This window comes from Mya arenaria, chromosome 6 (assembly GCF_026914265.1).
Source record: "Mya arenaria isolate MELC-2E11 chromosome 6, ASM2691426v1".
Lineage (NCBI taxonomy): Eukaryota > Metazoa > Mollusca > Bivalvia > Myida > Myidae > Mya > Mya arenaria.
Window position 1 is genome coordinate 13,643,106 of NC_069127.1, and position 121,896 is coordinate 13,765,001.

The 121,896-nt window shown below is 36.6% G+C and overlaps 4 protein-coding genes across 7 annotated transcripts; 2 read left to right on the plus strand and 2 right to left on the minus strand.

The window, feature by feature from the left end:
• Nucleotides 1-6,597: 6,597 nt before the first annotated feature.
• Nucleotides 6,598-79,587, minus strand: LOC128236677 (uncharacterized). 2 transcript variants are annotated; one of them, XM_052951703.1, is made up of 22 exons: nt 79,508-79,587; nt 79,008-79,088; nt 76,737-76,871; nt 75,978-76,385; nt 73,956-74,014; nt 73,446-73,638; nt 69,581-69,730; nt 66,915-67,061; nt 66,547-66,674; nt 64,167-64,298; nt 63,434-63,869; nt 59,405-59,503; nt 58,877-58,987; nt 51,104-51,162; nt 50,597-50,713; nt 50,195-50,323; nt 48,361-48,527; nt 47,655-47,774; nt 46,499-46,655; nt 45,321-45,537; nt 7,820-8,010; nt 6,598-7,604 (listed from the first exon to the last, which is right to left on the minus strand). In XM_052951703.1, the coding sequence occupies exons 2-22, from the start codon at nt 79,084-79,086 to the stop codon at nt 7,455-7,457; spliced, it is 3,384 nt and encodes a 1,127-aa protein (XP_052807663.1). In that variant the 5' UTR covers nt 79,087-79,088; nt 79,508-79,587; the 3' UTR covers nt 6,598-7,454. The 2 variants fall into 2 exon arrangements, with proteins under 2 accessions (XP_052807663.1, XP_052807661.1); XM_052951701.1 differs by lacking the exon at nt 79,508-79,587 and adding an exon at nt 79,277-79,339.
• A 6,179-nt stretch (nt 79,588-85,766) lies between these two features.
• Nucleotides 85,767-101,627, plus strand: LOC128238512 (PRKC apoptosis WT1 regulator protein-like). 3 transcript variants are annotated; one of them, XM_052954501.1, is made up of 7 exons: nt 85,767-86,369; nt 86,621-86,737; nt 87,039-87,128; nt 89,848-89,882; nt 91,122-91,671; nt 92,262-92,366; nt 95,276-101,627. In XM_052954501.1, the coding sequence occupies exons 1-7, from the start codon at nt 86,004-86,006 to the stop codon at nt 95,375-95,377; spliced, it is 1,365 nt and encodes a 454-aa protein (XP_052810461.1). In that variant the 5' UTR covers nt 85,767-86,003; the 3' UTR covers nt 95,378-101,627. The 3 variants fall into 3 exon arrangements, with proteins under 3 accessions (XP_052810461.1, XP_052810460.1, XP_052810462.1); XM_052954500.1 differs by having other exon boundaries at nt 85,767-86,368; nt 86,611-86,737; XM_052954502.1 differs by lacking the exon at nt 87,039-87,128 and having other exon boundaries at nt 85,767-86,368; nt 86,611-86,737.
• Nucleotides 101,628-106,889: 5,262 nt separating this feature from the next.
• Nucleotides 106,890-111,936, plus strand: LOC128237574 (uncharacterized). The gene is made up of 5 exons (XM_052953167.1): nt 106,890-106,904; nt 108,668-108,807; nt 109,009-109,109; nt 111,358-111,624; nt 111,830-111,936. Exons 1-5 carry the CDS (start codon nt 106,890-106,892, stop codon nt 111,853-111,855), a joined length of 549 nt encoding a protein of 182 aa, XP_052809127.1. The 3' UTR covers nt 111,856-111,936.
• Nucleotides 111,937-118,544: 6,608 nt separating this feature from the next.
• On the minus strand, nt 118,545-121,434 carry LOC128239099 (uncharacterized). The gene is made up of 2 exons (XM_052955564.1): nt 121,299-121,434; nt 118,545-119,365 (listed from the first exon to the last, which is right to left on the minus strand). The coding sequence occupies exon 2, from the start codon at nt 119,345-119,347 to the stop codon at nt 118,817-118,819; it is 531 nt and encodes a 176-aa protein (XP_052811524.1). The 5' UTR covers nt 119,348-119,365; nt 121,299-121,434; the 3' UTR covers nt 118,545-118,816.
• Nucleotides 121,435-121,896: the final 462 nt, after the last annotated feature.

Consider the following 121,896-nt stretch of genomic DNA (forward strand, 5'->3'; position numbering starts at 1 on the left):
CTAGTTTATTGGTGTATATGCGCCTCACATCTAACTGGTCTAGTGGTGTATGTGTGCCTCTCATCTAACTGGTCTAGTGGTGTATATGCGCCTCACATCTAACTGCTCTGGTGGTGTATGTATGCCTCTCATCTAACTGTTCTGGTGGTGTATATGCGCCTCACATCTAACTGGTCTAGTGGTGTATGTGTGCCTCTCATCTAACTAGTCTGGTGGTGTATATGCGCCTCACATCTAACTGGTCTAGTGGTGTATGTGTGCCTCTCATCTAACTGGTCTAGTGGTGTATATGCGCCTCACATCTAACTGGTCTAGTAGTGTATGTATGTCTCTCATCTAACTGTTCTGGTGGTGTATGTGTATCCCACATCTAACTGTTCTGGTGGTGTATATGCGATTCACATCTAACTGGTCTAGTGGTGTATGTGTGCCTCTCATCTAACTGGTCTAGTGGTGTATATGCGCCTCACATCTAACTGGTCTAGTGGTGTATGTGTGCCTCTCATCTAACTAGTCTAGTGGTGTATATGCGCCTCACATCTAACTGGTCTAGTGGTGTATGTGTGCCTCTCATCTAACTGGTCTAGTGGTGTATATGCGCCTCACATCTAACTGGTCTAGTAGTGTATGTATGTCTCTCATCTAATTGGTCTGGTAGTGTATGTATGTCTCTCATCTAATTGGTCTAGTAGTGTATGTATGTCTCTCATCTAACTGTTCTGGTGGTGTATATGCGCCTCTCATCTTACTGGTCTGGTGGTGTATGTGTGCCTTTTATCTAACTGGTCTAGTGGTGTATATGCGCCTCTCATCTAACTGTTCTGGTGGTGTATATGCGCCTCTCATCTAACTAGTCTGGTGGTGTATGTATGCCTCTCATCTAACTGGTCTAGTGGTGTATGTATGTCTCTCATCTAACTGGTCTGGTGGTGTATGTATGCCTCTCATCTAACTGGTCTGGTGGTGTATGTGTGCCTCTCATCTAACTAGTCTAGTGGTGTATATGCGCCTCACATCTAACTGGTCTAGTGGTGTATGTGTGCCTCTCATCTAACTGGTCTAGTGGTGTATATGCGCCTCTCATCTAACTGTTCTGGTGGTGTATATGCGCCTCTCATCTAACTGTTCTGGTGGTGTATATGCGCCTCTCATCTAATTAGTCTAGTGGTGTATGTGTGCCTATCATCTAACTGGTCTAGTGGTGTATGTATGTCTCTCATCTAATTGGTCTAGTAGTGTATGTATGTCTCTCATCTAACTGGTCTGGTGGTGTATGTATGCCTCTCATCTAACTGGTCTAGTGGTGCATGTGTGCCTATCATCTAACTTCTCTAGTGGTGTATATGCGCCTCACATCTAACTGGTCTATTGGTGTATGAGTGCCTCTCATCTAACTGGTCTAGTGGTGTATATGCGCCTCTCATCTAACTGGTCTAGTGGTGTATATGCGCCTCACATCTAACTGGTCTGGTGGTGTATGTATGCCTCTCATCTAACTGGTCTAGTGGTGTATATGCGCCTCACTTCTAACTGGTCTAGTGGTATATGTGTGCCTCTCATCTAACTGGTCTAGTGGTGTATATGCGCCTCACATCTAACTGTTCTGGTGGTGTATATGCAACTCACATCTAACTGGTCTGGTGGTGGATATGCACCTCACATCTAACTGATCTGGTGGTGTATGTATGCCTCTCATCTAACTGGTCTAGTGGTTTATGTGTGCCTCTCATCTAACTAGTCTAGTGGTGTATATGCGCCTCTCATCTTACTGGTTCGGTTGGTGTATGTATGCCTCTCATCTAACTGTTCTGGTGGTGTATATGCGCCTCACATCTAACTGGTCTAGTGGTGTATGTGTGCCTCTCATCTAACTGTTCTGGTGGTGTATATGCGCCTCTCATCTAACTGGTCTAGTGGTGTATATGTGCCTATCATCTAATTGGTCTAGTAGTGTATGTATGTCTCTCATCTAACTGGTCTGGTGGTGTATGTGTGCCTCTCATCTAACTGTTCTGGTGGTGTATATGCGCCTATCATCTAACTGGTCTGGTGGTGTAAGTATGTCTCACATCTAACTGATCTAGTGAGTATATGTACCTCACATCTAACTGATCTGGTTGTGTATGTGTGCCTCTCATCTAACTGGTCTGGTGGTGTATATGTGCCTTTCGTCTAACTGGTCTGGTAGTGTATGTGTGCCTCTCATCTAAATGATCTGGTGGTGTATATGCGCAAAACATCTAACTGGTGGGGTGGTGTGCCCCTCATCTCAGTGGTGTATGTGTGCCTCTCACCTCAGTGGTGTTTTGGTGTATGTGCGCCCCTCATCTCAGTGGTGTATGGATGTCTGTGTGTCTCTCATCTCAGTGGTCTAGTGGTATATGTGTGCCTCTCATCTCAGTGGTCTAGTGGTATAGGTGTGCCTCTCATCGCAGTGGTCTAGTGGTATATGTGTGCCTCTCATGTCAGTGGTGTATTGGTGAGTGTATCCCTCTCATCTCAATGGTGTATTGATGTGTGTATTCCTCTCATCTCAGTGGTCTAGTGGTGTATGTGTGCACTCATCTCAGTGGTATATTGGTGTATGTGGGCCTCTCACCTCAGTGGTATATTGGTGTATGTGTGCCTCTCACCTCAGTGGTGTATTGGTGTATGTGTGCCTCTCATCTCAACTGATCTGGTGGTGTATATTCACCTTTCGTCTAACTGGTCTTGTAGTGTATGTGTACCTCTCATCTAAATGGTCTGGTGGTGTATATGCGCCTCACATCTTACTGGTGTGGGGTTTGTATGTATGCCGCTCATCTTACTGGTCCGGGGCGGTTTATGTGCCTCACATCTAACTGGTCTGGTGGTGTATGTATGCCTCTCATCTTACTGGTCTGGTGGTGTATATGCGCCTTTTGCCTAACTGGTCTGGTAGTGTATGTGTGCCTCTCATCTAACTGGTCTGGTGGTGTATATGTGCCTCTCATCTTACTAGTCTGGTTCTGTATATGTGCCTCTCATCTTACTGGTCTGGTGGTGTATATGCGCCTTTCGCCTAACTGGTCTGTTAGTGTATATGTGCCTCTCATCTTACTGGTCTGGTGGTGTATATGCGCCTCACATCTAAGTGGTCTGGTGGTGTATGCATGCCTCTCATCAAAGTGGTGTATTTGTGTATGTGTGCCTCTTATCTAAGAGGTCTAGTGGTGCGTGTGTGCCTCTTATCTTAGTGGTCTAGTGGTGTGTTTGTGCCTCTTATCTAAGAGGTCTAGTGGTGCGTGTGTGCCTCTTATCTAAGGGGTCTAGTGGTGTGTTTGTGTGCCTCTTATCTTGGTGGTGTATTGGTGTATAAATTTTATGTGCCTTTTATCTAAGTGGTGCATTGATGTATGTGTGCCTCACATCTAACTGGTCTAGTAGTGTATGTGAGCCTCCCATCTAACTGGTCTGGTAGTGTATATGCACCTCCCATCTAACCGGTCTGGTGGTGTATATGCACCTCACATCTAACTGGTCTGGTGGTGTATGTATGCCTCTCATCAAAGTGGTGTATTTGTGTATGTGTGCCTCTTATCTAAGAGGTCTAGTGGTGCGTGTGTGCCTCTTATCTTAGTGGTGTATTGGTGTATAATGTTTATGTGCCTTTTATTTCGGTGGTGTATTTGTGTATGTGTGCCCCTTATCTAAGTGGTGTATGTGTGCCCCTGATCTCAGTGGTCTAGTGGTGTATGTGTGCCTCTCATGTCAGTGGTGTATTGGTGTATATGTGCCTCTCACCTTAGTGGTCTAGTGGTGTATGTGTGCCTCTCATCTCAGTGGTGTTTTGGTGTATGTGCGCCACTCATCTTAGTTGTGTATGTGTGCCTCTCCCCTTAGTGGTGTATTGGTGTCTGTGTGCCTCTCATATCAGTGTTCTAGTGGTGTATGTGTGTCTCTCAGTGATGTATTGGTGTATGTGTGCCTCTCATCTCAATGGTGTATTTGTATATGTGTGCCTCTCATCTCAGTGGCGTATTGGTGTATGTGTGCCTCTCATCTCAGTGTTGTATTGGTGTATGTGTGCCCCTCTTCCCGGTGGTGTATTGGTGTATGTGTGCCTCTTATGTCAGTGGTGTATTGGTGTATGTGTGCCTCTCACCTCAGGGGTCTAGTGGTGTATGTGTGCCTTTTATCGCACTGGTCTAGTGGTGTATGTGTGCCTCTCATCTCAATGTTGTATTTGTATATGTGTGCCACTCTTCTCAGTGGTGTATTGGTGTATGTGTGCCTCTAATCTCAGTGGTATATTGGTGTATGTGTGCCCCTCTTCTCGGTGGTGTATTGGTGTATGTGTGCCTCTTATGTCAGTGGTGTATTGGTGTATGTGTGCCTCTCACCTCAGGGGTCTAGTGGTGTATGTGTGCCTTTTATCGCACTGGTCTAGTGGTATATGTGTGCCTCTCATCTCATTGGAGTATTGGTGTATGTGTGCCTCTCATCTCAATGGTGTATGTGTCCTTCATCTCAATGGTGTATTGGTGTATGTGTGCCTCTCACCTCAGTGGTCTAGTGGTATATGTGTGCCTCTCATCTCAGTGGTCTAGTGGTGTATTTGTGCCTCTTATCTCAGTGGTTATTGTGTATATGTGCCTCTCACCTCAGTGGTGTATTGGTATATGTTTGCCTCTCATCTTAGTGGTTTATGTGTGTCTTTCATCTAAGTGGCCTGAATGTTATGTGTGCCTTTCATTTTAGTGTTCTTGTGGTGTGTGTTTGCATCTCATCATAGTGGTGTACGAGTGCCTAAGTTTTGTGAGTCCAACGATGTGTAAGCTTTTTAGGCATATCAGTAAACCAATACTGGCTTTTACCATTAAAACCGACTAACTGTCTTTACACTCAATATAATCTTACCTTTAACAAGAGCGCCAACTGTTACAAAATACCCCCTTCCTAATTTTAGGACACCAAGTTTGGTAATAAGTGGTTGTACATTAGGCCAAATTTAGAGAATGGACACTATATAGACATTTTTGGCTGAGTATCAAACCTGACCAAGATATTATGTTCATACACATTCAGACTTAATTTGGTGATGATTGGAAAAAAGCTTCTTAAGTAATTGATTGGACAAGACAGACTTTAGGTAATTCAAATAATTAAAGGGTGATTACTCTTGACTGCCTAAAAAGATATGGCTGGTTAACGACTTTGTCCAAGATATTATTCCCATACACATTCAGAACAAATATGGGGATGATTGAACAAAGGATTTAAAAAGTTATTGATCAGACAAGACCATTTTCAGGTAATGTCTACAAAAGGGTGATAACTCTCGAGTGACAATAGCAATGTGGCTTGTATTGTATGTGATGGCCCTGAACAATTATGTGAAGTATTAAGTCAACTGAATGAAGGGTATTGGACTTATAAGTGAAAATCCCAACTTGCCCTAAAACTTTAACCGGACGCCGACGCCGACACCGGGCTAGTCGAGCTAAAAATGATGAATAAATGTCAAAAACAATGGTTCATATGAAGGATACCCAGTTTAATGTGAAAGAAAGGTGCAGAAAATATGATACATATACCTTACAAGATGATACTAAGAATATAATTCATAGTTAATCTTCTAGCACTCACCAATCATTTAATATTTTTAAGTTTTCAGCTATTAAATGCACAGTTATAATCTTGTTACAAGTATTTAATATTTTCCATGAATGCATTATTTAGTAAGTAGTTCAAGGTTTATCATCCAAAATTTATGTTTGTTATACATGTGTATGTATTGATTTTGAATAAGAGTGTCACTTTAAGTCATTGAGCAGACAATACCAATTAAAGGGTATTTTTACAAATAAAGGGAAATTACTTTAATGACTAGAGCGATATGGCTTCTTATCAAATGTGTCAATGATATTATGCCTATACACAGTTAATAAATTTGGTGATGATCGGACAAAGGCTTCCAAAGTTATTGATCAGACAAGACTAAGTTAATACTTATAATTAAAGGGCAATAACTTTAGTGACTAGAGCGTTATGGCTGATAATCGAATGTGTCCACAGTAACTTAAGCGATAAGGCTCGTTATTGAACTCCTCGGAGATATAATGCCCATACTCATTCTAACATAATATGGTAATGATTGGACAGAGGCTTCAAAAATTATTGATTAGACCAGACCTTATTATTTAAGGGCGATAACTTTTCAGAGACTATATTAATATGTCTGGTTATCAAACTTGTCCAAGATAATATACACATTTGGCCCAAATTTGGTGGTGATTGGACCAAAGCTTCTAAATTCATTGAGGAGACAGACCCATTTTAGACAATTTCTATAATTAAAGGGCAGTAACTCTCCAGTGACTAGAGCAATATGGGTGATTATATAACTTGTACAAGATATCATGCCAATACAAATTCCCACCAATTTGGTGATTATTGGAAACAAGCTTCTGAAAAAATTGAGCCGACAAGAAACATCGCAAGCCCATCAACCCAAGTGCCCTTGTGCCGCAGGTAGAACTATAATACAACATTTTTTTAAATGGGCGTATAAAAATCGTTTCAACACACAATGAAAAACATCACATTTTGTTCAAGATACAAATAATACACAAGCTGTTTCAACTTATTTTATTTAGAAGTCTAAAACATGAAAAGACACTGCAATAAATATTCATTAGCCATCAGAAAAAATAACTTATAAATAAATAACAAAAATAGTGAACACATTATTTCATCTATGAACAATTAAATACCATACCAATTTCCTGAGCTATAAGCAAGCTAAATTCCCTTCGAGCACTAAACAAATAGTATAATAAAATATCTGTGGTCGTTGCAATTTTTGTAAAACAATACTGGGACAAGGGTGGTAAACAATTCATTTTTATTTTAATCAATTTTATGTTTGAATCATAAACTGTGTCAACTCTGTTCTACATGCCCAGAAAGCAGGAGTGAACTTGAGGCCATACAACATTAAAAACAAAGCCTTTCAAGAACTGCGAATTACTTAGTTACAATTTTTTCCAGTAATTTCCTGTTCAGTTTGACAATATACATGTCAAAACTTCTAAAACACAATTGCTGTCAATCTCACAAACATGACTAGTGATCAATCCAAGCTCCAGTCCAGTGCAACATCAAACTCATCTCATGGAACAAGACACAGTTCACTCTTCTTGATATACTCTTGTGTGTCCACATTTTCAACAATCTTCTCAACACTAAACTGTCCATTCGTTCTCCAGTTCAGTCCTTCAAAGAAACCCCTTACAAACGCCATATTGCTGGGTTGATCTAATGGCGTGGCAGATTGATAACCTTACTGAGCTCCCGAGACTCATGAGCGTGATTTATCCTAGCAAGGGCAGACTGGCTGTCATCTGATGATACTGACCATGTTGAGCATCTGGTCCGTTGCCATGGTAGCCTTTTCCTCTCCATCACTGCCCATCCCCTCAATGGGGACCTCACCCAATTCCACCACCCCCATCCCCCTCAATCTCCTCCCCGTCCTCATCCCCAGGGAGACTGGTCGAGCTCCTGAACAACAACTCTGGCTGCAGGGAACTGGCGCTGGTCTCTGTCACAACAACACCATTGCTGTATAGGGCATCATCCTGAAATTTCACACGTTGATTACAATTAAGCATGATTATGTCCAAGTAAGTGTTCTTTTATTTAGAAAACACATAAGATACATATCAAATATAAATGTAATAATGTGCCATATACTGATAACGGTAAATGAGTTTTTAGTTAATTATTAACTTTTTCATATTTATAAAACTAAACATTATTTTTATAAAATAATGAACAATTAGTGTATTGTTACCTGATGTTCTACCTCCATGATAATCTCCCCTTGCTCTTGGTCAGCTGGAGTGACATGTCCCTGGCTTACGGCGGCCTGCAGCTCTGCCGGGGAGATTTGAGACTGTGACACAAGCATCTGTAGGTCCTCCTCCGTTAACTCCCCACTCGCGATCGCTCGCATCTGGTCCTCGGTCAGGTTTATTGTGTTCTCTGTAAATAGGTGAGACAATCATATAGGTTTCTCTGATAAAGTAAAAGTTGATGATACACTTGGTGTAAGATAAAATACACAAGGCAAACAGTTACAGCATCCATACATCTGATCTCCCATAATGTTCTCTGTAACTAGAGGGAGAAAATGTTGGAGATTTATCAAGGATGAATGCATTATTGTGGAGTTGGGAGAACCATCCTGTGCAATATGCAGCAGAAAATGAGGAGACAGCTACAAGACACCAGGTTAGACTGGTGCTCCTTGCAGGTTAGACTGGTGCTCCTTGTTGAAACAGTCCACAACAATCTGAGATTTATTTAATATTTTTATCAGTTTCTTGAAACTAAGCATTTTTTTCATTTTGTTCAGTCATAATTAAGTATCTCCCAGGTGAAGAAGTGCACACTCATTTGTACTAAGATATCGACCATCTTAAGATTTTCAAACATGCAACTACACAAAGCATGGTATCATTGACAAATAGGAAGAACCAAAATGCAAAATGCATTCATTGTGCATAGATAACCACAATAAAAACTTTTGCAACAAAAAAGTATTTCAAATAGATAAAAAAATCCTTAAACTATTCCATGAATTCAAAATTTTCCATTCAGAATTTGAAATTTGCCAACCTCTGACCAAGATCATTGAGCATGTTGAAGACACAATCATGCAACAGTAAACAACGCTGAACAGAAACAAAAGCCAACTTACCAGTAAATTATGAACATGTGAATAACAAGGACCACAAACATCCATCACTCATATCACCACAATCTTCATGAAATACCTTCCACTGGTGAACTGATGCACAAAATAGCAGGAACAAAAGAACCAGAAAGTGAAAACCATCCCAATGATACCAATACAACTGTTGAATTCTCTGTAAAGCTAGCTGATCCATCACCCTGAATCAACCAGACACAATGTTCCCTTCATCTTTAAAACAATACACTAACTAGCAATGGGCATTTAGTTTTTCTAGCCCACTAGGCCCATTCTACGACTATTCAAAACTTAAATGCCAATTTTCTAAAGAAAAACTCAACAGAACATCAGTTTAATACGGAATTTCTCAACCAGAGATTCGGTCAACGATCTAATTGGCGTGTGTTCGATTCCCGCCAAAGATAATACAACATGCATCAAGTAAACAAACTATTGACAAAAACATTTGTGCCCAATGACAAATACTGAGCAAAGACCAGAATGTTGCATGACAAAAGGAACAAAGTCCTTGCAATGTCTGGTATTGTCAACGATAGCGGGATAAATTGCAAAGAAAAAAAAAGCGGGAGAGGATTCCCGCCATGGACAAGATAGAATCTTTTAAAAAGAAAGATAATCTCAATGATTACTTATTCATAAGTTAATAACTTAAAAATGCTGATTAACATCAAGAAACAATAGCAAAACTTTCACAGTTTCTTTAATCTTTTCTTTCGTAAATATCTTGACTTTTCCTTTTGTCCAACCTTCAGATTTTTAAGTCAGATAATTTGTGTATTCCAAAAGAGTCTCTGTTTGTGCTTTAAAGTCATTTAAGCAGGACAAGATAAACTGCCAAAAGAATGTAAAGGCACGAAGCAATGTAAAAACTGGCTTAGGGATGGGCAAACCTTAAGAAACATAACGGACCCTTGGTAAAACTGATTATATTTGTGCCGATTTTGCAAAATTGATATCTGCAGGTTTTATCTTAATATAACTTTTAACAGACTGAGGATACAGCTGTTACAAGGAAAACCCTTATGTGGACATCCTGTCTTCAATGTAACCTCCACATAATCTGCAGTTTTTAGAAAATTGAACATGATAACATCAAAAAATTCAAATTCAGAATATTTGCATAAATTAGATGTGTTGCTATGCTGCAACAGTTATTGCAAAGAATCAGCATCTCCAAAAATGTTTTTCATAATGGCTATTGTTAGTTGTTTTTTTTAATCATAATGAAAGGATTATTTTATTCACTATTTGACCTGACAGGCACAGAGCACTGAGTATAGCAGGAGTATTAATTATGACAATTAAAATGTTTTTCCCACCAAAAAACATCTCCAAATATGTGGACCACACAAATAAATCAGCTTTTACTTTATTCCTGATTTCACATAAATTAAGAGCAATTTCCAGTACTTTAAAATGAAAATTCAACATTAGGGCTATCAATATTTTAGCTTATTAATACTGTCACCTACACACCTATCACTTTCAATATGATCTTTGTTCATGAAGTCTCCAAGGGCATTCTCAGGGCCTTACCTTTCACAAAATATCCTACTTGTATGTTAATAGAAAATGCACTAAAACTATTTCTATGGCGATAATAGAGAATGTATTTTATCATATATGATCTTTGCTTGATAATATGATATGTTTGAAAGAATTACAATTATCTCGCCAAGCCTTTAATGCATCTTGCTTCATCCTACCTCCAGGTACACACCGCATGAAAACCTATCGATCTAAAGTCATACAAAATAAAATGTCATGATGCACTTTATCAGTCGTTGCAAAATCTTTATTTTGAATAATATTAATTACCTGTTATGTTTATCATATGCATGCATGATGATCATTTGAATTAATTGGAACATCCACAAACAACAGAGTTACCACTGAATAATGCCAACAGGATGAAGCAACTTCAGGAAAGATTTTGAGTTTGCTCAGGCTCTGTGCGTATGGGTGATGCTAAACAAGTTTTAGTTAAAGTGCAAAAACAATGACAAAAAGCTTCCTTCAGTCCAATTTGGGACATGGAGAAGGTACCAAGTACGGCTGAATCTGTGTCAGGCTCAGGTCAAAACTCTTCACTGACCTGCGGTTTTTATGGTCATAAAGTGTCAAGGTTTAGAGAGCACTAACAAATACTGTCTCATTAACTTATAACAAGTTCATCACCCCTTCTTTAAATAAAGTACTCACAGTGATATACTTTTTCCATTCATCAAACTGACTTTCAAAAATGCATGGGAACATTTCAAGTCCTCCATCCATTCACAAAAATAACTGACCTTATGAACTCATTGATAAAAAATGCACAAAAACAAAAGAGGAGGCTCTCAGATGTCTGAAGTACCAAGTGGAGCATTAGTCAGTAAGCCAGGCTGGTCAAAGGCCCTTGTCAATCACAGTCATCAACAGCTTACACAGGGAGATGGCCAAAAACAATAGGGCCTTAAGTTGGCAGCCATTTACCTTACGTTCATTGATCTAAACTAGGCTTTTGATTGACTGATATGTGTAATAGGAGTACTGCTAAACATTATGAAACAAACTGGTGACTTAAACATCAAGTTTGTGCAAATGTCTACGAAACATGAACTAGTACTTGTTAAAAGAAACCCCATCTTGGTTTGGCTGCACTCATGGCGTACACACTGCAGGGACCAGGCAGGGTGTGCCAATAAGACTGCAAACACCATGTTCATGTTGTTTCATGCACAGCCACTGGTACTGGTAAATAATGCTCAAGTCTCCCTTCAAATGATTTATGTTAGTATGCCAGGACGTTGTATGCATTAATACTCAGACATTTCTCTAAAACTTGCCACTATTGGCCTTTTATAGAAAATACAAAACTTTCATGATCTGTGGTTCAAAAAGCCTTGGTGAAGCCTGATTCAAAACATCACTTTATTACAATTATTGCTGAGCATATATTTTACGACCATGGATATAAATCATAGAGGGAATGTAATATTATCTAAGTGACTGTTAGTTGACTTCAGTATGGAGAGTTGATGACTTTAAATTTATTCAGTATGCCACAACTGTTACCTGTATGTATTTTTATCTCTGATGTTCAGGGAAAAGACACAGATGTTGCATGGTCACTGTTCTTCATTGAGGACTCATTTAGGAATGAAGATATGGCAGATTCAGTGATGTGAAAATAGATCTTATTTAGAAATGAACAGTACAGTATGTTTTAGGCCCTAGCTGGTGTTAATGATGGAAGAGGTTTAACATGTTGGGCCAAAACTTAAATGGTCTAGATTTTTGCAACCAATTGGGACACCTGAGACAACCTAAGCAATTAGCTTAGCTAGTCGCTTATTAAAACTGGACAAGCTAAAATAGAAAAAAAAATGATTTTAATATGTGTAGCAAATTCCACCACCCTTGATAATATACTTCTTGAGTTATGACATTCTGATTCAGTTTGAAACATCATTTTGAACAAAATAAAATAAACAGCCCCCATTTATCACCCACCCCACTACACAAAGCAAATAGTTGCTGAGAGCAGCCCACACTAGGTATGCTGGGTGAAATCTAACCCAAATATTTCAAAATATCCTGTCCTTTTAAGGGTATTTAAAGATTATACCACTATCATCGGATTTAAATCTCGAGTATTTCATTCACCTGCGAAGGCATTTCCTGTCATTACATTATTTCAACGGCAAAAAGAAAGTGAAGGTGCATAACATCATGTAATTATTCTAACTTTAAAATATGTGAATGGGGAGATAAGTTGTTGAGAAAAAACATCTCAAAGCATTTTTTGTTATGGTCTTTGTACTAAATGCATTAAGTCCTCTATTGATGTCTAAACAAATCCATTAAAATGGCTTCAATACCATTAAAATGTTTGAAAATATTGCATATCATTTACATAGAAATATTCTCAACGTCGGAGAACAAATTGTGCTGATGAGTCAAAATTATGATTATTAAAGCAGTGTTTGAAGTTACTAATAGATGAAAGGTTAGTTCTAAAGTTATTTGATAGTTTCTCCAGTAATCTCAGGTTCAGGGACCATAAACTCTGATAATGACTGCCAAACAAGTGTCAAAAAGAAATCTTATCCACTATCTACCAAAACTAATCTTCTAAAGTCAACCTTTTTCATAACCAACTTCTTTAAACCTCTTTCCGGCCATTTAAACCAATAGCATACAGTCACATGATACCGCTGAGTCCCATGTTTTTGCTGTTTATGTGCATTTAAAGGTACCGTTATCGGATGGTCGTAAAGACATTATCATACTTTGGAATTTCAATTCATTCCCAAGCTGTCACACAGGTCTGTTTATATAAAGATTTAAAACTAATTTTTACCCACAATGTAAAGTGGCCCTATATCATCAAGCTAATTAAATTCTTATCTGTTTAATTCCCTTGCCCATCAAACGGACTATCAACGGCACAATTTAAGACATTGTTCTGACTCTTTGTTTTTGCCAGGCTCAATTTAACATCAAGTTTTTAAAGTCAATTAAATCTCAAGAAAAACAATAGCCTGAAAGAAACTGTACTTGGGACCCATCACAGGTGTCATACCAAACAGAGCCGGCATGAGAAGAACTTGGTTACTTGGACCCTTTAATGATAAACAAACATGATTCACACCTTTTGTTTTAATTTGATCATTGTTAACCATTTTACTCCACCAAGACCAACTCTTTGTGCAGTATTATTACTCAGCCAACATGATTCATAGCTGAAGCCTGGTAATGGCGAAACATCCAGGGTCAGTTGACCAGGTACAAGGCATTAAAACACATGTCTCGCATGTCAAACCAGTCTGTAATGACCAGTCGGAATGCACCACAAACCTGGTGGTCCAGCCTACATAGGTAATAAAACCAGTCAAGAAACATACCAAACAAGGTGCATGTTTTTTATTATAGGTCAAATGGCACTGTGCTACTGTTTATGGTCCATCTTCACAAGGCTGCTGATACTGGTAAATCATGGGCCTCTCATTTCTCCCTGACCTACTGTCACCTGACTTAAACCCTAGGCCCTTCCTTCACCTGATGGTAGAGATTATCATACATAAATAAGAAAAGAAAACAGAAACTATTTTTGAATTATTAAACATTTTGTTTGAAAAATATTCATAAAATTGCTAAAATGAGTGTGAACAATGAGAGTTAATGCGGGAGTAAGCAGGGATGACCAAGTCAACTGCCCGGTTTATAGGTGTGATTATCTTGGTGTTCATTTTCAAAAGCAAATCGTACAATGGTGTCAGGTGCACTGGCCAGTGGCTCGGGCTAGCGGTCCCCTAGTGCTCCCTTGTACTGATTTAATACAGACAAAGGGGCCTAAAAAGCAACTACTTATATCGTTTTATGCACTTGTGGCAGTGAGGAATGCATTCTAGTATTGTGAGTAATGTCAGGCCTCACTGGTATGAAACTCAATGGCCATTAACTGTAGCAAACGACACAAAAGTTATGACAATAGCTTACGAAGAATGAAGTGAAATTGTCAAGTGCAATAATTAATTTTCTGGCAGCATAAGTCCTTGGAAACACAATTTCTTTCTCAAATAAGCCAAAGTTTCGTTAGCTTTGGAGCTGATACTTGGTTTTAGTTTTACCAATTGTCATTGCTGCACCTCCCAAATCCTACTGACCATGTACAGGGGATTGTAGCTCACTTTTATGTATAATCCATTATAAATACTATTATATCACAATGATGAGATCTTTAATGGTTGTACCTGCAGGTATTTAATCATCAGTCTCATATGAAGATTCCCATGCCCAGCCACATGAGAAAACCACAAACCTTCAAATTTATTACCTGATACAGAATATAATACTACTATTTTTACAAGGTATTTTTAACTGCTATTTACATTTTCACTGACTTAAATACCTATCTTTACAAAATATATAAATGGCAGATGATTTGCAATTTTATTTTCAAATCATACCACCATCACCAAGGTCAGTATCATATTCAGGTTTGACTCTCAAGGTCAAGGGAATTATCACAATGATTGAGTAGTTTTTAGAGAAGCAAAAACACCTTCTGGGAAAGTAATTAAAGTTATGCCCTTTTTATTAACTCTTTATTAGGGTATTCCCTTTTAAAGGGACTGTACACCAGATTGGCACCAAAAAGTTTTTTTCTGTAATGAATCTCAGGACAATTATTTAAAAAAATTTTTTACTTTTTGATATGATAATTGTAAAAAAAAATATACCAAAATGTAAAAAAAAAATCGAGTCGGAGACCGTGTAAGAACCGGTGTTGCCAAAATTACAGACCAGTGTTGTAACCACTGTGCTACGAAGGCTTACCCTAAACGATTGGAATATTTAAGCTATGTACCTAACTTGGTTATATCACGTGATATCATCGACTAGATAGTCATGCATAATGAATGAATTCTACTAGGTAGACATACCTAGTAATCTTTTTTAATGGAAAAATATGAAAACACTGCGAAAACTAAATTAATTGCAAACTATGTGGTACGGTACTTCAGTTAGTAAGTTTCAATGCATTGTACAAATTAATACCAAGTTAATGTCAGTTTTCGACAATTTTCTTTATTTTTCGCTACTTCATCATACAGAGTACAGCCCCTGTAAAGCACAGTTTTTACAAGTTTGGCTAAAAATAAAAACGAAGCACCTTTTTATGAAAAACAAAACAAGCTTCTTCGAAATAGCACGCCTTTTAATAATAAAAAAAAAATCATACAATCAGCTGTGCTTTCTTACTGGAAAAAACAAAGGTGATTTGCAAAAGATGTGAATTTTTCATAAATCAAAAGCGGAGCTCTTCATAAAACCTATGCTTTTTTGGCCAATACTGCATAAATGTTTTTTTTTACTGCAAAAGATAGGTTATTCACAAAGCTGCACTTCTTTGGCCAATACTGCACAAAGCTTTCATTACCAAAATCCGCACTTTTAAAAAAAAAGCTATGTTTGTATGGCTATTTTATTATACTGCACAAAGCTTCCCAAAATCTGCACTAAAAATTCAATAGTAAAAAGTGTTGCTCTTTTCAAAAGCTGAGCTTTTTTAAGGCTGTGTTATTTCCCTGGTTAACGAAGCTATTTCACAAAAGCTGTGTACTTTTTTAAAAGCTGCACATTCTGGTACGAGCAAAAGCTGCCCTTCTTTACCAATACCACAATGTCTTTAGTTCACTATAATGAATCTTTGAGCAATGCTTTTTTGACATGGAAATGTGTCAGGAAACAACTGTTGTTGTCAGTATGTATACTTGCAAATGAGAATCACCATCAACAACATTAACAGTTTTTTCTCAATGAAATACTTCTTAGAGATTTGTTATATAATAAATGAGTTCAGATGATGTAGACTATTACCCCAATGAATGATTAAAATTATATTCATTCTAATTCAAATAGATGTGCTGATATTTATAAGTATTTATAAGTGATTACTACAGAAGAAAATGAAAATATGTTCTCTTCAAAAGAACGTATGCACACTATCAATTATGAAACATGATTAACAATTTTTGTGGCTGTCAAATGTGTACCATCAGCATTAACAGTGAAGAAATGTATTAAAACAGCCTGCTTTGAAATCGTATGACTAACCATATTAAAATTTAAAAAATATTTTTTATGTCCTTCACAAAGAATAATGATGTTTCATATTAAAATGTAGACAACATGAGTCGTTTTGATGGATTGTTAAAATGTGTTATGAATAAAGCAGCCATTTGATTGGTTGAACGTATGACAGCAACTTGCCCACTTGGCAATTATTCTGTAAATTATACCTAACAGCGGCCGAAACTGTCATGAACGCTCACTCAATCCCACCAATACTTAAATGATGTTTTCAAGGTATTAACATTTAATTTTGTATTGTCAATATGTATAAGCTCATCAGTCAGACATAGAAGAGTTGGCCTTTTTTGCAGTTTGTGACAAATGATGCAGACATGTGCAAAGGTTTTTGATTGATGGGGATATATCTTCGCTCCAGAAACTATGCAAGCTCCTCCCAAAGACAAAGTACTCCAACCAGGCACCTCTATCTTCTTGCTAATATTGCATGCTGGTGATATAATTCCTAACAATGTCGTTTAAAAGCCTATTACTTAACCAGATGACATTTTCTCCCAACCCAAAGTGAATCCAAAAACTTGGCCATGCTGGAAAATAATCCTCATCTTGCTCATGGGTTTGTGCACAGTGTGCCGGAACCAAAGAGTTTGTGCACAGTAGGCCATAGCCCAGGAGTTTGAGCACAGTGGGCCAGAGCCCAGGAGTTTGTGCATGGTGGGCCATAGCCCAGGAGTTTGTGCACAGTAGGCCAGAGCCCAGGAGTTTGTGCACAATGGGCCATAGCCCAGGAGTTTGTACACGGTGGGCCAGAGCCTAGGAGTTTGTGCACAGTAAGGCCATAGCCCAGGAGTTTGTGCACAGTGGGCCAGAGCCTAGGAGTTTGTGCACAGTGGGCCAGAGCCCAGGAGTTTGTGCACAGTAGGCCATAGCCCAGGAGTTTGTGCACAGTGGGCCATAGCCTAGGAGTTTGTGCACAGTAGGCCATAGCCCAGGAGTTTGTGCACAGTGGGCCAGAGCCCAAGAGTTTGTGCACAATGGGCCATAGCCTAGGAGTTTGTGCACGGTGGGCCATAGCCTAAGAGTTTGTGCACAATGGGCCATAGCCCAAGAGTTTGTGCACAGTGGGCCAGAGCCCAGGAGTTTGTGCATGGTGGGCCATAGCCCAGGAGTTTGTGCACAGTGGGCCAGAGCCCAAGAGTTTGTGCACAATGGGCCATAGCCCAGGAGTTTGTGCACAGTAGGCCATAGCCCAGGAGTTTGTGCACAGTAGGCCATAGCCTAGGAGTTTGTGCACAGTGGGCCATAGCCCAGGAGTTTGTGCACAGCGGACCAGAGCCCAGGAGTTTGTGCACAATTGGCCATAGCCCAGGAGTTTGTGCACAGTAGGCCATAGCCCAGGAGTTTGTGCACAGTAGGCCATAGCCTAGGAGTTTGTGCACAGTGGGCCATAGCCCAGGAGTTTGTGCACAGCGGACCAGAGCCCAGGAGTTTGTGCACAATGGGCCATAGCCCAGGAGTTTGTGCACAGTAGGCCATAGCCCAGGAGTTTGTGCACAGTAGGCCATAGCCTAGGAGTTTGTGCACAGTGGGCCATAGCCCAGGAGTTTGAGCACAGTTAGCCAGAGCCCAAGAGTTTGTGCACAGTGGACCAGAGTCCAGGAGTTTGTGCACAGTGGGCCATAGCCCAGGAGTTTGTGCACGGTGGGCCATAGCCCAGGAGCTTGTGCACAATGGGCCATAGCCTAGGAGTTTGTGTACGGTGGGCCATAGCCCAGGAGTTTGTGCACGGTGGACCAGAGCCTAGGAGTTTGTGCACAGTAGGCCAGAGCCTAGGAGTTTGTGCACAGTAGGCCATAGCCCAAGAGTTTGTGCACAGTGGGCCAGAGCCTAGGAGTTTGTGCACAGTAGGCCATAGCCCAAGAGTTTGTGCACAGTGGGCCAGAGCCTAGGAGTTTGTGCACAGTGGGCAAGAGCCCAGGAGTTTGTGCACAGTAGGCCATAGCCAAGGAGTTTGTGCACGGTGGGCCATAGCCTAGGAGTTTGTGTATGGTGGGCAAAACCCAGGAGTTTGTGCACAGTGGGCCATAGCCCAGGAGTTTGCGCACAATGGGCCATAGCCCAGCAGTTTGTGCATGGTGGGCAAAACCTAGGAGTTTGCTCACATGCAACCAGACCACAGGAGTTTGCGCACAGTTGTCCAGGAGATTGCTCACAGTTGTCCAGGAGGTTGAGCACAGTTGTCCAGGAGTTTGCGCACAGTTGTCCTTGATTTTGCGCACAGTTGTCCAGGAGTTTGTGCACAGTTGTCCAGGAGTTTGGGCACAGTTGTCCAGGAGTTTGCGCACAGTTGTCCAGGAGTTTGCGCACAGTTGTCCAGGAGTTTGAGCACAGTTGTCCAGGAGTTTGCGCACAGTTGTCCAGGAGTTTGGGCACAGTTGTCCAGGAGTTTGCACACAGTTGTCCAGGGGTTTGCGCACAGTTGTCCAGGAGTTTGGGCACAGTTGTCAAGGAGTTTGGGCACAGTTGTCCAGGAGTTTGCGCACAGTTGCCCAGGAGTTTGGGCACATTTGTCCAGGAGTTTGCGCACAGTTGTCCAGGAGTTTGAGCACAGTTGTCCAGGAGTTTGCGCACAGTTGTCCAGGAGTTTGGGCACAGTTGTCCAGGAGTTTGCACACACTTGTCCAGGAGTTTGCGCACAGTTGTCCAGGAGTTTGGGCACAGTTGTCCAGGAGTTTGGGCACAGTTGTCCAGGAGTTTGGGCACAGTTGCCCAGGAGTTTGCGCACAGTTGTCCAGGAGTTTGCGCACAGTTGTCCAGGAGTTTGGGCACAGTTGTCCAGGAGTTTGCGCACAGTTGTCCAGGAGTTTGCGCACAGTTGTCCAATAGTTTGAGCACAGTTGCCCAGGAGTTTGCGCACAGTTGTCCAGGAGTTTGGGCACAGTTGTCCAGGGGTTTGGGCACAGTTGTTCAGAAGTTTGAGCACAGTTGCCCAGGAGTTTGGGCACAGAAGGCCTGAGCTAAAGAGTTTAAATATATGACACTTAAGCATGAAATTGTCATGTAACTCATCAAACCTCTTATATTTTACATGCCTTGAATGATATTGTAGAGAACATCATGAGCATTGGTACTTAAACCAGTCACAAGGATTTTATAAATAATAAGTAACAGCAAATAGAATATGTTATATGACAGTACAACATCAATCACTGACGAGCATGTTTATCAGTAGCTATACATCAGTGGACCAGAACCTGATGTCAGAGAAATACAAGGGTGGAGATTGACAGTCTAGTGGTACCTGTGGCTGCCCTTCATCCTTGAGGTCCTAGATGCAATCGTGAATAAAGGGAGCTCGATATTTTGAAACAATTTGTACTCAAAGAAGCACTATGCTGTTATTAGGATAAGAATACCAAAAGATCTCCATTCATTGATGCTAGATTTGGATTGTCTTGACAACAGTTGAGCCAAAAAAGAAGGCATTAAGATTGTATTATAATGGCTGTGTGTGACTAGGGTTTTAGCTAGATAGAAATGGAAGGGAGCAAGTTCAAGTTCTTCACAGCCCAATAAAATGTGCCAGTTTCTCCCTTAGCACCCTGTCCTTTTTCTGCAGCACCCTGTCCTTTTTCTGCAGCACCCTGTCCTTTTTAAACCCTGGCTAAAAATCAAAAAAAGAACTTCTATTTTTACTAAAAGTTATTTATCCATTTCAAGTGCAGCCCTTAAACTGCACTTTATCTGTTTGCACTACAAACCCACTGCCCCAGATCTAGGACGGTCCCTTTCCATTGTAATATTGTGAATGATGGGGATTTTTCCCCAATAATGTAGCTCTATATAGGATGTGTTATCTATCTTGTCGAAGATGATCTCTCATTATTAGCTATTCATAAAGCAATATCCCAACAAGCTGCTTTTGTCAGCGTCATCTATGATCAGATCAACATGTTTAAAAAACTACCTATAGAACGTGATAAGGATATGAATGATTTTAATTTACATAATAAAGTAAATAAATATTAAACACTTTTCTGTATGATTAAAAAGCGTTAAGTTATTAAGGTTCATAATGCTGTTGACAGTAAAAATGTAGAACATTAATTTTAGTAATTTTAGTAATTTGTTTGTATGCTATAAAGAAAATTAATGTGTGATGTTATAAAAAGAACTTAACATACTTTGAAATATAAAAAGCCATGTGATGCTGCAAATTCTAATATCCAAAGAGATTGTAAACTTTATTTCAGTTTTAAAAGGTTTCTGAAAACTATCGCAATCAAAGACCAATTAAATGCGCAGAAACTCTTTATCATTTACTAGTTTCTGGTTCATTCTAATATTACCATGCACTATTATAAATCTTACTATGTTTCACATTGGCTTTCTTCACATTTTGTCAGTTATAGTTAAATACTGAATTAATTATTTAACTAGGATGAAATTTAAATATATATGATAGCCTCCCTTTACAACGGACATGTGTCAAAGTATTTACCTCCCTTTGCTCCTTATCTGCCACTAATGTTGTAATAGTATCCCTTTTAATCATACACTACATTCTGTTTGAAATATTGGATTGCATAATGTACCGAAGAAACCTTATATAATTAGATACTAATAAAGCAAACAATAATTCAAATATACAACTATTTTCCTGCAGGCCATTCTAAGACATATTATGCTGATAAGTAATGCACATTTCTACTGGTAGAGGTGGATGCCTGCTATGCATCATAAGATACATCCATTCTCCAGGAGATGGGATGTCACCAAGTCTACCCTTTGTGTGGGTCTGACTCACAACATGCCTGCCTGATTATAGTCTTTTTTGTAAAGAATGTTATGGACTTGTAATCAAACCTGACAAAATAAATTGCAGGGTGATATTACAAGTATTCATATACAACAAACTTAATTGCTTTAAATACCTACAACAAAGATGCTCCAATTGAATGCTGTGGTAGTTTACTATGTATACCAAGTTCTTACATATCATATTTTGGAAAATACAATGTAACCTATTTCATGTCTTTATATCTGAAAAATGCCCCCCTGCCCTTTCTGGAGTATTGGAGAAAATGTGCGCCAAGTGTTGGACTTCAACTCCTGACCACTGGAACACTAGCATGAAGGGCTCTACCGACTGACCTAACCAGGTGGCTGGTCCTTATCCAAGCAAACCTCAGTCCTCCTTGATTTTTGGACAATCCATGCATTCCTCCAGACACCAGGAAAGTTAAATTGGCTGGTGTAGGGTTTGAACCAACGACCGCAAAAACACATACACAAATCAGCTTACTGCCTGACAGTTTCCGATGCTGTAACACTGAATACTATTGAAGACTTAGGCTATCACAGAAGTGATCACTACCCCTATGCAGGACATGTTGACATCTTATGCTGGTCACTAATGCAAAAATATTTTCTAAACCCTTAACCCCCATCCGGGGAAATAATAAATATTTCATCAAAATAATCGTCTTATACCAGTTTGTAATCAAAATTCAAATAATAGGTCAAACTGTTGTTCTCACATACAATAATACAAGAGGATGTATATTTCTTAAGAAAGGACCCTTTTGAATAAATACACTTATGAGAATTTGCATTATCAGCCACATTCAGCATTGGGCTACCTACTAAGGACATTAATCAATTTTTCAACAAAATCAACCTTATTTTTCATAACGATGAATTACAAACATTTGAAACACATTTTTCAAACAAACTATCTCAATGTAATACAATGTAATATTTCAAACTAGTTATTGAGATCTTGCTCTCTCATTGAAAAGACCGCTCAAGGAATGTGCACATTCAGCAAACCCAGGACCTACCGCCCCATCGACATACTTGAGCCCAGTTTTTTGTCCAAATGTCAATATGCCATATCCTGCCCTTATAAAACTTTCAGTTTTATGAAAATTTGTGTTTCTCACAAAAAGAAAATCTTGGGATGTTTAAAGATCATCATGGTAACACTCCAGTGAAGGGTTTCAAACAATATTTGGATTTTGGATGTTTATAGGAACTGAATGGGCTAAGGTTCAAAGGAGAAAATAAAACTTGTACAAAATAAGGTTTTTTGTATGAATTTTTATGAAAGAACACTGTAAACATTAATAGTTCAAGTATCTGCCAGTACAAATTATGACTTTTGTGTGAATACAATGAAATTAATAATATTTCTTTCTAGAAAGAACAATCCTATTTGTTAAATTGCCTAAATGGGAACATTTTTTAACAGAAACACTTTAAACAAGAAAACATTGTACCCAATATGAGAACAGCCCAGCTGACCAAAATGTCAACAAAAGGTTCTGAATGGAGGAAGTGCAAACCACACATAACAACAACATGGAGAGTACAAACTACCACACATAACAGTGACATGGAAAGTACAAATTACCACACATAACAGTGACATTGAGAGTACAGACTACCACACATAACAGTGACATGGAAAGTACAGACTACCACCCATAACAGTGACATGGAAAGTACAGACTACCACCCATAACAGTGACATATAGAGTACAGACTACAACACATAACAGTGACATGGAGAGAACAGACTACCACACATAACAGTGACATGGAGAGTACAGACTACCACACACAACAGTGACAAGGAGAGTACGGACTACCACACACAACAGTGACAAGGAGAGTACGGACTACCACACACAACAGTGACAAGGAGAGTACAGACTACCACACACAACAACAACATGGAGAGTACAGACTATCACACACAACAGCGACATGGAGAGTACAGACTACCACACACAACAGCGACATGGAGAGTACAGACTACCACACACAACAGCGACATGGAGAGTACAGACTACCACACACAACAGCGACATGGAGAGTACAGACCACCACACACAACAGTGACATGGAGAGTACAGACCACCACACACAACAGTGACATGGAGAGTACAGACCACCACACACAACAGTGACATGGAGAGTACAGACCACCATACACAACAGTGACATGGAGAGTACAGACCACCACACACAACAGTGACATGGAGAGTACAGACCACCACACACAACAGTGACATGGAGAGTACAGACCACCACACACAACAGTGACATGGAGAGTACAGACCACCACACACAACAGTGACATGGAGAGTACAGACCACCACACACAACAGTGACATGGAGAGTACGGACCACCACACAAGACAGAATCATGGAGAGTACGGACCACCACACACGACAGTGACATGGAGAGTACAGACTACCACACACAACAGAATCATGGAGAGTACAGACCACCACACACGACAATGACATGGAGAGTACAGACTACCACACACAACAGTGACATGGAGAGTACAGACCACCACACACGACAGAATCATGGAGAGTACGGACCACCATACACGACAGTGACATGGAGAGTACAGACTACCACACACAACAGTGACATGGAGAGTACAGACCACCACACACGACAGTGACATGGAGAGTACAGACCACCACACACGACAGTGACATGGAGAGTACAGACCACCACACACGACAGTGACATGGAGAGTACAGACGACCACACACGACAGTGACATGGAGAGTACGGACGACCACACACGACAGTGACATGGAGAGTACGGACTACCACACACGACAGTGACATGGAGAGTACGGACCACCACACACGACAGAATCAGTACAGACCACCACACACAACAGTGACATGGAGAGTACAGACCACCACACACAACAGTGACATGGAGAGAACAGACCACCACACACAACAGTGACATGGAGAGAACAGACCACCACACACAACAGTGACATGGAGAGAACAGACCACCACACACACCAGTGACATGGAGAGTACAGACCACCACACACACCAGTGACATGGAGAGTACAGACCACCACACACAACAGTGACATGGAGAGTACAGACCACCACACACACCAGTGACATGGAGAGTACAGACCACCACACACACCAGTGACATGGAGAGTACAGACCACCACACACAACAGTGACATGGAGAGTACAGACCACCACACACACCAGTGACATGGAGAGTACAGACCACCACACACAACAACAACATGGAGAGTACAGACCACCACACACAACAGTGACATGGAGAGTACAGACCACCACACACAACAGTGACATGGAGAGTACAGACCACCACACACAACAGTGACATCGAGAGTACAGACCACCACACACAACAGTGACATGGAGAGTACAGACCACCACACACAACAGTGACATGGAGAGTACAGACCACCACACACAACAGTGACATGGAGAGTACAGACTACCACAAACAACAGAATAATGCAGAGTACAGACTACCACACACAACAGAATCATGCAGAGTACAGACCACCACACACAACAGTGACATGGAGAGTACAGACCACCACACACAACAGTGACATGGAGAGTACAGACCACCACACACAACAGTGACATGGAGAGTACAGACCACCACACACAACAGTGACATGGAGAGTACAGACTACCACACACAACAGAATAATACAGAGTACAGACTACCACACACAACAGAATCATGGAGAGTATAGACTACCATATATGGTTGATTCAGTGAACAAGATGGAATGCTCTCACCGGTATAAATTAAGATAATGTCCATTTTTTTCTGATAAATTACTAGGAATGTAAACTTAAGCAAGCCAAAGGTAGAATAACCACATCAACAAACACATGCACAATTAGTAGAAATCATGAGGCACTTGGAACAACCTCTTGCAACTGCAGAATATACCAACCAAGTGTGGGAAAGGTGGGTCTATGTGCATGTTCAGGACAATAAAACCCTGATAACCATGATTGGGGGCTTCCTGCCTTATCTGGCTAGGCTTATCATGCTGGCCACACAGGAACACTACCTCAAGTACTGGGATAGGTTCCCAGAAAACCACTGGGTCAGCAGATAGAGATAAATATCATCTCCAAATACTGCCCATGTCTTCATATTAGTTAGCCCGTTTTTATTATCTCTTCAACAGCTTAAATGACATTCAATGTTTGTTGTATGCACAAAGTGACTTCCAAAAACACTGAGAAACAAATAAGATGTGTTTAGCTTCTTATTTCATGATGATTTTAGTGCACTCAAGGTAATCAATTATAAAACATTGAGTGGGTTTACGTTTTTTATCAATCTTATCCTTTAAGTGTTCGAGGAATTGCCTAAAAATTGTCATTGTCAAGTACTGGTACATGGATTTTGTATTGTTATTAACTGTATACATGTTTTTCTATTAACTGAAATGAAAAGTAGTGTAATCAAATGATTTTGAATAAGGTTAAGTAATAGTGACTGCACCAACAACCTGTATAATTTAAAATTATGCACTAGCGCTTCATAGTTTTTGAACAGCAAGGTAATTATGTTCCACTAAGGGAGTTATGCACCAGTCAATTGTAACCCTTTCAATAAAGGTTTTCAGTTGTAACTTCCATTATCTCAAAGCTGTATAAACGTCACAAATGGCAATACATCAGTTGTTTTATATTTCCTCAAAAGAGTAGACATTTTCAAAGTTGTCTAATGTTCAATTCACACAAATATGTAGCAAAACAATGGAACTATGGCTCTAAGATAATTTAAATTTACGACTTAAATTCACTAAGATCTCTATTGAAACGGTCCCCGAGGAACAGTGCGGACTTTGACTTTGGTCCAGCCAATCCCAGGTAAAATCTCCACCCTATGCAAACAAACTGCTGGTAAAATCCAGGCCAAATGCCCCCCACCCCAGGGACATCCTAGGTAAGGCCTATTTTCATGTACATATAATTTAAAGCATTTGTTTTGTGTTTACTTCATATTGATGTTTTTTAAGAAAAAAGATGATATATCCGGGAAATGCTTGGCTAGAATGCAGACAAATCCCATTAAAAGAACAAATATTTTCCGGTACAAAGCCACGGCCCATTCTCCGCTAATTTTGGTGCTTAAAACAAAACCACCCTATTCACTCAGCACTGCTGGTCCACCTGGAAGGTAGAAACTCAGCCAATTTTCTCCACTATCCATGGTAGTGGATAGAGGACAAGAAGAGTAAACAGTTCCACTGTTGATGTTCTAAAAATGGGTTTTACTTTCAGTTTTGCAATGTTTGCATTTTTATGTAAATTACATAATTGTACGTGTAGCAACATGGGCTGAGACTGAATTAAACTATCAGCTAGGTAGGTGACAGGGACATTTCACCAGTTTTTTCCAATGGAGACAGAGATATGTAGACTGTGGAATTTCATTCAAGTTGATCCCCTGCCATTTTGGCTCTCTTGATGAGCATTTTGGGTCAAAACTCGGGTATAAACGCAAAAATGATGTAAGTTCAGGCAAGATCATGGCAAGATAGGTCGTCCTATCACAACTCTGATGAACTGGTGAACAAGCAGATTGTTGGACTTGTATTTTTTGCAAATATTCCACTTCAGTTCAACACCCACACAAGCCGCCCATCACGGCCATGCTGCGGTGTAAGGGAGAGCAATCCTACAGCACATCTACAGTAGGCTAGAGAAGCATAAGCCTTCTAAAGTACTTTCTGGGCCTGCTCAAATTCTGAATTTTATGTAGCAGGGCTGGTTTAATGTTTTTATTCCATGCATTTTAAAAGTGAAAGAATTCAGGCTTGTGTATGCAAATAAAAATGAAGACTGCAACTAAACTCAACACAGCATGAACTATTGGCTAGGGTGTAGCAAGTAGGCCAATCTGATGTTGCGTACCATCTTTCAAGAAAAGCGACTAAACCCCCTTTGCTCTGCCATTCCCCCAGTTTTGCAAAGCTTTCAATTTTGCAACTGAAGGTATGCATGTAGGTTTTGTTATCTACACCCATCTACAGTGTAATATATCATAACAGTATCCTTGTATTTTGTTTTCAGAATCTGCTATCATGACCATGCTGAATTGCAGGGGAGTGCAGAGGGGACAGCAATGATACTTGAAAACACACCAGCAAATAACAATGGCCAAATCATGATATTATACCATTTTGTAAGAAAAAGGTTAACAACTCTTCTTATTTTACTTTTAAAGTACCTAATTTCACCTTAAAAATGCAAATACTTTGTTAGGGATTGGCTTGATGTTTAGATCAGATTTCGACTTCCTCATAGATAAAAGACAGAAAACATGACAAAATAAGAACTTTTTCCACTAAGCAAGTAAAATGATTGCAATCATGTTGCTATCGGTTGGTCACTAGGCTAACCTCACTAAAATAAAGAATGCAATAAAAGGAAGGAACCCTAAAACAAGTATTAAAACAAAACATCTAGAAGATGACATTTCCCATCAAGTTAGCATTAAGATCTCCAACTCAAGCTGTGAGAGCGTAAGGGTTCTATATGACATTGAGTAAGAATCAGATGGCACCATTTGGCTTCCACCCCTCAATTTCTGAACCTGATATCCCTGAAGATGCCGGCCGTAATGTTTTTTTGTGAATGGGCCTTCCTTCCGGCTGAGTGCCCAATGCCTCCTGCCCCTAGATGCCCTCTACGGGCTTTTAGACTTTATGACTTAACAACTATAAAGACCAATTGTGTGGTAACATTATAGCCTCATCATTCAAACCCTCTGATCTTTTATTCTATTTCTTTAAGTCTATGATATGGTAGGAGTATTTTCTACTCCAGTAGAGTGAAGTTGATGCTGGTGCTTTTTTCTTGTTTTCAAATCCTTGTCTTCTTTAGGACCCAGATATATATCCTCCAATGGTAGAATTGATGCATACATTACATACACAACACATTACTAAAATAAGCCAGAATTAGCCAAAGGCCCCCAATGCCCCCTTGCCTTTGTTAAGAGTCTATTTTGGGGCGTCCCTGGCGAAGGGGGTGCATGCCCCAATGTGCCCCCTCTTACACCAAATCCTGTAACCGCCCCTGGGCACACATCCGCACTCATTTACATTTGACCCCTAACCCTGGCACACATCAAAACTGCAAAAATGTTTTAAATGGGCTTGAACAAAAAGACTGAATTTTTCATTTAATACAATACTGACAATGAAAACCATGGGCCATAAAGAGCTTATAGAAGATGACTGAAAAGCCATGGAAACATGATAATCCATCAACCTTTTCTAACATGCAAATACCTATTTAAATGTCTGACATTAAAAATGCGTTCAGATCATAATATCTTCTACTACAATGTTAATTGCATTGTGGCCATACATGGAAAAATAACGGTAAATTGAACATAGTACAATTGAATAGGACAAATACTATTCTTCACTGATATATTCACTTAAGCTCCTGTCAAAAAAAATCAAGATTTGTGTATCCATTTGATTTGGTTATCATGGAAATCAGAAGAGTAACAATCGGAAATGGTTGACAAAAACTCTAATCCCACCACTACAGACAATATCAAATTTTATTGGTGACAGAACACATCTAAATACTTTAAATTAAATATCTTGCCATCCTTATGACTAAATATTCTACAACTAGGATAGACGAGGGGGATGTTCCCATTGGCTGGGAGAAAGAAAAAAAGAAACTTTGAGGAACTTGCTACAGCCTTATAAGTGCCTTTTCATTCAATCCTGACTTATGGTGGCCATACAGTGGCACTTCATACCCAGAAACATTAAAAAAGCATGGACTACAAGATTTACAGTTCTATCTTCCTAAATCTGTCTCATTCCATTTACCGTCATTTCAGCATCTCCAAATGAAATGACATGAAGAGTGCAAGTCCATTTCCAGGGTAGAAAGCAGAAAAGGTATAATCATCACAGGCTGTTGATCATGTTGATGGGCCCTTGGTCCTCTTGGGTGAGAGGTGGACACCAGAACAACTTAACCTAATCTACATATTTAAAACATGAGAAACATCAGGAATGTGGCCCCTGAGTACCGGAAGTCTAGTGTACCCAGTACCAAAGCTGAGTTTCCATCCAGAAGAACCCGAAGAACTGTTCCTCTGTACACCGGCAGCACCAGACCCACATAAACAGCATCAAGAACCTGGGTAGCTTATACGTTGCTGCTTCATCTCCAAAAAGGCAAATCATTAAAAAACAAGTTACATTTTATCTTGGTAACATATTTGATAACAAATGCATAATTCTTTGACGTTTATACATATCTCCAACTCCTGGATGTTAAATCTGATGTCCACAAGAAAACTACTTGCCAGTTAATATCTTGTATTAAATCATTAAAAACTTTGATTACAAAACAGAAAATGAAAGAGCTACTTTTCCAAATATAACGACTTCCGTAGATGGTATTCATAGGGTTGACCCCTGCTTTTAGCCTTTTCAAATAACAAGGTGAAATTTGTTTCACTAGAGATATTTGTTAACAAGATATCATTTAGTTGTCGGATACATGCAAGCAATAATTATACTCTTCGGGGATAAATTGGGACTACTTTGCAAATACAAATGATACAAATTACACATTCCAACAAAATTAAGCGTTTCTAATTTCATTAACATGGGTAGAGTGAATCTCCGCTATATTTAACTGTCTTGACTTTCTGTCAACTCTCTGCTGGGCTTCTAGAGTGGTCAGTGTAAGTGTACACCCCTAAATGTCCAGATTTACAGCCCAGGCCCCTGGACATTCAACAGCCCTTTCATCTGATACACTGAGAAACTGACCCACTCCAAAAACACATACATCCTAGGGAAAATATCAATACACAAAAGGACCAGGCCCTCTTAACATTTCAAAAGAATCTCCAATAATGAAGAGCCTGAAAATGTTTATATGCTAATTAGATGTTTTGATTTAAGCAGAAAATTGCTTTTTAAATTTTACTGCTACATCTGCAGCAATAAAGGGTTGACACTGATTGGTATATGCTTAGTAAAATACAGGCTGCATTTTATGAATGAAAATTACAGTTGTCAAATTCAAATTGCCATGTAAATGAAACAATAAAATAATTCAGAGCTTGTTTAAGAAACTACTCGATGTGTATTGGATTGAGCACAAAAAAACTCCAGCACTACAGCTGCAATATTCATCGTTGTTTTTGACATGCACACAAATTGCTGCTAAAACAGAAGTGACATGTCCCCTGTAAAGGGGCCAGCAAGAAGGTCAGCCCCATTTCATAACAGTTAGGTCAAGGGGTCAGATACATTAACAAGGGTATTAAGTACCCTGCCTGTCAGTCTGTCACAGGAAATGCACAATTTCTGTCATAAAAACTGGTAATCTGCGCTATCCAATCGAACATGTCAGAAGCAGAAGTACCAGTCAAAGAGGAGAAGCTATTTTGTAATTGGGGAAGTAGCACTCCATAATAATAAGGCTGGTATTTTTAATGGCAAAAAACCCTGGAAATACACCAATTTCCCTATGTTCCATCCGGTCCTGTGTTTGATGTTAAAGGCAGGTATGATGGTGACCAGGCCTGTTTGACATGGTTTATGGTCCATGCAACAATACAGCCAATTTCACACTCCCATTCTGGGCTTACTCAAACCGTTTTGCTTGAACTACTAATATATACCAATGTGGACCACAGGCACTCTGGTTTTGAGAATAAAATAAAGGGAGAAGAAATTTCACTGTATTTACATTGCTATTTCAACGGTCAATACCAAACTGCCAATCAACATAATGCAAAATAAGTGATAATTATGTTTGACATTATAGTTGCATTTAGTTGGCTGGTGTTGAAATTTTCAACAACAAAAACAGAGGGTCTCTTAGTGTCAACCCGGATGAATGGAATCAATGTTCAATTCGTTCACAGGTTTCAGAACAACTGTGACTACCATGGTCATACTATAACAAGGAGTTCAGTCCATTATTCATCAACCTGCTCTTGAGCTTACCTTTACCGGAACAACATCATAACTACTTGAAGTTGTATAAGCAGTTAGCTCAGTTTTGCTTTGAAGCTGCATAATGTTCAATCCTACAGTGCTATGACACTCTGGGGTCAGTTGTCACACATACGGGGAGCTGTGGACTCAAGGGGCTGGGGACTTTAGGGGCAGGAAGTAATGGCTACCTGGTGGCCCCTTGAGACCCAGAGGACCCCATAACTCACACCACTGGCACCCAGGGGGGCTATAGGGGTCAGGTATAACAAAGGGATTGAACAATCACTTTATTCAAATGAAGAGAACACCTAGAACCCTTTTAACCCTTAGATCACAGGGGCAGCCCGTCTTTGTCCCCTGATTGAAGGGGCCATCAACATAACATCAACCAGGAGATTATTCTCTTGATAGGGGCCCAAAACAAACCAAATGACAGGGCTTTGTCCAACGTTGTGAAAACACTTGTAGGATATTTTACACTGGGCGAACATTGGTTCAAAACACTGATTCAAATGTTACAGATTAAACTTTTGATTTAAAGTTAAAAGATTTGAAGTGATGATAGTGATGACATGTTTGAATCTTGAAGATTAAAGTGATCAGTGTTCTGCTGTGTAATTATCAATTAATGTACCATTTCACCCCAATAACTTCAATGCTATTAGGATGTCAATAATGTACGATTTGTGATTTGTATCTTAATTTTATTGTTATTACAGTAATGTATAAAAAGTAATGTAAAAGTACTTAAACATCCCATATTGTCATGTGGGTAACCTACTATTTCGCAAGGAGACACTTGCAGTATATAATTATGATTATGGCATATTAACCCTTTACTTCATGTAAACCTAAGCCATTTCAAGTTGCCAGTGGCTTAAGATATATACCCATGATGTTTGGGCAAACATAATGTGCAAAGCATAGCTTTTTAATTGTCTTATTTTATGCTAGACTAGTTTGCTTCTAAGTTTTTGACAAAATATTGCACTTGAAGATCATAATTATGATGCCCATTCACAAACGCCTTCACTAAAAAAAGCTGTAAATCAGTTTCCACCAGACACAAGACATATCTATCAACATCTATTTTCAATATTGATGAAAAAGAGTCAACAATGTGTGGCTCTTCCATAAATCTTCTTTAATAAAAATATTCATTGGAATTCAACCAAAGATCAACCAACAGAACCGCATTCACGATTGCACCACATGTTTACCCATCATGTTAACATAGAGACCATCATGTCTATATATAGAGTGAAGTGTCCACCAGCGCACACATCCACTAGTGAAGGACCCAACCCCAAACCACAGCCCTTTGTTACCTGCCCCCCCCCTACCCTCCTACACCTTGTCATTATAATCATGTAACCCTGATAGCCTCACTAATCTTCCAACCACAATTTACAGTTTAACTTGCTAACTTGCATCTTTCTAATGTGCTACATGAAATTTTGTGGTTTTTAAACCGGATTTCTGAATGAAATGTTTACGTTGGCTGGGAAAAGGATTTTTTGCATCATTAAATTAAGAACATGTTATTGAAGAAGGCAGTAAAGCAGTTACTGCACACACAAAGGTCTGAAGTGGAGCATGATGCATATACATTATGAATGAAATTTTTAGTTATGAAAATTTGCAATCATATTGATAAAAATGAAGATATCTGCAAGTAATTACCTATTACACAGTTGCATGAACAAGCCTTATGTTAATGTCATAATGGGTATGACGAGAGAAACACCACCATGATTGAACAGCCCAGTCCTCCAGCAAATCTAGGGATAAGCTGTGCTTAATATTCAAGATCAGAGTGCCTGTCAAGAAGAACATCCAGAAAAACAACATTGGGCATTCTGCATACTCCTCAGGCCTGGCAGTCCTATAGCTTACCAAATCAGCTTGAACCCCTTCTTCAGAGTACAGGACCCTGTGTGGTCTACATTCCTCATGCAAACATGGAGATGCGACCAGCACAAAAGGTCTTGACTTTCTTCTGCTTTGTACCCCCAAAGAAAAGAGCTGTTTACACTTACTGCCAATGGGAGTGTATTGGTCCATATAGGGGTATACTATATCCGAGTCATCCTCTCTCCTTACATGTAATAAATACAAAATTAGCTATCACAACATCTAAGAGTTGGAAGCTGAAAACAAACACTTCAATGTGATCCTACCTGGTTCATCCAATACCATGTCTTTAAGGTCATTCTTTTCATGATACTACCATTGTAATGTATGGTTTTCATTTATGTCATTTCTATATGGTTTTATATTATTTTTAATTCATTGGATCTGGGCCACTTTACTGGTTATGTGTTGCGGATATCTATGTATTGAAATAAGGTATCAGATCTGATCTGAAGATGTAAAAACATTGGTTGGTTGTCTTCATAATAAAAGTACAATGTACCCATGCTGATAATGAGTGCAAACAAACGGTCAGAGACCTATTAAGGGGACAGCTATTGACAGGGGTCTCAAGGAATGGAAACTAAATATCAACATTTCAAAACATTTACATAGATAAAAGTTCAATGCTCAGGCCTGGAGTCAGAAAGTTGATACAGTGTAAACATAACGGTATGTAGCACACATACGGCTAGCCACTTGACCAGGGTCCAGACCAGCTGAACTGTATATCTGTCCCCTTCAAATCCCTTATAAATACCTTACCCCTTTATGTCTGATACACATCAAGACATGCCATGGACACTTAATGACCCGCTGAACCCAAATCTCCTTTCAAGCCTAATAATAATTTAATATAGATGCTTTGTGATAGGCGACAAAAGACGGCCATCCTTGTTTTCTGAAGATGGGAAAAATAAATATATTCAGCAAATTAACAATAAGAGGCATTTCTCTTATTCTCTGTTGAAGCCATTAACCACATGAAGATGAAATATAATGTACTAGATTCAAACCTGTGGGACCTTGGCTGACCCTTAAACGAATAGTCAGGAAATATAAATATTAAAATCTCATTCAGGCCAGTGTCATGTTAATTGGAGATTAGTACCTGTGGATGCCATGCGGCCAGTACTGAATGTTCATCTACAGCAATAGGGTTCTCAATGTAGTCATCACTAGCCAATTAAGGGGGGAAGAGAAGGGCTGCCGCTGTACGTCTCCACCCGTGAACATTTCAGGTCACTCAGTAAAGAAATTATGCATAAATTACACCAAACTGCATAATTCTACAAAACAATTGCCACTTTTTCTTGATAGAGGAGCCCCTACATGTTGACAGCATTTATTTTGGGGGTTCTGGGGACAGAGGTGCATGCCCCTGAGGTGTGCCCCTAAATTACAACCCCTTTAACTCAAACCCTGGACATCTTTCTCCACAGCAGCAAGGCAAACCAATGTACTTAAATTATATATAAATTGGAAGTTTGGTGTATAAAAAATATATTGAAAATAGAGCAACACTTCTTCAAAGTATTTAAATTCAAAAGAATAACTGCTGAGGGTAAAAAGAGCCTCCCCGACAGCCGCATTCCACAGACATGGAGGTTGGCCATCTCTCTGCAGGTTCCCCAACATACAATATGTACAACAAATAGAACTAATTTACCATTCCTATTACATAATTGGGACCTTTTCCCATGAAATTAGTGGTTTAAAATGTCCTTCATGGTGAAATAATGCCAATAAACGTTTATATAATCAGGAATGTGCAACAACTAGCTGTCTGCTCTGTAATTTGCACATTCTTTGAGTAGATTTTCACTTCAACAATGACCTAGGTGGCCCAATTTGCAAAGATGTAAGAGACATGCACAAACATGGAGGCATGATACTCTGAACAATCTTGACAAAGCTATTGCATAAAGCTTTAACAACAATTTTGGGCCAACAGATTACCAGTAGCATTAATGTTTTGTTGTTGTTGTTTTTCATTTCAAGCACTGAAAGTTCAAAAGTGAAACCTTGGCAAACTGTTAACCCCTTGATGGTGATGTTAATTTTACATGCTGACACTAATGTTGGAATAATTAGCATAATTATTGCTTAAATGACAAATCTTTCAGGTGTTTTTATATCATATTAAACTGAGTGTGATTAATTCTACAAAGGAAATCAAAAGTCTTAGAATGTCAAAGAAAAGTTTTCATTAATTGCCATAATTTCAAGGAATTCAAAATTATTCCTCCCTTTTCATTTTAGAGAAAACTTTATTAAGCTGTAAAAATCATTATATTCTTTTTGACCAGAGGGAGTTGAGATAGTGTTTAATGGCCAACATTCCAGCAGGCCTGGGAAAGCGGTCAGTTTTACAATGTTTCGTCCACTGAACCCTTCTACGGCCCTGCTCTATTGTCCTTGGACCCTTCGTTTGAAAACAAGTCATAGGGGTCAATACTTCAAATTTAATCTATGCATAAAAATCAAGTTAATTTTGACTGGTTTTTACAATGTCTGGACACAAAAAGAGACAAGATGCCATTTTTATTAGCCACTGGTCATTATCAGTACAAATCAGTTAGGAAATCAAAACTAACAATTGAGACACATACCCGTGATGGGATTCACACACTGTCTTGCCCTTTAGCTCAGAAATCATTTTAAATACAAACAAGGCATCAAAGTACTTAATTATACATTAAAGAGATATCTTAGATAGTTCTTGTATAATTCATATTTGTACTCAAGAGATTTTTTGAAGAGAACAATTTTAATGACAGAACATGAATTCCTTTTCAAAACACTAATCTTAACATCTTTGTTGTAATGCCTCAATGAAAATATTCCACTAAGCAAAGGAGCTGACAGACATTTATTTTTAATTTTCATTATTTTTAGATTTTAATCAAACCCAGTCAAAAATAATCCATGTATTCATGAATGGTTTTGAGACGGAAAATTGTAATTAAATGTCACCATGTCATCCTGCTCTGGCCGGGGCTATGGAGACCTGGCAATTGAATATTTTTATAAGATTTCAATATCCCACCCACTATCAATGCCTGTTATGAATCCTTAATTGATTTGACACCAAGATTAAGGGACACAGTTTTTGGCAACATTCATTGTGATGCTATAGCTATTCATAGTCTAAATAAAGACCAAAAGTCTTAACGGTAAAACATAACCACAACCCAAACAAGCTAATGGATTCTACATAAATTAGGGTTCGGAATGTAGACCCCATTGTACAAGAAGTCATTTATGGGGCTCCACAAAAGTCAATTGAATAACATTTGCTTTCGTTTGTACTTAACTAGAGAAAGGTGACTTTTAAAGCCGTAATCCCCGCTATTCAACTTTCTACCCAAGACAGCAGGTGACAGAGCTTGAGAATACAAACTGAAAGCTTGCACTTTGCAAAACAGTAATTTTAGAGTAATCAATCACTCCGCACAGGAAATGAGAAAATCAGACCTGCCCCTCTGCCCCACATTTAAGGGTTGAGTACTCAATATAAAGCAACTCCAGCCTGAAAACCAGCACAGAAGCTCTCATCTCGAGGAATTTGACCCAGAGACACTCCTTCATAAAATACAATGTCTGAAAAACCCTAATCACTTTAAAAGGAGCTGGAGAATCATCACAGAAAGGTGATATCTGCCAATTAGTATCTTCAGTTTTAACTACTAGTAACAGTGAAAGAATTCATTTTTAAAGGGAATCACTGAATGTGCTTTAATATGGTTGCTACATGTACTTTATAAACTAAGGTTTGCAGGAATCAGGCTGGAAAAGTTTCGAGGCACATAGTTTACATATTTATCATCATTCTATAAGGAAAAAATACTGGGTGACCTACAGGCATCAATATCTTGTATTGCCCATTTCATTAGCCACCATTGGGCCATGGGTTTGGTCTATGCTGCGGAACCTTAATACAACCCAGCTTTTACTATGATCAAAACTGAATGATAAGAATAAAACAATTATTAAGCAATAAATCATTTCATTTATATAGACCATCTAGACTGATAATGAAACATTAGGAGTGACATTATTTTTCGTGGTATTTCATTGTGAAGGTCAGAAGGACAAAACATTTAATAGTCTGTGTTTCTGAAATGTTTTTATGAACACAAGTGAAAACATGGTATTTCATAATATCCACATATCCTTGTTATGTATGAAGTATTATGGATATGAAGTGTATAAGTGAATCAAAACACCTGGCCTAACCACATACAATATGCGCACTTGTAGCGGAAAGAAAATAATTAACTCTATCATCTGTCATAACAAACTACTGTACACGCCAAATGCATCATAAGTTATGTATTATGCACAGTGTGTTGTCAAAGACAAATTAAATGGTATAAAACGTTATTTCTCTTTTAATTCATCAAAAAGAAACATTTTTTGGTAAACTCCAATTAATCTGGCACTTATTCAGGGTCATTTTTGATTGATAAAATCTTATTTTAGGATGAATTAAATACCGTAAAAATAAATGACATATTAAAAACACACAAAAAACATTTCATCTACTTTCTGACATCTATCTGACAACATACTTGATGCATGGAATTTGTTTCTTACTTCTATTCAAGTAAGCATATATTAGTATACAGCTTTATAGTGTTTTAAGAGAAGAATAGCATTTAAGGACTTCAACTTCTTTCCAATTGATTTGCTTTGAGTTATGTTCACAGTGCATTCTTTATACATATATCTAGCTAGATATGTACTTTCACAATACCACAGGCAAATAGTTGGATCCCATTAATAAGATCTAGTTAAGACTGACAGCATGTCACCATTTGCATTTCTTGTCAAAATAAAGCATGTTTATGGAAATTGGATACAGTTTACAAGTTTCCAAGTGAGTAAAATTGACCCCAAACTTCTAAGGTCCCTGATTTCACATCAGAAAAATAGCCCCCAGGGGCCATGCAGGGGCTACCTAAGGACAAACTCATAAAAAATATTGTATTCATATGTAGGAAACATAACTGTGCTCATGGTTCATATGTAAAGTATGCAGAATCAATTTAACAGTAAATTCTGGCCTGCAGGTCACTTCCTGATAAGCCTGCTGGCTGAGCTGATTGTTTCCAGCCCCACACTGACCCCTGGTCAACAGGGACACCGGGACTGCCCACAGGAATAAGCCCCATATTCACTTGTTCATGGTTTAAAAGTAAGCAGCTGTGATTAGATGCCTAGCAGTTGAAATGAAATGAAAATAGGTAACAATCATCAGTGCATCAGTGTGTTTTAGGAAGGAAGATTACAAATGCCATACACTTTAAAGCCTATGAACCATCAGAACCCTAACCTAGAACAGGGCTTTTGTAGAGGGTAGGCTATGTCCAGTCAGGGCTCAGGGATGGTCAGTCAGTGGTCAGTGAGTGCAGACCAGGCCCCATTCCCACCGTCAAGGGATCATTGATGTCAGAATCACCACCGGTCAACACCAGGAATACACATCTCCTCAAATGAGAAACAACAGAATGAGTTCACCTACAAAAGATAAAGTGACCCTCGGTCAATATCAAAAGCTATCAGAGTCCATAAATTTGATAACCAGTTATTTTGATAACCAGTTTTGTCCTTCTGTACAGGTGTACTTATTTTTCAGTTCCTTGAAGTTATGATCTCCACAGTTACTTGTTTACTAATATTTTCATAGAAGGAGAAACCAAACCTCAGATCTTTCAGTACAGTCGAAACTTGTTATGTAGACTTTGTCGGGACCTAGGGAAAAAAGTCCAGATAATGAACATTCGACACATCCGAATTACAAAAAAATATCACCAATCCCAACACATTTGAGTTTATGTCCGCCATTCAACTTCTTCAATTGAACAGTCTTGTTACCATCATAAAAACAGCAAACGTATTATTAAATAATAATGTGTAAAAAAATGAATTATTCATGTCAAATTTATTTAATTCACGTTTATGGATTACACAAAATAGATATAAACCACAATTACATACACATGTACATTGTGAGAAAATAGTATAGCACATATGAAAAATAGTACATCCGTTATGACTGTTTGTTTAGTACATGAAGTATAGAGAAATTTCTTTGGCACATATCTTTCAATGGTGTCAAATTTTTTGATGATGCCATCGGTTCCCTTGTGTGGTTCACTGAATAATGCTTGAGCAATAAATTGCTCTTTTATCAAAATCATAAACAAACAACTTTAATTATTCACACTTTCTTATTAACCTCCAATTATGACAGTTTGTTATTTTGACACGCATGGTAAATTAGCAACATGCCGCAAATCGTCATGAATATTTTCACACCTACATCCCGATCTTCAGTGTGACATAAGAAACAAAGAAAATGTGTGAAATTCGACCACAGGGACTGAAATATTAGGTTGACATAGATAGAAAAATCGACACAAGCAGATTCATTTCATATAGAATAAGAAGGAATAAAGTTGGAACCGGAAAAAAAAGTTGACACAACCGGAAAGTCAAAATATCCAACGTCGACATAGGGAGTTTGCAATGTAGTTGTGTTAAAAGTAATTAGCAGAACAATTGCCAATTACCATGTATTGGTATGTGTTAAGGACCTTTTTGTGCAATAGGTCATGTGTACATAATTCAAGCTTAAATGACATGTACGAGAGCACGAGGAAAGAGATTTATGCAGGTATCAGTGATCTTACAAGTTCAAGATTTACATGAAATTTTGCAAGCGAAACATCAGCCGTAATTGTAGCTACACATTATAACCATTACACATCACATTAAGCAAACTCCCTGACCTTTCATTAAGACCTTTAAATGCAAGAAAAGATAATTATCTGATAGTTAATCAGATGAAATTTAAAACACTCAGTTAAATTTGGGAAGTCATAAGACTAATACCAGATAAATTTCTGATAAGCTTAATGGCTGTAATTGAGTCTGTTGGCCACCCAATGGCAGGAGAGGTGACAACATAGTGTCCACACATGGTCCACTAATGATCTACCAGTCATCAATCATATTTCCAGGGAGGGGGCAGCCCAGTTGACAGTTCCATCATGGGTGGGTTGTGGTCAAATTGGCGATAACAGCACCACTCAGCCCTAAGTTCTCCTCATTACTGATTGTGGCAGTGCACTCATTGTTGAAATGATCTATAACAAAACCTCTACAAGTGACACGTTTATTCACTTTCTGATTTTGGGGCTGAAAACTATATAAAAACTAGTAGATGACTAAGGAGTTAAATGATACAGCAATTGAATTTCAGATTGAAGGAACAGGTACACAAACTTGCAGTTTGGGCAAAAAAGTATTCTAAATAAAAAATAGAACACTGTTGCATTTAGAAAAGTTTTGACATTTACATGTCATGAGATTGATCATATGTGACAGTGACCTGCACCCAATCTGGAGAGATGTTTTTTACTGGCAAATTTTTTCACTTAATCACAGTTTACATCTTCCATTTCAGGAACACTAGAAATACCCCTAAGGGCCCTTGGAGATGTCTGGTATGCTGATTTAGTAGGCAAGAAAATGACTGGCTGATTATCACCAAATGTTATCTTTAGTTACAAAGGTACTTGTTTTGCTGGTATTCTGCTAATTCTGATGAACTCTGTGATAGTTAATATCGCTGTCAACAACAGGTGGGTAATTACCAGCCCTGGAATACTGGATATATTTCTGGGAAAAATTAGCACCATCAGAGAATCACAAGTCCTCCACTCCAGTCTTTGTCACTCCATAACTTGTTGTCAACCCTTTTTCCAAGAAATATTGATATCAATCTTTATAACTTGTTATAAACAGGAAACCCCTGTGCATGCATTTTCTGACATTAACTTATGCAATGAGTGTTGACCAGCAGCCTGTTTTGATCCTGGTGAAAGGCCATGAACCCTTGGTTAGTTGAAAGTCACGGCAAGAACACTAGGGGACCGCATGATTTTAACAGCAGAAGGGCTGGGATGATTAAAGTTTATGTGTTCCAAAGAGTGATTTGGGAAGTGAGCTGCTCCATTTATCAACATTTATAATCATAATTACTGCATTACAGCACAGATCAAAACCAACAGGGGCCTGGAATGTTAATGCTCCCCGTTTCTGCTGACTCTACAGGATTTTCCAGGAAGATGGCCTCACAGGCAATGAAATCAAAAGAACACCTTCTGTCTAACAATTTTACCCCTTTACATCAAACTTAATATAATTATTATTATTAAATCATGTTTCAACAAAAACTTCAATATTTCTAAATCAATTGCAAAAATGAAATGGTTTTGCCTACAAAAGCCACCCCCAATCCCCACATGGTTGGCCATATTAGGGACATAGAATATGAAATTATGAATCAATTTAATCTGGAAAATATTTAAATCAATAAAGGCAGGAATATGTTCTGTGAACACAACAGTAATTTAAAACTGTTAAATGAACTGGCAATGTGGTATGAATTATTCTTCATTTATGATATAAAGGCAAGTGTCGACTACAGTATTCTGATGAGCCGGGTGATAAACTCCCACATCAAAGCCCACCACAGGAAATCTCCGGTGATTTTCTCAATGAAATGCCTAGAACTAACTGTTAACAATTTCCCCACCGTGACAATCATAGAAACATGATCCTCCAAGCCACAGCCATGTACAACAACACCACAGCCTGATAGGTTGAACAGCACTTGTTTTCTTACCACAAGCATTTGAAAGCATTTATTAAATGATTAACAGTTAAAAAGTTTTTTGAGTGGATGATCAGAATTAAATAAATCTGATAACATTGTTAATGCAGAGAAAAACATCAAACATTATACACTGAAAAAATCAAAAGAGCCCATCTTAAAACAAGGAGGTTGAGAATGGTGTACTATTGTACTTCAGGACAGACTGTTATTTCCGAACTGCTGTGTGCAACAGTCAGTCCAAGCAGTACCTGTGAAACTTTCAAAGCTACCTTTTCTGAACATAGCGCTTTTTTATTTTACAAACCAAATACGGTTTAGTTAATATCAATTTATTACTTAACATAATAAATAACTTTAAAAAAAATTGAACTTAATTCAAAAATGAAATTCTCACACCCAGGGGCATAAATTTAAAGGCTGCGGTTATGGGCCCTGTTACGAATATGCATATTGCCACTTGTAGCATAAACAAGTTTCATGTGAATACCTTGAATTAAAAGTAAAAGGCCAAAACCAAAGGTAAATGTTTTACCCATCACAAATGACATCAAGGATATTACCCTACTCTTTTTAAAAAAACAGACACCCTTAAAATAAATATATTATTGAGGTATTAACATGCTGAATGGTGTATACATAATAATTAAGCCACGTTATATGATGCAAGCTGGAATTGATAGATATACTAAACTGCTTATTAATGGTTTTGAACTTACTGTAGCTTATAATGTAACTATAAACTGGTAAAATTAATGCTCCAGGTATTACTCATAGTTTGCAAATTTCAATTTCATAAAAAAAATAGCGAAACTAAAACTTAATCACATGAATGAAGATCTTTGTTTACCTTTTTGATAAAATAGTGCAGAAAAAGGATGAAACCCATCAATCAAATACTTTGCATAGTTCACTTAAATTAAAACACCCGCAAAGGTGACCTTGGCCTAATTTTAGAATGAGCTTTTACTCAACGATTTAAATTTGCACTTAAATTTCAGGAAAAATTGCAAGCTGATTTATAAATGTTCTGGTACTGTGTCATAGTAGTATCTGGGTTTTCTTAAACAATTTATTTTATATGAAGAAGGGTTCAAATGACACAAGCTACTTTCAGTTTTGTCATCACCAAACTAAAGAAGATATTTCAGTTTACTTATAAAGATGTATTAAAGGGAGGTAACTGCAGAAAGCTGTAATACGCAGTTATCTCATTTCCCCTGTGTATCTCCCCTGCTTGGCAAACATCACTAAATTAAATTAGTAGATAACTGCAGTGTTCTTTCATTTCAAAATATGAATAGCATCATAAGCAGAAGCCGACATCGTTTTGATTTTATCAGTCGATAAGTTGAACAACAACAACTATCAAAACTTGCTGTTATTTGCCTTGCTACACATGCATATTAAGACCTGGAACGTGCCTGTTCATTATCATGGTGATTTCTGAATCCGGGTTATTTCCATGTTTGTGGACAACAATGCCTACAATGATAAACAAAAGCTGACAAAAACTTTCTTTACTTGGAAAAACAGGGAGGCTTACATAATATAACAGGAAGCAGGGACATATTTTGCACACGCCGCACATTCCTGGAACCATTATCTTGCAGTTTACTAACATGATACTGATACTTGGTCCGTATTACAGAAGCATCTCAAGATTTTTTTTAATTACATATTTTAACCTCAGTGCAAAATTTGGAATTGTTATATTTCTATAAAAAACTAGTTCTTTATCATGGAATTTTCATTTCTAAAATCTTAAGTGTCCATATTTAAATTGCAGAATATAAACTTAACACTTTCGTCAAATGAAATAAAACAGGTGAGGAAATTGTTGAATTTAAGATGAAGATGAACATTTAACTTAAGAAGCTTCTGTAATATGACCCCAGAACAAATGAAGTTACTTATTCTACAGAGTAGATTTACTGCTGTTTCTGTATAAATAGTCTCTTGAATTTCTTCTCTAGTTCAGAAATCAAACACCAACCTCAGCACACACGAAACTGATTTATTTATGAGAACCTTTATTTTTGCAAATTCTATCATAACGAAGCACATAAATGATCTCATCTGTCATATTGTTTGCACATTAGTATGCATAATAGGTCTCACAAGTTAATGTGAGGTACCTTCAAGACTAAGTGGCTATTAAATTAGTTCAATTATCAATCACGAACATTATAACATAATATTAAAAAGTCACACATATACCAGATGTATACTAGGGCAATCACATATATTCAATCTCAAAACGACAAAGAAACTAAAAAAAGTCATAACTGCGTTTTATTTCTAATGAGAAAACTATCTGCCAAATCAGCACTTCAATTTAAACACTTGTTGTAAGGATATTACCTAACTAATATGAGTTTTTGATATGGAAAACACATGTAGGGCAATTAAGCACCACTACTTCCCACTAACACAGAAGGCCAAAAGAACAACAATTCTGCTTCCTAGTACTGAGAGGTGGGGGTATTTTTAGCCTGTGTGGTTACATCAGAGACAAAGGAGGTCTATAAATAATCCAATAAGACGTTTCTTCTCGACAACGGGGCCAAGTCACACGCAGGAAACCTCCGCACTTGCTTCGGGAGCATGCAAGCGTGCGAACTTTACCGTTCTGCAAGTGCCACCAGGCCACTCAGAGGTAAAAACCCTCTTTTGAAAATTAGGATAGGCATTGCAATATCGACAAAAGTTTCATAAAATATGAAATCATAGCTCATGATGCATATTATTTAATAAAACTTAACTTTTTTTGTTTAAGTCTTACAATATGATTGTTTGTGTAAAAAGAAGTCAAATAAGGGATCCTTTATAAAAAAAAAATGTTAAGTTCGATGTTGAAATATTTTTATAGAACTGTGACAAGAATTCAATTAACAGAGGAAGTATATATAAAGTTTCTATCATCAAAAGCAACCTTTCCCTTTTAATAGCTCAGTTTAGATTATGAGAAAAAAGACTAAACCACCAGATTATGTAATCTACTGGATAATTGCCTCCAAGTGGCTGCACAAGTAAGCTACATGAGAACGTGCTGGATCTACATACAGCATTTCAACAACTGCAACTAGACATCCACTTCTCTCAATGAGCATGGTGATCAGCTGATTGGGTTCACATGTGGCCTCCGCAGTAGGGGGTGGGGGGAGGTCGCAGGATATTGTGTCACCGTACCAACATCCCCACCCCCCTTCATGACTTCAAAGCTGAATATATGACATGTGGAGGTAATCATCATCATCATGATATACTATAGATAACATTGCAGTGTTGCTTGGGTGACAGTCAAAGGGAAGCAACTGCATGAAATCTCATAAATGCAAATATTCCTATACCTTGAACTTTTTGGTAACCACAAATCATATCAACTAATAATGTACATGTGACATGAAGATATTACACATAAAAACTGATATATCCTTTTTTGTATTTCCATAACCAATATCAATGGAAAATACCAGTAACATAATACAAATTCCACTAACATGAAAATATCATTCACTACAGCACTATCCTGACAGTACATTGCCCTACCTGTGACTGTGTCAGCCTGCCCATCATCAGCCAGTTCACCCCCCTCACTGATCACTGACTGCCCCCCATCCTCCATCACAGACTGACCAGCTACAATTGTGGTCGGGAGGTTGAAGTTGCATGGGAACGTAATCGTGGCCTGTGTCGTTCCACCGTCAGATCGTGCGATCGCCAGTGCCTGCTCGATCATCATAACGTCACACACAGACTTATGATCCTTGAATGAACAAGTTGGTATACAGCATAGACAAGTTGGTATACAGCATAGACAAGTTGGTATACAGCAAAGACAAGTTGGTATACAGCATAGACAAGTTGGTATACAGCATAGACAAGTTGGTATACAGCATAGACAAGTTGGTATACAGCATAGACAAGTTGGTATACAGCATAGACAAGTTGGTATACAGCATAGACAAGTTGGTATACAGCAAAGACAAGTTGGTATACAGCATAGACAAGTTGGTATACAGCATAGACAAGTTGGTATACAGCATAGACAAGTTGGTATACAGCATAGACAAGTTGGTATACAGCATAGACAAGTTGGTATACAGCATAGACAAGTTGGTATACAGCATAGACAAGTTGGTATACAGCATAGACAAGTTGGTATACAGCATAGACAAGTTGGTATACAGCATAGACAAGTTGGTATACAGCATAGACAACTTGGTATACAGCATAGACAAGTTGGTATACAGCAAAGACAAGTTGGTATACAGCATAGACAAGTTGGTATACAGCATAGACAAGTTGGTATACAGCATAGACAACTTGGTATACAGCATAGACAAGTTGGTATACAGCATAGACAAGTTGGTATACAGCATAGACAAGTTGGTATACAGCAAAGTAGCCATAATTAAGATTATGAATTTTGCACACAAAAAAAGAAAAATAATTCCCCTCGCAAGTCTGTTTGTCATTGATATAGCATAACGGCTCATGTTTTATGAGGATTAAGCATTTATCAATTTACAATGATTTATGTTCAATGCTTGTTACATTTTTACAGGATTTTCCATACCTACTGATGTAACATATCACAACTGTCATGCCTAATCAATGTTCACTTCAGAGTAAAAATATTTTTAACAAATGAGTACAAAAATTTGATGATTTTGTTTCACTATGAGAAAAAAAACACATTTATACTTAAAGTAGCAATTTTTTACCCTGAGTAGCATTTCCGATCTGAAGAGGGATCCACACTTATCACAGACGTATGTTTTGTTGTCGGTATGTTTGCGCTCAATGTGTTTGCGAATGTCGGTGAACGTGTAGCCGTAGAAATCACACACTCCACATTTGTAGTCTCGCTGACCCGAGTGTCTGCAAAAACAAGGAGAATTGAATGTCATTTCATTCACTATAAACTCCTGACATCTTCCAGCAATTAATTCACATTTCGTGCTGCACATTTAATGCAAAATTAGCATGGCTGCTGTTTTGTCAATTAAACTTAATCTTCATTAATATTAATGTGTGCATTCTATGAAATGGTGCAATGTTAAATTCTGTGAAACAGATTATTTTAATAAACCTTTATAACAGATAAGCAATGTACCAAGTTTTATATAAAATGTTTTATATTAAGTTTGTCCTTGTATTCCATAAGAATAATTAAGAACAATGCAAGCAGATAGCAACATTTTCCAGTTTTTGAGTTGGTCAAAGGTTATATATAACAACAAATATTTAAACCAGGGTTATGGGCCTAGATACACTTCTAAGACTAGAACCCCATGCACATCACGAAGAAAAAATGATTGTCTGAAGCTGATGGAGCCTCCACCAAGACCAGCAGGTTGGCTGTTTATAAACAGAGGCCTTTCATTATGTACAACATTTTTCATAACCATCCAGATTTCATTAATCAGAGTTTTCACAGCATTTAGGATTCAATGCGAGTTCTTTGGCATATAACATACCACTAGGGACAAGTTCATTGCATTGAACTCCTTAAACAGTGCTGCATACATGTAGCATACCATTAAGCAACCCACCCTTGGTGGGGTTAAGATTTCCCCCTTCTTGGCAACCCAATTTACTCTGTAAGTGAGAATGGGGAATTACTGGGTCAAGTCGTAACACAGCCATACAAGTGCCGCCAGACCTTTTTGAACTCTAAGACTGACAAACTTGATACACATATGCCTATTGCCATTGGTAACTTGTGTACGCAGATTTCTTCAATACTTCTCTAGTTATAACTTACATCAACAGTTTTACATGAAAACATGGCCTATGACAAACACTATGACAAAACCGGGAATTGTTTTCTTTCTAAAAAGAAGGTGAGCAAAGTTACAAGGATATAAGTTAAAGAACCTTTTCATGTGTAGTTCCTTGTTCTTCATGTGCCTGAAGTTTTTGCCGCACACCTCACAAGCGTGTTTGGGGTCCTCGTGTATCAACATGTGCTTATTGATGTCTGATCGCTCACATCCCCTGCAATAGTAACACTCATTGAGCCATATTTTTTGGAACTTTATTAAAGTCAACAATATTGTTAACATCATAATTGTTAACGTACAAATCTTTTATGCTCTGGAATTTAAATTAAAATGGACACATTTGTGATCTGCAGTATTTCGAACAGCTCGATAACCTGTTTTAGCTGTACATGTTTTATTTAAATATACGAGCATGTTATAAAATATATCACCTAAAAATGTTAACAATGATGTTGCTAATCCCATTATTTACTTAAACAAAGTTCTGAACTTTCTGGCCATTATTAGCAAGAATTGTCTGTAATGATTATCATCATTTTATTATTTTTCTTTCTCAAAAAAAAAATTTGATTTCATAATGCCATGTTATGCACACAAGTCTTTTGAGAAACAAAGCAAATTATACTAAATAGAAACCCAACACTTTATAATCAATATATAAATGATGCTGTTTCAAGATATCCAAATGGTTGGTTATTCAATGGAAACACATCATTAATTTAGAATGCGTAATTACTTTCACATTGTTCTACATATTAAATGTGTTTGTACCACTAGAGTCCCATACTTCACATCCATACCTGTACAAACAGTGGGGGCACTTGTATGGTTTTTCTGGCTCATGTATACGTAGATGACGCTTCAGGTGGGCCTTACGGGAGAATTTCTTGCTGCATGTATTACACTCGTACAGGACTTCGGCCGGCATGTGAACCATCTTCACGTGCATCTTCATCACATATGTGTCCTGGAAATAAGAGTGTGTCACTTTAAGAAAACAATACAGGGTACATAAGATTTCAATCTCCTCAAATCATTCATAGGTGTTTAAGTGAATTAAGAAATAAGGACTCAAAAGCGATCAACAGGAATGACTGAATTTAAGCATAAGGGAATCCTTATTCAGGTGAAGGCAGGTAAATATGTTTAAACAGAATTTAATTGGAAAGATGGAAAACTACAGACTAGCTGGATTAGAATCTACTATTTACAAGCACCTAATAGTACAGTGATGTTCCTACCAGTTGAACATTTTCTCATATACCATGACAACTTTGATTAAATAAAATGACAACTTTGATTAAATAAAAATTGACCTAGACAGAATGTTTACTTTAAACTATCCCTCATTCTATCACACAGACCTACCTTATAGACTTTACCGCAGATGTCACAGACTTACCTTATAGACATTACCACAGATGTCACAGACCTACCTTATAGACTTTACCACGGACCTACCTTATAGACTTTACTGCAGTTGTCACAGACCTACCTTATAGACTTTACCACGGACCTACCTTATAGACTTTACCGCAGATGTCACAGACCTACCTTATAGACATTACCGCAGTTGTCACAGACCTACCTTATAGACTTTACCACGGACCTACCTTATAGACTTTACCGCAGATGTCACAGACCTACCTTATAGACTTTACCACAGTTGTCACAGACCTACCTTATAGACATTACCACGGACCTACCTTATAGACATTACCGCAGATGTCACAGACCTACCTTATAGACTTTACCGCAGATGTCACAGACCTACCTTATAGACATTACCACAGACCTACCTTATAGACTTTACCGCAGATGTCACAGACCTACCTTATAGACTTTACCACAGATGTCACAGACCTACCTTATAGACTTCAACGCAGATGTCACAGACCTACCTTGTGGATTATACCACAGATGTCACAGACCTACCTTATAGACTTTACCGCAGATGTCACAGACCTACCTTATAGACTTTACCGCAGATGTCACAGACCTACCTTATAGACTTAAACGCAGATGTCACAGACCTACCTTATAGACTTAAATGCAGATGTCACAGACCTACCTTATAGACTTAAACGCAGATGTCACAGACCTACCTTATGGACTATACCACAGATGTCACAGACCTACCTTATAGACTTAAACGCAGATGTCACAGACCTACCTTATAGACTTAAACGCAGATGTCACAGACCTACCTTATAGACTTAAACGCAGATGTCACAGACCTACCTTATAGACTTAAACGCAGATGTCACAGACCTACCTTATAGACTTAAACGCAGATGTCACAGACCTACCTTATAGACTTAAACGCAGATGTCACAGACCTACCTTATGGACTATACCACAGATGTCACAGACCTACCTTATAGACTTAAACGCAGATGTCACAGACCTACCTTATGGACTTTACCACAGATGTCTAACGGCAGCCCTATCCCACAGACCTATATAGACTTTACCACAGATGTCACATCGGCAGCCCTATCCCACAGACCTACCTTATAGACTTTACTGCAGATGTCACAGACCTACCTTATAGACTTTACCACAGATGTCACATCGGCAGCCCTATCCCACAGACCTACCTTATAGACTTTACTGCAGATGTCACAGACCTACCTTATAGACTTTACCGCAGATGTCACATCGGCAGCCCTCCTGTGTGTGTCTCATCATGTGTCGTTTGATAATGTAAGCCTGGTCAGCCATGAAGTCGCAGAATGAGCAGATACATCGAGGGTGCACCTTCTGTATAAGTATATGTTCAATAATTATTTTATATGTTTTGGATTGGTTAATTTTACTTGCATTTAACTGTCAAATCTACATAACATTATCAACAGTGCTTTTGATGAATGGTTGTAAATTTTACAGGTTTTCATTTTATTTTCAGTAAAACAACATTCTTTGTTAAGTGATATAAACAAGGATTTTTTTTAAAAGAACAATCATTTTGAAATAATGAGAAATTTATTTTTATCTGTTTTCAGTGTTTATCATTAAAGCTGAAGATTCTATGACCTTGAAGTGGTTGATGAGTTCCTGCTTGCTGAAGGAGACATAGTTACAACATTTGCAGTGGTGCACAAGATCCCCGTGTGTGCCAATATGATCCTGGTACTGCTGCTCATAGTAACACTGAAATACACATAATATGAAACATACAATACACAACCCTTTGCTTGGACAATTAATAGTTTCCACTAGCAAAAAAGTTATGATCAGTTATCAAATTTTTGCAACCTGTTTCATTCCTGCTTATTGGCAGAATGTTATGAAATGTGGGAGAAACTGGAATACACAGAGGAAACAACTTGAAAAGCTTAGGGACCACGAACAAAACTTACACAAAATCCAATGTGACACCCTGTCGTGAAATGAGTGATCTCGGACAATACTGCCCTAAGAACTGTAAGTCAATAGTGGCTTTTTAAATATAACATTGAGGAAAAGTTTTTCCTTGACTGGATACAGTGATTAGAGAACTTCTAAATAATCATGTACATAAAACTAAAGTCTGTAACTAACCTGGAAGTCACACTTGGGGCATTTTAGCTTTTCTAGTTGCAACTCAGATGCCTTCAGACCTGTAAAATATATAAAAGGGTCAATTAATGTTTATCTTTTATCTGTCCATTACATTTTTTCTTGTTCAGATTACAAGTTTAAACATGTTCTTATATCTTTCAACTTAAATGTGAAGACAGCTATAAGGTATTTTATTATGCACATATGGTCTGTTTCCAGGGTTGAAACCAGTACTGGTGTCCTTATTGAGTGGCACGGTGACCCAGGTGGAACCCACAACCTCTTGCTACGTACAGACTCCTACATTGCATAACCATTTCTTTCACATCACATCATGTGTTACCCGGTATTTTTAGATAAATACAAAGCATTACAGGACTTTTTTTTCCATCATCATTTGCTTCGTTCAGCATGATCTTTAAAGTACATTAAGCTTTGAAACTCCACATCATAACTTAATGTATAATTCATAAACTTATCAAATGCTTCTTTCATTTTATCATCATGGACTGTCATTCTGTTTCATTAATGTTGAAAAACGGTCTGCAGGGAATTACATTAAAAGCGACAGGACAAATGGCTAATGTAAATTAAAATGTAATTCCCTGAAATGCAAACACAGTGGAGATTTAGGTCTATTTTATGGTACAGATGTGCACCTTGTTCGGTTCACAAAGGCGGGGCAGCCTTGTATCCCCTGCAAGGCTGGATGTACACCAGTCTGACATGCTGTGTCTGTCTTATACCGTACAAGTTTACATTCATCATGATAATCAGCCACTTCAAACATACACTTTTTGTCTACTTTTGTAATTTTCCACTTAATTTACTGGAAAATGTAAAACATTTCATAGCATGTAGTTTCTTTCAATTTGGAGGGATGAAATTGCCCTGTTAATTAGCAGGTTGGTTTATCTTGATACATATAGCTCAGATTGGAGAACAATAGGATGTTAGTGAATTATGCAAACAAGCAAATTTGAAATGTCACCAAATGTCAGACAAGCAGGAAGTAGATAGAGTGCAAGAATGCCGTACATTTTCCACATTGTTCTGCACAATTAAGGAGCCAAAGTTCACATAAGGATTGGGATAGCATGTCTGCATCAATGAAGCTGGTGTCATTTATAAATACTCACAGCATACATGGTGACAAGAGATGTCAGAGACAAAGCTGACTTCAAACAATTAGGAAATGTAAACAAATAAGGTGCCAAAATTAAAAGGCATTTCTGTCAACTTATATAAAATCTACAAAAATAAAGCCATTTGATTAATAAATAAAATCCCAGATTTTCTCTAGTCTCTGTAGCTCTGGCATGCAGGAGACAGGAAATGGGGCCCTCAGTATAACAAACTATCTGCCAGTGTACATAAACAAAACCTGCAAAAACCATTCTCACAAACACACAATCTCCCCTCAACTCCGCTGTCTTGCAGAAAACCAGAAGGCACCAGTGTCAGGTTGCAGGGTACCGGCATCTATGTGGCGGTGGGACACAGTTTTATGAATGACATGCGCAATGTATAAGAACTGGAACAGGAAGACTGGAGTTTAGAAAAAAATGTTGAATCAGCAAGATCGTTCATTGGCTGTTATCAAATTAAGAAACAATTATTGTGCCACTTCAGAGCATTGAGAGTGAGAAGGACTCAAGCACTCTTTTCTTAGTTGTTCTAAGTACTTGTCGACATTTTTTTAATTGACTAGTTTTTTTGGTGACGGTATTCTTTTGTGTTTTTGGTATGCACACACTTCTTCAAAAAAACACCTATTTTACATCACTTGCAATTAATACAAATGAATCATGACTTTTCTCTGACATCCACTAAACCCCATAAGAACAAATGTACATTGTTCATATGGCTATAACTGATTGTATGTGTATGACGTACATGGTCCTTTAAACAACACATATCAGCTCAACAATCAGAGTGGCTTTTAAGTAGTAAATATATAATAAACTTACCGCAACCCAGGACACTAGTTATAATAATTTGCTACAAAATTTAATTATGAAAATAGTCTTAAAAGGCCTTACAAAACTTGTGACAAGGGACTTCAAATAACAAAGTACTAGAAACGTATAAATATTATTTAGAATTAAAATAATACATATCTTAAATTATCATTTTGTAACAAACATTCGAAAATAATAAACATAATTGATGAATATTAAACACGTGAGAATCAACTTGAAACTGAATACATAAAATATCTCCACTGTCAAAAAAGCAATATGGATAAGTCAACAGTTGTTCTTGAACAATTTAATGACGGAATGACATTTATGTAACCCCTTAACTGACAATATCTAATAATTGACCTCTGGTTATCCCACAGAATCAGGCACTAAGGGATTTTAGAAAATGTAGATCATTTCCTATCACTGATAGTTAACTGTCCTCCAAAGCTGGAACCATTTTGTAAGCTGTAAATCTCACCGGGATGCCTTTGAGATTATATAAAAGACACTAAATCCCGCTGTCATTCCCGGGACGCCAGAATGCCAAATCTCACATCACCCCATAGTTCAACTACATTTTTACATGCTATGATAATCCAAATTTAATTTAATGTTGGCTTTTTCTCACAGATTGGAAAGGCATTCAGAGAGGGGTTGGCTGGAGGCTGGGGAGACAAGGGAGTTATCACCTCTGACTTCTAGGGCTGTTACAAGGGCATTAATGTCAACCAGTATTGCCACTGGTACATGTTAAAACATTCAACAATACACAGCCTGCATTGTGCTCTGATATAGTGGCCTTGATATTCAAGAATGGATTCATGGGGCTTTTACAACTAGTTTAACTTTCTGAGTATGCTAACTGACAAATAACCTTAATACATTCAAATTAAAAAACAAAGAAAATCAGCATTTCAGATTCACACTTAATTGGAACAGCAAAAATATTGAATAACATACACAGCTTATATGTCGCCAAACTATGAGTTGGGCCATGCTGGACTTGATCCAGACCTGGCTTACAGTCCCAGATGAGGGTACTGATACCTCAGGCATAGATCTCTCAGAATAAAACAATATGTCATCATCTGACAAACAGGCCTGCAAAATATATATGGAAACTGATACAGCCCTGATTAAACTTTCGAATACACAAAACAGTTGAACCTGTCGTAAATAATTAAAGTCCTTGCCAGTGACCCAGGGAGGCAGGAGCTGACCCCTGGACCCATGATGTTATCTACCAGCATTCGCCCAGGCCCTACCGCACCTCTCACAACTTCCCAGAACCAGAATGGTCACTGGAATAATCCTAGCACAGCTGTCAATCATGTTAGTTGTGTTTTGGCAGAGAGTTTTATGAATGAAAATACCAATGTTTTTGCCCTCAGCACAACAGATTAAAGGCTTACAGCAGACCAGGTCTGAAACTGAAAGCTAATTGCCCAGCTTACAGTTTAATAACATTCTTACACTTTTTAATGTTGATAATACCCTGGTGGGGAGAAAATGCGGGCAGTCTGTATCCACTCCCCACAATCATGGCAATTCAGGGGGTCTGTTTGGATTTACCTACATCCGATCACCTGCCCGCCTGCTACATTTCTCCCAACAAAAATGTCACAAGATCAGTTTAGTGAATGAAGCCTGCTTGATTCCCATGCACCCACTTCACCATAGAACCGGTTTAACAAGCAATTCAAACTCAAACCTGGCTCTCATTCAAGTTCTCTGTAAATGGATTGGAAAATATAATACTACCAGGTCAACCACTTATTCATGAATCATCCAGGCATCTTATGTATTTTGTACAAAATACAGACATCGCTGCTTAGTCTGTAAACAGGAATAAATTTAATAAAAAACATGGAAATGCCACCATATTAAATCTCAGTCAAGCCAGCATATGAACTAGGTCACTTGGACACGTACAGTATGTCAATTAATTGTTTGCACAGTTCTAATTCTGCTTGATTAAAAGGTAACCTGTTGATTTTGCGATTTTAAATGCAAGATAAACAAATACATTTTAGACTCTAGGTTGTCTGGCCAAAATTCAGCCTCATTTTTCTGCCTTATTCATGATTTACTTTCAATTGATACTATTTAGAAAATTATATTAAAATCATTCTTGACAGTGAATTCCCATTTTTGCAGGCCAAGTCCTTTTTTCCCTCTCGCCAAAAGATAACCCTGGGCATGATGTTTTTTTTAAATTTTGAACTGAAGAAAATTAATACATTATGTATATATTAGCCAATTACTTCTCAAAGAAAACCAGCTGATTTACTGTAAAAGAAATGCAACCTACATTAAAACTATAAACAGGATGTTGGCTGTCACTTTTATCACCAGCATGCATTCCTTCCTACACAAAGAAAGGCACTTCAAACTAAATACAGATCAGCTTTCACCTTATCACTAGGGCTGCAAAAACAGGGACAAGAACACATGCATTTCTTGAAGTACAAGAAACAGACTTTAGCCCTACTCCAAGAAACAGGCTCTAGGTAAAGAAAACCTTGCTGGATTTGTGAATGAAAAACCCTCTTTTTCCCAGGAATCTAACTTTCACAATAGGACAGAAAACATTTTCAGGGATGATACACTAATGTCAATTTATTATTCCTGATGTTATGTATACCCTGGAGATACAATGAAAACTGTACAATTTTTTTTGCATAAAACACCCTAGAAGGTTTTAAAACATCTGCTCACCGATATGCCAGTGGAACACCTCATACCAGCTGCATACTACATGCATAGTTTACTGTATATGTGAAATTCTCTCACATTCTGTATTTTGCCAGTATTTTGCACTTCTAAAGTATTCATTCAGCAAAAGTGAAATGTCATTGTAAGGCAGGAATAGAAACTCAACATGAATGTCCTGAGAGTGGTGTGGCTGTATGTCTTTGGCATTTTCACATGGCATTTCACAACTGCTTGATGGACCCCTGCCCCAGACATAATATTTACCAACATAATATCAGCTAGATTGTTGGTAATACGCCACTCCCTATGGGAAGTAATGGGAAAAAGTCCCATTTTTCAACTCTGGCAGTTTGTATATAGTTATACTTGGGATACAAACAATGTATATCGTGATTTTGGACATTTAATAAGATGCTAGAGGCCTTGAATGAAGTGCGGTTGTCCTTAATCAAGGTCAAGTGATATATATATGAATACATAAATGGAAACCTTGATGTTGTTTTTGCCTGTGGAGCTAACTCCCACGGACAGTCGGCTAAACACTTGTAAACCCTCTGAGAGGACTGGTGCTAGGCATTGTCGAGTTACTTCTACAAGGAAATTACTATAATTAGTTACCATAGGGAAGAGAATGAAGTAATCATAGTTGCTACAAATGATTTAACGGAAGTACTAACTAAAATCATGATTCAAGTTGATGGATATGCCAATCCTAGCATCCACTTTGGCAAAAAAAACACTAAATAAGCATGTTTTTTTGCATTAATGTTAAGGTACTACAACCAAGCCATTCTGAAACTTTGTTAAACAATCAAAGAATACCGAGGGCATATAGTGGAATGGCTGACAGATATTGCACTCTTCTGGTTTTGATCAGATAAAAATGCAGATTTTTATTGACACTGAAATGCAACAACTAGATTATCTTATACATCCCCTGGTCTCTTTTTGTTCAGAGAAATTTTCTTTCATGATAAAGTAATCTCCAACCACTTTACTAGTCAGATGTTCTGACTATAAAATCCACTGTTAAAATGAAAACTTCTCGCAACACCCATTTCAAAGTATTAAAACTGTGTCAAATTCTAACAAGCTTTTGGATTTAATTCATTTAATGGCTTGTTTTCCCCATAATAACAGTAAAATGCACATTTCATTTCAAGAAAAACTTTCGAGGATTATATTTCACTCAGAAATAGTGGAAGTTCAAGTTAGTGCTCATATTCTTCTACAGATAAGAATTCAGGAATGGTTACAGATCAAAAATCTCAAACCTGATATTAAGTTTGACAACGATGGATTTCGGCCCAAAGCAGGGTTATGTTGCTTAGACCCCTGTTGAAACTGTTTCCAAAGCTATTTATATCCATTTCATGATTCTTCTTGCTATCGAAAAGCATATACTCAGGAAAAAGACTTAACAATTATACAACAATCTGAAATTTAAATCTCTCAAATTTGATTTTAGGATTAATTCCGTGAAATTATAAATCGACGCAATATGGATTAATTAAATATCCTGTAATTTGAAAACTACTTCCTGTTTTTTATATGGTACAAGCGCAATCAATTAAGGCGATAACAATTGGCTGTTTAATTAATTTCTAATAGGCTGCCCAAGACAGATTGTATTTGTAATTTAATTTACATTAATTGTGCAAAAACTTACAGGACTTCTTCACTTCACTACAATGGCAAATCACATCCAAATTAATGTTATGCACTCACTAATATCCATTAAAACAAAAATAAGAAAGTTCAATCATCAATAAGGATAAAAAAATAATTTTATGTATCCTCCATAGTCGCGGGATACAACAAGCCATTTCAAGTTCAAACAATTTTATCCTTTGTTCTGAAGAATTAAATTTTACTTAAAAGCACATATGACATGTTATTGTGTCACCTTAAATACAATGCGCATGCTCAATTATTTCCAGGCATGCGCATACGAACATGCGCAAACTGTCATGCGCACACTATCATGCGCAGGCGGTATGCGCATACTTGTCCATTTCCCGATAAAGCAGCAGGAATAAAAATACAGGATAAAATGATTGAATGACACCAATCAACCGCACACAGACAGAAATATGCAGACCACAACAGGCAACTTACATTACAATTTAAATGTTTTTTATTAGCTCGAGCAAATGTGCATTTTATGTAGAAAATCTAAATTTTTATTATTTTGAAAAGACAAGATTCATTTCGTAAGTATTGACAGACTTGCATTACAATGTACCTTTGTGAATATTTTTATAATACCAGAAGGACAAATACGGCGAAGGATTTTGAAAAACATACAGAACAGAAGGAGGTATAGATCACAATTTTTTTATTCAATTTGGCTTTTGGAAGCCTATCTGTACTGTATAGATAGTAAAACAGGATACCTCTATTTTTTCTTGACTAAGTACACTACTATCATTCAAGTCAAGTCGAGCCAGTTCAGCACGTTTTTTCTCTCAAATTCATGTACTACATGTAAATATTGAGCTAAAGTATATGGGAAATGCAATATAAAAATATATATGATGGTATATGAATATACTTATTTTAAAAGTTCCCTAAATTTTGCCCCTGTCAGAACTTCACAATGGAATAGCGAGGGTAGTTTTTATGCAATTGAAAAGGAGTGCCTTTAAATGCTCTGCACTTTGAAAGATTCACAGTCATCTTTTGTAATCAGGATGTTAAATCTACAAACAAGGAAACAAATCAGTTCCCACTGTTTCATTTGTGAACTGAATAGGCAATGCAAGCAAAATTGGTACCGATACATAATAAATGGAAAAAAAAGCCATGCTTCATACATCATGGAGCAGTGTAAGGGAGGTAAGTAAATGATACCATACTATACACCTTTCAGTACTTATAGCACTTAGATGCAACAAAACTTGCTAATAAAACCTTTTAAACCTTTCCCTCTTTAAAGAACTGGGTTTTTTGTTTGGGAAATTAGGTTTCAATGAAAATATCATTACAATTTAACTACCCGGTACATGCAGAATGACCTATTTTGGCCACTTCCCAATCCCTCCACCATCATATTCTCTACAGACTGGGTACCAGCAGACAAGATACATACCTATTGCGACTGGTTCCTTTTTCTGTGTGAACATGGGGAGCAGAGTCTCCGGAATGCGAATAATGGTGGGGCCACTGATGTCCGTCTTGGCCACCCCTGTCTCTCCCAACTCTGAAAGAATCAATGTTAGAGTCCATAAACTCAAAACAATCCACATTCAGTTATTATCAGGATATTTTTACCTTTTCTCATAGTCAACATTGGCTGACTGATCATTGATTGAAAGTATCACATGATGTAAAAGTGATACAATAGTTGCAATGTTTGTGTTTTACATATATGGCTGTAAATGTTGATACATGTCACTGACTTTTGCATGTACTTATTACAAGGGAAGCTATCATTCTCCAATTTTCAAAACTATGTTAACATTAGCTTATATAAATTATAACCAAAAGTCAGTATTCTGCACAAGGTTCAAAGTAACAGTATTGATATTGCTTGACACTGCAATACAGCCCTAACTCTGGTACAACATTTCAACAGATATGCCAAAGACAAGAGCAAAGTGACCCAAGGCCAGATTACCGTCAGCAGACATTGGAGTGAAGTTGTCTGTGGAGATTTCATCCTTCGCCTCACGTATCATGTCTTCACTGACAAGGGCCGGGTCTGCATCACCAAGAACTGTAACAGCAATTTATAACAGCCTACAAGTATTTCACATGTATTTGATATAAATAAAATTATAATCAAAGCGTGAGGCGCTGGAAGACTATCTGCGGGCAAATATGTGAGAGTTGCAAATTTTATTTGAATTATGGGAATGGGTGAAGGGCACATAGATAAAAGTGAAAAATATGTTGAGGGCCACGAGCGCTCGTGCCCACACTGGGCGAGGAAACAACAATATCTATATTTATTTTATGGCGTCTTATGTCATTTTGTTTATATAAATGGCACTTTAATCGTCATAATCCCCAATCCCCATGCATTTAATGTTACAATGCATGCCCCTTTCAATCGTTTCTAAAGATTTTTCGTTGCTTTGATTAGATATTATATGATTGGAATGATAGGAAAATACAATACATCATATATATCATTTCCTTTCATGAACATACTTGTTTTGTTTAAGGAAAATCATTTTTTTAACAAACAACTTCAGCAATAATTCCATTCAAAATGCACAGCTTATCACTTCAGTCGACATATCCCCATGTATTTAAAGTTACAATACATGCCCCTTTCAATCACTTTTAAAGGTTTTTCTGTGCTTTGATTAGATATCATACGTAAGGCAAGTTTTATGAACATACACGTTTGAATTGATTAAGAAAAATGATTTTATTTTTACGAGCAACTTCAGAAATAATTCCTATCAAAATGCAGAGCTTATCAGATGGTCGTTTTCCCGCGGTGATGCAGAGCTTATCAGATGGTCATTTTCCCGCGGTGAGGACAAACATGTGGTCAGTTAATGTATGTAGAAACTATTTTTAGAAATATCGGTCAGTTAATGTAGTTGAAACTATTTTTAGATTATCGGAAATTGTCTGTTCTAAGAATGGGAACATAATTGTGCTTTTTCAAGTTTTATTGATAATTAAATGTTATTTATCAATTATGTGTTGTGCAAGTATCTGTGTAGAAATAATACTAGTGCTGTTATGAATGCTTCGCACTCTTTAGATGTTTTACAGGTTAATTCCGAACTACTTTGCTTCATCAAACGTATGCATAACTCACTGTCGTATCAGGGCATGTGTGTTAGAATAAATTGGAAGCCTTATGTCCAAAACTATGCAAAGAATACACCGGAACGAAGCTATTACGCAAAAAAAATGAAAACATCTTATTAGAAAAGTATACGCCTAAAATGATAGAATGAATATTATTTTATCATTGTATAGCAGGCAAATCATAAAATTTGAAGCATTAGCAACAGAAACCTGAGATACAACTATTTTGACTTTCAGACAATCATATTTTTGTTTCTTATCTCATAAAAGTAATATCAAAAATACACCATTACAAATAAGCGTGCTTCAGGGTCACACCAGGTTATAAAAACAAACCCTGCAGGCGATGGGACACTTGCGGTCGGTAATAATTTCTAGAACATCTTGGGCTAAACTCTGAGTTAATATCAGTATGTTTCATTCCTACCAGAGCCTCCATTATTTTGACCCACATTAATCTGATAAATATAACGCTCTAAAATTAGTTATATTCTGCTAACAAGAGGCCCAAAAGGGCCTATGCTCTACTGGCATGGCTCTTGTGGTCATTTTCAATCCAGAGCATGAGTAATAGGCAACAAATATATAGTTCACTTTTAGTGTTTGTGTTAGCTGAAAACGCTGCACGTTCAACATCTGAGGACAGGAAGTGCTGTAAGCAGATTAGTTGCATGAACTATTTTAATATTAGCCAAGTAAAGGTAATCTGAGGGTAAAAAATATTTGCTTTCAAAACTGTACTCATCGTCAAAATTTCATTTCTGTAGCTTTAAAAATAAAAAGTCGGTCAAAGTCAACATGCTTGTTTGCAAAACTGTTCACATGGTCAAAATTTTATTACTGTAGCTTTAAAAATTAATAAGTAAGTCAAAAGGGGTGGGGCCAGCTTTTGCCCAAGGGGCATTATTTCAAATGTTTTCAATTGCATCATATGATGCTCCCCAACAAATATCAAAGGTATGGGCCTTGTGGTTTGAAATAAGAAGATTTTGAAAATATTTCTTAAATAAGTCCCTATGAAAATAGTGACACCCAGGGCAGTGCCAGTTTTGACCCAAGGGGCATAATTTGAACAACCATGGTAGTGGACCACTAAATAAAGCCTTGTTCAAAATAGCAAGGATTTGCATAGTGGTTTCAGACAAAAAGGTTTTTAACATTTCCCAATTTAAGTGGGGCGGGGGGGTGTCCGTCTCTGACAAAGAAAAGAGAACTCTTCCCTGGGCCTCCGCCAACGTCGCCGAGGTCGTTTGCATTTGCCGCAATGGTCCCTTGCGGGACAATCTCGGTGGTGGGGGGCAGTAATGACCCCAGGGGCATAATTTGAACAAACCTTCACAAGCAATTGTGACTTTACATGTAAACTTCGCTCATGTAGACTTGGCTAAAAATAGACTTCGCTTAAAATAGCATTTTTTATTCTTTCAAGACCCATAATCCAGGCATGCATGGGCAGATCTGGCTGGTTTTCAAAAGGAACCGAGCTCTAATGGATATCTAAATACTGTACAAGTTTCATCGAGATACAATCAAAACTGAAGACTGTATCATGTTCACAAGCAATTGTTTACAGACGAACTGCTTTTTTAATACTTTCAAGACCCATAATCTAGGCATGCATGGTCAGATCTGGCTGGTTTTCAAAAGGAACCAAGCTCTAATGGATATCTAAATACTGTACAAGTTTCATCGAGATACAATCAAAACTGAAGACTGTATCGTGTTCACAAGCAATTGTTTACAGACGCATGAACGCACGGATGCACATACTACGTACACAATACCATCACATTAGCTCTTCTGGCCTTTGGCCAGTAAAGAAAAAAAAAAAAAAAACGCCGGGATACAGAAATACAGAGCAGAAATAGCCGAGCAAGCAAGAACTCATACTAGGACCGCAATACAACTAATCTATTTTTATGATTGCGTCGTCATTCTGCTAAACATAGAGCGCATTGAGACAAAAAAAATAGGTTAAAACGACATGAAAAGAAGTTGTTCTTTGGATTTTGCGGTCTTATGACTACCTGCGCGCATGCACAGATAGTCTAAAAATGAGAACACAAAAAGAATACAATGGTTAAGCTTGCAGTTGAGTTGCCAAGCAAAGTGCTTGGGGTAAAAACACTCTGACCAGCATGTAAGAAAAAGTAAGTTAATGCAAACCAAAGGAGTCAATTATTGAAGCAATATTACAAGGGGGTTATAACCTTCTGTATTATTTAAGAATTTATCATGAAATGACATAAAACTCTCAATAGTTTCAATCATTAATTACAATTAATCTCACTTCAAATCCAAGTATTTCTCTTTATTAAAGTTGCACTCTTACTCCTATATAAGATTTACCACAATTAATATAATTGTTTTAATATACCCAAAAGGATGAATAAATGTCAAAAACAATTATTCTTATGAAGGATACCGAGTTTTATTTGAAAGAAAGGCGCAAAAAACACGGTATTTCTACCTTATGAGATGAAAGTAGATCGTAGTAAATCTTTTAGCATTCACCAATCATTTAATATTTTTGCCTTTTCAGCTTTTAAATACACGGTTACAATCTTGTTATCAGTAATTCTTATTTTCGATTAATGCATTATTTAGTAACTAGTTAAAGGTTTATCATTCAAAATATATATTTCTTATTAATGTGAAAGTATTGATTTTGAATAATAGTGTCACTTTAAATACAAGGAAATGTTATCATAACTTTATGGAAAGTTTCAAAAATTGAATTCAGACAGAAAGAAATCTCATTTTTTATCATAATGAATGAAATATTTATTTACAAAACATGGTCATCTACAATGAAAGGGAAGCTACTGTTCTATCAGCTGATCAACACATAATCACAAAAGTAAGCAAAACCAACCTGACTTGATGTCCGTAGACGTGTCCTCCTCCATCTCCTCTTCACCATTCAGCAGATCTGCTCCAACTGTTTCAATCTCATCAGGCACATCACTGGCTAAATCCCCCTCCCCCTCAACACCAGGGTCAAGAACAGGGACAGTGTTAATCCCTCGGGTTTGATCAACCATAGAGGCCGGGTCAATCTCTTGTTTTGTATCAATGATTGATGTTGGCAGGGTATCACTGGACACACCAGGCCCAACAGATCCCTCCTGGACTAGTGTCAGACTCTGTGTCAGACCACCATGGGTAGGATTTGTGGTTTCCTGAGAAACCATGGGGGCGAGGATTGTTGGTTGCCCGGCAATTGCAGGTGTTGTGGAAGTGTCTGGTTCCAAGGGACGCAATTGTACATTGCCGTGGGAGTCGACCCCTGTGCTGAACTGGATACTAACCTTTAGAGAATATCATGTGCATTATTGATTTAAGGGACTTAAAATGATCATTTAATAATACAAGAATACATTACAATGGTTATGATTTAAGTTTAGTTTGGGTCGATTTTTAAAAAAAAAGTATTTCAAATAATAATTATGCAATGAAAACTACAGGGATAAGTAAAGCAGACAATAACAGACATGTTTCAATACAAACCAAGTATCTTAGTCATTAAAATAAAGCTAGAAATACTTATTAAAGGCATGTAAATATTAAAAATCTGATGCATGTTTGAGTATTGGAATAAATGTTACCATATTTCCATCCCCTGAGGAGTCCACAAGGCCTGCAATGTTGAGGAACTGTGAGCCATCCTGCTCCCCATGTCCTTGCAGTAATGGAACGTTCCGCAGCTGCTGTTGAAGGTCCTCAAGGTTGGTTAGGCCCTGGAATAGGGGAGACAGATATGATAATCAGAAGCAACACATTTCAACTTTAACTGGATGCCGTCATCTATCTGTTCTTCTCAGTTTAGCCCTATGATGGGACTTGTCTGTTCTTCTTAATTGAGCAGTGTGGTGGACTATATCGACACCAGAACTATGAAATTTCAGTCAAACCTGGTTGAAAGGTCACCTGCTTTAAAAGGCCCCCTGCCATATCAGGCCACTCCAAAATCACCCCATGAAGCCATATAAACACTAATTAGCGGCCACTAATCCCTTGTCACTGACTCTTCTGCTTTTAAGTTTTCCAATACACAGCTTCAATCGCATATTGAAATTAAAGAAACATACGACAGCCTCGAATATTTCTGTCATCCAATGAAAATGCATATAACATCACACGATTGACATGCCTGTATACTCATCGAGAAATCTTGTTCAAAACATGTTTGCGAATGTTTTGATCAGAATTGACACAATAAATGTGTCAAGCTTAGTTTGATTTCATACTATGGACCTGGAATTGGGAGGTATGGGTATAGAAAAGAAGTGCACCATAATTATGGTGATCCAAAATGTTTGTCACAATTAACCATGGGGTATTACTCCAAAAATATCTAGCAAGAGCCATTCAATTTGATATTATAAGTTATGGAGTTAGTAGATGACCCGATATGGGATATACAGGCCAAAGGAAACCAATTGGACGAGAGCAAAGCTCCCTATTTTGGTATGATATAACTTTGGTGACCCAATATGGAACTAGAGATTGCTTTTTTGAAAAAGCGCTTGTCTCCCCTATTGTGTGGTCGTAGCTGAGAAAAAATAAATGATGGACATGAAATTTGTAATTTTGGACTGGACAAGAACCAACAGTGAAGTTTGGTTTATTCACCCGTATTAAATAGTGAAGAGAAAGAAGTGTTGTTGATTAATCTTGGAAAATGTAAACAAAGTTTGCATTGTATGAAGTTCCTGGGCGCAAGCGTTATTCATTTATTGATCAGAAACCATTTTTCTGCTCAAGGTCATCGTGACATTCACCTTTGACCTACTGATCACAAAATCAAGAGGGATCATCTACATGACCGACTTGCATACCATGTACTAAGGTCTTGGTTGCAAGTGTTCTTTAGGCAACCTTGACCTTTGACCTCAAAATCAACAGGGCTCATCTACTAGTCATGACCGACTAGCATACCAAGTATGAAATTCCTGGGTGCAAGCGTTCTTTATTTATTGAGCGGAAACAAAGTGTGACGAACAGACTGACTGACTGGCTAACGGACTGATCACAAAATCAATAGGGGTCATCTACTAGTCATGACCAATTTGCATACCAAGTATGAAGTTCCTGGGTACAAGCGTTGTTTAGTTACTGAGTGGAAACTGTTTCCTCACCTCAAGGTCACGGTGACCTTGACCTTTGACCTACTGATCTCAAAATCAAGAGGAGTCGTCTACTAGTCATGACCAACTAGCATACCAAGTGTTACTTTCCTGGGTACAAGCATTGTTTAGTTATTGAGCAGAAACCATTTTTAAGCTTAAAGTCACCGCCAACATATCTTTTTTTACCTGAAGGTAACCTTGACCTTTGACCTTTTGATCTCAAAATCAATAGAGGTCATCTACTAGTCATGAACAACTAGCATACCAAGTATGAAGTTCCTGGACCTTAAGGATCTTTAGTTATTGAGCGGAAACTGTTTCTTCACCTCAAGGTCATGGCGACCTTGACCTTTGACATAGTGACCCCAAAATCGATAGGGTTCATCTATAAGTCATGACCAACTAGCATACCAAGTTTGAAGTTTTGGGGTTCAAGCGTTCTATAGTTATTGAGCGGAAACAAAGTGTGACATAGTGACTGACTGACGGACTGATGGACTGACTGACGGACTGATGGACAGGGCAAAAACAATTTGTCTCCCTATGAATGGGGGAGACATAAAAATATGAGGTCATCGTGTGACCAGTCCTGGACCAATGGCGTTGGGTCATTTATGTTGGAGGCGTGATATACATTTACATGAATATTTTAAAGGTTTCCAGAAAATGGTGGACACGAAAGTTTCTCAAAGACTACTGCCACTAATGCTAGAGCTTTGGCTATGTTCATATGTGTTTTCTCACTGAAAACTGAAAAAACAAAAATACAAAAAAAGTTCAGTTTCAAAAGATGTGCATTAATTCCCATTTTGTTAAAGTTTGAGGTGTTTCTATCGATAAGCTTTCATTTGTTTACCTGAATAGGAGCCATCATGATTGTTTGTCCATCACTGGTGGGGATTATCATTGCTGAAATCTGATTGACTGGTTGCTTATCCTCAGGGCGAGGATATCTCCTGGGTCTTCCACGACCTCGCTTCACAGCTGTTAAAATGAAGTAAATACACATATATATTATATAACTATTGAAACAATACCACTAGTACTTTGAAAATACGTAATTCTTGAAAACAGCAAAAAGGTGTTAAAAAACAGAATTCAAAAAAACACTTTTGTATCTTATTTAGCATTGCGAAAAGTATCATAATTTACTTCAAATTATAAATTGTATCTGCACTTCGTAAACAAGGGTGAAAACTTGAAACCAGTGTTTATAATACTTACTGCCAGGCACATGTATGGGTGTTGGTGGGATATACTCCTTGTTGGCGGGGTTTTTGCGGCGTCGGACGGCCCCTGTCGGCAGTACTTCATCCTCACCCTCGTCAATGGCCGCGTCATCATCACTTGTCACCTCATACACCTCGTAATCTGTTCATAAAGAAGGTATGAACCTACAGACTACCTGATGAAATAATAATGTCACAAACAAAAACACTGTAAGCAAACGCCAATGTTTGCACATTTTCATCAAAGGTCAAGGAGTATAATTAAGCAAGGATATGTAGCACATAATTATGCCTACATGATTTTCTTTTTGTGGACATGTTCAAAAAATATCTTGAAAGGTTTCTAAGCTATGGCCCACATTTAAGTGTTTTAAATGAAGTAAATGACAATGATGATATCAAAACTTTGACAATACCTCAATTTTCTGTCTTTGAAAAACAAAAACCGTAACCACAAGCAGATAAACCTTGAAAACTCAAAGTCTGGGGACTGCAGGGGTTCATATACATGGGAAAGCTTCCATTATCATTTTTTTGTTATCATGTGCAAAGAAAGTTGAGCAAACTGAAAGTGATTTAAATTTCAGTTTTAAAAGATGAGGGCTAAGTAATGGTAAACAACATCGTCAAGATCTTGGTCCTATATTGCTCACCAGATTTGACAAAAGGTCTAAATTTTTTGATCGGACAACATATTGGACGCTGCCTGCCCAAACACTTGCCTGTATAAAAACAATAACTCTTACAATATTTAAGTTGGATTTATATACCTTGTCACAAAAGAGAACCTTGTTACTGTAAAGAAGTTCATGAAGTTTGAAGTTGATATATTCAATGATTGTAAAACACAAAGATTTTCAAAGTTTTCCATATAGACAAATAGTGAAAAGATCCCCCCTGGCGGCCATGTTTTCTTACAAATCAACAGGGGGTAAAGGAATTTGATAGACAGTCACCTAAGTAACATTTTTTGTGAAATTATTTTAAAACTAGAGCTGTCACAGGAGTGACGAATACCCCCAAATGCCGCCTGGACACAGGAATGGCAAACCATTCCTTTGAAAAGAGGCCATACCTCCAAGGTTACTGCACACTGCATCTTCTTTTATCATGCATGTATTGTTTTATTTAAATCTGTTGAGTAATTTAGAAGTTACACTGCTGACAAGAAAAACTAGCCTTTCATGAGTTATCGTCCGGAAACCGTTTTTCTATTTTTAGTAACAGTGACCTTGACCTTGGCCCCACCAGCCCCAATATCGAACTTGACCTGTATCTTCTGATGTTACACCTGTGTACCAAAAATTGTTCAAATCTGTCAAGCCTTTCATGAGTTATCGTCAAGAAACCGTTTTTCTATTTTTAGTAACAGTGACCTTGACTTTGGCCCCACCAGCCCCAATATCGAACTTGACCTGTATCTTCTGATGTTACACCTATGCACCAAAAATTGTTCAAATCTGTCAAGCCTTTCATGAGTTATCTTCCGGAAACCGTTTTTCTATTTTTAGTAACAATGACCTTGACCTTGGCCCAACCATCCCCAATATCGAACTTGACCTGTATCTTCTGATGTTACACCTGTGTACCAAAAAAATTTCAAATCTGTCTAGCCTTTCATGAGTTATCGTCCGGAACCCATGAGTTATCGTCCGGAACCGTTTTTCTATTTTTAGTAACAGTGACCTTGACCTTGGCCCCACCAGCCCCAATATCGAACTTGACCTGTATCTTCTGATGTTACACCTGTGTACCAAAAATTGTTCAAATCTGTCAAGCCTTTCATGAGTTATCGTCCGGAAACCGTATTTCTATTTTTAGTAACAGTGACCTTGACCTTGGCCCCACCAGCCCCAATATCGAAATTGACCTGTATCTTCTGATGTTTCACCTGTGTACCAAAAATTGTTCAAATTTGTCTAGCCTTTCATGAGTTATCGTCCGGAAACCATGATAACCGACAGACCGACCGACAGACAGACCGACCGACCGACAAGCTCACTCCTATAATTATACCCCCTCAAACTTCGTTTGTGGGGGTATAATTAGGCCAAAGGTTCTGAGGAGAAGATCTTCAAATATTTCCATATAGACATATAGTGAAAAGCAGCCCCGTCTACTTAGGGCCATGTTGTTGTTTTTACAAAACTAGGGGTGAAGGAGTTTGAAAACAGGGTCACCTAAAGAGCATTTCTGTGAAATTATGATGAAATCAGGCCAATGATTTCTGAGAAGAAGATTTTTAAAGTTTTTATTTTGGATTGCCATGGCAAAAAGAGTTCTACATGGAACGACTATTATTGAAGAATCTGGAAGAGGGCCATCCAAAGAATATTCCTGCGAAGTTTGGTTAAAATGTCTCACTGGTATAGAAGGAGAACATGTTTGAAGGAAAATGTTGAAGCAAACGGATGAACAATGGACTTATGATAATGTACTACGAACAATCACCCTATCACAATAGCTTATGCTATCAATTTGGTGCTCAGGTGAGCTAAAAACTATTGCTTCTTACTTAATCATGGATATTAACAATGATTAAAAGTGCAATGCCAATGGATGACCTACTGGTAGTCAACTCTGCTTTTTAGCATTGTACCATAGATCAGGAGAATCTTTACTGACAAAATAATTCGAGAAAGTATGACTTTTCAAACTAACCACAGAATGTCTTTGGCTTGGTTCTCTGTCTCCTTGTAGTCCGTCGTACATCATCATCTCCCGCCACTGATAACTCCTGGGGCTTTGGGCGGATCTCAGGCGAGGATTTCTTCTCTGTGACCATTTTTCTTGGACGTCCCCTCTTTTTGCCTTAAATATGGTGTGTTACAACATTAAAATTTCATCTATGTCAGGGTGTTCATGCACAATGATACTTCAGTAGCTTTATAGACTTTTCATGTAAATACAATGTCAGAATATTTCAAGGGATTCCTGTGACCAACAGAGTCTGTAAATGCAGGTTTAAGTCAGCTGGTGGTTTAGTGCCAAAGATATTAACTGAAAATATGGACATATTTAAACAAAGCAGAGCAAATGTTACTGCCGAACTGGGCAGTTAGTACATGGTACCTTTACTGAAAAAGTATTACAGTTGAACACGCTACTCAGAACACCGTTTCTCCAAAAATATTGCTATTTCGAAATCATTTTTCAGTCCCAATTTTACTCCTTCTTTGTTTAACTAAACTTTTAATCTTTAATCCGAAATCGCTAGTCCGAAATAATCGCTATTCCGAAGTAAAATTACGGTCCCGATTTGGTATTTCACACCTATTTATCAATTCTTATTTCGGACACGATCATGTCCTAGTTTTTCACACCATACTGCGATTGCACTAGGGCATTGGCTTGAGGTGACAATGAAGCACAATTAGCGATTGTTAAAGAATGGCATTGGGCACACATGTACAAACATCGATGTCAGAAAATGAGCGATTCATTTGGGTGATGTAGTGTATGACTTCATTAACAAACTGGGCAGATATGTGACTAAGAAACACAACGGAATCAACAGAGTGCAGCGAGACATCACATCACTCTTTAACAAATAAACCAAACGATACTGAGCCTAAACAACGTGTAATTTCAGTGCTAATTAAACATGCTTTTTATAAACTGTGCTATGTTCCGAGTGCATACATCTGCTTCATTTTGTTTTAAATGTCTTATGTTGTTTTGATAAAGAAGTATAATAAATTGTTTGTCATTTATTAAACAATAAATCATCAAATATTTTTGTATACAAAAGATCACTCAAACCGAATGTATCGTATTGGTAACGTGTAACCGACATTGCAATCTTCAAAACTTAGTATTTCACGTCACCTAAAATTCGCAAACGCTGTCATTTTCCGAATATAGTTAATCGGAAATATCGCTATTTCGAAATAAATTTTTGGGGATCAAAAATTTCAGATTAACGGAATTCAACTGTATAATAATTACAATCATGTCTTGCAATCAATCCAAATCCCATTTATAACATTCAAGTCATTAAACATCACATAAAACCCTACCAGTCTAAAATGTTTTGTTAAATCAAACGGCTGCCACTGACTCCAAGTTGAATAACATGCCTGAAAGCCAGCTTAAAATCTTTCAAGGAAAAGGACAGCTACTAGCTTTTTTGTTAAATTATCTTTCCATCTGATAACATAGCCAGTATAACAAGAGCTGTCACAGAGACTATTCTGCTGCTTTTCAGTGTAAGGATTGAAAAGTTTTGGCAAAACATGCATGAATCACTGTTAAGATTAGATTTCAATGCAATATCATGACTAGAAACGACAAGCTGGCGATATAAGCATAAACCGACAATGTGGATCTATTGAGCAAGCACCAGAGTCAACCACAAAATATTGATCAGTCTCAAAGTAGCTGACTCCTTTATTTAAGCTTAAAGTATCTTAATTTTGGCATAATGTATGATAATTAAAGCAGAACATTTTGAAAAATGTAAACTGACTGAATTTGAATAGAAGTTAGAACAGATTTTTATATTTCATATATTCATAGTTGTTAAATATCAGAGAATAGAAATCATTAATAAAATAAAATGTTGAACTTTTTTCCCATTGAAGCGCATGTTTATAAACATGCATGTTAGCCAGATTCACTTTGTTTGCTATACATTGTGCAAACTTATTTAAGGCAAACATCTTTATTATTGTCTGCCTTAACAATGAATGATATATGCAATAATCCAACAAATAATTACTATAATGTCGGCACTCAACATTTCATTTCCAGACCTATGACAATCAAATACTAAGTTCTTCATTACTCTTTAAATAAACTTTGCTGATTTGGGTTTTGCCTTCTTACAACACACAACAGGACAACAAGGTCTACAAGCATACAATTTTCAGAAATGAGTTCATGCGATTCAGATTCCATCCAGTCCACTACTTCTGGTTTTAACTCCAATTTTAACAGCAAATTACACGCATCAGTATTACTCTGCGAGACACAATTTTTTTATTTTTTTATTTAAATTATATTCATTGAAACATATGAATTAAATTTCAATATCACTTTTTCTTTAAAAGGCATTGAACAACCAATCTTTAGCCTATGTAGATCATTGTTTATGGCTTGTGCATTGGCCTGGGCAGTCTCCAAACATTAATTTGCAATAAAACTCCCTATATAGACAATGTTATAATTGGTTTAGCAGACTGTTCAGATCAGAAACATGGCACTTATTTTATACCTGGTCTAAGCACTTAACAAAATACAACTATGCAGAACATTGGGCTGTGGGTATAGAGCCATGATCAAAATGTGTGGCCATGTCACATGTAATACAAAGTGGTAAAGTGTTTTAAGAGCATTAATCAGAAAATGATGCATAATCTGGCATATTTTTTCCACTACTAAATCTCAGATCACTGAATCAGACATAGAACTCTTCACAAATCTTGTGATGAGAGCTGTGAGTAGAAATTTACAATTCAGATTCAGATGGCAAAATAAGGTCAGATACTGATCAGGGAGGTTAACTTACTGTGAAATCATTAATGTTCGTGGGCATGAAATTTCGTGGTTTGCCGAAAAAAAACAATTTCGTGGGTACTTGAATTCGTGGATTTTCATTTTTGAAAAAAAAAATCGAAGATGCGATCGTCCTAGATCATCTGCATAATATCCACGCGCTGGCCCGTGATTTCCGTCTTCTACGTCACTCGGTTTATGACACTCGCTAATGTGGTAAGACATGCCAATTAGTGCATATACCCATGTCACTTATCGATTTAATTGGGAATAAAGGTAATAAAAGAAGATGTACCCTGATCATAAATACAGATAGGGGAAGCCATTGAATGCCAATTAAGAATTTTGCAAACTGTGAAAACACCGAAAAGGTGTGTATATTGTCACGTTCGGTGCTTAGTAACCTTTAATGTACTAGTAATTGATTAATTATTTCATTAAATAAAAAAATCAAGTACAGACACTCATCACGCACATCTTGTAAACTTGGAGATTTTCATTAACAGCATACGTTTAAACATGTGCTTATAACTGTCATTTGCTGCATAAAACACACTTAATTGATTTGGTTCATTATTTGTTAAAGGCAGTTATAATATATTAACAGAATAATGATCGTAAGTTATACAGTGAGACAGGTTTTAACACTGTATACTGCGACCTCTGTAAATAATAGTACTAGAGTATGTACGTAACAAGACAATTGAAAAAGTGAATAAAGGGTTTATATTTCGTGGGATCTTGAATTCGTGGATCACCCAACCCACGAAAACCACGAACATTAATGCCCCACGAACATTAATGATTTCACAGTAGTTGGATTAAGTACTTTAACCATGATGCATCAGAGCAATATGGCGACATCCATTAATCAATTAGCAAAACCAGTTTGATACATGGAATCTAAAAGTATCCGTTTTATTGAAAATAGGGTAAATATGTGGTCAAGTCATGTGAGATTATCTCAAAGCAACAATATCATGGATAAACTTATTTATATATATAGCCTTTTCTTAACAATTGTCAGTACCTGGTGTGATAAGAGGGTAAGCACAGAGCTGGCCGGTGTCAGGGTTGACCTTGAGCATGCACTTCCTGCCCTTGACCATGACCTCCATGTGATCGGTGACCTCTATGGGGTGGGAGAGGTCTGGCTGCTTCACCTTGGTCTCCTCCTTTACGCTTTTCTCTGTAACTGGAGCTCCCACCTCATGTCCGGCACTCTGTTGGTAGTGAAAGAAGTGAATGTTAGCTTTCATGTTTTGGTTGCCGCCTTATGCCCCATTTTGTTCCTTTTACTTTAAAAACAACAAGCATTTAGACGACTGTGTAATAGGAAAAACTTTTTATTTGTTTGTTTTCATTTCATTTTACTGGCTTTTGATGCAGTAAAAACTATTTATTAATAGCATGAAAAAGCTTCTTACTACATATAAAGGTACTTTCGTCTGAAATCAACTTGTTAATTACATTTAATACTCAAAATACATATAAGTTATTGAAAGATTGCCATGTTTGCTACAAGGGTTGTATTTCTTACTTGTGTAATGTCTGTCTCAGGCACATGTGTTTCAGGTTGCAATTTTGACACACTAAATTCTGGAAATAAAAAACATATTGTCAAACACTTATATGTAACAAATCAGTTTCATTAAAACTTAATAACTACCAAATCACATTCATTTCTTTAAATTCAATTTTACTTCTTTTGGCCAGAAAATCTTGTGTGTTCTTTTGTTATCATCTTAATGGTATTAAATAATAGTAAACTGCAATATAACATGTAACGAGTGCTGTTCTTGAAGACTGTGGACAGGAACATATTCATTCCAAAAGGTATAACTGTAAACACTAAGGGATATTCCATTTAAACATATAACCCCCCAGGGGAAGGCTCTTTTAAATTGTGCCACCCCTTTTCAAAAGCAATTTCACCCTTTTGAGGTCCAAATTAGCGAAAAAAAGACAACCACCCATATACTAAGAAAATAATTCTCTCCCCCACAAAATGATATTTTGTTGTTAAATGTCTATAGTTTGGGTATACATTATTTTATTGTGTTTTTCTTCAGCCTTTCAAATAGTAATTATATAAAATATATAATTAAATGAAAACATAATATGGTGAAAAAATATGCACATTCATAAAAAAACAACAACAACAAATGCCGCAATGCGACGAAACCAGGTTTTCAATGATTGACAGAAGAACATTAGCCTGTGTATGTTTATCTATTTTAAGTAACAGTGACCTTGACCCTAGGGACCCCAAATGCAATCCCATGAAAGGTTTCTATAAACTCTTCCTTTATACCAAGTTGGGTCAAGATATGTCAACCCTAACTCAAGTTATTCAGTTTCAACTGTTTTTCTATTTTTAGTAAAAGTGACCTTGACCTTGACCCTAGGGACCCCAAACACAATCCCATGTAAGGTCTCCATAAACTCTTCCTTTATACCAAGTAGGGTCAAGATATGTCAACCCTAACTAAAGTTATTCAGTTTCAACCATTTTTCTATTTTTAGTAACAGTGACCTTGACCTTGACCCTAGGGACCCTAAACGCAATCCCATGAAAGGTCTCCATAAACTCTTCCTTTATACCAAGTTGGGTCAAAATATGTCAACCCTAACTAAAGTTATTCAGTTTCATAAGTGAGTTTGACGCTCTTCATTCTAATAAGGCCTAAAAAAAAAATATGTCTGTTTCGGGTAACCCGACCCTACCTATAAAAATGCGCCGACCCTAACTATTTTTTTCCGTTTCTGAGCACAAAAAAATATTCGTTAGCGAATAGAGAGTTACGAAGGGCGGATAAATGCATATTTTAATCAGAATAATTGTTTATATGATAAAACAAAGTCAGGCAATGACAGTAATGTTGGAAAGACTGCCATGTGCAAGAAAACACTCTGAACTTACGACAGATTTTGAAAAAAAAATAATAATAAAATCCCTACCTACCCTACCTAGAAATTTTGGGAAGGTTACCCTAAACAAACAAAAAATTTTTTTGGCCTAACCAGGTTTCACTATGTGAAAACCTGGTTAAAAATATTCAGGTGAAGTGGTAAATGTTAAAATCAGCTCAAAGACATTCCATGGGCTGGCAATGGTTTTGCACATAGTAATGTCCATGTTTATGAAATTGCTATTTTCACAGCAGATTTTCTTAATCCCATTAAATTCTTCTAAAGCTTATAACTATATTCAAGTTTTGTCCAATGTTTCAAGAGATAATAAGGTTATGAAATATCAATCTTATATTAGGGTTTATTATATATATATATATATATTGTTTCATATAAATTTGTTTCAGGCATTTTAACACTCCAAATATTTTCAAAGTGCTCCATACATCAGACGTTTCCTTAGCAACTGATATGGTAACTAGAATACAACACAGTCATCTTAAATTAATTGTTAAAAGTGACTCTTTGAAATATTAACATAAAGTATTACTTATTATTGCCTTAGAAGTGGTTACTAGTAGTAGAATATAATACAGTCATCTTGTTATTTCACTCTTTGAAATGTTAGTGTAAAATATTACAAATTTACCTTCTTGGGTGAAGCTTTGTGATGTTGAAGTTGTGTTTATAACGTCAAGCATATTCATGTGTTGGTCACTGGCTGGCAGAGATATCTGTGTATCTGTTAATGACTGGTTTTCAGGAACATATACAGCAACTGATGCAGACTGTCTATGCGGGGCCGGCACTAGCTGCGTAGGGATGTTAGGTTGTGTCACTGTGTCTGATTGGTGATCCATTTCCTGCAGGTTGTCCCCTATACTGTCCTGGATCGCCTGTCGCAAACTGCTAGTCGGAGTCCCACTGTCCAATTGGACATCTGTGAGTCTTGATTCTCCTTCAACCTCGCTTTGTAGATCAGCCGCTGACTCTAACACCTCTGAACCAGTTTTCTGATCAGAGGTCTGCAGTTGAACACCATCATTAAACTCAAGCTCTGCAACAGAAAACACAATCTGTACATGAAATCACAAAACATGCTTTTATACAATAATTAACTAAATAAAAGTACCAATAAAAGGTCACTGTTTTGGGACATTATGTTAAGTTTGAGCAGTTTGACAGCTAAACAACATAATTATGTAAAACTTATATGGAGCTTACAAAACCTTAACAAAAATAGTACATCTAATATTAAAACTTGGTTTTCAATGATAATGACATATATACAAGATGATGTTATTATGTTTTAAAAAAAACTATACAGATTTAAGAAAGAAATAGAAAGATTTAAACATCTTTTTCAAAAAAGTATCAAAAAAGAATACGATGTAATTCAACAACATACGGTGGAGTTGTTCTGAGGCCATGGTAGTTTGAATGATGTTGACCCCATCAGACAGGGTGAGCTGCATCTGTCCATCCTCCGTCATCTGCTGACCAATGATCTGGTATGTAACCGATGTCTCACCTTCATCGTCCTCTGGAACATACAATAACAAAAACAATTGTTAACGCTTTCCTGCAGCTAAAAGAGCTTAACTGTGCATTATAACTAGATAGTTAACTGCTTCAAAGAATAAAAATATCAAATTTAATGTTCTTATTGTCTTTAAAGATTAGCCAATTCTCACATCAAAATTAAATGTCAAGGTGTACATGGCAGGGATTCAATTTCAGCAAACAAAAGTTTTGTGTGCAAACAACGGCGCTCACTTTTCTGATAATTACTACTAAATATAATTTTATTATCATTTTAGGCATACATTATAAAAACGATATAAAATGATAAGGGTAAGATGGCTTTTTATTTCGTGTTTTTTGGCATATCATTTAATGGTTAATTACATTCTTATAAATCCACCGTTTGAAACAACTTGTTAAAGAAAATATAATTTCACTGTTTCCATTATTTTCACCTGTTTCTCTGTGAAAACAAATGTTAACACACAGTGATGGAAAAAAATCAATGATGTCATTTCCAGTATCATGTTATTTGGCTAAAATTTGGCCCGATTTTTTGTTGTTTTAAGTGCATTATAAGCATGAAATAAAAACAGATCCTATGTTATAGCAACAAATTAATTAATTTATTATGTCTTTGAAGACAGAGATATATGGATTACGATCTTCTATGTGACAAGACATTGCTCACAATAGACATAAAACACAATACAAGAAACACTTGTTTGCATGCTACAATGGGAACGTTTGGAACTTTTTACCAGAAGGAATACGTAAATCTAACACGGAAAAGACATTTAAAGCCTGCTGCAAGAAGTTCTTTTTACATCATCAATTGCAAAAACCGTTGTAAGTATAATTTCATGCATATAGTTTATACCTTAACTTGATTATGTATATGTCAAGTAAGGTGTTAATACATGTGAGACTGTCCTACTTACTCAGTTCGTTCAATTTTAATGAGATTTCTTGTTAACATTTAGGTACAAATTGATGTAGTTTTAGGTATTGATGTGTTAAATTGATGTATTATATTCATGTTTCTTTATGTTTTCATATTTTAATACGCACCATTTGAAATAACATAAATTTATGCTTACGTTTTCATTCTAAGCACTTTTTCATGTCAAAACGATTATTTATTCCAAGCAATCTAAACATTTCAAAGCCTCTCCTGACATTAGTTTTAACAGTTTCAAAATCAAAGCCTCGTGGATATTTTATGCTACGGCAGGTTAGAAAAAAAACCTCAAAACATAATTATCAGCAATTACAAAAAACAGGCCGGATACATGAATAAGAGACATTGCTCACATTTCTGTCAAGAAATTAAAAAACATGTTCAGTGAGTGTTGCATCAACATGATGGAATACTCATCATTTTGTTTTAAGCAGGTTTACATAGGGGAAGAACTACCTATTGATTAACTGTTCAAGTTTCAAGTCTCAAGGCATTGTTGGCAGTTCTCATCATTGACCAATTGGTGACATGTTGCAAAATGTTGATGAAAATATTCTCGTTATTCCGCAAATGAGCACCTGGTTCAAGTAATCTTCTTTATGGAAGCGGTCGAAGAGCATCGATGGAATGTTATAGGTCATTGTTATGGAAATGAATGACTAGTTCTGACTATGCTTGGCATGTAAGTGACTTTAATCAGCATGTAGGTGCCTTCATTGTGGAGACTGATGACCATTCTATTGTCTGTGACTCATCATTTAGATTTGTAGAGTCAATATGGGAACCCAAAATGAAATATTTCCAGTATGGATGTCTTTTTTCGCTGATGATTTCCAAAAATTAATTTTGCAAAAATATACCAAATCACAGCAAAGAAAATGAAAAAATGTATCATTTTCTTTTTCCCAGTATCTGGGATTTATGAGCGGTGGGTTTGTAAAACGCAGAATAAAAAAAAGGTGGCCTAAATTAGCTGATTATCTTTTGGAAATGGAAACTAGTTAACTTCGGGCATGTGTGACCCTGGACCCCAAAAGATGTGTGTTTATGCTGCCAAAAGCAGTGCTGTCCAAATTAATCATGAATTAAGTTTACACATGTAAAATATTGAACATCCATTATTTTATACAATGGCATTATGGTGTTAGAGTATTAAAAATTTAGAAACAATGAAAATGGATATAATTATAGTACCTGTTTGTTGGCACATAAAATCTGTGCTATGCTGGTTCTCACAACTGACACCATCTTTTTCATAATGTTCGTTCATCATTGCTGAAAAATAACACATTGTTATGGTTTTCTACTTGCACGTGGGTCCGGTCATGTGATCGTTTTCCTATCAAATGATTGGCTTATTTGTTTTCGGTGACCTACATTAAAATTCGAAATATTTCTGGTAAGTTAAGACATCAGACTTCGAATTTCGATTGCTAATAGCATAATGAAAACAGTAATCATACCGTCATCATTTCTACTCCAAACTTTCATTAAAATTAAATGCGATAAATAAAAATTTATCTCGGAACAGCGTTCGGGGTGAATGTCCAAAATGGCGGCTCTCTTAAAAATCGAAAATTCATTTAAAGAAAACGATGTGGAGTGAAAAAATGTAATTGAAGACAAATTTTGAACTTAAAATGAACAATTACCATGGCGAACAATGATTTTTCATGCCAAAAAAAGAATATTACCGTCACTCCGATGATGAAATTACCCACAATGCAATGTTTCCCGAAAGTTGCCTCCCTTCTTTGAGTCGTTTTGAGAGGCCCGGTAGGCGCACTAGTTGAGGGTTTTCACAATTTAGCAGCCGGCAGGTTTGATCAGAACGTTTATTGACCCCATAAAATAATAAAAGGACCCTGAACGGCATGGACTTCAAAATGACCCATGATCATAAAATTATAAAGTCTATATGAAACAACAATTTAAATTAACACCACGGATATATGTTTTTTTTAGATATTTATATGAAAAACTACAGAAACAACCTTAGTAGCCAAAATTTTAAACATACAACCCGTTTGACCGCACATGGTAAATGCTCAAGACATGGAACACAAAAAACAAACAAGAAACATGGAAAATAGCACAAAACTCCACAAATAATACAATACATAATTTATAATACTTTATAGATCTGTGTTCACACCAAACTGCTAATTTATTACAAAAATCAAATATTTTATTTATTTTATAAATAAATTGTCAAAATCACATATCACGATGTGAAATCAATTATTATTCCGATATGGTTAGGGTAAGCTGGCTTTACTCGATGATCCAGCAGGTGTTTGATTCAGGTTTTGCCACTGCATGAGTCTTTATAATTTGTTCATATTGATGTTAACAGTGTCAGTATAATTTTGACCGGTTAAACATAAAGTGGTGATCTGTCACTGGTCGGAGCGCATATATTTCGGTGAGATGGAGACAAGCAGTTGCGAAGAGCAAACCGTTTCTAAAGACGAAGCTTGACACCCACAATTTAGTTTATATCAGTGTATTAATTAATTTAGTTCGGTCTAAATTAATATATGAGAATACTGCACTTGATGCAGCGGTATTTATTAAGCCGTCCCTGTAAATTTGTCGCTGAAACTCTTACCCATTTTATTCTTCATAGACTGCAACTAACGAGGTCCATTATTTCCATATTATTTGCTTTTGAGGCCATATCATCGTCCCAAGCAACCTTTCGGACGGGAATAGTAGCCAGACGAAAGACAAAAAGGTTAGTGAAAGTTCAATCAAACTATTCTTCTTCACAGGAGCGTTTAATTAATTTGTAAACAAGGCCAGTTTTAAAGTGCAATTTAACTTCTTGTCTGTCGAAGGATTGCAGATAATATTTATGCGAAAAACTACAGAAACAAGCTCAATATAGGCCCTCGGTTAGCATCTACCGTTGTAGATTCGCGTGAGCATTGTGGCAACCTCACAGAAAAGATTGCAGATAATGCTTCGACAGAGACTACAGGACGTTGTCCTGCAACAGTTGGAGTTCACCCAAACAGATACTTGGTATGCAATGCCGACACTCTTTACCTTTCCATGATACGGCCCAGTATCCGTATTCCCGACATAGGGTATCCATCAGCAGTCGTGCATAAACAAATCATGTAATTGGGGCCATGAACTTGCGTTTTAATAGTATGAGTTGGAAATATTTTACTTCGACATTTAGTACAAAAACGAGAAAAAAACACGAACTTTTTTGGCTCCTATTCGGCAAAACATGAATTCGATTTAAGATCATATTCTATTTTTGCGAAGCCGCTAAAATGAACATTTACCTTTATAGTTGTGACAGTCAAAGATAAGATCGAGCCGTGATTTTAACAACAGAAAATGAATGACTTAAAATTGATATAGATCATGTTTTTACAAAGTTTAGCGATTATTTTCTTTCTGTATCTTACCTTGCCGACTTAATAATCGTACATGAATGCTGGTAAATGCATGTGTTTTGATACAGTTTCATCTGGGACCAATATAGGTAGTCAAACTTGCAGGTTTCGTCGATGATCTGGATTTAGATAGCTTCACTGCATGTCCTTTCGGCGTACACACAGCGGTAGAGAGTTAGGGAATTGTTAGTCCATATGCTGGAAAACTATCCCAAGCCCTCTACTGTCACTGCACACACTGTGTCACCGTAACCAAATTACTAAAGTATTCTAAACAATGATTTTCTTTTGAAATATGATCAGGCGTAGCTTGCGTTTGAGGTCATTATTTAACCGGGGAATGAATTCCTTCTTTTAACACATAATGGACGGTACGTTTTTCTCGACTGACCTGATGATGTTATTTTGGGAAGAAATTCCACATAAGTTCGATGTACTGTTCTTGGTAGTTGACGATTTTAGACGATACATGGATCATATTTCATCGAAAAATTACGGGTTATAGAATGGCGAAAACCGGGCGGGCGGGCGATAACAATTCTGCGTTAAACTTTTCATTTTATGTAATAAAATCAAGAGTTTTTATCCAATGGTTATCGAACTTGGTCAGGCCTAAAAAAAAAAAAATACATTTGGTTCGGGTTACCCGACCCTACCTACGGAATAGGCGCCGACCCTACCGTTTTTATAGTCAGTTTGAAAAAAAAATGAAAAAAAAATATATATATATATTTTTTTTTTTTTTTTTAATTGCTTTTCAATATGTAGTTTAAACCTTAAATGCTTATACAGAAGATAGCTTTAACACCATTCTCCAATGATGAAAATGATATTCTTATATAAAGCCTAATAAAAAAAATAAAAAAAGCCTACCTACCCTACCTATTTTTAAAATGATGTAACCCTAACCAAACATTTAATTTTTTAGGCCTCAGACTATTTGTCGGCATGTTATCTTGAATATTATTTATTATATATATGAATATGGTTTCCTCTGGGGTCAAAATCTAGGTCACTAGGTCAAATCTTTAGAAGAAATATTTCACGGTTATTAATTCAACAATTTTTATCAAATCTTTATGAAACATGGCCAGAATGCTTGTCTGCGTTATATCTTGCATATTTTTTTAATATGGGTCAACCCGGGTCAAAATCTAGGTCACTAGGTCAAATCTTAGGGAAAATATTTCCACGTCATTGATTCAACATTTTTTTCATATCATGATGGAACTTGGGCAATAAATTTGTCTCCATAATATCTTGCTTATTTTTTATATCGGTCATCCCGGGTCAAATTCTAGGTCACTAGGTCAAATCTTAGGAAAATCTTTCCACGTCATAAATTCAACATTTTTTGTCAAATCTTTATGAACTTTGGTCAGAATATTTGTCTGCATAATATCTTGAAAACTCTTTAATATGAGTCATCCCCGGTCAAAATCTTGGTCACAAGGTCAAATCTAAGGAACACAATTTCACTGTCATAAAAATTCATTAATTTTGGTCAAATCTTTATGAAACTTGGTCAGAATATTTGTCTACATGTTGTCTTAAACATTTGTGAATATGGGTCACCTAAGGTCACTAGGTCAAATCTTAGGAAATATTTTCCCGATGTCATAAAAAAATGAAATCTTAGATGATAAAGTGTGTCATCTAGGGTCAAAAATTAGGTCTCTGGGACAGATCTTATTGGAAAAGCTGATGTATTTATAAAATGTTTTTTTCCTCACACAAATGGAATAGTTTCTGTCGATACGGTTATTTGTATGAACGATTTCTCCGATAAGTATAATTATGGGGGTTAAAAATACTATATAGGTCACTATAGTCATACCAAGTATCTTATATAGTATATATGCCGCAGACTGTGTTGTTTGTGGAGTTCTGTTCTGTTGTTCCATGTTTCTTGTTTGTGATTTATTGGTTTTGATCTTATAATGAATCCTGAACTGTTCTAAAACTCAATTTCGAAAAAGGAAAACAAATTACACAGAACATTTTCAGTGAACGATTTGTAACAGCTAGTTTTCTATGCAAAAGGGCTATTAATTATACAAACTATTATTACCACCACTAAGCTAAAGGCATGAGTAGCTGGCTACCGCCCTCGGCCACAGAAGGTCGAGTTTCTCCCCTATCTCTACACACAAGAAACAAACTGAAGCAAGATAAGATAAGATAAGATAAGATAAATTTTATTTTAAGTCGGCAAGTCAGAATTAACAATATAACATAAGCGACAAGCGCTTTTGAACCGACTATAACAATAATATACATGTTTAAACACATGGTAAGAAAACTGTAAAATAATTTTGAGCTATGTTAAATAAAGCACATATCACATAACAAAAGCAAGTAAAAGAGGTTAAACCTGTGAAAGATATGCTGCTCTAGACCAGAGGCCTAAAAGGGGAGCAGGACTTTTCAACCCCAAGACATTTCAACCCCTTCTCAAAACGAAGACTTTTCAACCCCTATTTCAAAGACTTTTCAACCCCTACCTGTTTGGACTTTTCAACCCCTAAATCAAAGACTTTTCAACCCCTAGTTGAAATATTTTGATAGCCATATTGAAGACTTTTCAACCCCTAAATCAAAGACTTTTCAACCCCTATTATTTTTGTCAGCCAGATGTTGTCTTTTTCATTGTTTTTGCAAGAAACTTAACGAGTTGTTTTTGAAATACAATTAGAGATTTGTGTGGCTTATTTGTTACACTTTTCTCCAAAGTATTGGATGAAGTTTACAAAGGCTTTGCCTTAATTTACTAAGCACTGGTGATGGTTAGGTTTTTTCAAAATAATATTCCGAACATTAACAATGGTACGGTAAAGTAAGATTTTGGTGCCTGGTTACTCCGAACATGCAATTGTTGTATTATTCTGAAGGAAATTACATATCTCATATATTATGTACAATGTTATTACCATAATTGTGTTCTTTAAATAACAAATTTGAATAATTGCAAAAGAAAATGAATGCAAAGAAGAATTTACGGAACATTTTCCCTTGTGCCTGTAGAATGCCAATAAAAACCTGAACTTGAACATTTATAAAACTTTCATTGCTTTTAAAAAAGGTCAACAGTGGAAAGTTTTTTTGTAGTACCAGATTGCTATTTCAGTACAGTTTGATTTTAATTCTTGATAATGTATTATCTAAAAATTCAGAGTTTGCGGGTATAAATAAATAAAATATATTTTTTGTTTGATTTTAAATCCTGAAAATTATACACAAAATGTATCAAGATGGCCATAGTTTGGAATGATGGCTATGATATTAGAACCTTAATTTAAAACTGTCACTTTCAAGTTACTATAACCTCAATTAAAGGTGTTATGAAGCCCCTTAATCCCTTAGGAATTTATGACCATGTCACACATGTTGCCCATTAATGAATGTGCGACCTTCATTCCATTCTTTAACTGCATATATGAAAAGACAATACAATGCTTATAGCATTTTTTTACATTTATACCACTTTATAATAGAATGTCCTTATTTTTTTTTAAACTGAGAAATAAAAAATGTTAATAAAATCTTATATTCCCCTTATGGTGATAATTAAAGAAGTCCAACTTCAACACATGTAACTTATGTAATTTGAAAGCATTTGGAACTCAATCTATAATACATTTTTATCATCTTTGAACTCAATGTATACTTTTGTATTTCTTAAACATTGTCTGCTAAATCATGATATTTTGAAATATTATGAAGAATTTTATTTTAAAGTTCAACTCATTTTATTGTCTTTTTTATTGATGACAAAATGTTTTTAAAAAGTGTTTAAAAAAACTAAAAGAAAAACAAAAGCTTTTTCAATTAATTGATGGAGCAGTACCATGTACATAATGTATTGTATGAGGATATCCTCAGGGAGATAAGGAAGATTTATGGCTGAATGACTAAATAGCTAAATGGACAGTCGAGCATTTTTTTTACTTATTTCAATGAAAATATTTAATGAATTATTGTATTATCATGTGTTTTAAGTATGTATATTTTGTATGTATTACATATTTTTTGTTTGTTATATTTTTAGTCTTAATATATTCTTGATTTTTAAAATAAATTTCAAAATAAATTGTTTTCTGTTGTAGTTATTTTCTTAAAAAGGTGAGAAATTAAGGGGTTGAAAAGTCTTCGTTTATTAGGGGTTGAAAAGTCTTTGTTTAAGGTGGGGTTGAAAAGTCTTAGCACTTTCAGGGGTTGAAATGACAAAGGGGTTGAAAAGTCTTTGATTTCACAAATGACAAAGGGGTTGAAAAGTCTTGGGGTTGAAAAGTCTGACAGCCCCTAAAAGACACTTAAGACAAAGAAAAAAAAACTGATAGTCAAAATAGTTGCAAAAAGCAGATTAAAAGTAGTCCAAACGAAATAAGCAAATAAATCGTTTGAATTTCCCGACAATTTGCTTTTCACGCACGGCATTGTTTATAGGTCCGTGAGTAAATTCACACAACCAGGGCCTCAAATATGAATGAATGAACTATGACGGAACAGCAGGTGCTTGCTGTGATTCATGTTCGGAAAATCACTAGTTTTCGCGGCATGCGTAAAATGACAGGACATGAATAACAATAATACAATTTGTGCCGTGTTTGAACTAAAGGTGATGGCAGTGATATAGTCGTGTTGATATACCAGTATTCTTCAGATATATCATATATAAACAAATATAATGCTAATTTAATTCAGAAATTCGCAAAATTAGGAACAGGAAATAAATGCTAGTTAATAGTACAATTTTCAAAAATAAAGTACTGTTAAAATGGCATCAAGCTCAGTAAGTCAAGAAAGTCTTGATATAACTGAGGATTATGAAATCACAGCTCGCCGGTCAAGAATCAGAACTTTGAGAGCCAAAGGGGCATTTCACAAACCAGGTGATCATGAACCTGATTCTTTTGGTGATCGGGATGGTTGGGATGTGAATGGTGGGGACGGTTCAACTCTCCAGCCTGGCACAAGTGCCGGTGAAGGAATCATTCATGATTCACCATCTCGGTCAGCAGCACAGAGGATGAAAGACAAGAGACGGCCCAGTCATCTTCAGAAGGGGAAGCCATTGAAGGACAAGAGAAAGCTGCGTGAAAAGCGAAGAAGCACTGGTGTGGTTCATCTTGCTTCGACAGAGGTATTACAAATATGAAGTAGAATATTTCATAAAATGTTGATAAGTTTAATTAAAAATACAGCATGTTTTTATATATCTTACGTATTGACAATGCACACCTGAATATCAGTAGCAGTCCTGGAACTCTATTCAAGATATTTCTTTAGTTTTACCACAGACCTATAAACCCTGGTTTATAAGTCTGTGGTTGTACCCCTTGACAAAGTTGAGAAGCATATAATAATCTATACTTAACTTACTTGGTTTCACAGAGCACAGGTGACTCTTTGGACGATGATCACGAGGAAGAGAAAGTTCTAACGGAGGCAAAGCGCAACACAACGTATAACGAGGTGATCGATGATGATAACCCTCAGACACCTTCTGAGGTGAGACCTGTTTTTTTGTTTTTTATTTATTTTTTGTTTTGTTTTTCAAAAGTCATTTTCAGCTAACATTTCCTCCCTATTATTTGAACTTCAGTATATTTATAGAATTTAGTTAGTTTTTACGGTGAATTTGTATTTGTTGTACTCATGTACTCAATAGTCAAGTAAAGTTTAATGTAGCTTCACCCTGTTGTCTTTCCCAGCAATTTATATTTTCGTGATGTCAACATCCTTGTTTTCCAACACTATCAATATGGATGATTCAGTGTAACTATGATAACCATGTTCCCTTACCCAACAGGTGATGCGTAGGATACAACAATTTCAGACTTTGACATTGACTTCTAATAATAAACCTAGTCAAGAAATTGTTTCCTCTACGAAGCCTTTGGTAAGTGTGAGGCACAGATGTGGACTAGTGTGGACAAGTTGTCTCTTGCTGTAATCTGCTACATAACTTTAAATTGTATTTTTGTACCTTCTGCTTTGTTTCTGGTGCTGGCCTTTACATTATTATCAAGAGCTTACTGAAGTGTATTCTTTAACAAATGGTGTTTTATCATGCAACATATTGGTAACCATATTAGTGAATCGGTATCATTAATGTCATTTAAGATATATAAGCAATTCATGTATGCGGGTTAAAAAACTTGAATTTGCTGAATTGTGAATGGTATAAAGATACCCATGCAGTGTACGAAATTCAAATTTGATTCCACTAGCTCATTCGGGCTACCAGATAGGAAATTTTACTAGCCCAAAACCAATTTCACTAGCCCAAACTTAAATACTATAAAGTATCACTTGTTCATACTAATTTTTGGAAGTTTAAATACAATACCACAACGATTCTGATCATCTAATCAAGCACGCTCATACAGTTTCAATAAATGTTCCCCAATCTGAACAATGCGTCAATAATAAATTATAGTCATACATACATTAGTGTTGTCATCAAAAGTTCAGTAACTAATAAAGTTTTCTAAAAGGTGATAAAAAGAGAAAAATATTTTCTGAACATATCATTTATTAAATGGAAAGAATAATTCATGTACTTAAAGTTCAGTTATCCAATGCATCCTTGTCAAATCCGATATCCACCAGCGATTGTGCAATGACATTTTTCTCTTTTCAACTTTCAGTTTCACTTTCAAGTTTCGGAAGAAACAACAAAAATATATCGATGTTTATATTGCCAATATTCCTATAATTGTTCTTTAAAATGAATGGCAAAGCAATTTAAAGGTATAAAATAGAACCTTACTGTACTGTACACTGACAACGATTACTATATCCGACAGTTTTCCTTTCACTTTGATTAAATTTGTCTGGAAGTAAAGGGGCACCTGTTTTCTGCGCATTTAAGACGATGTTTGTAGAATGGTTATTTTCTGTTCGCATTAAAAACTTAAATATCTTTCTTTTTATTTTAGCAAATAAATTAAATATATTTAAACGAAATAAATAAAATATCAATGTTGATATTGCTATTTTAGCATTGTTGATTTGCATAGTCATCGAAGTTGTCGAAACAGCCGATGTTATCCGTTAATTTACATAATGGGCGGAGTTATTGACGTCATAAAGTTTGACTGCTGCTATAAATAGACACACTTAATGGTTAGAACAGAACAGAACAAATTGTATTTCACGTAAACTATACAGTTTTTTGTGTTTCATATACATATTAAATAAATTACAATTACAATTATACAATGTAATGTGAAATATTAAATCAATATTATAAATAATCTATTTTTAAGGATGAACTGGAATAGAAAACACGAATCAATCAAACTATAATAGTATACAGTACAATAACCAATAGTTTGCTTTTTATATACTAGTATATGTTAGAAACTGATCGATAATAACCTGTCACTTCAGGCGTTAATTAATTTTGACATGTGTTTATATTCATTGATTAAATAAACAAACATTCAGCACGTGGCTTGAGCCCTGAATCACAGAGCAATTAGCTTTTTGATCATCGTAAATTTCGGCGAATCCGACTTCACCGTTGTCAAGGCGACTTAGTCGCTCCAGTCACCTTGAAGGACGCATTCTTGAATAATAAGGTTTTGCATATAAAAAATACGATGTGTTACGCGTTTAATTGGTATGTGTTTTTTCATAGTAGGAAAAAACAGTAGCCCGGTCGGGCTAGTTTCTGTGGAAAATCAGTAGCCCCAGCTGAAATTTGGTAGCCTCGGGATATCGGGATACCGCGAATTTCGAACACTGCTCATGTATAATTCAATATATGCCTTAAGCTATTTCTATGAATTACAAAATATCTATTGAATGTCACCCCTTTGTATATATTGACAACTACACATGAAGATGATGTGTGTAAAAGGCTTGTACTATGTTTGAGAGTGGTTTGTGTTTTGTTTTTGTCTACATATTTAATTCAATATAAGCGCAGTAACAAGTAAGTGGAAGATAAACGTTCAATAACTATTGTGCAGATAAATGCTATTCATTTATACTGCACACAAGTAACAGAACATTGTCAGTCAAAACATGGTACAAACCAGTTATGTCACCCACTAACCTCATGATTGAAATTATACACCTCTGCTTTAACTCTCATGTATAGTTTCAAAACTGGGAGTTATACTTAAATGATATTTAATTCCGTAATTATTATGCGAACTAGAGTCAAGAAACCTTACGGGAATGTTAAAGGAGTGATGGAAGTTTTGCACCTGGTGTTTTGTTTCCCGTTGCACTTAGTAAAACTAGAGTTATGGCTCTTGAATAAGCAAAAATTGGCATGGACTTGTGTCGCTCATAACTCCAAAACTATATTACCTAGTGTCATGAAACCATAGGGCAATTTTAATAGGGCAATGTTGCTGTGCGCCTCGGGTTTAATTCCCCCCCTGCACTTAGTAAAACTTAAGTTCTGGCCCTTTAATTAGTAAATTTGTGTTGCTTAAAACTCCGAAACTATATTTCCTAGAGTCATATAATCTTAGATACACTGAAAAGCCATGTGGTAACTGATCTGAAAGAAAGAGCCTTTAGGTCTCAGTGTCTGTGTCATTATTTAGGCTTTTTACTTTCAAGGTTTGAACAGTCACATATTGTATATAATCTTTCAGGCACCAAAGGGTTATGTAGCTAGGAGAAATAAAAGGTAAGTGGTCAATACAAACATGTTGGTTATCCAAGCTATGTTTCATACTACGCTGTTGACTTTCGCATTATTGAAACTAATGTCTTTAAATAAGAAAAACCTAAGACTATACAGTATTAATTGTGTCTCCGCCATTCATTGGGAGACATTTTGTTTTTGCCCTGTCTGTCCATCCATATGTACATCATACTTCCTTTCTACTCTTCTACTCAATAACTAGAGAATGCTTGCACCCAGGAACTTCATACTTAGTATGCAGGTTAGTCTTGATCAGTAGATGACACTATTGAATTTGACATCAGCAGGTCCAATGTCAAAGTTGCAGTGGCATTAAGGTGAAGAAACGGTTTATGCTTGATAACTTAAAAATGCTTGGGTCCAGAAACTTCATACTTAGTATGTGAGACAAGTATATAACCCCTTTTGATTTTGAGATAAGTAGGTCAAAGATTATGGTTGTGGTGACCTTCAGGTTAACAACGATATGTTGATGGTGACCTTAAGCTGAAAAATGGTTTTCTCTCAATAACGCTTTGGAAGCAGGATCTTCATACTTGGTATGCCAGTTGGTCATGACTAGTATATGACCTTTACTAGTTCGAGATCGCTTGCACGCAGGATCTTCATACTTGGTATGCCAGTTGGTCATGACAAGTACATGTATATGACCTTTACTAGTTTGAGATCGCTTGCACGCAGGATCTTCAAACTTGGTATGCCAGTTGGTCATGACTATTATATGACCTTTACTAGTTTGAGATCAGTAGGTCAAATGTAAAGGTCACAGTAACCTTAAGGTGAAAAAACAGGTTCTGCTCAATAACTAAAGAAAGTTTCAGCCCCGGAACTTGATACTTGGTATGCGAGTTGGTCATGATTAGTACATGACCCCTATGGATTTTAAGATCACTGATCTTATGTAGAAAATGATCACTATTGAATATGGGTGAATAGGTCAGACGTCGAGGTCACTGTTTGTTTGTCTTCAGTCCAAAAGTACATCATTGATTATTTCTCCCAAACCACCATACAGTGGGGGAGACAAGCATTTTTTTCAAAAGCACAATCTGTAGTTACTGCTAGGTTAAGCTGACAGTAGTGTCATAAGAACAATGTTTAAAACACTTAACTGGTCTTTTTAACATGTTAAGTTGGACTTATTTAACTTTTGTATCCTTTGAGATGAAAGGCCTTACCTGGTGTGAATTAATTAATAATTTTGTTGTATGATTTTTGCAGTCCCTCAGACCTGGAAGCAGATCTAGAGGATAACCAGGACTATGACAGTGCTGTTAGCCAATCAGACACCAGCTTTGCTTTCAATGACCAGTCATCTAAAGAAGCCTCAACCAATCAAAACAAACCACGAGTCTGGAGTAGCCAATCAAAGTTTAACTCTTATTCAACAAACTCCAAACCTTCAGTGACTCAAAGTGATCAACACAGTAGTTCCTCACAGAGCCCATTGTCCCAGCAGAGCTCTGGATTCACGAGGAAGTCAGCCTATGACAATGACCGGTCCCCAGTCTTTCAGCCTAGTCAGCCCAAATCCCCTCGGTCTCCCCGCTCCCCAAAGTCTGCAGGTCAGACTAGTGTGGGCCGGGAGCCGGTGCGGGCAGTGCCCAGCGTTATGCACCGGTATCCTGCAGAACGGGAGAGGCAGGATGCAGGAGCAGGGTACCGATCAAAGATAGAGGGAGTCCGGGGGCCTTTTGGCCAGCACTTTGTGAGCTCCCTAATAAACAAGGAGAACAAGGATGATGATGTTGCCCGCAGGCGGCTTGAAAAGGTATCCCACACAATTCATGCACACTTGGATTTATAACTTCTGGTTTTGAATGTGTTGATATCTATCAATGTCATTGTATATGTTGCACTTAAAGTGACACTCTCTATTCAAAATCATTAAATACACCTGTATAACAAACATAACTTTTGAGTGATAAACCTTTAACTACTTACTAAATAATGCATTTATGGAAAAAATTAGTTAGTGATAACAAGATTGTAACCGTGTATTTAATAGCTGAAAACGCTAAATTATTACATGATAGGTGAGTGCTAAAAGATTTAGTGTGATCTACTTCCTCTCATAAGGTAGAAATACCGTGTTTTCTGCACCTTTCTTTCAAATTTAACTCTGTGTCCTTCTTAAGAATCATAGTTTTCGACATTTATTCATCCTTTTTGATATATTAGAACAATTAATTGTGGAATATCTTATTTGGGAGTAAGAGTGCATCTTTAAATACCGATTTGTTGTCAGACTATCCTTCTTTCCCAACTATGAAATCATAAATTACTTCATTTCATTTCATTTTCATTTCAAGGCAATATGTTCCACACCATTGTATCTGGTACTGTGCATCTGTGTTACAGGACCTGGAGCGTGAGCGAGATGAGAACCGGCGCCTACAAAATGTGCTGGAGGAAAAGGACCGCAGAATCGCTGAGCTTGAGAGAAAGGTTGCTATGCTCAATAGGGTAGGTACTTGTAGGGGGAAGGGGTTGGAGTTGCGTACATGCATTTGTGCAATTTGAAGTTTCTTGACAGAACAAAAATCATTGATTATATAAAAATTATATTATCATCATCAACTTTCTGCAGTTTTCAATTAATTTCTCTTTATAGAGTTTTCTTTTATGTAGCAGCTGATACAAAATCAGTTGTCATTGTCGGCAACTATAAGTACTGCTTATCTATCATGTGAAAAAAAATAATAGTGAATCATTTTTGCAATTCTAGCAACTTTCTCTAAATTGAGGTATATTATCAGTGTTGTGTATTGTTGTACAATTTACTTTTAATTTCATATTATTTGTTTAGTTTTGTTATGGAATGTTCATAGGCGATTACTTTTTTAACTATGTTTATCCCCATGTCAGCATGTTGAGTTTTAGTAAATTGCTATCCTCTGCTTGTACTATAGACAATTATTATTGCAAAGACCCAGGAACTTCATTCTTCGCATGACCAGTAGATATTCACGCTAGATTTTTAGTTCAGAAAGTTTAAGGTCAAGGTCACAGTGACCTGAGGTGAAAAAACATTTTTTGCCATATAACTTGAAAACATTGGGGTCCAAGACTTTATACTTGGTATGCAAGTTGGTCATGACAAGTAGATGACCCCTTTCGGTTTTAAGATCAGTAGGTCAATGGTCAAGGTCGTGGTGACCTTCAGGTGAAAAACGATGTTGGCGGTGACCTAAAGCTTAAAAAAAAAGGTTTCAGCTCAATAACTAAAGAACACTTTCACCCAGGAACTTCATACTTGGTATGCCAGTTGGTTTTGACTAGTAGATGTCCCCTATTGATTTTGATCAGTAGGTCAAAGGTCAAGGTCAAGGTGACCTTGAGGTGAAAAAATGGTTGCTTCTCAATAACTCAATAAAACTTGCATGCAGGTTCTTTATACTATGCCAGTAGGTCATGACTTGTTGATGACCTCTATTGATTTTGCAATAAATAGGTTAAAAGGTCAAGGTTAAGATGACCATGAGGCGAAAAAATGGTTTCCTGTTGAATTAGTAAAGAACACTAAGCCTTGAAAACAGGAACTTTAAACTTGGTATACCAGTTGGTCATGCATATTTTATGACCGCTTTAGATTTTAGAATCAGTAGGTCAAAGAATGCAGTGACCTTGAGATGTACAAAGGTTTCCGCTCAATAACTGAAGAATGCTTGCACCCAGGAACTTTATACTTGATATGCCAATTGGTCATGACTAGTAGATGCCCACCTATAAATTTTGATATCAGTAGATCAAGAACAAAGTGACCTTCAGGGGAAAAAATAATTTCCAGTAATAGCTAAAGAACACTTGCACCCAGAAACTTCATACTTGGTACATTAATGCTAGTTGGTCATGACCAGTAAATGATCCCTATTGATATTGTCATCAGTCGGTCAAAGATCAAGGTCGCAGTGACCTTGAGGTGAAAAAAAAACGATTTCCTCTGAATAACTAAAGAATGTTTTCGCCTAGGTATGCCAGTTGGTCATGTCTAGTTGATGACCCCTATAGGTTTTCAAGTCAGTAGGTCAAAGGTCAAGGTTGCAGTATATGTTGCAGTGACTGTGAGGTAAAAAAAACTGTTTCATCTAAAAAAAAACGCTTGCAAACAGGAACTTCATACTTGGTATACCAATTGGTCATGTCTAGTAGATGACCCCCTATTGATTTTCAGGCCAGGAGGTCAATGGTCAAGGTGACCTTGAGGTAAATTAACAGATTTCACTGATAAACTAAAGAACATTCATACTTGGTTTGCTAGTTGGTCATAATAAGTAGATGATCCCTTGATTTTGTGGTCAGTAGGTCAAGGTCACAGTGACCTTCAGGTGAAAACAATTTGATGGTCACCAGTCTGTACAACACACTTCTTTCCGCTCAATAACTTAAGAACTCTTGGACTCAAAAACATATTTGGACCCAGGAACTTCATACTTGGTATGCAGGTTGGTCAAACCCCTGTGTTTGATTGTCTCCAGTCCAAAAGTACACATTTTATGACCATCAATGATTATTTCTCACCTTTGACCACTAAATGGGGGAGACAAGGGCTTTTTTCAAAAATGCAATTTCAAGTTATCTTTCTACTTCCTGTTGTAGAGTTTTCAAACTTTATATGAACATTAGTCTTGGTCAGTAGATGCTCCCTATTGATTTGGGATGAAAATTCAAGGTTATGGTGACCTTTAATAGAAAAATTATGGGCACTTTTGTTTTTCTGATCAATAACTTTTAAACAGGTTGGTGTAGAGCCTTTTAACTTGGTATACATATGTGATAGTCAGAAGATGACACCTATTGATTTTTTGGTCAAATGTCATGGTGACATCACATCCGATTGTGGAATTCTAATTTATATTATATTATTTGCCATGATTTGTTGATATCAAACTTTTCATATTGTACCTTTTCTTTATTAAACAAAAGCTACAATTTCATAATAAACAATAATATAATTGGAGACAAGTATCGGTAAAGTAAGAGTTGCTGAATTTAAATACCAGGCCCCAATTTCTAGAAACTTTTTAAGCTTTACAGGCCTAAGTCGCTTATTTCAATTAGCCAAGATACATACTTATACTGGATTTTGATAAATAAAAAATGGCTTCTTCTAATTAGCATACAGATTTGTCTTATATAATTTATAAAAACTCATAAATAAGTAAATATAACGCATATTATAGAACAACAAAAATAGTGAGTTTAGCTTAACTCTGTTATAAGGGACTTAAGAAGTTTCGAGAAATTGGGGCCAGTGTAATATTGTCAGCATTGTTGGTTATTTAACAATGGTAAGAAGAGGCGTTATGCATTAAGTCACATTAAAATTGTATAATGATTTATTGTGTAATGTAACTTTTTCTGGTTCCCTGCAGGATGTTGAGGAGTGCCTGGAGGACAATGAGAAGCTGGAAATCGAGAACAGGGCCCTTATACAGGCTGTGGGCCAGCTCTCCACCCGGGGATCACATGTGTAATCTAACCTGCATAGGATGACTCCATACTTAGAAAACCAAGCCACACCTGGGTCACACTTCACACCTTCGCTACACTCGGGTCACACCTTCGTAACACTAGGGATACACCTTTGCTACACCTGGGACACACTTTCGTAACACTAGGGATACACCTTTGCTACACCTGGGACACACTTTCGTAACACTTGGGATACACCTTTGCGACACCTGGGTCACAAATCACAACTGGGCTTCAATTTCCCTACACCTTGGATACACCGTCACAACACCCGGGACGCATCTTAGCAACACTGTGGAAACACCTTTGGAAACACCTTTGCAACATCTGTTCCCTTGAGGATCTAATTAGAAGTTTACATGCCTGTTTCATGCTGTTCAAACATGTATTTATGAAGCTTGGCTTATCAGTTAATCAACGCCAAGATCTTCTCGAGAAATATAAATTGACACTTTAATCTAAAAACACATATTTACAATATCATTTATGATTATTTTTACATACCTAATGTCAAATTATGAATTTACAGTGCAAGGGTATGGGAGGGGCTTTTGTTTTAACACCTAATCATGAATATCTATGAAATACTTAAATATGTCTGTAACAAGTAGTTCCACTATCCGGTCAGTTCAGGGCACCAGTCAACAGACATCATATATTGAATGATATAAATATATGACCAATAAATACACATAGTTTCTCATTGGTCCAGAGCACAATGGACAATGCAAAATATAAATCATATTTCATAAGTTTTTTCCTCATATTCATGGTCTAAAAATAACACCTTATTGATACCTATTCCATCAGCTACAAAGAGATGTTAGTTTGGATGTAGGGAAAATCCATAGACATCATTTCCGTCTAACTATTCCCAATATAACGTTGAAATAATTTAATACATTTTACAGGAAATAACATTAAAAAGTGCTTTATTGTCACACTTTATAGCTTTATTATAAATATTATTGCTTAAGACTTTTTTGTGATTATGATTATTTTGGATATAAAACTACCCCTGTCATATAATAAAACAGTTGTTGAATAAGGAACCATACAATGTGAACTGATATTCACTGGCAGAAGAACATAGGGACGGAATATTACTTTCTCCCAGTGAATATTAGATATTTATTTTATGCCTATCAATTTCCTTTTCCGTATCCAAAAGTGAAAATACAGCATGCTTCATAATATCCCATATTTATTAGATATTTGATGAGATTCTAGTAATACAGAGAGCTAATACAACGTGGTTAACAACTAATATTCTACAGCTTGTCTTATACGAGGCTAAATTTGTTAATATGAATTTCTACAATTTTGATTGGCTATTTTGCCAAATATGGTATTTTTGATATAGATCTGTTTTATTATCTATCAAATCTCTCACAAATTCTTGAAAGAAATGCCTCCCTTTACTAAATGGTCATTTTTAACGTTTGTATTAATAAAAAAATAATGAAATACCTTTAACCAAGTTGATTTTATATTGGCCGAGTTATTTGATTGCTGTCTGCCCTTTCAGCTCAGGTCAATACTGCTGACCTTGAACAAATAACTCGGCCAATATGGAATCAACTCATTAATAACATTATAACATTCAATGACTCCCAAGTCAATACCGGCAATTGCATAAATGGAATGCCATATTTGATTTCTGTAAATCATCCTACAAATAACAATTCATAGCAATCTATCATGTTAGGATGACAGTTTGTGTTATAAGTCATGGTTGTTACCACTATGTTACTGTTTTATGTATGATATGCCTGTTAATATATACCTACTATTATTTGATAATAATTATGATTATGATTTATAATTATGATTTTTCAGGGGTAAAATTGGTTCACCCGGTATTGTGTATGCATAGTTTATTACAGTTTTCATACTTATTTAAATGCAAATACAATAATATTGTTTAATTATTTATGTGATACTGATGCTTTTTTTATTTTTCATTCATCAAAACATGGTTTAAATTTGTCACCTATTGCAGAAAAAATACCCATAAAAAGCCATTTTTATTTACAATGTCTTGTGCAGGATTTTAAGTGGAAATGAGTCAATTCTTGTGTCGACATGTATCTCTTGTCCAACACTCAGCAGAATTGGTCCATGTTTATGACATAAGACACCTTGTGCACAAATTCCAGTAAATATGTGTTCATACAATAGTTGTTATTTCCATATTTGTAAACATGTCAGATGATTATATGTGCTACTTCCTGGAGTGGATAATGCTTAAAATAACCAGCCCACAATATACTGTATTTTTGTTTGGTTCATTGTGGCAATGCGTGACCCATTCAAGTGCTATAGCATCATTGTTAATGGTTAATCAAAAACATGAGAGAAAATGCTCTTGTTGAACATTAAAAAAATGGTTTGGCTTTGATTTAGAAAATTCTGTACTAATCGGTTGTTGATTACAGTTTTGTTTTATTAATCAAAGTTAATAAATTAAATTAAGCTTGAAAATACTTAAGTCACTTAAATGTGAAGTCTCTTAAACACATTTTGTTGCATTGGAAACTAATGCAGGTTTTTGTTTCTTTTAACAACTTCAATTTAAATGTTTTGTGTTTAAATGAAATCTTGTTTTGTTTAGTCTAAATCGTGGCAAAACAGTTGCTCAATAAGTACTCACAGCTCCAGCAAAGACAGGCTGGATTTTTCTCTTATGACATTTTGCATAATACAAACAGGATTAGCACTCTCAATATATCTGAACTGGGAGGAAAAATGTGATCTGAATGAAATTTCCATTTACACATTATTTTGCAGCTTTCAGAATGTTAAGACCATACAAAAACAATCAATTGTTCACTGTTCGTCAGCATGATCGTTACAGATAATATTTGAGACTGTGTTCAGAAATGTTGGCCATATTGTTGTTGATGCAAAATATTTTATAAAATCTGTGTTTTACTAAAGGCAGAGATATTTTATACATATATATGGATCTAAGATGGAAAAGATGTGATTAGAATCTCACGTTGTTATTTTATTTAGAATATATTCTTTATCTTCTTGTATCTAAAATAAGGAGACAATTGGACATTTTTGTCTTTAACTTTAATGATAAAATAAAGCAAGAGCCATTAAACACATACGCATTATTTTTAAAAACTACCAGCTTAACAATATGATTGAAATATATATCATAATTCGCTTGTTGTGAGCCAAAATGATTTAATTACTTCATTGAAGGAGGTAAATTAAATTGCAATTAAACTTACATTAAGCGTGATTTTGTTTTGTGTTTATTACAAACATTCCATGATTAAATATCTTTCATTTTCAAGCAGTATTGAATGTGTTGTTTATGACAGGTTGTGCTATCTATTTTATTAATCAATCTTGATAGCCTCTAATATAACATGGGCTTCTATCTGCTTCTATCTGCTTCAAGAGAAAAATGATAAATGATATAAAATATTATTGGGTATATATTTGCTTCATGCAGGTATATGCTTCTGTGTTCATTACAATGTATTTATTCATTCCATTTGCTCTTTGTTGATGATATTTGTGTATTTTCACTATTTTGTAACCAAGAAATAAATCATGTACGTTGTTAATGTAAAGGGCATTCCGAAAGATACAAAGACTTCAGTAATGCTACAAAACTCATAATTTTTGTCGATGGGTTTTTAGAGCAGTTGTAACTTAATTTAATTTTGTTTTGTGTGTTTGGTAAAATATTGACATTTTAATTTGATCTTTCACTTGTCTCATTAAACATTGCTTTCCCTATCAGTAAAGTTACAGTTTTCAATATTACTGGCTGAATATCGCTGATATGATGTCACTGTTTTGATGTCACAGTGTAAGTTATTTTTAGGATTTGCTAACTCATGTAAATTAGGCTAGACATTTATTTCAAGTTTTACTTTTAAGTTCAAACTTTGCTATCAACCAGTACAATGGTGATCACTTGAAGAAATAAATATCATTACATATCGTCTATGAAGTTATACAGTGTTTTCAAGTACTACTCAAATTCTGATAGAGCTTGTCTTGGGTTGCTAGTTCTGTTCATAATTTTTGTTCAATATAAACATATCTGATGTACAATTAATGAATTTTGGTTGCCTAGTGACCCCATGTTACTTTGTTTTCATTTGAAAGGGTTTTTATGTGTAGAAAGAGTATGTAAAAAAAATAAACTAAAATTAATATTACAAACAAACTTTTATGGACTTTAACAATGACAAAATGGTCATTTTTTATATCTGATTTCAGTTGAATGAATGAACAAAAACATGAATTGCAGTGGATTTATCTTTATTAATATCTCGGTCATTTATTTTACATATTAGTAGTCAGAGAGCAATCCCCTTTCAAATAATTCAATACATACATGAGGTCAGAAGCGTCAGAAATTGTCATTATGACCACTGGCTCGATGTAATAACACACTTATTTTTACATGGAAAACCTTCAGAGAAAATTAGCTGTTGGAATGTGTCAGAACGATATAAACCTCCTGGATATTTGCATGCGTTAGGTACCGCTTTGTTGTAGGCTGTAAAGTTTTTGGTTTCAATTGTTTTGTGTGCTACAAATGTTAAATCAAAGTAACATGTTATCTGTTTTTGTATACAAAAATGTCTGTTTAATTATTTCTCTGTTGTGATTTATATATTTATATATATATTTACATTATTTTGTTATGTACAGCTTTTACACTATATTGTGTCAAATATTGTGATGTCCAGCTTTAAGTATTTTTAGTTTTTTTCCGTAGTCGCTTATTGACTCTAAATTAGTACATGTTTTAAACATGATTTGTTGGATTGCTTTAGACATCAACCGTAGCTATTCATTTCATTAAAAATGAGTGTAATAATATATACAAACAATGTAGGTAGCACACATGTTATTGTATTAGTGTTTCTGTTTTTCAGAGAATCCATTGTGGGGATTTAACAAAATAGTCTTGTCATGAGCTTATCTTTGGATAAGCCAATATCATATCTACACAAATGTACTGCAATATAAACTCCAGGGAAAACACCTGAATTTCTACCCTCAAGTTCAGATATTAAGTGGTATGTGTTTGATCTTATAAGTGTTTTTCATGAACAGTTGAATTAAGAATCAAAGTTTTACAGACAATACATGCACAGAACAGAACAGACACACAACCATATACACAGAGCAAAACAGACACTCTACATCCAACACATGATTGAACATTCACCCTATAGAAGATACAGAACAGTTGGTCTACATCCGACACATCACTGAACAGTCACTCTATAGGAGATACAGAACATACGATCTACATCCGACAGATGACAGAATAGTTCCTCTATATGAGATACAGAACAGACGGTCTACCACCAACACATGAACATTCACTCTATAGGCGATACCGAACAGATGGTCAACATCTGACACATGACAGAACAGTCACTCTATAGGAGATACAGAACAGACGGTCTACATCCAACACATGACAGAACAGTTACTCTATAGAAGATACAGAAAAGACAGTTTACATCTGACACATGACAGAACAGTCACTGTATAGGAGATACAGAAGACGCAGTCTACATCCAACACATGACAGAGCAGTTACTCTATATGAGATTCAGAACACGCGGTCTACAACCGATTTTTGACAGAGCAGTTACTCTTTAGGAGATAGAGCAGTTACTCTTTAGGAGATGCAGAACACGCAGTCTACATACGACACATGACAGAACAGTTACTCTATATGAGATACAGAACACATGGTCTACATCTGACATATGACAGAACAGTTACTCTATATGAGATACAGAACACATGGTCTACATCTGACACATGACAGAACAGTTATTCTTTAGGAGATGCAGAACACAGTTTACATCTAATGACTGGACAGAACTGTCACATAACAAAAGACAAAGGACACAATAGGTCAGATAGTCGACAAGCGAAACAGAATAGAACTGTTACTCAACAAGAGACACAAGGCACAAAAGGTCAGCCAGTCTACTAGAGACACAGGACAGAGCAGAAAACATGCTACAAAAACACAGTATGGAACAAAATAGGAAGACACACTAATATGTATCAATATCAATAAATGTTTGGGCTACTGCACTGGAATGGTCAGTGAAAATTAGGAGTTTGCTGGGGTTGGACCCATTCCATAAGACATTTTTAGTAATGGAATGGATAGATATAGAACATGGTTGTGATTTAACCAGAACTTCAATGTGAACGTACTACACAATAAAATATATGTCATAACTATGTTTTGCTTTTACAAATATGTATTTACCAAATCATTAATAAAATGGTTTAGTGGAATTTATGTGTTTTGGGTGCTAAACCTATATTTAGATATGCTTTATATCATTGGTGCTTTATTACTTCGTCGGTCTATTGGTCAAACAACAATCATCTACATCAGGTTCCAGATCTGACAAAAAGTACCTCGGAGGTATCAGTAGGTTCCAAAAGGAGCCTTTTGCCACTGGTGTTGAAAACCCCCAAAACATTTGATCAGTTTTGAGTTTTGTTTTATGCTGTGACAGCATCGACCTCAAGTAGAGAACCTTTTGATGCATCTTTTTTGGAATAACTACCTCGGTGTGCACACTTTCAAAAGGTTTGCTGAAGACCATGAGTCACCTGCTGCAAACTTCATTCATGGTGATTTCTATGTAGACTATGGGTTGAAATTAATTGCGCGTGTAAGGGTCGCTGTTAAACTGATGAAAATGAGCATTGACGTGAGAGGACTGAGACACGTTTCTCTCCAATTCAAAAGAATTATTGGAGAAGCTTCCAGTACATAGGCTGAGAATCTCACTGACGTTGATATTGGCCATGACTAGTTGCCTTAAAGTAGTTCTAGGCATGAAGAAAGAAAAGGGGTGCATTGAGTCCGATACATTCAGTTAAGCGTCGCCTGAAACGATCACCCTAATCTAGCAGATTTGGACGACTCATTGACAGTAAATTTACTGTCAAAATGGGATCAATGGCGTTCAGATATTGGTGATTTATCGTCTGTGTATTTCGATGAGTAAAACAAAAATACTTCACTGAAAATAATGTAGCTGATACTTACCACTTATTGCTGACAAAAATCAGATCGTAGATTTTCATATTTCCGTTCATAAATTAATGTGTTATGGCTTAAACCTTTAGTAACGATTTAAGAATATTACATAAAACATCAATTTTTGAACTCAAACATAAAAATATGTGATCTGTTTTTTTGTCAGCAGTCTTATATAACTGGTTTCCATGGATTTTCCCGTATGGAACTATTTTTATTGTCATTACGCAATTACCTCCCTTGAAGAAGACCGTCGTCTGTACATAGCACCAACGAAACCTTGTCAACGCCGAGTATGGTATGTTTATAATATACAATATGGCACTGCTATGTGTTGCACATAAAATGTTTATATTTCCCCCCATCAACTTGAGTTTTGCGGGCTAAACTGGATACGAGGTTTGATTTCTAATTTTCACGACTCAAATCAAACTAGGAACTTTCGTTTCTGTGGGAGCGAAAGGGGTATGCCATAAAGTGATACCCCCTCTAACTTTGAATCCTGGATCCGCCCCTGAAATTAACATATTTTTGTTTATTTGGTAGATACAATGTTCTTGATTTGATTATGCCTGTTGGCAAAGTAGCTGGTAGTACTGGAGTTTATGGCATCAAGGAGCTCCTCACTAGTATAGTAACAGCCTAGCAGTGCGGGGCACCTGACTATGGTGGCTGACATTGTGGCTGATGTTGGGGACAGGGGAACATCTGGCTCGACTACCCTAAAAATGGTTGTAATAGTTCAGAATGCAACGCCGTAATTCTGAATTATAACAGCCATTATTTTTTACATGCATAAACTTTCACTGTAGACATCGTTTGTTGTCCAAAAATTTGCTACTGAACCCGTTTCTTGAAAGGAGTTCAACCCACAAATGAGCTACATAAGGTTCTCTGATAGCTCCATAGACCGTTATGTTAAATTTCGAAGCCTGGTGCACGTGACCCCATATATTACTGGTACTGGAAATGTAATTGCTAATTAATAATTTGTAAAATAAATGAAAAAAAGGTACAGAATATATTTAAAAATATACATTTGCGCTTTCTTTGGATTGAAATCGGACGTAAACTGACATATATTTTATTCTTTGTTATAAAAGTTTCGGTTCCAGTTTTACTCTCTTTTTATACACAAAACCCTTGCAAATGTTGCAAAAGTATATTGGACGTGCAGGCGAACCGTAGCTGAATGACAAACACGACAACTAATTAGTATTTGTTTGTGTAATGTTTTAACAGAGAGTTTTGTTTTATTCCGTCCTAACATAAAACGTCTAATCTAGGGCATGGATATATAGCAGGGTAACTGCGGACTGGGTTCGTATTGGTGGGTGCTTGGAAATAATTTTAGAACACGGTACACGGCTAGAACATCAATACCATCTTACAGTTGGGTCGTTTTACGCCAGCCTTGTCGCCTGCTGCCTGTCGAAGTGAATAAGTTACTTGTTTCTCTTCGATGTGCTTTTCCATAAATGATGACCTCAACCTGACGGCATTTCTTTTATTTTGAAGAATAGACTGGTATTGACAATCGGGTACCCGGGTTTAAAATTCTACTCATCCATGTCCTAGTCTAATCGCTTTAAACTTATTTTGAATTCTACCACCAAGAGATATTTTCGGAGACAAGATTACTCCAATGACCAAACTTCAGGGAATGATACTAGTTAGTCCATTTAAATAGACGCCATTAAGCCTTTTTTTATAACGGAATTCCGTTAGGGCCATCGCCTGTGAATGTGTTGATATGATAGTTCGATGATGAAAACGCGACATCACAAAAGTACAATAACGAAATCGCGACAGTACGATGATGATAACGCGACAGTATGATAAAAAAATCGCGATATTACGACAGTACTATAATGCGATATAATATCGTGTTTTCACCATCGTACTGTCGCGTTTTCACCATCGTTATATCGTGATATCACGTTTCCGTATTCGTAGTTTCGTACAGTATGAAGAGAATACCGCGACATACGATAAAAAATAGTGCGAAGGAACAATGATGATAACGCGACAGTACGATAATGATAACGCAATATTACGATGATGATAACGCGACAGCACGATACTACGACAACACAAACGCGATATTATACGATAGTCCGATGGTGAAAACGCGACATTGAAAACACCATGTACATGGTTTTATCATTATCGTTGTTTCGTGATTTTGCGTTTTTATCATCGTACTATCTAGTAGCATGTTATTATTTAATGTTCTAACCTGAATAATAGTGTTCTTCTTTGTGACTTTAACTCCAGAAGTGATTGTTTAGTGGTCTAGTATGCATTGGGGGTGTTATATCATCAGCGCGGGTTATATATTTGATAGTGAAACTGCTGCTTTTATTAACATAATTAACTTAAGAGTATTAGACTTTTCCCTTGGTTGGCATTCTAAAGATGTATTTATATACGTACACTTATGGTTTTAGGCGTACATAAACGTGTAAATCTTTTGACCAGCATTCTTTTTTTCAAATGTGCGCTGTGGCTCTGATGCTAATATTTGTAAACTTACATGTTAAAATAAAAGTTAAGTTGACCATGCAATTTTATCTTTGGAACTATTTTCCTTTTTTCTGTACGCACATTTGATCCATTAATGGATGCACATTGTGCATTTGAGTTATGCATGCAGATTGGGTCGGAAATTGATGCACATGATATCTCAATCATTGCCATTGTTCAATGCAGATGGCAATACTTGTCAGAGGCATTCATGGCATTCTTACAAAATGAACAATCTAAACACAAATTTAAGTAAATTTAAAAAAAATGTAGAAGACACTTCAATAAAAAAAATCAATCTATAAGAGACTATAGAATAAATGTTGTGAAAAACTAAGATCAACTGATACTTGACATTTTTGTTTATATAATGAAGTGGACGGAAGGATGTTATAAATAAGGTGTCAAAGAAAGCTTTCTATGAGCATTATATAGCAAGCACAATAAGGATGATCATTGGGACAATGATGACTCTGATACTGTTGATACTGTTGATATCTGTTCTGTGAACAATTTTAACAATTCGCTTTACTTGCTAATAACAGAGTCTGCCGGAAATTGAGTGCAATACTGAAACTTAAGAATAATAAAGCTTGCTCTAATGTATTGAACGCCAAATCTACATAAACTCAAATATTTGAAGAGCTCTTTAAATAATAAGAGTATGGTCAACATTGTTCCAGATTATATTTTTGTATGTTTCTATCTCAAAACATAAATAACAAGAAGTCAAATATGTTCCGGGTTTTTCAAGTCAGAAGGGAAAACGTCAACTTTTTGCTTTAATACCTTGGTTTACCACGTTTATGCATTTAACGGCCACTACATGCAGCTACATTTCAATATCAGTAAAATTTACTTGCAGGTTCTAAGCAGAATATATAATTTTCTAAGTTTGAACATATATGAATTAGCAGAAAATTATTTTCCGTTTGAATGTAGCGTAATATCCGCTAGGTGGCGGATTATAGAAGGTTTCGTGCACGAGGAACTAGTTGTAACTGAGCTTCAGCTTCTGGTAGTCGACGTGTTTACTTCAATAATTTTCTTTTAAATAAGAAATTTTGTGTTGAAAGTTACAAATTGATCGGTAGAAATGCGTGTTTGTTATGAATATAAGTTATTAAATATGAATGAGAGGCGAGCGAAAGCGAAAAGCAAAAACTGATATAAATGTATATTTCTAATCAAATATATTATACATGGTTATGTAAATAAATGTTTATTTAATTTTCAAAGTAGGTTCTCAGTTATAAATGAAGTGGTTTAGATCGTATAACATGAAACTCTGTCTCAATATTAAAAAATGGCGATAAAATTCAGTGCTTCGCTATTTCGAGTTTCATTGCCACAGCAATTTAAACATGGATATATTGTAGACATCATTCCTTTAGAAACGTGCATGCTATTCGAAGGCAAAACAGAACAAATATTGTATTTGTGCAATATTAATCTAACTTAATATCACAATAAGCATTTTAAGTCTAGTAAGAGTAATTCATCATTAGAGTTTGATGTTTTAAATATTGGGCCAGATCTAAATTTGAACCACTTAAAGCCCATGATAAAATTGTTGTGACTTTGACATGAATGGAAAAAGGAAAATGTTAATGTCACAGAGAACATTTAATAAAACGTTGACAAGTATGGATTGAATCGTGGGACAATATAATTGAAACAGTTTTAAACAGATCTGCAAATGTGTTACCAGTTTTAAGAGAGCGAGAAAAATCGGGCCCTTATCAAATCGGCCTACTACCAAATCGGCCGTGAGACATTTCGGCCCCATAAAAATATTTACTCATTTCGGCTCTGCATATATGCATTCCTGCATTGACTGGAGACATTTTGGCCCCTTAATTTAATTTTAGTTTTTGAATATAATAAAAACAGGAAAAATGTCCAAATTTTATTTTACTATGGGTTATGATAAGGTTTGTAATTCAACACAACACACCTATATTCATGACAATATTTATAAAATATCAGAAGAAACTAAAGGTCATATATTAAATATATATATATATATATATATATATATATATATATATATATATATATATATATACATAAACACCATGCAATTACATAATACAGCATAATTATTCTAATTCTCGTGTCTTTGGTCCGGTATGGTGTCTTTGGAGGAAAAAAGGACATTGACTTAAGTAGGGCCTTTTTGGTATTTCATTCCAAACGTGCAAACTGTAATATTGAAATCCTTAAGATAATTGATTCTAGGCAACATATTGCAAATAATGTCCTTTTTTAAACTAATCTAAGGGTATAGTATTCATCATTTGAAAATGTTAAAATATCTGACATGTATGTTGGTACCATATCATGTATGGTTTTATATACAAGTACGGCAGTATGATAGTTACATCTATCTGTTATTTTTAACCATTTTAACTCGTGCAACAGTCCACAAGATGAAGATCGTTTTGGTCTTTTTAGTATTATTCTTGCCACTCATCTTTGTAGAATATTTTTTTATTTACATTTGAACCATTGCCTTTGCCCCAAATATAACAACAGTAATCAAATAACGGAAGTATATAGAGTTTAGAGTTTATTTCAGAATACAATAGGCAATACGCCCATGCGTACACAATCAATAAAATACGTTAATGTTTATAACATAGTCAATGGTCACTCAATCTTCCAATCATACAGTTACAAATTGGTTTAACAATCACAGTTCCATAGAACAACATAAACACAGCGAAAGGATTAATAAATATTATCCGTAGTAACTGTAGTAGGCATTTCTCAACTCGAAAGCTTTGAATACAAACATAGATAATTATCGATTTACATTAGTATTTTGAGAGGTGAATAATTCTATAAATTTAAGCATTTTAGGTCTTGCATAATAATATTTATCTATGTAAGCTTTTCTTATATCAGTATACAATTTACATTCAAGAACAAAATGATATTCATCTTCCAGTGAATCACATAAATGACATTTTCTTTCCGAATAAGGTATAGCAGCTGGTTTATGCCATCTACCAGCCTCTACCTGTAATCTGTGTGCAGACATCCTTATATATGAGTTATAGAATACATATTTCATCTCATCGGTTAGATAATATATTCTTTTTAATAGTGAAACTTTTGAATTTACTATTTTACAGACAAATTCTGTCTGTGATCTGTCCGTGAATGCCACTTGAGATTATTATCAATTTAAATACCAAGTAGTACTTTTTTGGCATATACATTTTCTAATGAAGTTCTGTTTGTTATAAGATGCAAGTCGGATGCTCGTTTCGTTTTAAATGATGTTCCAATGACCATGCAATGAAAATATTCGCAATTGCCGGAAGGCTGTTCATTGAACGACATTTTACTATAAACCGGGAATGAAGAGTATACTTTGTGTTATAACACTGGTGTTATCTCTAACCAGTGGACGACATCGTCAACAATACGGTTGTGCACGTGTAGTGCCCGCTCTCTGTAGACCGGAAGTAGCGCCGTACGGATGCCATCCGGTACCGCGTGAAAAAGGACGTCATCGATTTGAAAACGTTCGGAAACACTGTGAGTCGGCTTTACCTTCGTGGTTTATGTTCATATTATTTATATTGAGGATTTGAAAATCCTTGTTTCCTTCAATTCTGCTTTTGCATATACTTGTGAAATGTCATTGGAGTATTAAACGGAAACGGAACACATCTGACTGCTGCAGATAAATGGGAAGGTGAATTCAGTCATCTGGAGGATAGACGGTATTGGCTTCCTTCAGGAGAGAATCCTGCCGACGTTCGCGGCCAGGAGCGGCTACGAGATCACGGAGCAAAACACCACCAGAATTGGTTTCAAATTCAGGTCCCTGAAGCATAGTGTATTTTTCTCAAGAAATAATATTTTCCAAGCTTGCGATTCTGCAAGTAATTATATTGTAAGATTCGTAAGTACGTTAAAAACATATAACTATATCATATGACGGTTAATTTTGTCTTTGAAAAACGTTGTTCATTTTATTTATAACTCGTCATAATCTATTTACTGTTCCAACATTTGGTTTAGACCAGACAGTGTACCGAATTCGCCGTGCGTCTTGGTCCAGGCAACGAACGACATACCGGACGGGACACTGGCCAGCAGCGACCGCGCTATTATGGACTTCGGTACGATGTTTATAGAGTAAAGTACAACTACGCAACCGTATATTTAGGTAGGAATGATGCCTTAAGATTCAATTAGGAATTAAGAGTTAGATCTCTGGGTCGGTATGGAGTCTTTAGATTAAAGTACGACTACACCCTCATAGGGTTTGCCTCAGAGTTAAGTATGCTTATTATACTCTCGTGTCTTTGGTCCGGTACGGTTTCTTCGGAGGACATAGACTTTCATAAAATTGGGCCCGTTTTATGTCCTAAGAGTAAAATAGGATATAGAAGTTCATAAATTCGTATTCAGAGTAAATCAAGACTTGCACTTTGGGCGTTTTTTATACCAAACTTGTTTCAGTTTTGATTTCAAGGGTTTCCGTGGTTTGGGACCTGTCCGGGAAGTATTGATTGAAGTAGCAAATGCATGGTTTTGTGTAGTTTCAACAACATGGTGGAGCTTCTGCATGTAGCCATTATTTCTGAATTTCTTCAAAACAATGATACCGCGGATGGTCGTTTGCCTGTTTTATGAACAAACAAACCGAACAGAACAGACAGTTTATTTGACTTATACAAGAGTACATCGTCGTAATACATATAGTTACATATATAAACATGTCAAAGTGAACTAGTTTTCGGATGGAACGATCCGACAACTGCCTCCAGAGGAAGTTTGGGTTTTTGATAACCACACCTAGTTTTTATATAGTATATTTGAACTGTGCTGTTTGTGGAGTTTTGTGCTGTAGTTTAATGTTTCTGGTTTGTGATTGTTTGCTTTTGTGTTCTTTGTCTTCGGCGTTGACCCTGTGCCATTAAACGGGGTTTACTCTTTCGATTATTATCTTTTTTCTGTAATTTTTCATATCAAATTTGTAAAACAAACAAAACGATTAAACTGGTTTTTATTTTTATACTCTAACTCCCAAATAAGATATACCACAATAAATACAATTGTTTAATTTACCGATAAGGATGAATGAACTTCAAAAACAATGGTTCGTTTGAAGTATGCCGTGTTAAATTTGAAAGAAAGGTTCAGACTGTATTTCTACATTACGAGACGATAGGTAATCACTGGATATAATTTAGGACCCACCAGTCATTCAATATGTACGTTTTCAGCTATCAAATGCACGGTTAAAACTTGTTATAAGTAATGAATATTTTCCATAAATGCATATACATGTATTAATTATTTGGTAAGTAGTTAAAGGTTTATTACTCAAATTTTATGCTTATACACATGTGTTTAAATTGATTTTAAATTCGAGTATCCTTTAAAACAACTACACACCAAAACGCCTTTTGGGTACATCAAAGGCTAGCTAACTAAACAATTTCCAATTGCCTGACGACTTGTCACATATCATATATACAAATGAGGAGACACGTCCTAGGAAATACACCTAGAAAAATCGCAGAGTAGATGTAAATATATGTATGTTTATACATTTTTGATCAACCGGTTTGATCAAATATTAATCATTATTTCAAGTAAATAATTGTTTTGGGTTTACCTATTCTCATAATTAGTATATGCCTACGCTTATAAGGAAACATGTTTTGATAACTTTGCATATAGACTAAATATCAAAATGTAATAAAACAGCTGTCATATATTTGATGATATTTTCGTCAATGCCGGTCATATGCTGTTGACCGAGTTTTAGTAGGCCACAGGTTTGGTCGAGATTTTAATTAAGGTGGATCGATTTTGGATTTTTTTGTGGTTGAAATGCATTTTTGCCCTTTATTATCTTCATTTTTTGACACATTGATTGACACCTTACTGCATCAGCATGCTGGCATGATGTGAATACATTGTGCATGGCATATACGTCCCGGATACTGCGCTTTTTGCGCTTTCTGCTATTAAATTCACGGTAACAATCGACTAATTAGTTATTAATAGTTTCCACAAATGCATTATTTAGTAAGTAGTTAAAAGTTTATTAGTCAAAATTGATGCTTGTTATACATGTGTATGTATTGTTTTTGAATAAGAGTGTCACTTTAAGCACTTGAAGTACATGAAAACATTACATTCAGCATTTCTTACGAGAATCTTGATTTTTAAGAGTCCTTAATGTGTCTTTTTCAAGCTGTTCAACATACAATCCATTTAGCTCAATGGCGAACTAGTTTGATTATCAAAGTTCTATATCATTTAGACAATTAAGATTTATACTTAGTAATCCATAGCAGGTATATTCAGAATAAGGTCGAACGGGTATATTATATAAACTTATTTCACCCGCAGACATTCTGCTGGACCCCCCTCTCGGCCTCTCCCCCTTCCGCCTCTGGATCGTGTCCGACTTCCCGGACCAATACATCTTTGAGTTCGGCTGTCGGAACAGAACAAACATCATCGATGGTGTATGTTATGATCGCTGGTTCCTGGACATCATCTTCACCGAGGGGAAATCCGACAACCCACCCATGCATAAAATAGTCAAAGAAATGGGACAAAAGTTTGGACTCAAATTTGACGACCCGAGGAACACATTCATGTCAATAGGATATGGTATACTAGTATACGCCGGTCTTATGTTATATATTTGCCTAAAAATCTCGAATTAAATATTAATTGTTATTTCAAAACTAACAGTATGTTTACAATGGTTGCATTTTGAACAATTTAGTGGCGTCACTCAACATTTTGGCCACAATTACCTTTTCTGTGGATAAACATGTAATATACTAATGTAAATATTATCTTTGCTTTTCAGAATGCCCTGGGGACATATTGTCGTAGTGAGGCCATTTCGTCTAGATTACACCTGAAATGTTTGAAATAGTAAAATCTGGACTTTGTGTTGCCCTCTACCGTTTTTTTTTTCAAGCAGAAATTAAAAAAAAATATATGTATTGTCATTTGTCCATATAATCACCATTTTTGTATGATTACACATTAACCAGCCACCTATTATCAACAATTGCGAGTTGGCCAATGCCGATAATATACTTAAAATATATCCAAGGGCTACTCTACATAGACTGCAAACATTAAATAATGTTGATTAATTTCATTAAAAAATGGATAAATTTCATATAAGTAACATAAGAAAACAACAAGCCCAGCTACCATTTCACACCACTACCTGACCATGTTTGTTCGTCATAACAGACCACTTTACCAATTGGTCATTGGCCAAGAAAGGCAACCACAACGTGTCCTTTCGTCCATTACTTTGTACATTATGGCCTCCAGTTCAAAGCTGACTAGTGACCGTGGACATGCTTGTCTCGAGTGATCGCGGACATGTTTGTCTCGAGTGATCGCGGACATGACTGTTGTTTCGAGCTATCGTGGGCATGCTTGTCTCGAGTGTTCATGGACAGAACTGTTTGTCTCGAGTGATCGCGGACATGGCTGTTGTTTCGAGTGATCGTGGGCATGCTTGTCTCGAGTGTTCATGGACAGAACTGTTTGTCTCGAGTGATCGCGGACATGGCTGTTGTTTCGAGTGATCGTGTGTATGTTTGTCTCGAGTGTTCATGGACAGAACAATTTATCTCGAGGGATCGCGGACAGAAAAGTTTATCTCGAGGGATCGCGGACTGAACTGTTTATCTCGAGGGATCGCGGACAGAACAGTTTATCTCAAAGGATCGCGGACTGAACTGTTTATCTCGAGGGATCGCGGACTGAACTGTTTATCTCGAGAAATCGCGGACAGAATAGTTTATCTCGAGGCATCGCGGACAGAACTGTTTATCTCGAGGGATCTCGGACTGAACTGTTTATCTCGAGGGATCGCGGACAGAACAGTTTATCTCGAGGGATCGCGGACTGAACAGTTTATCTCGAGTGATCGCGGATAGAACAGTTTATCTCGAGGTATCGCGGACTGAACTGTTTATCTCGAGGGATCGCGGACTGAACAGTTTATCTCGAGGGATCGCGGACTGAACTGTTTATCTTGAGGTATCGCGGACTGAACAGTTTATCTCGAGGGATCGCGGACTGAACAGTTCAACTCGAGTGATCGCGGACTGAACTGTTTATCTCGAGTGATCGCGGACTGAACTGTTTATCTCGAGGGATCGCGGACTGAACTGTTCATATCGAGGGATCGCGGGAAAAAACAGTTTATCTCGAGTGATCGCGGACTGAACTGTTCGTCTCGAGTGATTGCAGACAGAACTGTTTGTCTCGAGTGTTCATGGACAAAACTGTTTTTCTCCCAGTTTCATACATTAGAGTATATTCTTCAGTCTGTATTTTTCCATCAAGGCTTACTTGTTAATCGAGTGTCAGTAGTAAGGAGGATGTTTCTAATTCTCAGTTTATTAGTTTACATAGATCGAGTGTGCTGAATGCAAGAAGAATAGTTTCATAAAGTATATTTCAGTCAGTCATTTTTTCCACCTAAGGCTTACTTGTGAAACTAGCTTGAACAAATCTAATTTATTTAGTTAAGATATAACACGAGTAAATTTAAAGATTTAGTAATTTTCCTTATTTTTCCTAAGGCTTTTTGTATCGGAGTTACGGATATTTGTTAATTGATGTGAAGATCATGTAACTATATATCCACAACATAATTGAATAGAGTCAGTACAAACGTACTTAAACTATATTATAACCTACATGTACAGGCAATGAAATGGCCTATCGGGCCTCAATAAGTATTACGATTAATATTGAATATTTGCATTTTTATAACTTGGCCATACAGGCATAACGATATCATTTAATAGTGTATTTAATAGCCTGCTGAAAACACCTAAATCTAATTCAGCTAGTCTAAGAATATATTATATAAATCTTAATGACTCGCTTTGCTCGACTCAAATTTAGAGATTTTACGTTATAAGTTCTTACTATAACTTAGTCTCCGCTAATGTGATCGTCTGGCTGAAGATCAAAATTTCATTAAGCATATTATTACCAGCCGGTATTATTACCGGCACCGTTCCATTTAAGAACGAAAACAACAACCAAAATTCCATTTAGGAACTAAAACAACAGCCTGATTTATTTTTAGCTATACATTGGTTCTATAAGGTGAGTTAGAGCTGGTGGTGCGTTCTGGCTTGTGTAGAGGCATTCAGTAGGGATTTCCATTTCAACACTAAGAAAGATAGCATCCAAACAATAAGTCGGCGCCGGGCTGCGCCCGGTCTACCAACTTTATCAATAAGGAAACCAAAACACACACACACAACAATAGTATGTCTTATTTGCTTACATCTTCAGGGCATTTTTACAACTGAAAAAAATAATTTTTAATTAATACATAACAATTTGCAATATGTGATGTTCTTGACTTCTGCACATAGTTGCTGTATATACTTTTCTCCCTCCTCAGATAAGTAGATCCAATAATTTAACCATGCTAGATATTCTTATCTTGTCCACGGGCGAAGATAAAATGCCCGTATGGAACTCCTTTTTTAATGGTCACAACATTGTAATTACCTCCCTTGTTGAAGACTGTCGTCAGTAGCATCAAGGAAATCTTGTCTTATGGTAATATTTAGAACGCTAATTAATTATTTCTCGCTTCAAATGTCACCATAAAACAGTTTTCAAGCACCATTCAAGAAATAATGCTTCATTCTCCTTAGAACTATTTAAAAAGACCGATTTGACTATTAACATTAACTGGATCATTGCGCGCATATTCACGATAACCACGTGCTATCGCATATCCATACGCAATTATTTTCACTAAGCACAAAAGAGTTCCAGCAAAAAAATACATTTTTACTTAATTTTGTTTAACTGAGGTGGGAGAAAAGGCATCTACCATAGCCGCTCGTGTAAGATAGGTTCATCCCGACCCTCGCGCAGGGTGTTTTGCGGAAACTCGGTAAACCTCGTTTCCGCAAAACACCCTACGCTCGGTTCGGAATGAACCTATCTTACACTCTCGGCCATGGGAGATACTTATAATCCGATGGATATACATATCATAGGATTATTTCTGGTGAGTTGGTTAATTTCAGTGCCGTAGCTACACTGAGAGCTGCCTCGGTGTTTTTGTGGGGCATATAACAATTTCTATAGCTGTAAAATTAACTCTTTTCGACTTTCTTCATTTGCCTCAATGTACACAAACCATTGACAAAAGGTACTTTAGAATGCAGGAAATCGCTTCTTGCCAAAAGAATTTCTGGCATGCCGCCGGACCCCCATAGACTGTTCTGCCTCGGTGTTTTTTTTAAGTCTGGCTACGGCACTGAATTTTGTATCTGAAAACACTTCATCCCGCACGTACACTCTTGAATCTGGAAACTTGAACCTATAAAACCTATTGTCCAATGAGGCTGTGCTTTTATCCCCGACAAAGGTTATTGTGTGCTCGAATTACACCATATCGAACACAGTCAACACATCATGAAACGTGACGACCTTGACCGGACTGCGCCATGGCAAACAGCTTGCAAACATGCTGACAACAAATACATGAGGCCTAAAATGTTTTTTCGGTTTCATTTTACTAAAAATAGGGTAGGTAGGTCGCTAAAAATAGGGTAGGTAGGTCGGAATATTTTATTATTAGCCAATTGATTTCTTTGTATTTTTTCTGTTGCCAGAAACTATTAGTTAAAAGGTCTAGAACATCGATACATTCAGTATTAGAATCACTGAAATTTGTTAAAAGCCGATATCACTTCTTTTCAACTTAGTATTGATTAAAATCAAACAAATTAAAAAAAACTCAAGGCAATATAAACGTCTAGGAACGTGGCCAAAAAATAGGGAAGGTCGAGAAATCGTAAACTAACTTGTTTTTACGTCTGACTTAACTCATTTTTCAATGTCTTTGTTTTTGAAAGATCTTTATACTGGTAAATTGATTCAAATTTCATTGATATGCATGTACACTTGTATTTTACTGTAGAACAATTAGAAAACAATATAATTATTGTTCAGTTAGATTATGGCCATTTTGGAACCGGCTGCGCGTTATTACGGCACGCGCGTGCATGATGTGGGGTTCACGGCCGGGTCAAGTCGGGCAGCCGCGAGGTCACATCCAGGTCACACTGCACACAATGGTGGAAATTCAGCTGGCCTTGTCGCAGAATTTGTTGATGATATCGTCTTTTAAATTAAGTGACATCCAACGTTTTAAATGTTTCTGGTCTGGCCCTCAAGGACAATGTTTATAAAGCTTTGCATGAAACACTAACTTTGTAGCTGGGACTTTCTCATACATTGACACCGATTGCAAAGATTGCAGAACATTTTTAGCATGAACAAGCGACATGTCGGATCGAGCCCTCGACCCATGACCTAGCTGCCACTAGTCACGGAGACGGTTTGGTCAAATCCACAATGTTCTGAATATACAAGTAACAAGAGCACCGTCAGCGAAAGCAAACGCTGGTCTGATTTTTTTTTAATTTTAAAATACATGTATAACTCGAAAAAAAAAACATCAGCAAGAGTTACAGGCCAGACTACACATGTGTACATTTTTATTAGTGATACGTATACCAAGTTGAAAGAAATTATCTTGAACAGATATTAACTTATTATTAATTTTCTTTTTACTTTACCAACTTTCGAGGGGCATTATTCGACAATTATTAAAAACAGAGTAATGTGCCTTGCTACGCATGTCCATTTTGTCACTAGTAATATGTGTGCAATGTAAATATCTTAAATTGTTACTACGATATGACCAAGAGAGAGGCATAACTCGACAAATGATAATGACATGCGTATGGGTCTCGCTACACATGTGCATATTGTCACTAATAGTATGGGTGCAATGTACATGTCTTGAATTGTTACTATGATATGACCAAGAGAGAGGCATAACTCGACAAATGATAACGGCATACGTATGGGTCTCGCTACACATGTGCATATTGTCACTAATAGTATGGGTGCAATGTACATGTCTTGAATTGTTACTATGATATGACCAAGAGAGAGGCATAACTCGACAAATGATAACGGCATACGTATGGGTCTCGCTACACATGTGCATATTGTCACTAATAGTATGGGTGCAATGTACATGTCTTGAATTGTTACTATGATATGACCAAGAAAGAGGCATAACTCGACAAATGATAATGACATGCGTATGGGTCTCGCTACACATGTGCATATTGTCACTAATAGTATGGGTGCAATGTACATGTCTTGAATTGTTACTATGATATGACAAGAGAGAGGCATAACTCGACAAATGATAACGGCATGCACCTCGCTATACATGTGCATATAGACACTAGTAATATGTGACAGACATTTCATAGTAATGACAAAGGTTTCGACAAGTGTTTGAACTACGACGACGAAGCCGACGACGACACCAAGGCTGTCAAAATACCCACAATGTTATCGTCAAAAAACAGCAAAAACAGGCGAGCTAAAAAGGTGGATTTTAAATGTTTAATATTGGTTTAATAGTTTATGCATTTCCTCATAGACATAAGAATGGTGCTGATCACTAGATGCCATCAATTGTATTGATTCTTTGAGAAAAGAAATCACATTGAAATTAAAACTACGAACCGTCGACAACGGGGAGACAGTTGGTGCATGGAAGAAGAGGTTATAACTCATCCGGTATTAGACACATAGTGTGACGACGGAGAAGGAGATGCTAGGAGCAGAAAGTATGTATCATCATCCGCAACCACGGTATTTTTATCATTACCTTTCCGTGGGAAAATTATCTGACAATTAGCAGGTGATACAACTCTTTTTTCAATGAAATTGCATGTTACCATTGAATACTCTTCAAAGGCAAGTGGTCTAAGCGAGTGTTTTATAATTTGTAGCTATCTGGCCGACCATTTCGCTTGAAGAAGACTTTTTTCTTCGAGAACACATTAGTATAATTGTATGTGCATAATTATTTCCGCATTTGGTCCATGCAGTACATATGAAACTGACTCTAATAATTCATGATAACGAGATTTTCTTCGCCAATTTGCCCAATGTACACAACAAAACAGAACGCAATGATGTATCGGGAGAGTCCGACGGTGCAAGTTTATATAATTTTATATAATTTTAAATGATCACCAATAGTTTTTTTACGACTTGTTCGTGGCAGCCTCTCTTTACATATAAAAATAACAACAACGCCGCGGAAAGAACGCAAACGCTCGTCTGATGTTTTTTTAGTCGAAAAGGGGCAAAGCTCATCAGTTATTAAGATATGCGTATTTTTTTCTAGCAACATGTGTAGCAAGTTTATATTAGAATAGATAATATCAATTATGGCTAACGTTAGATTTGCACATCAACTACGATGCCTATGGCTAGTATTATAGCTAGCTATATATGGCTAGTAATATTAAAATGTATGCTTTCTCTAAAACAATTGGCCGTTTAAGATATGGACATTAGTGCAAAGACTTGTGCTTCCCTGACATTCGTACCAAATTTAATAAAAATAAATATTGCGATATGCATACTCACACATAAAAATATCATATTGTGAGAACATTCAGAGTCACTAACTATAAGTTTTATAAAACATTTAATATATCTCAACAAAAGACCACACTTTCGTGTAACAATCGTGACAACTTCGGAGAGCGATTAACATGTTGCAATAACTTGTTTCACAATATTTTTTTTTAATTCTGCTGTTGGTGTTTACTGTTCCTTTAACATCACATGTTATGCTCGTAGCTGTATAACCTGTGCCAACTTTTATTGTTGTTGTCGTCCCATCAGACTCTTTATATACTAGTTCTTTTACCCCGTAGACACTAACATGGGAATATCTTCATTAACTATTCTTTTTCGCTTCTTCGGCTTCAGCCTTCTGCTTGGCCGCGAGTTTACCATTATATATGGCGGCACCTAACAAGCCGGCCGTCATCCCCATCAGGCCGCCGAACCAGACCCCTCCTCCGGTGGCCGCCCCTATGGCGGCGCCACCCAAGGTGGTCACTGTGCAAGCCTGGTCCACACGCACCTGTCCGCGATTGTGTCGAAGCCGGTAACAGCGGTCCCATACTTTATACTCCTCATCTTTCCTGATTGTAAGATACGTTGCTAAAATCCCCCCAGGTACACCCAGAAGCACGCCAACCCGTCCACATTTCGCCATTTTCATTCTGAGGCAAGCAGTATTACGCGTTTCCTTCTTCCGTGCTGCTGCAAGGGGCCCGACAATCCACGTGCCAATAATGCCGTAAAACTGCATGGACTTGATGATTACATGCGTTGTAAGCTCCATCGTTGGGTAGGGGACTTTCTGCATCTCCTCGTCCGTCAGCGACCCCCCGCCCATGTTTCGCAGCCACTCGGCACTCATTGTGCTTCAGATAGCGGCCTGTAAATGTTTGGAATTAGGAAGGTAAGTCACAACATGAAGAATATATCTATAAGCCATAATATCACTGCAATATATCATTATTTACATACAACGCTAAAGTAGCCCCATACACTCCTTTCATCGACATAAAGCAGTAGACCCTTAACTCACTCTGTTTCGACGGTCAGCAACACTAGGGTGACTCGCAGACGACAAACGGTAACGGTTAAATTTATCGTGTGGCAATTACTAAATTTGACATTAGTTTAAACATTTTGGATCCCAGGTGATCGTCACATAGCTTGGTCACTGAAATATGGCCATTCAGTCGTTTGATAATTTTTTTTAAGTATTTAAATAATTATGGCCATTCAGCCCATTAATATCGTTTAAAAATTAACAAAAATAATTAAAATTAATAAAATGACATTTCATTAAATTTCTATGAGTATAACTTGAAAAAATATCATTATATATGTCTATTTTTTATATACATAATAAATAAATGATTGCTGACAAATGATCAGATTGCAGATTTTCATTTTCCGTTCGAAAATTAATGTTTTATGGCTTAAACCGTTACTAACGGTTTAAGAAAGCTGCATCATTTTTTTAACTTAAATATAAAAAATGTGCGATCTATATTTTTGTCAGCAGTCTTATATAACTGGTTTCCATAGATTTTCGCAAAACTTGAGTCGAAGGAAAAGAAAAAAAGTTGACAAAACGTCCAATCTGTGAGAGTGCAGCTTTTTAACGCTTACAATGTACTAGTAAATGATACGTGGATGACGAAGTGCGCAGAATTAACCTGTACACACGTACAAGGTCAGAGACCACTAAATATTTTTCCTATATGCTAGTATTCTATAGTCAATTGATCAATTATGTAAGATAACATTGCTTATAACATTGCTTTCTAGAGCTTCACGAACCCCAAACGCCATATATGGGGAGAAAGCTCCACATGTGTACTAAACAAATAATAAACATACAAAGTAAGATTGGTTTAACGTAAGCACTGTGTATTCGGTAAAAAGACCATATCCGGTGTACGAGGACAAACAGTTCACATTTGCAGAGTGTTTTTTTCGACAGAAAATGGGGCCGAGTTTCAGCACCATTCTCAATCCCAAACAGTAAACTTGTTTTCAAAAAAATATTTACAAATCTTCACAAGTCAACAAGTAAAGATATGTTTAAATGAAGTCTTATTCCATTCGAAATATCTTCAAACTCAGGATCTTAATGGGCGCTTTGCTCGTTTGAAATACACTATGATTCATTCACAATTTTAGGCAATTCGTCGCTACTTTCACAATTCCAAGGGCCAAATTATGAAGGGTGAATGAACACTGGTGTATCAATCCTGCACGTGTGTATGAGGCCGCCCATTGCATAAACGCTCAATGCGTCAGTTCTTGATTTGTGAAGTTGAAGTTGCACATGATTCGAAATTTACTTGGTTGTATTTGGGCGGAGCAAATGCCACGATTATTTAATGCAACAAAATCTTGAAAAGCCAATTAATTTGCATACAGAGGCATTAAATGTGGAGGTAAGTTTGTAATATGATCTTAATTCTAACCATCTGTCAATTTTTAATGTTTATATCTCAACCAGCAAAATTGTGCTAGCCGGTCTAAATCTATAATGAGTCATGAACAACTTTTGTCATTATAGAAAATGACCTTCTTCATTGAGCAACTTAATTATATGTTTAAATATTCGAAATGTGTCACGATCTGAAAGACTAAAACCCGTTCCTGATTTTACCAACTGTCGACACAGTTTGTCATTAATTCAATAGAAAATGTAAAGACGTGTAATTTTAAAGACGTGTACTCGTTTAGTCATATTACAACTAAGGTTAATGAACTTTTTATCTACAGCATGTACATGCATTTTCAAAAAAATGTATTACATGTAAAACAACTAGGTTGGTACTCACAATAAGATCCCCTATAGCGTTGTAGTAAATGATGCTTCTATATATATATATCCTAATGCACTGATCATTAATGTTCGTACTTAACCTGGATACGGGCAAAAAATAAGAGATACCAGGTCATCAAGGCTGAACGATATCTCTCGCTTTCTCCTTAGATTTTAACACGGCCTGTAAACGCCAGCTCCACCACTTTACGGTGGTGCAAAGAAAAAGAGCTGTCGACACTTCCGTGGTGGAGCTGTGCCCTATGTATGCATGGACAAACGTGAGTATGATTTATATTTTATTTGATAAGTTCATTTAACGGACATATTTCGAAAATCGGAGAATGTGGTACCGTGTAAGAACACTTCTACTGTAGGCTGGTTACTTTTTCGTTTCAATATTGTGCAAACTGTGGTGCCAGGAGCTTTTCTCCCGAATCAGACTTGTGCATATTTTGAGATCTGATTGCATAGCAAGTACATTTCGGTGCTTACACACCCCGTAAGAACATTCTCACGCATGTAAACATAACTGTTATGTATAGTACCTATGCAGGAACACAACAAAACTAATAAGCACTTCTTAAAAAGGAAAAATGCACATATTTATAAAA

Bases quoted from the DNA above. Each gene is read 5' to 3' on its own strand.
- LOC128236677 (XM_052951701.1), bottom strand. From the start codon at position 79,304: ATGAAAGTTTGGAGTAGAAATGATGACG. The intron at 66,675-66,914 runs GTAAGTATTATA...TCATTTTAACAG, and splicing joins ACCCATACATGTGCCTGGCA to CTGTGAAGCGAGGTCGTGGA. The intron at 46,656-47,654 runs GTTCTTTAACTT...TTGTTTTTGCAG, and splicing joins AAGGAACTACACATGAAAAG to ACACTCGGGTCAGCGAGACT.
- LOC128238512 (XM_052954500.1), top strand. From the start codon at position 86,004: ATGGCATCAAGCTCAGTAAGTCAAGAAAGTCTTGATATAACTGAGGAT. The intron at 91,672-92,261 runs GTATCCCACACA...TCTGTGTTACAG, and splicing joins CCCGCAGGCGGCTTGAAAAG to GACCTGGAGCGTGAGCGAGA. The intron at 92,367-95,275 runs GTAGGTACTTGT...GGTTCCCTGCAG, and splicing joins AGGTTGCTATGCTCAATAGG to GATGTTGAGGAGTGCCTGGA.
- LOC128237574 (XM_052953167.1), top strand. The intron at 108,808-109,008 runs GTCCCTGAAGCA...CATTTGGTTTAG, and splicing joins AGAATTGGTTTCAAATTCAG to ACCAGACAGTGTACCGAATT. The intron at 109,110-111,357 runs GTACGATGTTTA...TTTCACCCGCAG, and splicing joins CCGCGCTATTATGGACTTCG to ACATTCTGCTGGACCCCCCT.
- LOC128239099 (XM_052955564.1), bottom strand. From the start codon at position 119,347: ATGAGTGCCGAGTGGCTGCGAAACATGGGCGGGGGGTCGCTGACGGAC.